The 127,319-nt window shown below is 30.5% G+C and overlaps 14 protein-coding genes and 1 long non-coding RNA gene across 22 annotated transcripts; 10 read left to right on the top strand and 5 right to left on the bottom strand.

Annotated features, from left to right (window-relative positions):
* Window positions 1-5,851: 5,851 nt before the first annotated feature.
* On the top strand, window positions 5,852-12,707 carry LOC8284660 (transcription initiation factor TFIID subunit 12b). The gene is made up of 9 exons (XM_002521290.3): window positions 5,852-6,609; window positions 7,369-7,587; window positions 7,939-8,541; window positions 8,662-8,736; window positions 9,206-9,284; window positions 10,084-10,148; window positions 10,547-10,582; window positions 10,667-10,909; window positions 12,392-12,707. The coding sequence occupies exons 1-8, from the start codon at window positions 6,037-6,039 to the stop codon at window positions 10,844-10,846; spliced, it is 1,830 nt and encodes a 609-aa protein (XP_002521336.2). The 5' UTR covers window positions 5,852-6,036; the 3' UTR covers window positions 10,847-10,909; window positions 12,392-12,707.
* A 7,737-nt stretch (window positions 12,708-20,444) lies between these two features.
* Window positions 20,445-22,291, top strand: LOC8284659 (transcription factor MYB1). Of its 4 annotated transcripts, none has more exons than XM_048377657.1 (3): window positions 20,445-20,725; window positions 20,848-20,977; window positions 21,345-22,291. In XM_048377657.1, exons 1-3 carry the CDS (start codon window positions 20,593-20,595, stop codon window positions 22,012-22,014), a joined length of 933 nt encoding a protein of 310 aa, XP_048233614.1. In that variant the 5' UTR covers window positions 20,445-20,592; the 3' UTR covers window positions 22,015-22,291. The 4 variants fall into 4 exon arrangements, with proteins under 4 accessions (XP_048233614.1, XP_015576107.1, XP_015576108.1 ...); XM_015720621.3 differs by having other exon boundaries at window positions 20,447-20,725; window positions 21,390-22,291; XM_015720622.3 differs by having other exon boundaries at window positions 20,448-20,725; window positions 21,399-22,291.
* Window positions 22,292-32,968: 10,677 nt separating this feature from the next.
* On the top strand, window positions 32,969-35,816 carry LOC8284658 (ubiquitin-like protein ATG12). 3 transcript variants are annotated; one of them, XR_001535368.3, is made up of 7 exons: window positions 32,969-33,133; window positions 33,255-33,313; window positions 34,063-34,131; window positions 34,242-34,304; window positions 35,104-35,202; window positions 35,325-35,380; window positions 35,501-35,816. XR_001535368.3 is itself a non-coding variant. In XM_015720624.3 (6 exons), exons 1-5 carry the CDS (start codon window positions 33,100-33,102, stop codon window positions 35,164-35,166), a joined length of 288 nt encoding a protein of 95 aa, XP_015576110.1. In that variant the 5' UTR covers window positions 32,975-33,099; the 3' UTR covers window positions 35,167-35,202; window positions 35,325-35,816. The 3 variants fall into 3 exon arrangements, 1 of the variants encoding a protein (XP_015576110.1); XR_001535367.3 differs by having other exon boundaries at window positions 32,970-33,133; window positions 35,489-35,816; XM_015720624.3 differs by having other exon boundaries at window positions 32,975-33,133; window positions 35,325-35,816.
* A 2,302-nt stretch (window positions 35,817-38,118) lies between these two features.
* Window positions 38,119-39,333, bottom strand: LOC8284657 (transcription factor MYB3). Its single transcript, XM_002521287.4, has 3 exons — window positions 38,981-39,333; window positions 38,745-38,874; window positions 38,119-38,642 (listed from the first exon to the last, which is right to left on the bottom strand). Exons 1-3 carry the CDS (start codon window positions 39,138-39,140, stop codon window positions 38,297-38,299), a joined length of 636 nt encoding a protein of 211 aa, XP_002521333.2. The 5' UTR covers window positions 39,141-39,333; the 3' UTR covers window positions 38,119-38,296.
* A 10,199-nt stretch (window positions 39,334-49,532) lies between these two features.
* On the top strand, window positions 49,533-53,618 carry LOC8284656 (AP2-like ethylene-responsive transcription factor AIL1). Its single transcript, XM_015720605.2, has 9 exons — window positions 49,533-50,030; window positions 50,167-50,827; window positions 50,936-51,018; window positions 51,181-51,189; window positions 51,333-51,421; window positions 51,540-51,613; window positions 51,768-51,818; window positions 52,123-52,199; window positions 52,717-53,618. The coding sequence occupies exons 1-9, from the start codon at window positions 49,814-49,816 to the stop codon at window positions 53,304-53,306; spliced, it is 1,851 nt and encodes a 616-aa protein (XP_015576091.2). The 5' UTR covers window positions 49,533-49,813; the 3' UTR covers window positions 53,307-53,618.
* A 12,658-nt stretch (window positions 53,619-66,276) lies between these two features.
* LOC125371009 lies at window positions 66,277-68,327 on the top strand. The gene is made up of 2 exons (XR_007217174.1): window positions 66,277-66,692; window positions 68,011-68,327. It is a non-coding gene; the product is annotated as an uncharacterized LOC125371009 (long non-coding RNA).
* Window positions 66,685-68,327, top strand: LOC8284655 (formin-like protein 14). Its single transcript, XM_002521285.4, has one exon. The coding sequence runs from the start codon at window positions 67,293-67,295 to the stop codon at window positions 67,923-67,925; it is 633 nt and encodes a 210-aa protein (XP_002521331.1). The 5' UTR covers window positions 66,685-67,292; the 3' UTR covers window positions 67,926-68,327.
* Window positions 68,328-81,709: 13,382 nt separating this feature from the next.
* LOC8284653 (growth-regulating factor 5) lies at window positions 81,710-83,698 on the bottom strand. Its single transcript, XM_002521283.4, has 4 exons — window positions 83,181-83,698; window positions 82,593-83,064; window positions 82,146-82,501; window positions 81,710-82,031 (listed from the first exon to the last, which is right to left on the bottom strand). Exons 1-4 carry the CDS (start codon window positions 83,365-83,367, stop codon window positions 82,024-82,026), a joined length of 1,023 nt encoding a protein of 340 aa, XP_002521329.1. The 5' UTR covers window positions 83,368-83,698; the 3' UTR covers window positions 81,710-82,023.
* A 5,721-nt stretch (window positions 83,699-89,419) lies between these two features.
* LOC8284652 (germin-like protein subfamily 3 member 1) lies at window positions 89,420-90,242 on the top strand. The gene has a single exon (XM_002521282.4). It carries the CDS (start codon window positions 89,470-89,472, stop codon window positions 90,091-90,093), a length of 624 nt encoding a protein of 207 aa, XP_002521328.1. The 5' UTR covers window positions 89,420-89,469; the 3' UTR covers window positions 90,094-90,242.
* A 12,331-nt stretch (window positions 90,243-102,573) lies between these two features.
* LOC8284651 (protein NODULATION SIGNALING PATHWAY 1) lies at window positions 102,574-104,553 on the top strand. Its single transcript, XM_002521281.4, has one exon. It carries the CDS (start codon window positions 102,823-102,825, stop codon window positions 104,467-104,469), a length of 1,647 nt encoding a protein of 548 aa, XP_002521327.2. The 5' UTR covers window positions 102,574-102,822; the 3' UTR covers window positions 104,470-104,553.
* Window positions 104,554-104,812: 259 nt separating this feature from the next.
* Window positions 104,813-109,620, bottom strand: LOC8284650 (E3 ubiquitin-protein ligase SPL2). The gene is made up of 6 exons (XM_002521280.4): window positions 109,112-109,620; window positions 108,527-108,628; window positions 108,122-108,292; window positions 107,824-107,945; window positions 105,498-105,617; window positions 104,813-105,299 (listed from the first exon to the last, which is right to left on the bottom strand). Exons 1-6 carry the CDS (start codon window positions 109,466-109,468, stop codon window positions 105,008-105,010), a joined length of 1,164 nt encoding a protein of 387 aa, XP_002521326.2. The 5' UTR covers window positions 109,469-109,620; the 3' UTR covers window positions 104,813-105,007.
* A 2,254-nt stretch (window positions 109,621-111,874) lies between these two features.
* Window positions 111,875-117,000, bottom strand: LOC8284649 (lipase 1). Of its 2 annotated transcripts, none has more exons than XM_015720606.3 (4): window positions 115,979-117,000; window positions 112,716-112,808; window positions 112,461-112,528; window positions 111,875-112,339 (listed from the first exon to the last, which is right to left on the bottom strand). In XM_015720606.3, the coding sequence occupies exons 1-4, from the start codon at window positions 116,690-116,692 to the stop codon at window positions 112,219-112,221; spliced, it is 996 nt and encodes a 331-aa protein (XP_015576092.2). In that variant the 5' UTR covers window positions 116,693-117,000; the 3' UTR covers window positions 111,875-112,218. The 2 variants fall into 2 exon arrangements, with proteins under 2 accessions (XP_015576092.2, XP_048233561.1); XM_048377604.1 differs by lacking the exon at window positions 115,979-117,000 and adding an exon at window positions 113,117-114,130.
* Window positions 117,001-117,344: 344 nt separating this feature from the next.
* Window positions 117,345-118,081, top strand: LOC8284647. Its single transcript, XM_002521277.4, has one exon. The coding sequence runs from the start codon at window positions 117,576-117,578 to the stop codon at window positions 117,945-117,947; it is 372 nt and encodes a 123-aa protein (XP_002521323.1). The 5' UTR covers window positions 117,345-117,575; the 3' UTR covers window positions 117,948-118,081.
* A 1,904-nt stretch (window positions 118,082-119,985) lies between these two features.
* On the top strand, window positions 119,986-121,973 carry LOC8284646 (transcription initiation factor TFIID subunit 9). Of its 2 annotated transcripts, none has more exons than XM_015720607.3 (3): window positions 119,986-120,140; window positions 120,913-121,184; window positions 121,461-121,973. In XM_015720607.3, the coding sequence occupies exons 2-3, from the start codon at window positions 120,927-120,929 to the stop codon at window positions 121,728-121,730; spliced, it is 528 nt and encodes a 175-aa protein (XP_015576093.1). In that variant the 5' UTR covers window positions 119,986-120,140; window positions 120,913-120,926; the 3' UTR covers window positions 121,731-121,973. The 2 variants fall into 2 exon arrangements, with proteins under 2 accessions (XP_015576093.1, XP_015576094.1); XM_015720608.3 differs by having other exon boundaries at window positions 119,995-120,140; window positions 120,924-121,184.
* Window positions 121,974-122,320: 347 nt separating this feature from the next.
* LOC8284645 (probable GTP diphosphokinase RSH2, chloroplastic) lies at window positions 122,321-127,001 on the bottom strand. The gene is made up of 6 exons (XM_048377615.1): window positions 125,736-127,001; window positions 125,459-125,644; window positions 124,222-124,682; window positions 123,642-123,800; window positions 123,213-123,564; window positions 122,321-122,915 (listed from the first exon to the last, which is right to left on the bottom strand). The coding sequence occupies exons 1-6, from the start codon at window positions 126,468-126,470 to the stop codon at window positions 122,604-122,606; spliced, it is 2,205 nt and encodes a 734-aa protein (XP_048233572.1). The 5' UTR covers window positions 126,471-127,001; the 3' UTR covers window positions 122,321-122,603.
* Window positions 127,002-127,319: the final 318 nt, after the last annotated feature.

The following is a 127,319-nucleotide window of genomic DNA, read 5'->3' as shown; positions in this document are numbered from 1 at the left end:
GCCACTTGGAGGGAAATACCCACTTCCCTCTAAGGTTTTGGGCCTTCAAGAATATCACTCCCAATCTTGATAAAATATAGCAAGTGAAGCGCATGGAGGAAAATACAAGTTGAAGAATTTGCAAGCTTTAGTAAATCTACAACTTCATTTCCATGGAAAACACAAGTTGAAGTGTAACACCCCAACTCAAACTTCCCATTGAATAGCAATATATATATATATATATATATATATATATAACTTTATAAACATAATTTACTACTTAGTTACAATATACATTCATACAATTTAAGTGGCATGACATACTTAATATATATAAGAAATATTTATACAGTAGTTTAATTCACACAAGTTCCCAAAATGCCCCAATGCTTTAGATAACTCCTCTGGCCCCTGATAATATTGACTGATGCAAAAAGAGCAATGCACAGCTAAGGCTATCTACAACTGCACTAACCTGAAAAAAAAATTGCTAAGGATATTCGTGAACATACTTATAATATTCGTGAACATGCTCGTTTATAAGCTCGACAAGCAGACTCGTGATAAGCTCGTTCATAGGCTCGAGATCGAGTTTAAAATAATAATAATAGTAATAATATAATTACAACATTTTAATGAAACTATTACTATTAGTAAGAATCACAATAAAAATAATAAATAATAAATAAATATATTTTATAACAATTTAATAAAATAAATATTTTTCAAATTAGATAAAATAAAGTTGACGCATTGTTACAGTTTTATTTTACTTATAAACTATTGTATATTTCAAAATTTAATTACATTTTTATGACAATAAGATATTCTAAATGCATCCTCTAATTATACTAGTTTAATAAAAAATTATTTATTGTCAAAACATTAATGAGTATATAATAGGTCATGACTAACCAACCATTAGCTTAGAAAGAAAAAATTAAATTGTGTCTAAATCAATACAGTCAATGGTATTGCTATTATTGTGAAATCTTATATGTATTTTAACTTTAATACAAAATATTTTCTTTTCAATATCATACTCTTCAGTTCTTAGATATTTCACATTTGTCCAATATGAATCTTAGAGTCAATAGAATGGAGTCTTAGTATTGGATCATACAATTTCTTTGAAAAATCTTAATTTAATTAAAATTTTAGATTGAACATTAACTTTATTAGGATTAGAATAAAAAGTTAAATTAATTACGTATAAAATTAGAATAAAATTAGTAAGAGTATTTTAATCAGTTCAAAAAATTTTCTCGCCCATACTTTTATATATATTATAGATTATAGGTAGATGTAGATTATAAATATAGATTGACAGATATAGGACAAAGGGTCAAGTACCTCATTGAACTTGTGTCGAAGAACCAAATAGATTCAATTTCATTTTTTCTAACAAATAAGTTCACCTTGAGTAAGTCAAAATTTGGATTAATCTGACCTTTAAATAGAAGTGTGGGCTCATTTATTTAAAAATATCAAAATTGGACTTGTTTGGTCCCTTAGCACAAGTTCAGAGAGATTTTTCACTCTTAATCTATTAGATATATATTAAACATGAAAGATCTTTAAGGTAAATTATATAGATTATATATATATATATATCCCAGAAGTCATCAATCTATTTTTTCAAGTCATTCCTGCCACTTGGAGGGAAATACCCACTTCCCTCTAAGGTTTTGGGCCTTCAAGAATATCACTCCCAATCTTGATAAAATATAGCAAGTGAAGCGCATGGAGGAAAATACAAGTTGAAGAATTTGCAAGCTTTAGTAAATCTACAACTTCATTTCCATGGAAAACACAAGTTGAAGTGTAACACCCCAACTCAAACTTCCCATTGAATAGCAATATATATATATATATATATATATAACTTTATAAACATAATTTACTACTTAGTTACAATATACATTCATACAATTTAAGTGGCATGACATACTTAATATATATAAGAAATATTTATACAGTAGTTTAATTCACACAAGTTCCCAAAATGCCCCAATGCTTTAGATAACTCCTCTGGCCCCTGATAATATTGACTGATGCAAAAAGAGCAATGCACAGCTAAGGCTATCTACAACTGCACTAACCTGAAAAAAAAAATTGCTAAGGAATGAGCTAGCGACTCAATAAGTATTTAATTTACTAAACTATAGTATATTATGCTAGAATTATCAAATCTTTATCAATACAGAAAATTATACCAACACTTAACTAACAATCACAAAATCAACCATTTCAGTTATTCTCATAAACATATAATTTCATCTCACGTAATGCAAATAATCTCAAACTCAACCAAGTCAAATAATTCAATTCCACATTATTTCTATCAAATTAGGATCAGATGACTCATCCTTACATTTCCTCACATTTTTAAATTTCGGTAACCACTTGACAAGACTATCCGGCTCGGTCTTACCATCTCACATACTCGGGTAGCTATCCGGCTCAGCTTTCCGATCACACAATATCCATACAAAAGTCATCAATCCTTAATCACAATCATTTCACTTCACAACACATCACAATCAATTCACTTCACAACACATCACAATCAATTCACTTTATAACAAGCCAAAAACATAACTAATATCAACTCAGTCAACCAAGAAATTATCAAGTAATCAAACAGCAGTCCCTACTCAATATACACAAAGTTTAGTCTATTAAATACTTACCAAAAGTTATAGGATAACAAAGTAATCCTATTCTTTTTCTCTTACCACTTTCTTGCCTTTGGATGAACCTATTCACATATTCAATACAAATACAATTCAATCACAAGGCATAAATATATATATATATATATATTTACTATCAATAAAATATCACATTTCAACAAAATAACATATATTTTAGATATTAATATGATGCATGAGATGAATGACAACAAATCAACATATTTGTTGATGAAGGCAGCTTGTAGGTACTGACTTAGAAATTACACCAAAACTTATGTACAATTAATAAAAATCTCATATTTTCCAGAATTACACTTCCATTTTTATAGAAACCATAGCAGAAAGAATCACCTCAAAATCATTGGTATAGAAATAGTTATGGCATTTTCTATACAGCTGCTCAAATTTATATCTAAACAGAACAGAAAAAAGTTTCCTATTAAATGACCAATCAAACGAATGAATTTTCTGATAAAACTCTCCAGATATAAAGTTAACATTCTAAAGTTTCTATAAACACTAATTTTACTCAATTTGGACTTTTCTAACTCAAGTTGTGAAACACAAAATTAGCAACAAATTTCTGAATCCTAAGCCCGATTTCTGCTTAAAACAGTTTCGGGCAGGCCATATTAAGTTCAACATATCTCACGTTATACTCAACCAAAAATTATGAAAGTTTTCAGACATATACTACATATATAAATGAACAACTTTCATGTTTAACTCTCTGCTTGGTTCAGCCTCTAAATGCCTCAAAATGTCAGCACAAAAACCAGGTCACCTGCTGAACCAAAAACAGAGCAGCAGCAAAATCGAACCTCATAAGTTCCTACTCACTCAACAATCTGCAAAACCATTTTACAGAGATATTCTTGAGACATATACCTACAACTTTCATGTTTGAAAATTTTCGAGATAAAGCCTCTAAGGTCACGAAATCATAAGTGAAAAATCTGCCCAGAAATTTCAGCTTCAAGATCACAAGTAAAAGCATGTTTACTCTTAATTAAACAATTTCAAAACACATAATCATCAACAATTTCATATTATTAACCCTAATTTACAGCAAAATCAAGCAATTAAAATTACTCACCTTTGTTTTCCTTGATTAAGAAAGCCCAAATCTTTCAAGCTTAAAAGAAGAATTTGATTTTCACTTACTAAAAGTTTTGTAGAGTTTGATTTGGAAAATCAAAGTTGAAGAAGGAAAGGAGAAAAATGAGAGAGACAAAGAAGAAAAGGAAATTGGAAAGCATACGTTGATAAGAACAAATGAAAGAGGTGGTATATTGGTGTGGAAATAGGCAAATTACAATTTAATCCTCTTTCTTTCTAACTTTTCAATTTAGTCCAAAATCATTACTTTTCAATTAAATCAATATGTAACTAAATAATTTATTTATCTACCACATAATATAATAAAATAGATCATATATAATCATGATGCAAATGACATGTTTAATGACATGCTAATGAATATTAATTATTAATAAAAAGAAATAAATAAATTTGGTTGTGACATGAAGAATTTGCAAGCTTTGGTAAATCTACAACTTCACTTTTATAGTTGGAAAACACAAATTGAAGGATTAGAAAACCTTGGTAAACCTACAACTTTATTTCTAAAGTTTTCTTGGTTCTTTCTTTTTTAACCTTCTTTTTACACTTAGCTTTATAGTGATTTGTAAGTTAATTTTTTTTAAAAAATTTTGTTATCTTTTTTATGATGAGTAAATAAATCGTTTTTATAGTCTTTGTAATTAGGCAAAAGGTACAAGAATGCTCTTGAACTTTTTAGAAAAGTCAAATTAAGTTCTCATCTTTTTTTTTTGGCTCAATTAAATCCATTAACTTTTATAAAAGGTCTAATTAAGTTCCTATCCTTTTTTCTGGCCAATTAAATCTATTAACTCTTATAAAAGGTCCAGTTAATCCCTGATATTAACATCGTCCAAAATACCGTTAAGTGTAAGGGTCTCATTCTGAGGGTGCGAATAATAACCGCTTTGAATTTTTTAAAATCATGCATATATTATGTGAGGGAGATAAAACCACTTTTTCTTGTTTACTTTTGCACAATTAGGATTTATTAGTATCTATAAATCCTAATTTACAAAGCTACTTCTCTCATTCATGTGATATAAGCGTGACTTTAAAATATTCAGAGCGGTTATTATTTGTGCTCTCAAAATAATGAGACCCTTACACTTAACGACATTTGGACGATGTTAGCATTATGAGTTAATTGGACATTTTATAAAAATTAATGTGTTTAATTGAACAAAAAATAGAATGTAAACTAAATTTGACTTTTTATAAAAGTTACTGGATTTAATTGAGCTAAAAAAAGAATAAAATTTTTATTAACTTTTCTAATAAATTTAAGGGCATTTTTTGTACCTTTTTCCTTGTAAATATTAATTTTAGTTTGGCAATTTATTCAAGATCTATATTCGCTTCGGTATTTGGATTTTTTTCATATTTATTGTTGGCCTAATGACTCTTTATGTGTGTGTTTGGCAATTCTGAGTCGCTCACGAGTTAATTAACTTATCTACACTTTTAATTTAAGTGTAATACGAGTTTGACCAAATACACATTTGAACAACTGAATTTTAAACCATTTGGTCACTTTAATATTTTGATTTTTAATTTAATATAATAAACACTTTAATTTGTATTTTTTATAATATTTAAACACGTTTTGATATGTAATTTCATTCAATATATTCATATATTTTATGCGTTGGTGTTTTAATATTATTATCAAATAAAATTTGACTGTTTATTATGTTAGAGCAAAAATTAAAAATATTTAAAAAATTATAAAAATAGAATTTAAGTGTTTGTTAGGTTAAACTGAAAATTAAAATATCAAAATGATTAAAATTTAGGTGTCTAATTATCCATTATGCCTTTTCTTTTAAATGTATAGGACTGAAATGTAATGTTAGGACCGAAACTCATATCTTTCACAATTTAAAATTTTCAAATTTTAGTATGAAAATGTGACTAAAGCTACAATTCAGATTTGAAATAGTAATTTGATCTAAATCAAATGATAGATAAATCCACGTAGACTTCACAGCTAATCTTGTATCCAATAGGACAAAGCCACGAGTATTTAAGTTCCCAAATCCCAACTCCACGATCTCACATGCGACCCCACCTCTTCCTCTTTTCTTACGTGTACGGCCCAGATCTCCCTTCCTCCCTCCCCCCTCTCTCTCTCTCTGTGTCGATGAAAAAGTCTGCAATTTCCGGTTAGCGCAGAAAAGAAAAAGGAAAACCCAATTTTGAATGCCGCAGAAAACGATGGATTTGTAACACAAAAATTAAAACCCAATTCTAAACAATGGCAGAAAGTGCAGGTGCAGCAGCAGCAGCAGCTTCATCTCCTAAACCAATCCCATCTCCAAATCCAATAGACCCATCGCCACAACCGCCACCACAACAACAGTCACAAACAGCGTTAACAAACCCAAATTCAAATGCTTTAACACCGCCTCAGACCCCGTCAACAAATCCACAACAACAACAAATCTCTTCTCCTTCTCTCGACCCTCAAATTTCCTCTTCTCCTCAACAACAACAGAATGTGAATGTGACAGGCATGTCAACTTATCAAATTTCGCAAACCCTTCAAAGATCTCCTTCTATGTCTCGTTTAACTCAAATTACCCAACAACAGCAACAACAGCAGAATCAATATGGTAACGTATTAAGGCAGCAACAACAGCAGCAGCAGCAAGGGCTATATGGTCAAGTTAATTTTAGTGGGTCTGGCTCAATTCAGCAAAATTCTCATCAGAATCAGCAATTGTCAAGGTCTGCTCTTTTAGGTCAAAGTGGGCATCTTCCTATGCTGACCGGTGCAGGTGCTGTCGCCGCCGCCGCCGCTGCCGCCCAGTTAAATTTGTTGGCCTCAGTATGTTGTCAATTTTCTTCTCTCTATTTAGTATTCATTCTTAATTAATAGTGAAGTTTCCTTTCTCTTTTTTAATGGTGTTGTGTTCCAAATTTAATCGTTTTCTTAGATTTTAGGAGTCAGACTTTTGCTATTGGTTCTGATATGTGGTTAGTACAATTAAATTTGAGTTCTGGGCGCTAGGTTTTGCTTTCTGTGCTATATTTGCTGATAGAAATTACCCAAATATAATGATCAAAGTGCCTGTCTTTTCTTGAAAGGCAAGAGTTTGTGTCAGTTTTGCTTCTAGAATTATTAAGTATGCTAAACTAACAATACTTTTTCATAGTACTAATACTTTAAAGTTGTTAGCTGTTGTTTACTGATATTGAAAGACTGTTATAGATTCACTAGATGGTTGTTAGGCTAGGAATGGAGAAATTCTTGCACTTGGCAACTAATGATTGAATAATGCATCAGTGTTATCAGGTGGTTCATCTTCCCCTTGCTTTCTGATGTGAAATCTGTTTGCTTTTTACTCTGGATAATCAACAAAATTTTCAATTAGATATGGACAATGTATAAGTTAATTGCATGTGAAGCATTTAACTAATCATAGTTTTGCTAGGTATTTTATCCTTGACTGGATATGATTGGATTGGCAGAATATGTTTGAAAGATGTCATTTTACCTTTGTGACTGATCTAGTAAAATAGTTATCTTTTAGTATAATAGCGGAGCCAAAGAGGCCTTCTAAAACAAGTGAGGTTTTGACTGTAGCCGAGGCAGAAAGCTGGTTTAGTCCAAGGGACCCAATTCCATCCAGGGAGTTCTCCGGGGCAACCTTTGCAGGGAATGCAAGCAATGGGAATGATGGGATCACTAAATTTGACCTCACAACTAAGGCCTAATGGCCCTCTCACTTTTGCTCAACAACGGCTCAATGCTGGACAAATGAGACAGCAGTTAGCACAGCAAAATCCACTCACCTCATCTCAGGTAGAAATTGTTTTGTGGTAACATCACTACTTTCTGATTCCTGTCAATGGATCTGCTGAACTTTTTATTGCCATATTTTGGTCAAAATAAATAAAAGACTTAATATTATATGTCTCTAATAAGGTATTTCATCTTTAAATAAAAAAATGAAAGTACTTTCTTTTTCCTCCTTTCTTCTTTCAGTGTGCACAGAAAACAAATTTGGACTTGCAACTTCTGACATCATTGCTTTCTTCTGCATTTATAAATAAGTGTGTTTTCTGGCTGCAACCCTTTCTGCAAATGTCTTAGTTTAAATTGCTCCATATCTACTTTATTATGACTGTTGCTAACTATCTCTAAAACCTACAGGTTCCAAACCTATCAAGGACATCGTCACTGGCATTCATGAACCCTCAGCTCTCTGGGCTGACTCAGAATGCACAGCCATCTATGATGCAGAACTCTCTGCCACAGCAGCAGTGGCTGAAGCAAATGACAGGAATGCCTGGTCCTGCCTCACCTTCACTTCGTCTTCAACAGAGGCAGTCCCAGGTCCTTTTGCAGCAGCAATTGGCTTCATCTTCTCAATTGCACCAGAACTCCATGACATTAAATCCACAACAGCTATCCCAGCTGGTACAGCAGCAGCCAGCAATGACACATCAGCAATTGCATCAACAGCAGCAACAACAGCAGCAGCAGCAGCAGCAGCAGCAGCAGCAGATGCAGCAAATGCAGCAACAGCAACAACCACAGCAGCAATTACAACAACAATTGCCTTTGCATCAACAGCAGCAACAGCAATCTCCAAGGATGCAAGGGCCAACAGGCCAGAAATCTCTTAGTTTAACAGGATCTCAACCGGATGCAACAGCATCTGGCACGACTACACCAGGGGGAAGTTCAAGCCAAGGAACAGAAGCTACTAATCAATTACTTGGGAAAAGAAAGATACAGGACTTGGTTTCACAGGTCTTTCCAGCATTTCACTCCATATATTGTTCATCTTTTTAATGCTTTGCTGTTCCCTTTCTTGTTTTTGGATGCACAATGATAAATGTGCCAGAGTTCATATCTTTTGGATTTGCTCAGGTGGATTCACAGGGAAAGGTAGATCCTGAAGTTGAAGAGCTTCTTTTGGAGATTGCTGATGACTTTATTGATAATGTGAGGCTCTCTAACAAACCTAATCCAAGATATATCCGCACACATGTGTAGGTGCATGCGTTATGTGATCTATGATGTCAGTGTACACATTACATGTCTATTTGTGTGCTAGTATGGTTTGTGATACACTTCTGCTTCTTCAAGTTTTACATAATCTTAAGGTAGTATCAACTCTATATGCTTATATAGTTCTTGGACTTGCAAATTTACCAATCTTACTGTTGAAGTCATTTTTATATATGAAGCATATGCAGTGACTATAGTTAGCTTTAGGTTATTCAGCAACGCTAGTGGGAGCCATAGCATGATACAACTACACAAGTAAAAGAACTGTGGGAAGGTTACCTGATGAAACATTGACAGATTTTCATTTGATTTGTATTATTGAAATTGAAGATTGTCTTGTAATTTTATGTTTTGGCGGGAGACCAAATTTTACATAATTATATTTTCTTTTATCAAAATGCAGGTGACTATGTTCGCATGCAGTTTGGCCAAGCACCGAAAATCTTCAACTTTAGAGTCCAAAGATTTATTGCTACACTTAGGTTTGTGCTGTACCCTAAACATTTTTATCGGCATATTTCTTTGTGTTGTATATTAGGTTATTGTTACATGCACACAGGATTAAGCATTGATTTTAGTGGATATCCTTATTAGTCATAATACGTTATGTAATGATAGCACTGAAAAATGTGGAAGTGGAACAGGCATGTGACACCAAATGCTGTAAGACATAATAATGCTTGGATATAATGTTCTTTTCTTTTTCATCCAATTCTAACTATGTAGTGATTTTGTGGTTTGATTTGTTTTCTAATTCCTTTAGACTTTATTTTGAGATAGAAAAAGGAATTAAAATTATAAATGTGTGGCCAAAATTTCCATTTCAGCTGGAAGAACATACGGTCCATATTAAGGACATTATTGTTGCTAATGTCGTTTGGTTCATCATGGGTCAATACAGTATTGTCTCAGCATCCTTTCTTGCAATTTATCTGATAATTTCCTTTTTTGATTGTTATATTTTTATGTATTGTATGATTAAATGCTAAGGAATCCAGGTTAAAGACACAATTCTGTATCTCAAATCAAGCATCAAAATCCAATTAATCTTGTTTAGAGTGCTAAAAATAACTGCTTCAGTTAGATATAAGTAATATTCTATTTTTCATGTGGGACGTTGTTTCCTTTCCGGGTATAAAGGCTAGGCTACAGTTTCTGTCAGAAGTTTTCACTCTCTCTCTCTCTCTATGTAAGAATGGTATTGATACATATGCTTAACTTGTCTTATTCTTAAGTAAAGCAAATTAAGTTTTGAACTGATGGTTGAAAAATCGTATGCAGAGAAGAACTGGCATCTGACAATTCCTGGATTTTCAACTGAAGAACGAAATTTGCAAAGAAAACCTGTAAGCATTTGACCTTTTCTATTAGTCATTTCTAAAAGTGGAGTTTTAGCTTCTTTTTTTTTTTTTTAATGTCAAATCTAGAGATGGAGGGCAAGCATACTATGAAGAATTTAATGGAAATATCTATACAAATTAAAGTTGTATCATATGCTTGTTATTTTCAAACTTGAACTATAGCGTATCAGAAAACAATAGTTGTTTTATCTCCTTTTATCCATATGAATGTTGTGCTTTTACACTCATAAAGCCGTATTGACCTGGTGTCATCTTTCTCTGCCTCCCTATATGTGTTCATGTGTGACCAGACTTTAAAATGCAGTCATATTATGCAAAATTTATTAGTAGTTTCAAACAATTTCAATAGATACACTTTGATATTTTGAGGTTAATATGTGCAGTTATCCAGTGACCTCCATAAGAAGCGTCTTGACATGGTAAGCACAATCTCTATACATGTTTAATTTGGATACTCATCCAATGGCATTCTAAAACCTGTTTTATACTGCTCACCTTATCAGATCCGTGCATTGAGGGAGCCCTCACACTCGGAAACAAATAATAACCCTAGAGAGATGATCAGACAAGGGCTTGGCAACCCGGTTGTCACTAACCACCTGATAAGATCATCGCCGAGTTCAGAGCAGTTGGTTTCTCAATCAACCAGTTCTCAAATGCTGCAGCAGATCACACGATTTTAGTGGATATTTTTCTCATTTCTAATAGAAACTCCATACTGGTTTGGTGTACTGCGGACCTTCTTGGTGAGTGGTCAAGCTTTCATTTAATAAATTAGCCTTAGAATTGTGCTTTGCATGAATTATATATTTTTAAGAATTTTAATTTTATATTTAAACTTCTAAAAAAATGATAATAATAGCATACTTTTAGTACTGTCAATAGTTAATTTTGTTATTATATGCAAACAAATAATGATATTGGAGTTAAATTTATGATATAATATTTGATTTTATTTGTGATATTATGAACATCTTATCAATAATTATATGTATCAAGTAAAACCAATTTTTTTAGTTAAGAAATCATAAAAAAAGTATATATTTTTTAATATTAGTCATTAGTGCTCAAACTAATAAATTGTCTATTTAATATCGTTAATAACTCACGCACATTTAAAATTATAATGCTTGTACATGCTCAGGTTAGATGCCACATGGGTTCTTATAAAATTGACATCTGGAGGTTCCATGGGAAGATTTGCTTGCTTTGTGTGTGTGAATGTGTGTTAATACCCCTGAAAAACATAACCAGGAAAAGATATTGATGTAGTCATGTTAGATGCAAGTGCAGGCTATGTCAAGAAACTCTATTATCTTGAAGTAGGATCTTAGCTTTTGTCCATGTAGGTTATTGTCATCTTATTCCTTTGAGTGTAACACTAAAAGTATTTAATTACTGTCAACCCTGAAAATCTGGGTCTATGTAGTTTCAAGGTCTCATATGTAATATTTTTCCCAGATTAGTGTTGGATTGCTGGTAGCTGAATTCTCTACGAGAACAATAGCTGAATAAAGGAGAGTTTATTAAATCAATATTTGGTGATCTGCTTAAGGTCTAGAGTTGTGGTCAATTTTAGTATTTGTGTATGATGAAAAGTTTAGAGATCTGGAGACTTATTTAATGTGGAGAGATAATTTACAATGACATCATGATCCACCACTCAATTTGGTGTTTCCCATCATTTTGACAAGCAGAACCTGATTGGGTCTAGGAACTTTTGTCAAGTATCTCATTGCGGTGTAGGTGAGACTGATAATCGACTCCCATTTGTTAATTAGGTAGGTAGCACAGAAGCTTGTCCACCGTACTCTTTAATGTTGATTGGTGATGTCTAAGGAAATTTGGTCATTACATATTGTTCTGATATGTGATTTTCTGTGACATGGTCTTAGTTTACCTATTTGGGTTGGTAAACTAACTAAAATGTACTTTGAGATATTTTCATGATGCATGAAAGAATTATCTGTTAATGTTTTTATTCCTGATATTCTTAACTTATTAGAATCCCTGAAATTGTGTTGTCATATATATCTGGAAGAATATCTAGGGGGGATTTAATTTGTTTTGGGTGTTCAAGAAGAATATGTTCTTTTAAGGCAAGGATTTCATGATGCACTTACCCAGATATGAATAAATTTTTTTGCTCTTATGTATGGTATTTACTCACCCTTCACTAAGTTCAATAACATTGCATCTGACCTTTGTATTACTGCTTTGTTTCACAGTTTGAATTGACAGAAGCATTAGCTGTAGAGGCAGACCTGTAATTATTTGGGGAACAGTAGAGACTGAAAGCGGTTGGAAGGATTGCAGCAGCAATTATCTAATGTGTAGTTATTATTGATGTATGATTATTTGATCTAGTGCTTATTACCATAAGAATATGCTTGGTGTAATTAGTTATCGAAAAGAGAGGTATAATCTTGAGGGGGAGTTGATGAGCCCATAAGTTTAGATCCACCCCCCAGCTCAAGCTCTTCCAGCTTGAAGTGTAAAATGAAATTGGATTTATTATTTGTTACAGAAAGCTCGTCTTCTTCAGGTTCTTGGATTTGGTTATTCTTTGTATCTCATCAAGTTTATATTTCCAGGAAGATTACAAATCTTTCATCCGAAACTTGCCTAACAGCCATGGCATTCATGTTGAAGTGCAAAAAATAGGAGACATTTTTTCCCCTTTTTTTTTTTCTTAAAAAAAATGAAATAGTAATAAGCACGCTTCTATAAATAAAAAACAAACCGAAGTTTTTATTAGCCAAAATGAATGCTTGAATTTTGGTTATTTGTTATATTTTTCTATTGATTTAATTTATTTATTTTTATATATGGTTTTGTTCGATATGTTGAATATATAAAAGTTGAAGTGTTTATTAAGTTAAATGGAAAAGTGAAAGTTTTTAAATAATGGATTATGCTTCTTTTTTTGTTTTTTTTTTTTTTGTTATTAATGTTAGAAGATAACCTTATCAGGATGTAACTGGAGAAATCATGATGTTACGATATCATTGGAAGGAGACGAAAGCCTACTTGTGTCAAAATAGACATCATTGAACACATGCTTTTTTGCCGTGTGAACGGCAGTCCTTTCTCGACTATTAGATGATACTGTTGGCCCCTCCCTATCCCACTTGCATTCGCCAAGTGAACCTGTTTCCTGATACCACACTTCTATTTGTACGTATTCATAAACGAAAAAGAAAAAGAAAAAAGATTATTTGTCGCTCAAAAGGGAATCTGCAATTCACATGGAAGAATTCAAATATCTTTTGGGTTTGACTGGCCTCCAATGATAATCTAATTGTCAATTGATTCTTTAATATAGAATGTTTATAATTTAAAAAGGTGTTCCGCATAACTGTATATATAATTTAGAGGTGTCTAAAATAAAATAATAAATTAAAAAAATAATGATTTAACATGCAAAATGAAATGGCAATAACAGAACTTCAAATTTCTCTAACTCAACCCTCGGTGACTGATAGGTGATGCCAGGCCAGGCCATACGTCACCATCAAACCCTCAAGTCTCCAAATTATGAGGAGCAACTCTCTCTCTGGCTTGTTCTTCGTAGCACTAGTGTCCGGCTTTTGTGATGTAAGGCAGCTACAGAGTGGACCAGACCAGAAGTACCATACCCCACCATCACCCATTGCTCTTTTCACCTTTTTCTTTTTCTTAAAAAACAAAAAGAAGAATTTCTTGGCAAAGTGCCATGCCATGCACTTATGATTATTTGTCTTGGCCTTTACAAATATTTAGTTGAATAATCAAAAGCAAAACCACTCATTTTAAGGAGACCATCGTCCAAGGGTTTGTTTCCCAAACGACACACGCCATACACGCATGTGATGCAGCCGAAACTTCAAAACAACGGCCCTTTTAAATAAAATAATTATGAAATTTACAAGTGATGAAATTAATATCTTTAGAATGATGAAAATCTAAAATGCTGAGACTAAAAAGACAAAAAAAAAAAAAAAATTGAGTTTATGTATAAACTTTCAAACTTTCCTAAATTTAAGCTTTTTTTCTTTTTCAATTTTTGATGAAAGGGCATCAATTTTTTATTTTTAAAGTTATATATATTAAATTCTTAAATATGATTTTTTTAACTATATTTTAATATATGTAACTTTTATATATATATATATATATATATATATATATATATATATTTATTTATTTATTTTTGATACGTAAATTTAAACATATATATGATTTTATTATTTTTATAATTTAATGATTTAATAGATTATTTTTCTAATTAAATAATAATTTTAAAAATAATATATTAATTATATTTTAATAATTTCTTAATTAAAAATAGTTTTTAATTAAAAATGATACTAATTCTAAAAATATCTTATTCTAAATTATGTTTTAAATATTTTTATCAACTAATAAGTTAGTCTTTTCAAATTATACAATAATTTCAAATCTTAAAATTAATTAAATTTATAATATTAATTTATATAAAACTAAGAATTAATTAATAAATAAAGTATTTTATCTTATTACATTAATATCTGTAAAAATATATTTAAAAATATTATTATTTACTTTAAAATATTATAAATAATAATTAAATATAAAAAAAAAATTTATAAATTTAATTATATTATTATTTATAATTAAAATAACTGTGACAATCGTGAAACAAATAGATAAACTAGCTAAATAAACTGTTAAACTAAATGATATTAAAAAAGTATAGATAGTTAGGCTAAAATTAAAATATAAAAACTTGAAAGTTAGTCCTCCGCCCACATCTGTCACTGCGTGCATGTGACTGGCAGTGGAAGGACGTGATGGACCAGTCATGTCCACATCTCACCCCCCCCAATCATATGCTTGATTCGTTTTTCTTTTTTTTTTTTCTTTTTTTTTTTTCCAAAAATAGCTTTCGCAGAGTTTTCAAGTAAGACTTACACAGTGAAAACTCGAAAGCTTAGTCCTTAGATTCTTTAAAGAAAATTGAGTCTAACGTTTGTTAATATTGACTCAATTAAATGGCACATTGCATCTTTCTCCCCCATTTTTTTTATCAAGTCTTCTTCTCCAATGTGAAGGAGTTGAAAACGATAACTTATGGCTGTAAGAGCATCCTTAACAATAATACTTCTTATATGTAATTGTATTAAATTATAAATAATTAGTTCTAAATTTAACTTGTCTTGAAATGCATGCAAATCTAACAATATTTTTTATTTTATTATCTAGTTAATTTTTTTTCCATTACTAATATTAAAGAAGAGAAAAATGAGTAAGAAGAGTGAGAGAATGTAGCTTTTAAAGAAAATAAAAAGATAAAAAGTAGAATATATTTAAGAGTTATATTTTCTCTAATTAAATTGATTCTTGAGTCATTTTAGAAAATAAGAATGAATTAGAGAGTTTCTTATAGCATCCCCAACAAGCTATTAAGTTATACTCTTTTTTCATTATAGAAAATATATGTAAAAATTAAACTTTTAAGAGACTTTAATTCATCATTATTTTCTTAAGTAATATGCTCTTAGAGTCTTGATTTTTATGTATACCTTCTATAATAAAGAATGAATACGGTTTAAGAGGTTTCCATCCACTAAAACGATAATTGAAGGAGTGCTGCTTCATCTTCATATTAATGAGGAGCAAAATAACAAAGAAACACAAAGTACCCATGCTCTTAATGGTGGATTCATGCTCTGGATTATTCATAATAATTAACAAACACACAATTACCCATCAAATGAATCGCATTTAAACCCACCCACCTCATCTTTCCTTCTTCTCTTACCGTCGCCACTTGCTAACTGAATCAAATAGCTTAGGTCAGATGGGGATAGCTTTATCTTCTTTGTTTATGTTCTCTGTCAACTCTCCCAAATCGTCGCCGCCTCTGTTAGCAGGGCACATGAGGTGACAGTGTTGGCGATCGAAAAATGAAGAACTCACCGCTAATAAAATAAACCCAATGAGGTGGGATTCTTGAGTCAATCCATCTGCTAATTCAACACTTTGAAATTTTCAGAATTTAGTTATTAATTATTTAATCAATATTATTTATTAATAAATGAGTCAATTAATTAAACAATTAATAAAATTATCTCAGTAAACTTATTTATATCTTTGTATATGTTATATGTACCTGAGTTGCTCTTTTTACAAGAAAATTCCAAAATGCTTTATTACCTTAATTAAACATATCTCAGTAAACTTATTTATATCTTTGTATATGCTAGAGAGACATATGATGGATGTCTCTCTAGGGCTGATTATCAATTAAATAATGTATGTTGCACTTTGAATACATATACTCTTTATTTCTTTTTCAATATTAGCAACTTATTTTGATACTAATTACAATTTTAGTTATTGATATAATTATTAATTTTAATGGTAGAAAAAAATTAAACTATGTTAATGTTGCTAACTTATTACTAAACACTTAAGAGAAAATTTTTCTCTTATTATTTTGGTTGAAATCTTAAAAATCAGGGATTTGAAATATTCTTTAACTATTGCAATAAATGATAAAAGAAAAAAATATTGCAAGGCATATAAGAGGTTAGATTGTTAGATCTTCTTCTTAATTCTAATAAATTTGAGTAAGATTGTCTATTTATTTATTTAAAAATTATATTAGTTTCGGTTATATTATAATTCACAATTCTAATGATGATTCAACTTCGTTTTGTTTTGTTTTTTTCTTATGTTATTATTGTTGGAATTAAAACAACATCAATTAATTTTAGTTTTAAAATTTTATTAGATGTTTATCCAAATTTAGCACTGATATAAGTCCAATCAATTTGGCCAAACCTATAGAGAAGCCCATGAATTTTAGTCCATATTTATAATCCTGACCTATAAGGAAATCCTTAGTTCACTGACCAAGAGTTGGTTTAATAATTCTTAAGAATTATTGACATGTAAAAAATGAAGAAACATGAAGGTGAAAAGACAATTATAAAGTCTTCTGAAAAATTAAAGGACGCTCTTATAAAGTGAATAATACAGATGGAAGCCAAAGAAGAAATAGTATTGAAGTGAAGCATATTCAAAAGAAAATTTATACATTTATGTTATGTGAAGAAAGAAGTTGAATAGAAAAAGAAAGTAGAGTTGTCGATAGAAAATTGAAAAGAGTAAAGAAGAGAGCAAGAAAGTTATGTCCTTATCAACTTGTGCAAAATATAGAAAACAATACATATACAAAAGTTTTAGAATATTATTTAAAATATTCTACTTTCTTAGTTAATTATATATTTCAACCTTTCGGCATAAAAAGTTTTACAGCATTCACTTTCTTAGAATTATTAATTAATACTTTCAGCATCATTAATAATTTGCCTTAGAAGCAATACATATACAAAAGCAGCTCGCAATATATATATATATATATATATATATATAAATTTTGAGATCTGAAAATTTTTTAATATGTATGTTTAATTTTGACACATTAAATTTCTTTTGATATATATATTTATTTTTTACACATAGAATTTAAATTTGTGTAATTTTATAATATTTTATATTAATTTATTAATTAATAAGTTACAATCATAATTAACACTGAATCTAATCTTAAATAGTGTATTAATTTATATTTTAACATTATATTAACTATAAATAGTTTTATAATCAGATAATTATATAAATTTTATTCTAAAAATGCTTATTAATTATATTTAATATTATATTAATTAAAAATTAAATTCTCTAATTAGATAATAATTTTATTTTTAGAAAATGACATTTTAAATAATATTTTAATATTAGATTCAATAATAAATAATTTTTTAATTATATAAAAAAGATATTTAAAATAGCTAATTTTCTATTATTTTAAAATATTGTAAATTAATATTAAATACTAAAAAAATATTAAATTATATCTACAAACTTAATTTTATAATAAAAATAATAATAGCAGTAATACAATATAGTAAACAGCTAATTATCAATCATTTGCTCCATGAATGTGATGTGAACTGTAAATGTAGCTCACGTAATTTCAATTGATTTCTTAATCTCAGTAACGGGGTAAACATATACCCACAGGAGATAAAATGATAAAAGAAAGTCTACTTTTAATTTAGATATGAATTAAAAAATGTAAGTATTTGTTTCAAAAAAATGTAAGTATTTTTAATTAATTTCATTAATATTTATCATCATTCTCTAAATTAACATTGGTAAACTTTATGTGAATGTTATAATTTTAAAATAAAAACATAAAATTAATTACATGTGATAGGAACTATGTTAATTAATGAAGTTTTTAACTATTTAAAAATTAAAAAACAAAAATGAATTATAATTTAAGACTTAAAAGAAACTATCTTTTTAGAAAACAAAACAAATTTCTTGACTAGGTTAGAAGGATGTATACTTTATTATTAGATTACTGTTAAATTAAATTTACAGCTGTTTTTCTTTATTAAAGTCTTATTTTTTAGCTCACAAGTTATCATTTTTTATATTGATTGTGATTATTTTTTTATTTTATATTATTTAATTTTAATAAAATATTAATATATTTCTTAAGAAGTTTTATATTCTTTTATTATAGGAGAATTGAGTTTCCCTTAGTTGCTGAGTTTCCGGTTTATAACAATGATGGAGAGAACGAAGAGACTTGAATAATATAAACTATTTTACATATAACTTTTGATATTTAATATTTAGTTTTAATTCTTATATTAAAATATATTTAATAATTTTTTATTGATGTAATATATATTTCTTTAAAAAAATAAAAGGGTGAAACACATATAATAATGATATAATTTAGTGTTATTCTTTTACTTTCAAAAGTGCCATTTATCTGTTTGTAAAGAACATAAGAGCCAGAAATCGCCGTTGTCACAATTGTAAAAAGAAGACCAGACACGTTTTTCTCAATCCCTTAATCTCCCAAATGCAATTGACTGTTCCACGTTGTATCCGTACTACTATGCTAGCATCCAATAGAATATTATTGTGGGGCATAATTGAGTTGCTCCAGAAATTAAAATTCTTGAAAGAAAAAAGAAAACCCCCAGAAAACGAAAGGAAGCAATAATAAAACATGTGCTCTCATCGTACTAATCGCATTCAATTTCACCCATTTTCTTCAACAAACTTTCAAAAGTATGCAAGAAAGTTAGATGCACCCAAGACAGGTAAATGCATTATCAGTCGCCCAATTTTAATACAAGTTTAATAGGTACATGGAGCTATCTATCATCATCACCATAATGTACAAATTTATAATTTTAGTGTTTTTTAGTTAGGTAAATCACTCTTTGTTTAATTAATTCTTCAAAGTTGTTTAATTAATTTGCCAAGACAGGATGGTCCCGAAATTGCACATGCTGGCAAATTGATCCTCCTCAGTAATATTCTATGTGACACCAAACAATAAAGAGTTTTTTAAAAAAAAATTACATCATGCAGTAAAGTATTTGTTGGTGAAACTGACATATGTTGGGATAGATGATACCCTGTCATAATTAAAATTGAGGACAAACTTTTCCCAGATTTGCAATCTCATCTATTCTTATTGTGATGACAAAATTGGCCTAACTTAAGACCTGATGTTCTTTATTATTATTATTATTATTATTATTATTATTATTTACTTATTGAAATTATTATTATTTTTACTATAAATTATATGTATTTTCTCTCGAACTAAGTATATGTTTTTTAAAATTATAAAGCTCAATAACTTATTAACTATATGCTCAAGATATTTGAACTTTGTATAAAGGCATATATTTTTTGATAATGTGTATCAAGGTATATTGATTATTCCATGCATCTTAGACTTTTTGATAAATATACTTTTAGCAAATTTATCCTTTTCTAATAGCAGTATGAATGATTTGGTATATCAATTGTTTTAAGTTTATTTCACTCTGAAGTGATAATGTGTTATCGTTAAGCAGCAAATGTTGGGATTTGAGCAACTTTTGGCAGACAAAGATGAAGAATAATTGTACTCTTTTATTTGTATTTCCTTATCCTCATTATACCCAAGCACGAAAATTACTTCACCATATTCTTTAGTCTTTACCTACTAAGAACTGAGTTGTTTTGCTTAACCCATCTTTCATATCAAAAGAGGTACCTTTATGTTGACAGGTTAGTAAGTGATAATGTCACATGCCATTTAAGAATTGGATAGCAACAAAATTGTAACAATTGGAAAAGTTAATATACTAAACTCACGCACAATTATAAAAGGGAGGATCAATCTACAAAAAGTGTCAAAGTTTAGGATACAAATGTAATTTCTGCATGAAATATTGGTGGGTCTTTGGGGAGAGAATTAAAGACCATGTATATATAATATACAACTGAAGCATGAACAACTGACCGGATTGTGTCCGAGGAAGTAAAACTAAAGAGAGACTCTAAAAAACTAACACTTCTTTAAGAGAGAGAGAGAGAGATGGGTAGAAGTCCTTGCTGTGCTAAGGAAGGACTGAATAGAGGAGCATGGACAGCAATGGAAGATAAGATACTAACAGACTACATTCAAATGCATGGTCAAGGAAAATGGAGAAAACTACCCAAAAGAGCAGGTCAGTGTATATATACAGCATTTACAAACAAAAAACAATTATTTCTTTTTGGATGTTTTTTCTTTTATTTTTCCCTTCTGGGGCTTTTAAGTCAAGAAATAAGGAAGGTAATAGTGATGCAGGTCTCAAGAGATGTGGCAAGAGTTGCAGGCTAAGATGGTTAAATTATTTAAGACCTGATATTAAGAGAGGCAATATAACAAATGATGAAGAAGAGCTCATTATCAGACTTCACAACCTACTTGGGAACAGGTGCTTTTTCCCTTCTTCTTTTCTCTTTTTTCTTCTCGTTAATTTCAAATTCAAAAACCAACAATTCTTTGCTCGGTAATACTACGCAGCCTTAATAATATTTTATGTGTATGATATTAATTTGTTGAAAAACAATAAAAATAAAGGAAAATAAAGTACTGTTCGAAAAATAAATAAATAGAGTTACTTAAGGGTCTTCTCGACTATATGTCTCTAGCTCTTTGCTTCTTATATATATATATATATATATATATATATATATATATATATATATTATTCTTTTCAAATCCAATAATGATGACTCTCATTTTACTATTCCAACTACATATATATGTATAAATTAATATATGACGTTGCATATATGAAGGACATCACATCATATGAATATATACGTTGACACAACATGCTGTAGTGGATGCAGATGGTCCCTCATTGCTGGGAGGTTGCCAGGGCGAACAGACAATGAAATAAAGAATTATTGGAACACCATTATTGGCAAGAAATTGCAAAACCAAGAAAATACCTCTTCAACTCATACTCAATCGAACCAATCTCATCAAAACGTACCAAACCCTACTATCAAAAACTCCATATCACAATATGCTAATGATGGTGATGCAAAATTGTCCCCTACCAACCAAGTGGTGGTTCCTAGAAAGCCAAGAAAGTGCGATGACGTTAAGGCAGTGGCGGCACCACCATCAGTGGCTACAAGTGTCTCAGGCAGTGATGATATATTGGTACCAGAATCATCACCACCATTGGAATTTACTTTGGGGGAGGATAATAATCCAAGTGATATATTGTTAGATTTTGAGATGGGTGAACAGCTTCTGTTTGATCTGCTTAACGCAGATTATTCTGAGCTGAATAGTTTTGATCATGGAGAGGCTACTGACAGTAACTTATGTGATATTCAAGGCCACTTATCTTCGGATTCTGATAAAAGCATCTTGGTCTCGAACGATCATGTAATGCACGACTCTGGATTTCCTTCAATTGATTCTTTGATGGAGTCCGAACTCGATTGGTTTTGAGATTAAGTTTTAGACAGTAATTAAGAAAAAAAAATAAAAAAATCTAAAGTTAGTTTCAGGCAGCCATGGCTGCCTTTAGTTGAATATGTATGTATGTTTGTTAATTATATTGAGTCATAATGTGGCCTGTCATGAGAATGTATAGCTTCTCTCCTTATGTTTCTTGCCCCAGACATGCAAGCATGTAAATTTATTTTGTTAGTTTTTTTTTTATAAGAAGAAACCTGGATATTCCATTAGTTTTTTTTTTTAAAGAAATATAGATATTTCATTATTAGTTTTTTTTAGAAGAAATATAAATATTATATTAATGAGATTTAAAAAATACATCTTGATAAGAATAAACATCAAATATAAAAAAATACATGTAAAGAATAATAATTATCAATCGTGTTGTGAAACAGTAAATTATGATTTTATAGAAAAAATGCTTTACTCGGTGTCATTAAACCACATATATCGATTTTATAGATGTCTTTAAATGAGTCCAATTGTTTAAATGTCAGATTTGATTTTCTTTCTTTTTTCTTCATCATTTTTATAGAGGGAGAACTCAACACCCCCGTAATAGAGGACCATAAAACTCCTATAAAATGAGAACTTAAAACCGTCATAATGAAGAATCATAAAACTCCTCAAGAAAAACACTAATATTTATTTATAAAACTAATTAATAACAAAAAAAACCCATCTCCGATTTAAAAATGATGAGCAGTGAGCTAAAAAATAAAATTTTAATAAATAATAAGAAAAAAAGTGACTGTCTATTTACAAGGTATTACCTACTATTTTTGAATTTATTTTGTTAGCTTAGTTAATTTTTATCTTATTAATTAAAATTTAATCCTAGTTAAGTAAGGAATTAACTCGATTTTTTGGTCAAAAATTCTTATTTTTGGCATATCATAACAAAATTATTTTCTCCCATGTATATATATATATATATTCAATTGAAACCTAACTAAGAATACTATTCTTTTTTTTTGTTACTTAGAATTTCCCAATTACTTACAATTGAATTTGAGACTTTCTTTCTTAAGGGTTTGAAAAAAGCAACTCCTTAAAAAGCGTCTCATTTTAGAGTATTATTTTTATCCATTTAGATGTCAATTTAGATGCTTGTATGACTTTTAAAATAATGAAACGTAATTGACAAAGAAAGAAATCTCTCTCGAATTACATATCTCATTCTTCCGTAGATTTACGTAAAATGGTGTGTTTATATATGTCTCAAATGAATATTCCCCATGATTAGGATCATTGTACCAAAAGAGAAAAAGAAAAAGAAAACAAAGTTGCCTAGGAATCATGCTCCCACATGAATCCAAAAGGTTGTACAGATTTTACATTGATACTAATATTATAGTTTGGAGGCTATTATTTCTAGTTTGTCTGCAAGTGCAGCCCTAGATCTGCAAAATCTGTCGACAGCCGTAGATGTAAACGTCAACAAAAATGAATATTGTCCACTAGCATGATTTTTCAACATGAAAACGGCCAATTAATTTATTATAAATTAATGTACAAATAATTGAACTTCATATACATTTATCAAATAAATTAAAGCTACTAGGTAGGAGGTTCGAGGTTGAATATGTAGTTACAAAAGTAGCTATGGTCCTATTGCATGAGAATGGCAAGAGTAAATATGTTACATAACTCCAAGTTTCATCGAGTTATTTACATGAACTTGGCATCCAAGGGATTTATTGGAAGGTGCCCAAATTAATGAATAATTTGTAACCCTTCTAACTGTGTCAAGGCTATTTCCTGACCAGCAAGTTTGGCCTTTCAATTCAACTTTTCTACAGAAACTGAATTGTGGTCACCACATGTTCAAGAAAATGGTAACTTTTTAAGAGCAAAAAAGAAATTCTTCAGAAGAGATGAAGCAAAACCATTGAGGATTTGATGTTGACCGCAGCAGGAGTATTCAATATGCTCTACTAACAAAGATTTCTAATATTTTTTCTTGAAAGAAAAGAAAAGGGGAATCCTAGAGGATCTACAAAACTTCTTGGCGCGTGTCAATGTCTTGTTTTCATATTATACCCACATGCATATCGCATTGACACTGTTATATGAAGCAAAAGTCCAACTATATAAAAAGAAGTGATCACGAGTGACAGGTATGTTTGAGGCAAACAGTGAATTAAACTCCTTTGTTAGGAACTTTGCGAAGCTATATGTTTGAGATTCTATATATAATTATATGTCATAAATAAAAGAGAATAGCTAGTGAAGATAATGCAACTCTACCTTGCTTCCCCTATACCCTGTTTATTTATTACTATATTGATAAGCATGCATTAATTCAAGATCCACTTCGTTTTTAGAAAATCTATTTAAAATATAATTCTCGAAAATCTTGGCATGACACTTTTGTGTTTTGGGTAGGTGGGTGAGATGATGGGTGTTTACAACAATGCATGATATTCTAGTCAGTACTAGAACATGGTCTTCTCAGGCTAGGGTTTGCTTGTAACTTTCGACATGTATAGTGAAGTCCAGATTAATTAATTTTGCAAGTTTAGTGTACCTTAACTTTCTGATCTAAGTTGTTGCAAGACATCATTACTGACATATTTGTATTATTTTGGATTTTGATCCCTATTATTTATTGACTATCTTAATTATGATAAATATCACTATTTATTATTAAAATTTAATGTATATATTACGACTAATAGAAAAATAATAATATATACAAAGTATTTGATATTTTATTAAATCATTTAAAACTAATAAATATATGTTAATTATCTATCAACTCGGTATATAGACAGAAATATATACTAAATCTAAACAAAAAAAAATTATTTTAATTTTTGTTAGACATTCTAGCAACAGGGTCAAAATTCTCTTTTTCTATTTCTGATTCTTCAATAAAAAATATATTCTCTTACAAAAAAAATAAAAGGTAAAACTAATATATATTTCTTTTTTATTCTCTTAATAATTAAACGATCCATAGGAATCAAGACAGAAGATATACATATTTTTCCAATTAAAATCAGTAGAGTGATTTTAGGAGAAATTTTAATTATATATTGTAACAATATAAATGAGCTGGCCATGAATTTGGACAGTACAAATAACTAATAAATAATGTTGATTAGGTTAAAAACGATATTTGTAGACTAATAAATATAATACTGCTGTGTTTCCTAGAAAAAGAAAATCACACGTGTTCAATTAAGCCATATCTCTGACAGGGATATACCTGTTCTAATCACACGCTTCTAACCTAATAAAGACATCAGTCCCAAACTTAAGCGGAAAAACAAAAAAAAAAAAAAAGGATAATTGCGAAACTAATAACGAATTGTTAGTACTATTTGCAAATTCAACATTACTTTTTTAATTTTCATAATTTCAGCACAAAATTTATAATTTTTTTACAATTTAGAACAACGGTTGAGAATGCAGCGGTTGTGATCCCTGAAGTATTCTATATACATGCCTTATCATGACTTCCATCTTTACTTAATTATAAATAAAATTATAATTTATTAATTTTATTACTATTTTTTATTTTGATAAATTAGTATGAATATCTAACATTTAAAATATAATTTAATTTAATTACCATAAATTAATAAATTTTACTTTTAAATTAGAAATCTCAATTTTAAGATTTTTTTTCACTTGATGTGAGATTTATCGTTTATAAAATAATTAAATAAAGTGCGGAGATTCATAGAAATTCACTTAAAAAAATCTCCTACGTTACTAGCACTAATAAGTGACATATATTAATTATATTTAAGAAAATTTATTATTATTATTAAATTTAAAATTTAATATTAATTAATAATATAAAATTTGACAACTATTAATGTAATTTACCAGTATGTTACTTCTTAATTTCATCGGTTCCTATTTATTGAATTAAGAAATATATAATGAATTCTTGAACTTTTCTCTTCCGTCTCTTCTTCCTCAGCTTTTCTGAATAGGGAAGACATAATTTCTCCATCCTCTTTTTTTTCCCATATTGCTCTCCTTTCCCACCTTCCCAAACAAAAGCCAAAGGTGAGTTTCTGTCGTTGTTATCTATAGAATGAGAGAATGCATAATTTTAGATTTGGCAGCGGACAAGAAAAGAAACTCTCCCGTTAAAGATATAAACTGAGAAAAGATTTAGCTTTCTCTACTTCTGATCGTATCGCTGAAAAGACAAGGAGAGTAAAAAAAAAAAAAATACTGCGATAAAAATTTAAAATTACCGACGAACTCTAAGAAAAAGTAAAAAAAAAAAATCGAAAATAGTTAAAACATTAGCGACGAAAAATAAATCAGTCACTTTAACGGCGATAGAAAGATCAGTATTCCTAATTAACAATAAAAAATGTTTTCGTCACTATTGTTTTTTTGAAATTAGAAAAAACAAAATTATTGCAAATCAAATCTAAAACATGAAAAATGAGGAATGGGGAACAGCAACCCAGACAAAGAAGTAACTGCTGGAGCCAATAAGTGGGCAGCTTGATTCGCTACGAGACATAAGACAAAACCAATTAGAAAAAACAAGACCAGAAATAGAATTGGACACCGCTCGAGCATCCAATTCAAACACAGTGTTACTCGGACCTTTCATCACTGCTTCGATACTGAAAGATTTGTCGCTGTTTATTAGTATGCTTTCGTCCTTACTACTCCGTTGCTAAAGGCAACATAACAGTTTACCCTAAATTTAACTCTGAAAGCATTCGTTAATAAATCTTTATCGTTTCTATTCAATAATTTAAATAACCACATCACGTTTCTATTTTCTTGCTATTATCATTAATTAGCCTATGAAAATTATTTTGTCACTAAAGTTTATTGCTTTTTTTACTGATTTATTATAGTAAAAGAAAGAAAATATCTATTCTTACCAAGCAAATTAAACTTGTGGGATTAGAATGTCTCTAATGAAATTTTATATAAATGGTTCGCATATAGATTAAATTCTCTCTATTGTGATAATTTATATACGAATAACATTTACACAGTGATAAAAAAATTTCAGTTTTTTCGAATCAAATATAAATAAAAATAAATTCTCTATTATAATATTTTTTAGATGTCGTTTTAAAAAAAATATTCTTTTGTATAATAACATTTGTATATATAATTTTAAAATATATATTATGCTATGTTTTATTTTATTAATTTTATTTATATAATATGATAAGATATTAATGTATCTTATCTCTAGTTTCTATCAACTCAGCAATAAAATTAGATATTAATTTAAGAATATTAATATTTAAATTTTTATTAAATTAATTATAAATTTTATTTAATTTTAAATATATAACTGTAAAGAGATTTTATTATATATCTCAAATAAATATTCCATGAAGGTTAGAACCATGATACCAAAAAAGAAAAGGATTGAAAGAAAAGAACAAGCTGCCTAGGAATCACGTTGGAACACGAATCCAGAAGATGGTACAGATTTTACATTATTACCAATTTCATGATTTGGTGGCTATTATTTCTATTTTGTATGCAAGTGTAACCCTACATCCCACACGACCCATCCACGGCCGTAAACGTAAACATCATATATATTGTCCAATTATGTGATTGCCAATTTGTTATTAATGATTAATGTGTAAATAATTGAACTTGAATTTTATCAAAATAAATTAAGAACCACACCAACTTGTCACCTATAATTAATGTATAAATAATTGAACTTGACTTTTTATCAAATAAAATAAAAACCCATGCCGACCCTTTACTAGACAGGAGGCTGGAGGTTGAAGGGGGTGTAAAATAAATGGTCACTATTGCATGAGAATGGCAAAAGTATGTTAATCTGTTTCTATATAAACTTCAAATTTCATTAAGTTATTTACATGAATCTGTCATCTAAGAGATATACTGGAAAAGTGTCCAAATTAAGGGCTTCATTTTTTTTTTTTTTTCCTTCTGAGTCGGCTGTGGGGTGTCGAGGGAATTTCTAAGCAGCTAGTTTGGCCTTTCAAATCGAGTTTTCTTAGGATAGCCATCTGATTTTCGAATGTGGTTCCTTAATTTTGATAGAAGAATTTGCTTGCCAAGTGGAAGCCATTGTTGACATCCATGCAACTTTTTCTTATGTTCCTTTTTGCAAAGTTACCCAAAAGCTAACCCTACAGCTGACTAAGGGGCCAAAGCTTGTTCCCCCTGGCTGGGTTGTTAATCCACCATATCAACTCTCAAATATCTATTTATATATAAATATATTTTTAAAAATTTATAAGATGATTAACAAATCATGAATTACAAAATAGGGATGATTATCTTTTTACTCTCGCTATAAAAGTGAAAAAATCACCTAATATACATGACATGATTTGAACTCGAAACAGTCTTACTTCTAAGAAAAAATGCTCTTGTCACTTGAGCTAATTTTCAATCTGCATAATGATGTGTGTAAATTAGTACTTGTAAGTGCACAAACTATTTTTATAGTAAAAATAGTAAAACACTTCGAGATCGATCTCTTAATGAACTATGAAACCACTTATTATAAAAACTAATTATCAACATAAAACATTAAAAGTAAATCTAAATACTCTAAACTAGCATTTTAAAAAAGTAAAATATTCATTAAAGAAATAAATATACAATACAAATGCAAATGCTTATGATTTAAAATTATATGTTAAAGACAGTATTTAGCCTAGTCAATTATTTAGTAATCCCCTTGTTTTACCTTAAGCCTAAATCTAATGAATGAGATGGTGATATATTTTTTCCTATAGCCACTCAAACTAATTATACAACTAAAGTTTTTCTACTAATATATATTGAAGCAAATATAGTGTCTCTAATATATTCAATCTAAATGTTTTAATATTAATAATTATTATTAAATTAATATGATGGTTAACTAATAATAATAATTGAAACTAATAAAAATATGAAGGTAAAGAAACCACTTATTAAATAAATAAATAACAAAGTTGATACGTAAGTGAAAAAAAAAAAAGCTACACTAAACATTTATGAAAACTAGTCTAATATATTTAATCCAATGATCATATGGTATTAAATAGAAAGAAATAAGAACAAGAAAATAAAAGTTGATTGGTCTTCACTCTCCACTTCTTGAAAAGCTCCTTCGATCTTAAAAAAAAAAAAAAACTAAAATTAAAGTGTTTATGAAAAATTGTAAAAAACTGCAGAAAAAATAATGATAGATAGATGCAAGTGGGAAATGTAGCAGACAACATATATGAGAAATATTTCCTCCTTTAGGACTAGATTTGCATAGATATATATAGAAAGTAGAGTTCTCATCTAAATAAGTCTTTGTAAAAATAAGTATACCTAAAATAAGTTAATCTAATAGATAAGACTGTAGTTATCTTTATCTCTACCAAATATTATCCTATAAATAACTCTTAATATAAATCCTAATAATAATACAAAATGACTAAAATGTTCCTCTTGTGTTTTGTATAATTCGGCTAGCACAACAAATAGCAGGTCCACTGTCTTAATCTTGGATCTTGACACAAACATTTTCAATTAAACTCTTTTTGAGTATTTTTCTCAATACTTTTCTTTTTTAGCTAATATTTTATAAAAATAGAGAATTAAACTTAAATGAAATAAAAATATATATTTTTCACATTTTATGTATATAAAATATACTATTAAAAGCACTAAAACACCCTAAATATATGTACATACTATCAACCTATTACATAAATAATAACTTTTATTACATAAAGAGAACTTTGCTGCGTAGACACCGATTAAAGTCCAATTGCTAATGTATAATCAAAATAATAAAATATAATATTTAAATTTCATGTATAATATAAATTCTTGTTTATTTATTTATTTTTTTGATAAAACTTTTGTTCATTCTAATATAAATTTGGCTATACCACAATTTACACTATTTTTTATATAAATTCTATCGCCATTGATAATTCAATTAAATGAAACAAAATGAATACTGCTCCTATGTGTAATTTTATATCATAAAGATTATAAAAAAAAAAAAAGATTTTCTTTTTAGGGTAAAGAAAAATTGTTGAGAAAATAGATTATTGCCTTTATTTATAATGGCATACGGCTACTTTGATGGGTTAATGCTAATTAACCTAAAATGGTTATTTATTTTTAAAAAATAAAATAGCATTTTCTGTTTTAGAATCAATTCGCTAAGGGCAATTATTTTTATATTTGATGAGATAAAAAAATTTTGTCATAATAATCCTCATGTATTTTGTGCTCACATGGAGGTGATTGGTTAATTATTAAATTTAAATTATTAATTTCTATATTATTGTGCTCTGGACATAAAAAGTTTCTAGTTAAATTTATAAAAGAAATAGAAGCTTATATCTACAAATCTATTGGTTACTAGATTGCTCATTATTGAGATTTCTAAATGATGCTTCTGTTATTTAATGAGATTTCTTTAAAAAGATATAAAGAAAATAAAGAATGAGAGAGATAAGGAGAATCTATATCTATGTTTATATATATATTTATATATTAACTTCTGATATATAAAAAATTTTGACATTTATTTCAGGAAGAATATTTAAGATATTAAATTATTACAATCTTAATATAACTATAATTTATATTAAAAAGACACTTATAAAATTTAACTTATTTTAATTTTTAAAATATTATAAATATTTATAAAATATTGAAAATTCTATTGAACTTTGTTTATAAGTTAAATTTTATATTATATTTATAATTAAAATAATAAAAACAGTCATATAATGCATTGGTAAATTATTAGTTAATTAAAATTCATATAGTCACGTTTCAATCTAGCTATGACTCTACGAACAGTCTACAACAGAAAAAAATTTGTAGTCATGTCTATGGGAGTTGCTACTACTAGTCGATCATCTTTATTTTTTATGATTAAAAAAAGTAAAACCTACAAAAAGATATACAATAAAATCTCTCTTTAGCGATACTCTATATAGTGATAAAAGAAATTTCAGTCCTAATTTAAACGAGTTATAAATAGAAATGACTATCTATTGTAATAAGTTATAAATTTTTTAAGTCCTTTTTTTAAGAAAATATTCATATATAGAGTAATACTTGTATATATAATTTTTTAAAAATATATATTATTGTTATGTTGTATTTTATTATTTATTATTTTATCTCGCCAATTTTATTTATTAGACAAGATATTAATATATTTTATTTCTAATTTTTATTATTTTATAATAAAATTAAATATTAAATTCAGAAAATAATAATAATATTTAAATTTCTATTAAATTATAATATCTTTATAATCATAAATTTATTTAGTGGCAAATGTATGAGTATAAAGAGATGTAAATAAAAAAGTTAAGCTTATTTTTGACTTTATAAAAGTGATCAAAATTCCGACATGGGAGTAGTAGGATCATTTATTGGTCCTTTAAAAATCTATGAAGACAAGTGTGGATAGGGTTTTGCGGAATAGACTAAACTGGAGTCTTATTTAGCATTTTTCCACTTCTTAATCATTTTCCAAGTAATATATATAGACAATGTTTGTCCTAAGGTAGGGTGGGTGGGTGGGTATCCAAAGCATTAATATCCTGTTTTAAGCATCCAAGCCATCAATAGTTGAAATGTACGAATTAGAGGATTAAAAGATGATGATGATGATGATAATGTGTTGGTGGGGGAGCAGAAATTATTATCATCAACCTCTGCGATTTTATATAAAAAAATCCTATTTGGAGCAACAGAGTAAATATATTAAAACTAAGTTGCATCTTAATTAATTATTTAAAAAACTATTAAGAAAATATAATCACAACCCATATTCAAGTTAATATGTGATGTGTCTCATACTCATGAACAATTTATTACTTATCTATTATCTAATGACATATTATTCCTTTTTTTTTCTTTCTCTTGAACATTAAAGAGGAAAAAAAAAGAACTTACTCCGGTTCTTTTCATTTTCATCCTTTTTGGATAAGTTTTTCTTATTTTAGATGAATTTGATATTTGATTATAAATTTAAGGATTAAATTGAACTATTTTTAGTTAATTCAATCTTCTAACTAATAGAAGAATAGACAGGATGAGATAATAGTTAATAAAAGCAAACGCCAAAAATATTAATTTATTTTTAAATATAGTATTGAACTTGTAAAATTTTAACATACCTAGAGAATAATAGTAATTTTCCCTTATATATCTATATATGGAGATTTATAAGAAACAAAAGTTACTTTTCTTTTTATCCATAAACTCATGAAGCTCCTTCTAAATTTTAAAATAAAACCGAGAAAATCATGTTAGTAGTAGTTATATTATGATTTTATTGAAATTATATTTTTATACAGTCTTCAGTCTATTAAGTTATATTTGATATGGTGTAATGAAGTATGCAATAGAATCACCTAAATTATTATTATTTAATACTTAATATAATAGTAAATATAATAATAAATATATTATATAATTAATTGTCTTTAATTTGATTTAATGCTTACTACAAATAAATATATATAATTATAATTACTTACAACATATTTATTTTTATTTTTATTTTTTTATAAATATAATTTAACACCTTCAATCACCCACCACCATTATTCGGTAACCGGTGACCGGATTCCAACAACCGGTAATATTTTTAAAAAATTAAAATTTTAATAATACTCCTAAATATTTTATTTTAATATTAACTATTATAAATAAAATAAATATTAAAATAAAAATTATAATTATATTACATTTATACGTATTTTTTTGTTTTAACTGAACGATGATAATAGAAATTCAGAGTCTCTCACTACAGATCCATCAAATAATTTCTTAATTTTATTATTTAATTGATTACAAAATTTACATTACATTTTGATTACGCTTTATCACACGTAGCTTTGCAGTTAAGAAAAGAAAAAAGAGAAAAAGAAAAATGTGAAAATTTCCTATTGGTGGCTCTGCAAAAGGTAAATTTTGCGTAGAATGGGACTCTGCCTGGGTTCAGTAAGCGAAGGCCTTATCCTATATAAATTGTAAAAGCCCAAAAGTAGTGGAAGCAGATAAATTAAAATCTCAGATACAACAAAAGGACATGATAGTTCTACGAAGAAACAAACAGTGATGGCTGCAGAGTCTCCAAGTTCTGTTCGAAAAGGTGAGTTTAAACGATCAAAAACCCATCTGTCAATTTTGATTTAATTACATAATTATATGGATTGATCAATATAATTATCTGTCTTCTAACTGGATTCCTTTTGAAAAAAAATTTGATGCAGTGGTTGTTCAATTAAAAGCAACTGCCGATGCTCCTATACTCATAAAAAACAAGTTCAGGGTATGTTCATTTATTTCTATTTCCGTGTTTATGCAGTAAAATTCTAGGTGGGTTTTGTATTTTTATGTGTTTGTGCAGGTGAGTAGTTGAAATAAGGTTAAGCTTTTTTATGCCCATTTTTTCTAATGTAGGTGGATATAGAGATTACTGGTTATTACAGTTTGGGAAGAGCTCATAATTTGATTAGGCTGGGAAGAGATATAATTTGATTAGGCATTGTTTGGAATAAACTATGTGCATTGTGCAAGAAATTATATTGAATTCTTTTAAGTTGAAAGAAATTAATTCTACCGACTATGATATTCAAACATGAGACTTGATTAAAGAGAATTCAATTACATTAAATTCTTGAGAGGGTTTAGGGTTTTGCTAATCCAATGCAAACTTGCAAATTCTTAGCCTCAATTGAGTTCAAACTTGCAAGTCTAGTACATAGGTGCTAAAGCCTGAAACTTAAAGGATAGAAATAATTGGCATGGAAAGTTTACTTTTTCTGAAATAGAAACCAATTTTAATTATATGTCCTTTTCTTTTCTTTACAAACTCATATCTATGATGACCAGAAGCATATGTTTTATGCTTTATCAGCAAACTTCTTCCTCCTAGAAAGTGCCTTCAGAAGGGCATTTTGAAGTAGTATTCATCAGAAGTTGATCTTGGTCTCATGTTCCTGTATAGTGGTTTCTTTTCCTGGGAGTGAGTTTTGTCAACTGAAATTCCTTGTAATTCTTTGTCCTTTAATTGTGCAGATGCTCGGAACTGATAAGTTTGCAAAGGTGATTGACTTTTTGCGAAGACAGCTTCATAGAGAGACAGTGGTGCATATCTTTGATGCTTTCTCTTTTCCCCCTTTTTTCCCAACTTTTGTGATCTATCTACTTCAGTGTACTAATTTTTATTTTTTTTTCTCTTCATTGCTCTTGTTTAGTTTGTGTACATCAACAGTGCATTTTCTCCGAACCCTGATGAATTGGTTATTGATCTAGTCAATGTAAGTTTTTATGGTTGCGGTTCATTTCTTTCGTTTTTAATTCTTGCGCCTGCAGCTCTATATAGATATAGATATCTCATAAAATATGAATACCAATTAGTGACATTAATCTATGTATAGTTTTTATTCTGAGGAAATTTGTAGGAGGTGTCTTTTCTAATTAATTCTTGTCTGTTTCTCCTCCTCTTTGAAGAGGTAGAACTAGTTTTTAATATACTCTTCTAAGCATAAAGCATTTTGTTAGTAGGACATTCAGGTAGAGGAATTGGAATTATACAACCTTTCATGAGAAAGGCTGCTAATTTTCAGATACCATACCTGATTCCCCACTAGCTGACCTGTATAGTCTTATCGCAGAAGTGTCGTGTAATAGAAAGTAAATTCTGTGGGGCATTATCTGTAATTCACCTTTCTATGTCTTTTCTGGTTATAATTGTGTAAAATTTTGTGCTCAACTAGCTACCCTTCTCCTCTTGATGAATATCACTGCCTAATGTGTCATTGCATGTTATACATCAACAGAAGAAGTTATGACTTAGACATATGAGTTTCAAAAACTGATTGATGACAATGGAGTGAGTTATTTTATTTTCTCAAGGAGAAGGGTTTTATAAATCTTTTGCTCTTAGTTTTTCAACAAGAGCAGAACAGAGATTGAGATCTTTGTTATTAGGTGCACTTTTTTCTAAAATGGGGTGATTTTTGCCTGCTGAAATTCTCCCATGATTAGTTTTAATATCTCATTATATTAATATATATTTCCCCATTTGAGTAACCCATTTATAATCTAATGCTGCAGAATTTTGGTGTTGATGGTAAACTGCTGCTGGTCAATTATGCTTGTTCAATGGCATGGGGCTAACTATAGTTATGGATATGCTGGCACTGTGTTATTCATGTAAGATTATTGCATGAAATATGATTATTCTACTGTCTCTTTGGTACTCTAACCCTCTACCCTATCATTTATCTTCCTTGTCATCTTCTAATCACTGATTTTGTCTGTCTCTGCTTTTGCAGATTCCTTCTCTCAGGGTTGAATGATTTGTGGATAGACTGAAAACCAGATAACATAGGTGAAGATCAGAAATTAGAAGACTTGCATGTATCTTAGACCAAGGATTACTTTTCTAATTATTATTATTATTTTTTTTTTATTTGAGTGCTCATGTCATTGCCTTTAGGTCATTATACAGGGTAGAAAACGCGAGTACTCCTTCACATGGTTCAAGTACATCAATTTGGTCTCCAACTTTGGGATTCGATGGAAAAGATGATTAGATGATGTTCTGCTTGAGCATATACTGTTTTATCTGTCTCCTAAAGGAATCTTTATAGCCACCCATCTATGGGGACCTTTGATCTAATCTCGTAACGTGTGGATGTTACGTCTGTATAGTGATTGACTTGCTAAGGTCTTTTCCCTTTTTCTATTTTTTTTATAGGCAAGCCCCTGAAATTTTTTGGCCAAGTACAATTAAACCTCTAAAATTTAAAGTACTTTATTTGATATTCTTGGAGTTAATTCCATTGTTAACTAATAATAATAATAACTTTAACTTTATTTTTTTATCAAAATGAAGGAGAAATTATTATTTTATAATCTATAGTTATTGAAAAACAGAGATAAAGTTAAAAAGAGTTTAATGCATGTCATTATACAGAGAAATAGAGAAAGTTATTTTAAAAAATTTAATTATTTAATTATTAAATTTTAGGGGTGTAATTGAGTTATTTAAGGGTTCAAATGCGCACTGGCTGAAAGTTCAGGAACTCATCCGTACTTTTCACCTTTCTTATTTTTTGTAGACCAATGTTCTTTTTCCATATATATTGGGCACGTGATACATAAAAACTTGTGATGTCACGACATTTCAGTCCTTGAATGATTGCTGGAGTTTTGGATTCTCTTCTGCGCAATATTATTATCACTCACAGACCCATATGATAATGCAGCTTTAAACATGAATGAATTTAAGTTCAGTGGGGGAGGGCTCCATGCTTCAGTACTCTGACATTTCCATTTTTGTATCATATGGTTGTTGAAATACATTAAATTCCATCTTCCTTCTGCTACGGTTATTCTTTTCTTTAACAAATTAAAATAGATTTTACACTACAAAAATTAACCTGTCAAAACAAAACAAGAAAATATTTACTTGATCAAATGAGGAGATTAAATTTGTACGCATTACTCTGCTATACGCATTGACATCAAATTTGCTTTTGGACAAATGGGTATTAAGAATTTTAAGTTGTGATGTCATTATTTTGTTTCAAGGGAAAAAGGCAGATTGCAGTAATTATATGGCTGATTCAATTTGTGTCTAACTGAATCTAAAACTGAACAGTCATTCTGTGCCTTGATGAAGTCATCATAATTGGCTATTCTCGCAAGGTTTCGAGCTCCTTCTCCTGCCTCTATGGCGTTGAAAAGTGGCCAACAAGGAAATGAAATAAATAGAAGAGAATCTTCAAAATAAATAAACAAACAACTCCAATCACACCCAAAAAAAAAAACACCTAGAAAATTTAATTCAAAATCACTGCAGAAAAGGGTTTTTCCTGTTGAGCTTTTGAGATTCTTTTATAAAATTTAATCTATGACAATTCTTTAATCAACTATCCATTAATTTCCGTTAATTCTGTAAGTAGTTCTCTTTCTTGATAGTTTTATTGGTATTTTATTTTTCATTATCAAGTTTTAATTTTATTATTGGTATTTTATTTTATATAGTGAAATTATACTTTGGTTCCAAAAGCAGAGCTCCCATTGTTCGAAAATAACTCAAAATTCTTAAGAACATAAGCCTTCACTCATTTCAAATCATGCGTCAGTTCCTAATCATAAATAAGAAACGTGTGGTGGACTTCTTGGATTCCACAGAGATGTGTATGATAGTTCTAACCATCCCCCAGATCATTATTTCTAATAAGAAGGGAATTCAAATTTGAGAGAAGAAAAGTAAATACACCATAACAAGACATCTCTATGTTATGCGCCTGATGTCTAATCATATAGTAAAAGAAAGCAGGTTTCCATTGCCAGACTTCTCAATTTGCCTCTAAAATTATTCTTTTTTGTGTCTTAAGAACAGCTAGATTCATTGATATTATCCTTATCCAAGTTCTTTTGGCAAGTCCAAGGTGATACAAAAGTGTTCTTCCCTTGGAACTTTTTGGCTATATCTTGGAAAAGATTTATAGCTGTTCTTCTCTTTAAAGTTCTTTGGATGCATCTTGAATAAAGCATGATCAAAAGTTCAAAATTTCTTTTTGGCTGTTCCTTGAAAACCAATACATCAATAGTTTGATTTGGGTAGCTTTCATATTGCAATCTTATCTCTGTATGTTTGGCTGCTAAATTTCTTAAGCACTATAATTGAAGAGAATGTATTCACATTTCCTAGAGAGGAATTTTCTTATTAGCATGTGTGCAGAGTAACACTTACTCTTTCTGTATCTTGTCACTCAAATTTGGTCCAAAATCTTGGAGACAAAATATATCATTTTTTTTTCTTTTTTTAATTTGATTTTTTTCACTTTCACCTTTCATTTTTTGCCATCTTTATAAAACCCTTTCCATCATTAAGGAATTTGCACAACCCTTCAGAGACTAAAGTCCAAAAAACTGCAGTGTGTAGAAACTCTCCCTCTGTGCGCATACTGTACTTGCCTTGTGTTATTGTACAATTGATTGCTCTATTTATTTTGCATTTTGGCTAAGTTGGAACCTAATTAATGAGCTAACCAACAAACAACAAGAAAGAAAAACCCAATTCAGGAAATGACTGGAATCAATCAGAAGTAACAATTTCTGCTCTTAAGGAAGTTGAAATTACTTGAAATCTACTAATTAATTCATGCACAGATTACAAAAGTTACATATGATGAAATTTTCTCGCACACCATTATTATGTCATTGACAAGCAGTGTACTATGTTTATGGCAAAGGAAGGGGAAAAAAAGAAAAAAGAACAAAAACTACAGTTTTATGACATGTTACTGAAGCTACCATCGAGCTCAAGGAATTGGCTCATCCATTCTAAGTTCAAAGGATCTTCATTGGAGAAATCAAAGAAATCATCTACATTAAAACTGCTACTGGGCTCTTCTTCACCTCCACTACTATTATTGGTAGTAGTTGTGTTGTTCTCTTCTCTCACCTCTGCAATACTTAATTTCTCTACTGTCCCTTTCTCATCTTTGGATCTTTCTCTTGCTGAAATTCCAGTTCGTTTCTCTTTTTTATTTATTTTCTTGCTCAAATGAGAATTCCAGTAGTTCTTGATTTCATTATCTGTTCGACCTGGTAATCTTCCAGCAATCAAGGACCATCTGTAAGAAGAGATCAAGAAAACATAGTAAGAGACAAGACTTGAGTATAACCATACAAGAATCCCAACTAGCTAGCAGAAATTATCTGTCATGAGAAATGACCTGTTTCCTAGTAGTTTATGAAGCCTAAGAATCAAATCCTCCTCCTGGTCTGATATATTGCCTCTCTTGATATTTGGTCTTAAATAATTCAACCACCTTAGCCTGCAACTCTTACCACAACGATTAAGGCCTGCAGCAACAGATAAAGACAGACTAAGTAACCCCATCAAGCTCCGGATCCAATTCCAAGAGCAGTTCAATTCATAAATGGTATTCGAGGTGTGGTAAGTGAATACCTGCTTTAGCAGCAACCATCTTCCATCTTTTTGCGCCATGGATTGCAATAACCTCAGCTAATTTTCTATCTTCTTCAGGTGTCCAGGAACCCTTATTGACCTCTTGCTTGATGGGCAAACTTGCCATGGCTGGTTCAATAGTCTTAGTCTCTCTTTTCATTGGCTCAAGTGTTATTATAGATTTTCTCTTGAACTATACCTGTGGGGTGTGTGTGACAGAGATAGAGAGAGAGTGGTACTTGTATTAAGGCAGCTGGGAACATCTAACCTTGTAGGTGAGAGAGCTCAACTACCTCTTATATCCATACATACAAGAGAGAGTCATATTAGTGTCAACATGGAAAGACTTATGACATTAATGCATGATTATGTTATCAAAGTTGCTATAAAGTTAAGCCTATGATAGGGATTGTATTTATGCAATATTACTACTGAAAAGGCTGCTATAGAAATATCTTTCTGTAATCTTCAGTGCGCATTTACCAGCTTTCTTTACATTAACTAATGAAATTTTTGGACGTAATTATACCAGCCACTAAATGGACTTAGCTTTCAGTTTCTTCTTTCAAATTAAATTTTTGTAACCATCTTTCTCTATTATCAAAAAGGAAGTTTCATTTTAGGGGAGCCTCTAAACTATATAATACTATATTTTCTATAAGAAAAGCCATTAAGAAACAAGAAAAACTATAATGAAAAATTTATGTTTTATGGGAACTAAGGGGGCCGTGGCTCCCCTTTACCCCCTCAAGAATAAATGAAAGATACTTGCCTATATAAATAAATAAATATGTATAATTAAATACGTGTTAATTATTTAATAAAAATCTAAAATAGTTAGAATGCATATCTAAGCAATTGAAATTTAGTAATTTATTAACACATTAATTTTTAAATTAATTTAATAAACAGCTTAATTTTTTTAACTTTTAAACACTTTTAATTTTAAATTTAATTTAATAATATTTAAACTTTTAAATACAGTATATGTTATTATAATAAATAAAAATCACATATTAAAAATATCTAAATACCACAAACAGATAAAATTTAAATAAAATATCATCAGGACGCATAGGCCTAAGAAAAGGTAAGTGTTAGCAATTTTAATTGGAAAAGGAAAATTGCAAGTAAGAAGAATTGGAAGGGCAAAATGGTCTATACATCAGGCGGCTGTGTTCCTAATAAGTTCCTGTCATCATCCGTTAATATTTATTGTTTTTCTTTTTAGCGGAGCTTTCGTCTTGCATGTGCCAAAAACTAATTTATTGGAGGCATGCAGTTTTGTTACTTTAATGGCGAAAGGTAATTAATTGATTATGTTGTATCGGATTGAACGCCTGCCTTTTTCTTTTTTTTTTCTTTTATATTTTTAATCTGTCCCTGAAACCAAGAATGTGGTGTGCTTCTTCAATGTCATAAATACTGGAATTTGATTAATTAGGCAATGATATGGTTCGTACCATGCAATAACTTTTTCCTATTTCCTAACTCCCACAAATTGACATTACAAGCAGGACTCAACTTTGCAATCCTGCTATTTCATATTAACCCACTCGAACTAAACCAAAAAAAAAAATTTATTATAAAAACTAGCTAATTGTATTTATTTATCTAGATTTTTTGAAAATTTATTATACTTGTTTCAATATAATAATAAAATAAAAATTTAATATTATATTAAACATATGAAAATACTAGATAATTGAAATATTATATAATATATATCAGTAGATACAAAATTATGGATCCAAAAGTAGAATCCTGAGATGATATAAATTGATGACAGAAGCTGCATTTCATGAAAATCCAAGCATAAGATTACACTCAACTACTGTATTTCTAATCAATTGATGAATAAAACCATGTGTGTTTTCAAAGATCATTATTAAATCCGACACGAAAGAAAGGGTTAATGAAAACTGAGAGAGTTAGGTTTAAGATTTCTATTAATTAAGGATTAGGTTAAAAAAATTGGAAAGAAAAGAGAAGCCATTAGCATTCATCCATACATGGCATCGGGAACTTATAATTTGGAATGGCCTGGCATGACGGATCTTTTCATATAAATAACATTGCTAATCTCTGTACTCACCTACCCTAATTGATCCAACCGTTGAATTTGCTGACCGATCACCATTTTCCGACAGAATTAATGGTGTGAGATCATGCATGCAGCTTGTAAGAATGGAACGGTACCGATGCTTGCATGGTAAAAAATTCTCTGTGTTCTTTGCAGTTGGTGCTGTATATAAACATTAACTAACCCCTGAAAGAGAGAAAGATTGCATGTGCACTCTGAAACAAACCAGAATTAAGAATATAATTATTAATTTTATATCAGAATTAGAGAATTGATTAAAAGCAAATACGACAGATTAGGCATTATTAATTATATATCAGAATTAGAGAATTGATTAAAAGCAAATACGACAGATTAGGCTGTGTAATGACAAGGACAGCAGCAGTCTGTTATTATATAATAAATAATCACACTATTAGATACGTGAAGCAATGTGGACTTCATCAGGGTTTTGGTTTGGTTTTGTATTGATTGAGGCGGAGATTTGTGCCAGACTTTGTCACGAAAAACACCATTGGAGAGCAAACACATCTACACTACAGTTACACATAAAGATTTTATTAGATAAAATTTGTATTAAGTCAGGGCACTACTACAAAGGTTTAGATTTGTGGCTTAAAGGTGGTAGGCCACCGAGGAAAAAGAGTCCCTAATAATAGGATTACCGAAGGAGATGTAAGGTAAATATAAACAAATGATTCACATGCGAAAGAATGTTATGGGGCACATTATAAGCCTAGAGTGGGTTTTCTAACAATTAGCTTACTAGCATGCTGAAATAATTAATAAAGGCCACTGGGTGTATTGGGATACAAATTTTAATGGCCAGAAAAAGGATGATGATACAGAATCATAGAATAAGGGCATTGATTCCTTCCTGTCTGATAGGAAAGGACCAACATGTTGCTGCAGTCCTCCAATTTGTATGCATTATAAAAAAGAATTATAAGGCCAACACACACATATATATGTGACCCTTTTCAGGCCAGAATTTTGTTGTGAACCCAAGTACTGAAAACTGAACCCACTGCCTACTTTGTTTTCTTTCGCAAATGCATCAACATTCTGAATGAAGGAATATTATACACCATGTACATTCCAAGAGAGTTTCATTATATGTCGATACTCAGACTTAAAATACTTTTTATAAATGGAGGCTTGTTTCAATTTTTCCAGTTAAAATACTTATGCCGTCATAATAATAAATAAATTATATATATATTAAACTAGTCACTTGGGTGGTCGGTCTTTATTTGTATTTTCATTCTTATTTAAGTGCAACTATATTAATTTAGTCATTCTGATGGTTGGCTCTAGATAAATTTATAGAGTGAAAGGTGATAATATATGAAGTGTACGATCCAAACTGAATATATTAAAATGATTAAAATTAATTATTCAATTAGTTGGATATTAACATTTATGGCTAAATTACAAATTATATTTTTAACTTTACACCTTTTAATCATTTTATTCAATTCTTTTAAAATTTTAAACAAATATTCATTTTTTATTTATTATCAAAAGATGACAATTTTTAAAATTTTACAGTAAAAAAGATGATATAGGAAGCCAATTGTGCTTATTAATAGAATAATAATTATGAATTAGTAAAATTAGTTTATCTTAGTCTTAATAATATGATCATTAAAAATTTTATATATGTGCATTCTTTCACATATTTTACATCTAAATTTTTTATTAACTCAGTAATTTTTATGTTAATAAGTTGAATGACTTGCCACACTATTTTTCTCATTATAAAGTTTTAAAAATTATTACCAACAAGTGTTTTTGGAAATAAATTAAAAGTATAGATATTTATTTTAAAAATTTTGAAACAATTTAATAAAATTGTTAAAAAATATAAAAATTCACGATTTAATTAGTAATTAAACCAACATTTATTTTTATATTTTTATTATTATTTAGCAATATGAATTTCTATCGAATTCTTCTATTAGATTTCTTTTAACAGACGATGGTATAAATATTAAATTATCTAACTATAAAATACTAAAATTATAAATTATTCATGCAACAATTTTAAAAATAATACATAAAAAGTAATAAAGTCATTCCCTCCACCATAACATTACTCTTTCAACATTATTATATTCTAAACAGAATTAGGGAATTAAAAGGTGGCTATATATATATATATCCTAACAACCTGGAAAGGTATGCTACCTACGTTTATAAACCATACTTTTCAACTTATATAATTTATATATGCTCTTGCATTAATTAATTAATTAATTATCCATACATATCCCACTCACCTATACATTCAATTAAAAGTATTTCAATCTACCATTTAAGGTCCAAATAACAGACCTAATTAACTACCCCTACTTTTAATAAACATCTTATCTGTGTTTTTCAAGTTAAACACAAGTTGCATCCTTCGAAAGATAGGGTTGTAAAACTGGATTTAATAAAAAGAAAATAATGAAATTAGTTGCTAAAATATTCCTCTGCCGCACTTAATTTTGGTATTAATTTTAATTTAGTATCTAAATTTTAATTTATTTCATTTTAATCGTTTGATTTAAATTACATTCTTCAAAAAAATTCAGTTACATTTCAATTTATATATATATATATATATATATATATATATATATATATATATATATAATTAAACTATATTAAATTGAATACACATATTAACAATTTAATATAAGATATGATCGACTATAAGGTGGTAATTTATTAATTAATATATTAAAAAATATTTAAAAGTAATTAATATACTATTCTTAAAATTAAGAACCATTCTTTAGTTAGAAAGTTAATTATTAATTTATAAATTAATTATATACTGCTTTTTAAAATTAGAGTTATTACTTAATTAGAAAAACTATATAATATGTAATGTTAGGCTAATTATGTGACTAACTTCAAGACAATGAATTGAAATCTGAGAATTCGTTGGATCATTTCATTTGACCAGAAAGACCATTAGATATTGAAAATTTGGTCGTTGCAATTATGCTCTCAAATAAGCCAATTTAGTCTTTACAATTATTCTCTCGAATAAGCCAAATGTATATTTTATTTTGTATCAGAGGACTTAATGTCTGGTTTGCTACTTCTCTCCAATTGGATAATTTTTTTGTTATCCTTTCTTAAGAAGAAAAATGGAACTTTTCTACACGGATATAAATATTATTTCATTTATGTTGAAAATAATCTCACACATTTTGGTTGAATCCATTTGGCTCGTCATTTCCCATTTTTCAAAATTTTAAAATCTTTAGGTTAGATTTCCAATTGATTTTTCACAATAAAGAATTAGAACACTTGTATGCTATTATTCTCAACTCTTAATAGCTAAGAGTTCTAATCTTATATTAATTTGGTGACATATTTTTTTTATCTAATTATCAATTAAATCTTTAAAAAATGAGATTTTCGTGGATACAGCACAAAACGAATTAACCAGATTTACCTGATGTAGAGGCAATCGAGACTAGAACTCATAGGAAAAAAAATAGATTTATGAATGGAATCAAATATGCAGTATTTACAGACAAAAGTATTCGGTTATTGGGTAAAAAATCAATATATTTTTAATATCGAATCAGGATTAGAAAAAATAGTTTTTTTCTATTCTATTAGTATTTATTATTTTTAACAATTTTATTCAGTTGTTTAAGAAATAAAAAATAAATACTAATACTTTCGTTTTATTTTTAAGAGTATTTTTTGTAATTTTACAATGAGAAAAATAATGTTGTAGATCGATTGTGCTTATCAGAAGAAAAAATTTAAAAATCAACAAAAAGCTTGATGTGATTATATACAAAAAAAGCAGAAAATGAGGCATATTTGTAAAACCTGTAATAGTTACATTGTTAAATTTAAAATACATTTTTTATTAATTTCTAAAATTATTTTTTTTAGTAAGCATATTCGAGTTGCTATACTATTTTCTTTTTTACTGTGAATGTAAAGATTATTTCTTAAAAGTATTTTTGAAAATAAATCAAAAGCATAACTAATTAATTTTAAAATTTTAAAATAATTAAATAAAATTATATTCCTAAAATACTTTAAGACTATATGTGATTCATAAATTGAATTACGTTAGCAATTCTTAAATAAACATAATAAGTATAAATAGAATAGTTAATTTTAAATAATTTTTATTTCACTTTTGGTTCATGAGCTTGGATAAACTATTTTTCTAAATATATGACAACGAAACAAATTTTGTATAATCTTGTGATTTAAGTCGCACATCGATTGAAGAAAAGGAATATATATACAAACGAGGTAAAACTAACTAGCTAGCATCTTTGACTAACTCTAACTGCTTTGACTAACTAATTAAATAAATACATGTAAGTAACTAACTCATTAAGCCCTCTTAACACGCTGTTATTGGATAATTAAACATCCATCATATTAATTACAACCTAAATCTTTTTTAATAAACACAATTATTTAACATCGTTACTATTTCTCTAGTGGTGGAGTTCATTTAAATAGAATGAAACCTATTTTATCATTTACTATTTCTTCTAAAATAAAAATAATAAAATCAATTAAAAATATAATCTAATTAAATAATAAGAATGGCTCAATTTTCTAGATAAACAAACGGTAATTCATCTTTTAGGCAACCCAACACTAAATTATAAGCACAAAATTCAATGAAGAAAAAAACTAAAAAGATTACAGAAACATAACTACCAAACAAATCAAATAAACAAAACACTGTTTAATTAAATCATTTCAAACAAGATGAAATTTGAAAATGAAGCAAATAGAAAAGAAAAATAGGCGACCATGGTAGTAGCTTCCCTCGCTGTCTTTCTCTGCCTTCTCCATTGCTCACTTGCTGAACAAAGACTAAACAAAGGCCAGAAGAAAAGTTGAGGAGCAGAAAGAGATGGGGAATAAGCCATAGAACACCACAAAAACAAATTATCACATGTGAGTAGAAGTAACGATGACAGGAACTCTCTTTTCAAATCACAGACAGCAATACTGAGAGATAGTAATGGGCAATCTCTTTGCGGCTGATGATCCTCTCTTTTTCTTTTTCTTTAAAGAAAATGATAATTTGGTTACTTAATTTGATTTGTTTTTGTTTATATGGTGATAGTAATTGTTAGTTGCTATTGATTTTTTATTTGATTTTAAATTTTGTTGTTTAATTTTATATTAGTTTTAATTGATATTATTGAAGAAAATGATAACATCATCAAAATTAAGGATAAGAAGAGTCCTACAAGAGAAATAAGTCCAGATAAGGGGTGGAACAGAAATCAGCGAAAGGACTTGGCCTTAGAAAGCCAGTCAGCAACCCTATTATAGCTTCTAGGAATAAAAAGTAAATGAATAATAAACAAAAGGGCTTACAAGACTTCTTCTCGGTAGAAGCTCTCAAAATATCCCCTTGTGATGATTTGAATAGACTCAATCAACAATAAGGAGTCAGATTCATAAGCAACTTTTTATATTTTAAGTAAGTTGTGGTCATTAATATTAAGTAGTAATTCGGTTAGCAATTTGGGCTTAATTGAACCTTTTAAAATGAGAAGCCATTTGGTGTATTTGAGACCAAAAAAAAAAAAAAAAAACAAGGATGGGTATTTAGTAGACTCTTTTCAATTAGTTGAAGGGCCTTTTCTTTTTGTACCTTTTGCCCAAAGAAATTCAATTATTAGATAAACGGGCCGGATAATGAAATATTGCACATTGCAAATTTGAGGAGTGGGTTCGGGGCTAATGCTTACAAATCTTAAGCCCGACCAACTCGCATTTTGACTACCAAGTCTACTTAGAGCAAAGATCTTTGATGATGGACCTCATCCCATAGTCCTAAGCAATACCAACTTCAAAGTTCAAAGTGGTGGGTACTGACCAATTCTAGGCATGGGCCCATACCAATATCATTGCCACTCTTTTATTTATCTTTCTATGCATTAGCTGATTGTCATGAATGACACTCGACATTAAAATAATAAAATAATTATTTTTTTTCTGCATTGTGTGAGGATCAATAAAAGAGTGATATATTATTTATATTTTTACATTTAATAATTATAATATATAGAATATTTTATAACTAATAAATATGTATTAATATATAAATAGAAACATACACCTGAATTAGACTATAATTTTCTATAAAAAAAATACTTCTGCTTTCGTTTTAATTATAGTATTCTATATAAAATTAATATAATTAAAATATTAGCATATATTATTAAAAGAGAGGAGTACTTATTTTATAAAATAAAAAAATAAATCATCATATTATCTAAAAATAAAAAAATGTTAAACTTAAGACATTGATTTCCCAGAAAATTAAAATCCGGTTATTTTAAATTTTATATATTATCATGTGATAATACTATCACTTTTATTTAATTTGATATTGTCGTATATAGCAAATCTAGGGGACAATTTGTCGGAATCATTAGACTTTTTTTCTGCTCATTATAGAGAAGTACAGTGAGAGGCCAGACGAGAGGGACATAAAAAGAGAAAAAAAGGACTATTAATAATGGTACTCAAAATTGGCCCAATTGAATTTCCATTTTATACAACAATGGATCATTACAGAACATCCTGTACATTTTGGTAATATCCTACTCCAGCGGATATTTCAAAGCTCACCGCCGTTCTTGACTGCCTATAATAGTGTCAACCGTTGGAGGAGTCACATGTAATTAGCTCTTCATATTATACGTTTTAAATTATATATTTTTTGTATTTCTCTTATTTAAGCTTAGGTACAACACATCATCAAGCATGAATGGTAAAACAGAAAAACATTCGTCTCAAATTGCCGACAAATTCTTCAGTGAATAATTCGTAATCTAACATTATGAATCTTTCAATATAATTATTTCATGTGAGTATTTTATAATATAGTGAATTATATTAGTTGATTTTCATTTGGGGTTAAATATTATTTACTTTTAAAATTTTGTAATTTTTATATTTTTTTTATTATATTAAAATTTCATTGAGTTATGATAAAACTAATTACTATTTATTCATGTTAGGTGAAGTATTAAATTGATAATTTAAAATTATAGTTTGCCATTTAAATTTATTATAAAGTATTAAATTCGTTTAAAATTAATTTTATTATTAAATTACAAGTTAATCTTAGTATCTAATTAAAATAATAAATTTAATATTTTTTTATTTTTTTATATTTTTTATCTTTTAGTATAATTTAATTCTAAAAAATTTAAACCTATAATTTTTTTATTTAATATTATTAAATTATTATGTAATATAAATTTAATTTTTTAAATAAATTAAATAGTTAAAAATTATTATTTCTATTAAATACTAAATTAAATTATATTAAAAATAAAAAATCTAATCATATTTATATCATTTGAATGGTTGATAAAATATTTTATTTTTAGAATACAACAGTATCATAGTATTCTTTATTGATAGTGAATTTGTCAACTTGGTCTCTAGATTATTTTGCTAGATTAAGACCTGATTAATTAATTTAATTTTTATTTTTTATATAGTTTAAAGATAATAAAAATAGCAATATGATGATTTTTTTACTAGAAATATTTAATTTATATTAATAAGTAAAATTAAATTTTATGATAATTTAATAATCTTATAATACATATAAGTAATTTTAAAATATTTAAAATTATTTTAATTAAAATTATTTTAAAATTAAAATATTAAATTTATTATTTTAGTTAGACACTAAAATTAATTTGTGTTAAAAATAAAATTTTACTATAATTTGATAATAAAATTAATTTTAGACGAGTTTGATACTTGATAATAAATTTAAAAATAAAATTATAATATTAATTTACTCGTATTTTTTTCAATTCAGTAATTAGTTTTATTAAAACTCAAAAAGATTTTAAATATAATTAAAAAATATAAAAATTGATTGTTAAACTAAATTAAAAAAATAAATAGTATTTAACTATTTTATTTATGATTGGTTAGTATGAGTTATATATAAAATATGTTATATATTAGTAAATCAATAATGTTACGTGATAAAATAAGAGTTATATAAGAATTTCTCGGAAATACTGGAATAAACCTAACTGGGTCAGTCTTCAGTGTTCATCACAGGTAGCGAGTATACGTCCAGCAAGTGAACATTTCCAAACTTTGCATGCCTCAATGTGAAATTAGGACAACTTATGTTACTATGCCATAGAATTTCTTTCTTTTTGTTTCTGGGGTGATTCATGGCATAAATTTTGAGCCAAAATATGGTGTCTTTGAGTGTAGAACAGCAAAAGTTTCTGATAAAAATCTAACCATTGAAAGGACATCAAGATTCAAACGGGTGGACTCTGGTAGCCATCAAGTGGATCTAATACAAGAAAAGTGTAATCCATGTCTACCAATCACAAGCTTTCATTATCAAATCTGGCCATACACATTTGGATTGTCTTGGCTTGTCTATGCATGTATAAATAGATGTAGGTGTGAGTAAAAATGGAGTCATGTCATGGCCAGGCCAAGAAATGAAAACAAAAAAATAAAATTAAAAGGCACGAAACCCTAAGCAGCATTGGCAAACAGATAGAGATATGCAGAGAGACTGAGAATATAAGACGAGAGAGAGAGAGAGAGCTTTGTTTCAAAAATTTTGAAGTTTGAGCTGTAAAACCAAAACTCAAGTCACAAACGGAGGAGAGAATTTAACATATTATATGCCACAGAACCCATAACACAGTTTTTGAGATAGACAGAGAGAGAGAGAGAAAGATAATAGTATGAGTAATTGGTTGGGATTTTCTGTTAGTCCACACCTGAGAATTGATGATGGGTTTGGTAATAGAGAAGAAGAAGAAGAAGAACATGGAGATGGTTTTACTTCTTCTCATCATCAACATCATCATCATCATGATATCTCTGTCATGCCTTTGCGTTCTGATGGTTCTCTCTGCGTTGTTGATCCCTTTAGACGTTCTTCTAATGGTGCTGCTCAAGGTACTATAGTAACAAGGTTTTGTTCTTCAAGTGTTGAAAGCTTAACTATTTCTATTCCCTTTTGCATATTCTTTTCTTTTGTTTGAATATTCAGATGAGTCTGACATATTTCTTTTGTTTCTGATGAATGTCTTAGATTGGAGATATGAGAGCACTGTTGATGCAACTAGTACAAGTGAAGAAGGTCCAAAGCTTGAAGATTTCTTAGGATGTTACTCAAACTCTCCGTCTGATGATAAAATTTATTGCCAAGAAGATCAAACACAAACCCAAAACCATATTAGTAGAATCAATGTTAATGTGGCACCAACCTTTAACACCACCAATAATGGGGATTTAGACAGTAGTGGAGAACATCTCGCTAGCCATCAACCTTCTTTAATCCAATCTTATCATCATTACCATGAGAAATCACAAACCCTAATCCCTAATGATCATCGTCATCATCATCAGAATCCCCACCACTGTGATCCAAATCCTGGCCATAGCCATAACAATGGTGGCGTGTATCATGTACCTTTTGAGAGTGCAAGTTCAGTTTCTGGGTTCAAGTCTTGGTTAAGGCAGACTCAATTTTCTAGTGATAAATCTTCAAATGAAGTGAACAATTATAATTTTCAGCCATTATCTCTTACAATGAGTCCAAGTTCTCAAAATGGAATGGTTGCAGTTTCTCCACTGCAAGTTGTTGATAATCGTAAGAGACCAGTTGCTAAATCTCTTGCTAGAGAACCGGTTCCTCGTAAGTCTTTGGACACTTTTGGACAAAGAACCTCCCAATACAGAGGTGTCACAAGGTACTAACATTTTATTCTTCTTCTTCTTCTTTTAGTTTTTACTTCTCCTGACTGGAATTCAAGATTCAAGAATTATACCAAAATTCATATTTTTCTTTATTGTATTAGGCATAGATGGACCGGGAGATACGAGGCGCATTTGTGGGACAATAGCTGCAGAAAAGAAGGACAAACAAGGAAAGGGAGGCAAGGTATATAGGAAAGAAAGAAAAGATAATGATATATCTTTGCTGCTCATTATCATTTTCTTGTTTTCTGCTTTTCTTGTATGCAAGAGAATATACTAACGGTTGTGTTTTCATGCACCTTTTGTTGGGGGGGTCTTCTCTTCCCACTATGTCAACCTTGTGCAGTTTACCTTGGTAGGTGAAACTCTTGAAATTCCATTTGCTTGCTTTATTACACTAGTATTATTGTTCCAAAATTTGTTTAGCCTAAACAACATTGGGTAGTGTGCATGTTATTTCTCCTTCATTCTTTTTGCTAAATTGTTTTGTTTTAACAGGTGGTTATGATAAGGAAGAAAAGGCAGCAAGAGCTTATGATTTAGCTGCCTTGAAATACTGGGGACCAACAACTCATATAAATTTCCCTGTAAGTTTTAGGTGACCATGCTGCTTTAATTAGTTTATGCAGAAAGGTTTCAGCTTTCAACAATTTGTTTTTTGAATCATTGTGATGTCTAAATCTCTTATTAAATGCTTACATATAGTTGAGCACTTATGAAAAGGAGCTTGAAGAGATGAAGCACATGACCAGGCAAGAATTTGTAGCCAATTTGAGAAGGTATACAAATATAAATTATAATATAAATAGTATATGCCCTTGGCGCTTTCTTACCCTTCTCTCTTTATTAAAGTTGTTTTTCAATCTTTAATGTGTGAAAGAAGAAAAAGAAATGAGGAAAGAAAGATTGATTGCTTTGTTCAAACTTTGGCAGGAAAAGTAGTGGGTTTTCAAGGGGAGCTTCTGTATACAGAGGAGTGACAAGGTGATGGCAGAACGCGAGTTCAATGATAGAGTTTTCCATTATTTACTGTTTCTTTGCAGGCTTTTTCAGTTATAATAGACAATTATATGCAAACATTATGCATGGGTATATTATACCAACTTTTAGCTAGTATGACACTGAAGATTCATCAAGATCTATATAAATAAATAAATATATATATATATATATATATATATATATATATATATATGTTTTAAGTATGATATATATATATTAAAGATCACCCATCATATCTATCCTTGTTTCCTTTTATTTGCTAAGCTGTTTTCTTTTTTACTCGCAGGCACCATCAGCATGGAAGATGGCAAGCTAGAATAGGAAGGGTTGCTGGAAATAAGGACTTGTACCTTGGAACATTTAGTAAGCCTTAAATTTTTCTCTTTTACATATATATAATAATCTCTTTCCTTTCTATATATGCATGTATCTGTATTTGCATAACAATTAAATTATTAAGGATTTTTTTCATAATTAATATTCGGACACCCTATTATTACAAGAGGTCAAAAACGCTCACATGGATGGTGCAATCTATATTAAGATCTCGCTGGTCCTTGAAATTCGCAGAATCACCATAGGTTTAAGGGTTTCCGGCAATAGGTTGCCTGCCTGTTGTACTTGTAGTAATTGAAGAAGTCTATGTATGGCTTAGGGTTATCAAATCAATGATTTCTGAGTGCCATTACCACAACTAGTGAAATCAAACTAAGTTTTGGACATTTCATGAGATCCCTGTTCAAGTTCAAGTTACCTTTCTTCAAAATTGGAAACTTTTCTGTACTTCTTGTAAAAAGAAGATTTCGATTATAATTTCATATAAAACCTGAATAATATGCTGAGACTTGCACAAAATCATGATGCACCTTTATATTTATAGGTACGCAAGAAGAAGCTGCTGAGGCTTACGATATTGCAGCAATCAAATTTAGGGGCACAAGTGCTGTTACCAATTTTGATATAAGTAGGTATGATGTGAAAAGAATTTGCTCAAGCACTACGCTCATTGCTAGTGATCTTGCTAAGCGGTCATCGAAAGACTTGGCTCCGATGCCTCTTGAGGAAGAAAATTCTTGTGCATCATCCACATCTCCTCAACCGCTCCTGGCTAATATTGCCAGTGGTGAGGCCTCCGATGAATTGGCGGAGATGATGTGGAATGCAAATACAGATGAACATCAACAGCAGCAAAGCGCAAACAACACTAGCAATGACATGCCGTTGGTGGGTTCATGTAGCAGGATTAATTCCAATAATCCAGGAAGTCCAAAATGTTCGGTCGGCTTAGCCAGTGAGTTTTGCACTAGTGGTGGTGGTGGTGGAGACTACAATCAGGGTTTCTCATTGCAGGACTCAAAGTATGAAGATGCCGATGATGATGATAATAATAATATTAGTGGAAGTGACAACAGAATTGGTAGTTTGGGTTTGGTGCATCAAGTCCCTATGTTTGCATTGTGGAATGAGTAGGAGAGGCTAATAAGTCAGATGAGGTAGAGAATAGGAAAGTTGCTGTTATTGTAGGGAATTAAAGAAAGGATAGATAGAATGGTAGCACAGGGCACAGGCAATTTGAACAATGTTTTCTCGTTATCTCAAACACAGTAGTAGGAAGATACGGTTTATATAGCTTAAATTTATCTTTCTATTGGCTACGTTGGTGGGTCATTTTCAATCGGGTTAATTTTGTACAAGGACTATTTCAACATTTGTCACTTTCAGGCAGAAAAGGATTCATCTAGTTGGTAGTTCAACTTTAATTAAACATGTTTTTGTGCATCACATCACAACCCTTTTTCCAAATTTTATATTATAATGTCATGATCCACTAGTTGCTCCCTGGAGGGGGGCACATTTTGCTCAAAATTCTTGGTTGTGGGTTAGGCTTAATTTTATTTTTACCTATTATAATTGGAGAGTTAACTGTTTCATATAAAGCAGTTGTAGAAACAAGACAAGTTTAGAACTCAACTAAACTTTGACTCACTATTGTACTAAAACTATCTTCAGATTTAAACTCTAACCAAGTAATGCAAAAATAATATCTCTCAAAATGGAATTATAGTTTGTTATGAACCTGAACATTAGCTGAAATTTATTGCATGTTGTGTTAAATTGGAAGTCTTTAAATGGAAAATAATTCAATTTCATTTATGAAGATTATAGTTTGTTTTGAATTTAAAAGGATTTACTTGAATGTGATTTCAAAACTGAGCTGAAGATAATGCAACAAGTTTAACTAGCTTTAGAATTGTGAGATCAAAGTTCAAATTTCACATTGTACTTAATGGGTCGATAAACAATAAAAGGAACAAAAAGGAAAATATTTATAATTAATAAATAGAGAAGAAAAGAAAAAGAAAAGACTTGAAGGAAGGAAGCAGTCGAAAACAAACAGAACAAAAACAAACGGTGGAATTTGGTTCTTGTTCCTTTTTTTAATATATTAGACTCATTTCATATATATAATATAAATAAATGATAATTGACTGCATGTCTTACAAATTGCATGCATTTCCAATATCCACAGGCACAGCCACTTGAGACAGAAACGCCACAATATCAATCACATCCATCCATCGCATCAAATTAGCTATAGCAGCCTGCCAGGGGTCCACTGAATCACTAGGGGGGTTGCCACACCACAATCAATGACCTAATTTAACATTGCTTTGCTACCCTTACAGCAGCAGCAGCACCACCACCAGGAAGAACTTGGTTAATCGGTTCATCAATTTTGAAGCACTACTCCTGCCAATCCAATATATATATATATATAAAATCTAATGAAAAAGTCAAAGAAGTTAGTGACCCCTTTGACTCTATTCGGGAAAACGCAGTTGCTTTACAGGGAGGGAGAAGAGAATCCAACCCAGCCTTTACTCATGAAGGGGTGTGTCTTAAATTGCGTGCCCATATATTAGCTTTATGTCTCTCTCCCTTTGCAGTCATTTTCTTTTTCTTTTCTTTTATGGCTTTTATTGAATGCCAGGCCAACCCTCCTCCTTGGCGCGTATACTGCCTCAGTACATTGGACTTCCATATCTCACCTGCAACTTGTCTTATTGTTAATAATAAGTCTAGAAATACTTTTTTTAACAGTTTAATCTACATGTAAAAATATATATACTTAAAATGGGTGTTTTTCTGTCATAAAACTGTTATTTTAAGCTCCATTATGTTAAGTTGTAGGTTCATCTTGTTCAATATTTTTAACTTGATGAGTTGCAAGTTTTATATCATTTTCTACCCCAGTAACGAAATTGAATTGCTTGGCAAGTGTTTAAATCTTAATTAATAGTAAATGTTGTTATTTAAGTTTTACTAATAGATCAAGTATCTATCTCGTAAGGCAGATTTAGATTTCACAAATTTGTTTTCTTTTTAAGTTTTTCATAATATAAAACAATCCTTTACATGTTAAAGATCCATCTCATAATTCAGGCAAGTATATGAGCAGAAAAATCTGGATTAATAGGGAGTGGGATTTTTAATCTGCATTGATGGAGAAAAGAGATTAAACATTTGTATATCAACAAAATAGAAAATATTTGTTGCTAGTGTTAAACTAAGTAAAGGTTTATTGTAAGGGTAGTATAGTCTTTTCCATGATTAGAGTATAAATAGTCATTTAGAATAGTCATTTAGGTTAAGCTTTCTTTGCAATAAACATTATGTTATTACCTCATTTTGTAACATGGTATCAGAGCCTAAATTGATTGAGTCTTACTGCGGAGTCTTGCTGGGTCTTATTGCTGCTTTTGTTTTCTGTTTTCTGTTTTCTGTGACGTCGCGCTGCTGTTTTCTGTTTTCTGTGATGCCTCGACATCGTTGTTGAGTCGACGTCTTGCTGCCTCTATTTTCTGGTTTTACAAGGTCGATGATACTGAAAAGGTGCAGAGGTTGAGGAAAGAGTGTCCGAACGTGAAGTGTGGTGCTGACACTCATCTGCTGCTGATATTTCTGATTCGAGCCTCGCCGTCTGCTCGTTCTTCCTCCTCTTTGCTGTTTGCCGATTCAGACTTCCTTGCTGCCTTGGTAGCCAGTTGCTTCCTTGGGGCCTTTCCTCCTATTGATTTTCTTGCTGTTTGCTTTGTACGAGCCATTGCACTAAAGCGCTTTGGTTGACTAGAAACTGAAAAGGGAAACTAAAAGAAAATTGGTGGAAAATTATGCATTGTGGTTTCATATTGATAAATGGTTATGGCACATAAGCAATCTGTGAAAGTAGATTTGTTGCCCCTTCTTTAGAGTAATTGATTGTTGTTGATTTCTGTTGAGTTTTTCTCTTCATTTGTCTGTTCCGTATGGCTGAAGCTAGAGATGATTCGCTTCAAGCAGTTAGTGTTCAGTTGGATGGTAAGAATTATGCATATTGGAGCTACGTGATGAAAATTTTTTTGAAAGGGAAATAAAAGTGGGGATATATTTCGGGTGCTTATATTAAGCCTCAAGATGATGTGGCATTATTGGATAAATGGGAAGTTGATAATTCAAAAATTATTACTTGGATCAATAATTCTGTTAAGCATTCGATAGGCACCCAATTAGCAAAATATGAGACGGCTAAGGAGGTTTGGGATCACCTAGCTAGACTGTATACACAGTCTAATTTTGCAAAGCAATACCAGTTGGAGTCCGACATTCGTGCTCTTGTTGGGAAAAGTATGAGTATTCAAGAATTCTACGATGCTGTGATTTGTGGGATCGATTGGCTCTCGCGAACGCTGAATTACGAGCCTTTGGGCCTTATATTGTACGAAGAGAGGAGCAGAGATTGGTACAGTTTTTAATGGCCTTTCGTGATGAGTTTGAGGGACTTCGTGGGTCTATTCTGCATCGTCATCCAGTGACTTCTGTTGATTCTGTTGTTAGTGAACTTTTGGCTGAAGAAATTCGTTTGAAGTCCTCGACTGTAAAAGAGATTTCTCCAGCTTTTACTCCATCTGTTTTTGCCATGCCTCCTCGATCAAACTCTAAATCTCAGTTCAAGCCATATGGATCTGTTGCTCATGATGAATGCGGGTTTTGCAAGCAAAAAGGTCATTGAAAATCTCAATGTCCGAAATTAGGCAGAGGAAAACATCAACAGTTTCATCAACAGCGATCTCATCGCTGGTCGATCGATCACCGCTTCCACAATGGACCTCCTCTTCTACCTCGTCCTCACAATGCCTTGTCAACCTCCTCCTTAGACCCATCACTGATTAAGCAGTTTCAACAGTTCCTTGCTTCTCAGCCTCATGCCATGTCTGCTTCCTCTCAAGTAGGTCTGTCATATAGTCCTTCAGGTATATCCCCTTCCTCCTGGATTTTAAATTCTGGTGCTTCAAACCATATGTCACCTAATTTATCATCATTTACTTCTCTAACCCCTGAAGTTTCAGTTCCTGTTATGAGTGCTAGTGGTACACCTATGCCATTGCAAGGTGTTGGTTCGGTTATTACGCCTTCTCTATCTTTATCTAATGTCTATCACATTCCTAGTCTTGCTTTGAATCTTGCTTCTGTTGGTCAGATTTGTGATACTGGATGCTCAGTCTCATTTTCTTCTTCCGCTTGTTTTGTTCAGGATCCATAGTCTCAGAAAGTGATTGGGATCGGCCATAGAGAAGGAGGACTTTATGTATTGGATCAACTCAAAACTCCTCACACTGCGGTTGTTGTTCCTGGTGTGAATTTGTCATCCTTTCGTTTGAATCCCTCTTCATCTGTGTTTTATTTGTGGCACTCTCGCCTTGGTCATGTCTCTGTGTCTCGTTTAAAATTTTTAGTTTCTACAGGAGCTTTAGGAAATTTGAAAACTCATGATATTTCTTATTGTAGTGGTTGTAAACTAGCCAAGTTTAATGCATTGCCTTTTCCTAAAAGCACTACTATATCTGTCTCTCCTTTTGATCTTATTCATTCTGATGTATGGGGACTCTCTCCTGTTTCTACAAAAGGAGGTTCTCGCTATTATGTATCTTTTATTAATGATTGCACTTGTTATTGTTGGGTTTATCTTATAAAACGTCGTTCAGACTTTTTTGGCATATATAATGAGTTCCGATCTCTTGTAAAAATCCAACATTCAGCTGTTATCAAATGCTTTAGATGTGATTTGGGGGGAGAGTATACTTCTCATACTTTTAAGGATCTACTTACTTTAGATGGTACAATTTATCAAACTTCTTGCACTGATACTCCTGAACAAAATGGAGTTGCTGAGAGAAAACATAGGCACATTCTAGAGACTGCACGATCACTCTTGTTGTCCGCTAGTGTTCCTAGTGAATTTTGGGGGAAGGAGTTCTTACTTCATTTAATTAGCAATTCCTATTTCTTATAATTCGGCTTGTCTCCCCATGAAAGATTGTATGGTCGTCAGCGATTATACTTCTCTTCGTGTTTTGGTTCTACATGTTTTGTTCTTCTTCCCTCATGTTGAACGGCTATCATCTCGATCTACTATATGTGTCTTTCTTGGTTATGGTGCAGGTCAAAAAGGGTATCGTTGTTTTGATCCAGTCAGTCATAAATTATATGTTTCTCGTCATGTTATTTTTCTTGAACATATTCCTTATTTTACAATTCCTGACCGTCCTCACCATATATCTATGTCTGATCTTATCCATATTGACCCTTTTACTACTGATGTTGATGAGCTATCCTCTGCTAACATTCTTGACACCTCTATTGGCTCCTCTACTACACACTCCGCCCAATCATCTTCTGAGACTGCGGATACTATCGTACCTCGCTATCCTGTACGCAATCGTAAGTCCACTAAACAACCTGATTTTGATTATTCTTGTTATTCGAGTTCATTTGTTTCCTTTCTCGCTTCTATTCATCGTCTTTCTGAACCTTCATCTTTCAAAGAAGCCATTCTTGATCCTCTTTGGCAGTGTGTCATGGCTGAGGAGTTAACTGCTCTTCACCAAACCCATACTTGGGATTTAGTTTTCCTTCATGCAGGTAAACGTGCTATTGGTTCTCGTTGGGTCTACAAGATTAAAACTAAGTCTGATGGTTCTATTGAAAGGTATAAAGCTCGTTTAGTGGCTAAAGGTTATTCTCAAGAATCTGGTATGGATTATGAAGAGACTTTTTCTCCCGTTGCTAAAATGACTACAGTTCGAACTCTTATTGTTGTTGCTTCCGTTCGCCATTGGGATATAACTCAAATGGATGTCAAAAATGCCTTTTTGAATGGCGATCTTCATGAAAAAGTTTATATGGTCCCTCCTTCTGGTCTTGATCATCATCCTGGTGAAGTCTACAGACTTAGGAAGGCTCTTTATGGTCTCAAACAGGCTCCTCGCGCTTGGTTTGAGAAGTTCTCTACTGTAATTACTTCACTTGGTTTTCATCCTAGCCATCATGACTCTGCATTATTTATCAAATGTACTTCGGCTGGTCGAATTTTGCTCTCTCTATATGTTGATGATATGATTATTATAAGTGATGATGTTGTCGGAATTAGTCTGTTAAAGTCCGAACTGACTCGTTGTTTTGCTATGAAGGACTTGGGTTCCCTTCGTTACTTCTTGGGTATTGAAGTTGCTTCTTCTCCAAAAAGGTATCTTCTTTCTCAATCTAAGTACATTTCTGATATTTTTGAGCGTGCTCGCCTTTCTGACAATAAGACTGTTGCTACTCCAATTGAGCTCAACGCTCGTTATTCTACTCGGTTTCCGGATCCGAGTCTATATCGTTGTTAGAAGTTTAGTTTATCTTACTATCACTGCCTGATATTGCATATCTTTGTTCATATAGTTAGTCAGTTTGTTACTTCTCCTACTGCATTTGAGATACCTCACGGGACTCGACTCTTCTATTTTCATCCGCTTCATCTTTAGAGTTATGTGCTTACTCGATGCTGATTGGTGATCGACCGCAAATCAACTACTGGATTTTGTATCTTTTTAGGTGATTCCCTTATCTCTTGAAAAAGTAAGAAGCAGGACGTCATTTCTCGATCCTCAACGGAGGCTGAATATCGCGCTATGGCTTCTACTACTTGTGAAATAGTTTGGTTGCGATGGTTGCTTGCTGATATGGGTGTCTTTCTGCGGCAACCAACTCCTTTACATTGTGATAATAAGAGCGCTATTCAGGTTGCACACAATTCAGTCTTTCACGAACGGACCAAGCATATCGAAATCGACTGTCATATTACCCGTCATCATCTTCAGAATGACACCTTGACTTTGCCTTTTGTTTCTTCTTCCTTACAGTTTGCGGACTTATTTACAAAATGTCTAACTGCTTCACGTTTTCGTTTTTTATCTGACAAACTCTCGATGCTTGTTGCAATCGCATCGTGAGTTTGAGGGGGAATGTTAAACACTGTAAAAGTTTATTGTAAGGATAATATAGTCTTTTACAGAGTATAAATAATCATTTAAAATAGTCATTTAGGTTAAGCTTTCTTTGCAATAAACATTATGTTATTACCCATTTTGTAACAGCTAGTTTGTTTTTATCTTTCCTCCAAAATCATTTGCTATTATTGCGTTATGGCATCTCTGTTAAGTTAAGGGAATATGTACGGAATGGGTAGGTTTTGGCAGTAAGAAAATTTAGAGATGGATTCGGGCCAGAAGACTGTATCCCACATACATATGTCTCGTAGGCAGGGGGAAAAAAAACAAAAGAAAGAAAATCCGGCAGGCCAGAACCTGTATATCACAAAAACAGTATCCACAGAGCACGGTACAAGAAACATGACGCCAAGACACTTCTCCATGTAAGACCTCTATGTTTTTCAATGTAGATTCATTTTATTTATTTATTTTTAGAGGTAGCTATGAGCTTTACTTCTAGTGTTTTCAGGGTTTAGATTGTTAAGATTAATAGATAGTAGATATAAATATATATATATATATATATATATATATATATATATATATATAGTGCTTTTAGCCCAGTATTAGGGTTTCAGGATTGTTTGCATGGATTTGGATTCTGTTCTACTCTGGTCTATGACTATTAAAGCTTTCGTTAGCTATGGGTATTTCCTTCTTAGTTGCTTTACATGTCACTGCTGTGGTTAATTTGTCTGCTTCTGGTGGTAGCTGTATTTATTGGTGCACACTCACTCGCCATATTGTCCACACCCTGTCGTATTTGACTTTCTTTTCCATTGTTTCAATCCTTGAGAAGCATTTCTGAAAAATTAATGATTTTTATTTCGTTAGGAAAATGCTTTTCAAAGAAATGTTTCTGTTTTCTTTTTTCTAATTCATAAATTAAAGTTCGGCAAAGATAAATTTACCTTTTCAAGCACTAAAAAGTATTCTTGGATCGGTTTATAAATCTGTCGAGACTAACTTTCTCTTAATCCATATTTAGTTTCTAAGTAGAAACAAATCATTCATGCTAAATAAGTTTAAGCAAAGATCTAATAGTAATGGTAATGTCAGAGTGGGCATTGAAGAAAGAAAAGAAAACTATAAGAGAGTTTTAGGACAAAATTTCCATCCAAAGGCTTATGATGCGTGCCATAAAGAAAGGCTCTGAGTTCTAACATTTTCCATAAAAGAAAGAAGGAAAAGAAAAGCAACAACTTCCGAGGCAAATTTATACAGATAGATTGGGAAGAGAAGATCGATTATGTAAAGGGGTAAATAAGCCTTCCCTTTCCTTTCCTTCCCCATGTGCAAGAAAGAAGCAAAGGTTTCCATGGCCCATCCCTCCATTTATTCTCTTTTTCTCTGTCTCTGCAATTCCAGCATGGGGAATTGCTGGAATTTACAAACCTGAAAGTGGAATGAAGGATTTTAAAACATGTCAAATTAGAGATTTGTATTCTCAAAGTTGAAATCCAAAGAAAGAAAAAATCCGCAATGAAACATCACAAAGAAAATAGAATTTAATGTTGTTATCAATTATGCAATTACTTCATAGCAATTCAAGAGTTTTGTAACCAAAAAAGGCATGGCTTATTTTAATGCACTTATCATGGAATAATAAGTTGTTAACATACAATTAATAAATCGAAAATGTAGTAATGTGTTTAAAGGATATAACTAAAAGCTAAATTAGTGTAAGCCAAAAATTTATAGATGTAAAATATGAGTTAAAGAATTAATTGTAATAAATGTAAATGAAAAGCTTTAGAAGTTAATTTCATAAAATAAATTACTTACTTCATCCAAATGATTACAGAGAACTAAAAGCTTGAATATACCATAAAATAACAATTAAGAATTGCTTGACTAAGATTTGGTAATTTATTCTAAGATAAAGTTGATAGACTATGGGGATTGATTCAGGTTTACTTAACTTTCATACCACTTTTCATCTACCTTACATCTCACATCTCTATTCATTCCTCCTCACTTTATAAGAACGCATTGTTATCTTTCAAAATATTATGTAATTATCTTTTTACCTATCCATGGGTCAAAAGTTTTATAATGGATCAAAATTCATCAGCTTTAGAATTTAAATAAAAATTATTAAATGATTTGTACTATAATCTGTCCAAATTTATTGATTTTGCACAATTGTTAAATTTGAATGTAAACAGTGCCACCTTTCAATTTCAAATTAATTTTTCTAGCTCTATCCTGCATAAATAAAATTGTGTGACTATATAACTATCAAAATTGAAATAATATTTTTTTTTTTTGTAATATTTTTCATAGTGATTCTAAAAAATATTTTTGAATTTACATGTTTCATAAAAATAAAAATAAAATCATTTAATTTTATATTTGATTTCAACTTAACCATAAAATTTCAATTTAATTTTTAATAATTATATATTTTAATTTACTCCACTCCGATAGTAAAAGGTTGATATGTCATATTTATTTTTTTTAATAATTATGTGTTAACTATTTTTGTGAAGTGTCAATCTTATAATATTGAAATGACTAAATTCATACATTATTAAATCTAGTGATTGAAATAAAAATAAATTTAAACTTTCATAATTAAATTAAAATTAAATGTAATCTATACATGTATATTAATTTATGAGATCTAAATTTTTCTTGATATGTCGTTTGATTTTTGACACATAGGATTATTGTCTTAATATGTGTACTTGCTTTGACATATGGAATTCAAATTTATGTGTAATTTTGTAATTTTTTTTATTAATTTATTAATTAATTTGTTACATTTCTAATTAAACATTCATTTTAATCATGAGAAATAATATATTAATAATAAATTAATTTTCTAATTAGATAATAATTATTCTAAAAATAGCATATTAATTATATTTTAATATTATATTAATTAATAAATTAGTGTTCTAATTAGATAATAATTTTAATTATAGAAAATAATATTTTAAAATATTATATTCACTAATTTTTATTTATTATAATAATTTTTAATTTTAAAAAATATTAATATTAATTATATTGATAGTATTAATTTATATAATATTAGAATTAGTAAATAAATATTTTTAAAAATAATTTTTATATTACTGCACTAATAAAGTTTTTAAAAAATTAAGGACATTTAAAAATAGTCAGTTTACTATTATTTTTTACAATAGTATAAATTAATATTAAATATCAAAAAATTTACTAAATTGTATTTATAAATTTAATTTTATAATAAAAATTGATAATAATGATAATGCAATGGACGAGTAAACAACTAGTAATCAATATTTACTAGTAGAATTATTTAAAAATTATTGTTTTTTCTTTGAGACGAGAATAATTTATCAAATTATACAATTTTAATCGAGAGATAATATGAGTATTATTATGATTTCTACATACAAGGTTTTTTGAGTCAAATTTTTCTAAAAATAAATGATTATTTTATAAAATTTATGGCATAATCAAAATATTTCGAGTTGGGATTTTGATAATTGTTAACTAGATTTTTTTATTTATATACATGTAAAGTTAATCTAAAATGTATTGGGTAAGATTTTATAGATAGTAAAATACATATAAAAAATTCTCGAACTCTATACCTTAACTGAAATAAAAAACACTATTACCATTTAACCAGATGTTTTTGGGCTTATACTTTTGGCTTTTATTAATTAAATTTCAATAATATGTAAAGTAATAGATATGCGTGTTCATTTAAATATTTGTTTTAGTATATAATCTTTGAAAATACATTCTTAGCTCCTCACTTATTGAATGAAATATTGGCACTGAATTGTACAGCAATACTTGTATCCTCGTAATCATCTTCTGATATACTTTTCATTTGATCAAAATAAACAATGATTTTCTGTTGTTATATACAAATTTCTTCGCCATCAATTAGATTTGACATTGTCCACATCAATATAAAAACTTCCAACATATAAGCCATAAACATCACTGTCCTGGAGTTTAATTACTAGGTGAGGTGGGGGGTAAGACTTAAGAATTACTATGAACAATTGAACGTGCAGATTTCTTTTTCCAAGTTTCCATTATTTTCCCTTCCTCTGTACTGATAGGAAGGCTGTATAATAATGATGGGACAAAAGCAAGAATCTTGGCTTTTAACCCTTGGATAACTATATTTATATATATATATTTTAAGGTTCTGCGGCTAAATGACAGTTTTGTGCTGACAAAAAATTTCTGGGCACGGTTAAAAAGGGGATGGAGGTGGCGCTGGATCAAGCCAAACATGCTTCTTGCTCTACCTGCACTGCTGCATCCATAGAAGAGAGGCTGCTAAATATATTTTTTTTACTGTGTGCGTCTCTCATCCATGTGATATTTGGTTGGCCTTTCTGTGGCTATGTGCTAGGTGGTTGGTCACCCTTCTTTGTCACTTGTGTTTTACTGGGGAGTCAACAGCACCCTGTATCATCTTTCCATCAGTAGATAAGTTAGAAAATATAGGCAGTATTTTAATAATGGCGCGTATATAGGGCTGCGAATCAATCATGCACGGTTCACAGCTCACCAAGAATTTGTTTTAAGGAGCGATTTTCAAGTTCAATGTTGAGGTGTCTCTTCAGAACTAGTTTAAATTTGATTACTAGCCCTATCACTAGCACCAGCACTTGTAATTTTTAATATTCAAGTTTAGGAGTAACAAAATAAAATTAATAAATAAATATATGAGTTGTAATTATTTTCTCATCTAAAACTTAGTATTATAAGAATTATAATCATATTCTATATTTAGATAATAGTATTCTATGTATATAGGTATTACAATACTATAATTATAATTTATATCTCTATATTAATATTTAGAGAAGGTTCTACTTCCAACTTATATTTATTAACTAAAATTTAAATTTGATTGGACTAATAAAAATTAAATAAACATATGATTGTTTTTTGCTCATTTGATAAATGACTAGAATTGCAAATAAACTGACCCTATCTTAACTTTGACATGTTACTTAAAAAAACTCAAATGTTAGATTTTAGTTTAGTTGTTTGTTAAATAATATTAAGCTGAGACGAACCTTAACCTACTTATTAAATATTTACAAATCTAATCGAGCCCAAATGAGTTTAAAATAAAATTCTTTTGAAATACTAATATACAAATAAAAACGGTGATTATAATTTTCATAATACTTAATAAAAATAGATAAAGTAGACGTATATTAATATAAAAATTTAAACTGTCATTATAATTATTATAATCTTTAAATTTTAGTTACAATGATCCAAATGTTCTATTGTTAAATCTCACTTTGTTATCTTTTAAATTGATATGAAAATTATATATGCTAGTAATCAAACCTAAATGAGTTGCTCGTGAGCTTAAAAGAACTAAATACACCCTTGCTTAGGCTTTACTCGTGAGCTTAAGATTGAACTTGAGAATTGCTCATTCATTTATATTCAAATGAGATTAAAGGAGTTTTTATCGGGCCAAGTCACTGAGAGATGGATAACTTGATTCATTACAATCCTAGACTTACAAAGGCATAACTTAAATTTAAGTTCAATTATTTCTTTGTTGGTTGTATTACATCCTTAGGTTAGGGGGTTTAAGTTCTTTGATGGGCTTAAGTCACTGCACTACAATGCATTTGGGCCTATTGCTATATTAACAAATTCATTTGGCAACCCTAATCACGACTCTAAAAGCATCGAGTGCTGTTGACGCAAAATTTACCGAGCATATTCATCCTTGTAGTGTTTGCCATAATTGTAATCAAATAATCAAAATTGGGGAGTACTTGGTCAGTTAATTGAATGAATAACATATTCTAAGAATTTCATACTTGATGTAAATGTAAAGAGTAAGTCAAACGTATTGTAAATTTTTTAAAATTAATTTATATGAATTAGCCGTCCTATTATAAGATAGAATGCATCTAAAGTAGCGAAAATTATCGGAAACATTAAAATGGAATAGCTAAAAGAAGTTTTGCTCAACAATGAACATCAAATTTCCAAATTAAAGCCCCATTAAACCATAAGCATTGGAAATGAAGTGAGTATATATTGACTGAATGTGCTTATTGACCAATTCTTCCTCCCCCCAAGAAATAGCAAATGAGTATTTTGTGGGCCATGAAGTGATAATGTGGGCTAAACCGAGTAGAACAAATAATAAGGTCATGTCATAGTATTAGACTACAAAGTTTTGTGATGGGCCCAAAATACCCTTGTTCCCATTTCACTTTCATTTCGGACACAAAATAAAAAAATAAAAAAGAAGAAGTCAATCCCAATCCCATGAATATGAAAAAAGAGAAAAAAGAAAAAAGACATTTGGGCCCACATGATCCTACAGGGTGTGTTTCTCTTTGACAGGTCACAAATTCACAGCACAAAAACCTTTCTCTATCTATGTAGTTAACAGCTAACAGCTCCATTTAGGTCTCTCTTTCTTTTAGATTCTCTTACTATGCGATCAATCAATCAAGACCCCCTAAATTAGTCTGTACCAACCGTTGAAGCCCCCCTCCCGGTACGCTGACTCTTTCTCTTTCTCTTTCTCTTTCTCTCTGTGTCTGTCTCTTCTGCATTTTCTGAGAAAGAGAGAAATGAAAACACACAGAGCAACTTTAATTTTTAGAAAGGCACGTTCTTTCTTTCGTTAATGCCTTGTTCATCTTCTTTTCCCAAAACCCAATTTCAGTTTGACCCGTTCTTTTCCCTTTCTCCTCCTCTCTCTCTCTCTCTCTCCCTTTTTATCTTTTGATTTTGACAGAAAGTCGATAATGGCAATAGGCCATCCTTAACGAGTCTGTTTGCAAAATCAAGAAAGGAAGAAACCCATTTGGCTCATTTTCTTGATTACCCAGAAGGATCAAAGAAAACAAGAATTTGGTTTCCAAATGTCCAAACACTAGATGTCTGTACCTAATCTAGAAGAAACAAGGAGTTGGATTAACCAGCTAGAGTTATACCCATCTCCTTGATCTTATCTTAGGGATCAAAATCAAACCCTAGATATTGAATCTTGAACTTGAATTTAAAAGAAGAGTGATAGGGTTTGAAAGCAGAGGAATTTGGGTTCACACCCAGATGTGAAATTTATCTTTATTTTTTTACCATTGATTGCTTCATGGAAACACGGTTATCAACTTTGATCTTTGTGATTTTAGGGCTTGTATGCAACTTTCTTGCTTTTCTTGTTGAGTCTCAATCACAAAATGTTCCCGCTTCAGCAGCATTTTTAATCGTACAGCCGCCGCCGCCTCCTCCTCCACCATCTCCTCCCCCACCCTCACCGCCGCCACCTTCTCCACCACCACCACCACCACCACCGCCTCCATCACCATCACCACCACCACCAACATCACCACCGAGCTCATTATTATCCCCGCCACCTCCATCTCCTCCACCACCAGCATCGTCGTCATCACCACCACCACCACCACCACCACCACCATCATCGCCACCGCCATCGCCACCACCACCACCAACTCCATCTTATACAAGCAACACATCACCCCCACTAAGGCCTTCATTAAGAGGACCATCTTCAAATGGGAGCAGAAATAGCCACGGAAGCTGGACGAGGCATAATCGACCGCCACCAAAGAATAGTAATCATTCAATGAATACAGGGAAAAAGATTGGATTATTGTTCGTGGGTATTGCTGCTATTTTACAGATTGGTGTTATTGGGTTTTTGGTATTTAAAAGAAAGCAGCTTTTGAGGGTCCAACATAGATATGAAAATTGCGCTTCTTGAATATTCATTCAGCAATGCCAACAAGTTCATAACTTTTGATGGTTTTAGAGGATTTTTAATTGAAAATTTTAAATTCTTTGTTCAGATTCTTTGGTGGCCAAGCATTGATTTGTGGATATAGAAATGGCAAATTGGATCGATCGGAGGTTTCGTTCTCTTAATTTAGGTCCTTGACTTCTTTCTGTAAATGGGAATTTGTTGATTGGTATTTTGTTGATCTTCTTCTTGCTGTTGAGTTTCTTTTCTGTAATGTAGTTTTGTTCACACGGCTTATAATTCAGAGAAGGGTCGACCCATTTTTTGTCATGTCATATATTTCGTGCTAACATAAATGTAAACTATGTTTCAAATCATGGAAATTGGAAGGATTGCAATGAGAAGTTCTAGTTCACATTCTTTTTATATGATTTTCTGCTTTATCTAACAATTTTGCTTTTGCTTTCGCTTTCGTTTTGTTATGTGGATTTGGTTTCTAGTGCTGAATTGTTGCATTCGAGTTGATAAAGTGATATTTGTCAATCCATTTAATTACTTAGATAATCATCCTTAATGAGATTGATATGTAATTATGCTTAATGGGTGAGCTATCAAGTACAAGTTAATTGATCAGAGCTCATCTGCAATCACATGTCTGACTTTCAACTCGTTGTGCTTGAAAGTCTCTGTTTCACTTGACTGGAAAATTGAGGTGTAACCTAGACTGTAGCATCCCTTTAATTGTTTGCATGCAATTCTTCTGCAAGCCTGTTGTAGTTTAAAGAACAATGTTCTTCTACTGTTCGCCGGTTTGATTATAGAGCTATGATTTTATTGTTGTTGGATTAGATTTATTGTTATTAGGTTGTTGTTTGGTTAGATTTGTTAAATGTATTTATAGATCTTTGATCTTTCTTGTATCGTATCCAATTAGCATTTGAAAAACGCTCCATCTTATACAAGAATTTATATTCGAGTTCCTCTTTCAAATAGCACCAAATCTGTTTTACAGTTGCTCAATCAATGGTCAACTGTTAGAAAAGACATGTATTGATTGATAACATTAAATGAATATGACATGTTTTATTAAGTCATTATAAGATAATTCTGCTTTTCCATCAATCTTTTATTAGAGTTTATAGTGTTTATATTTCCATGGTTTCAAACTTTTTTTTTAACTTTTCTTCCTATTACAGTTTTTATAATTCTTTTTCAAATTTTTAGACGTGTTTATTTATAAAAATCTATATCAATTTTCTATAAATTTTTTAATTATAACATATTTTTTATTTTTCTTTTATATAAGGAATCATTTATTTTCAAATGAAAATAATGTGTTTTTACTTTATTTATTTCTAGCCTACTATTTATACTTAAAACCTTACCTAAAATAAGAAATAAAAAAGTTTTCTACAAAGTAAACATGTTTTACAAATTTTATAAATTTTTTATAAAAATAAAAAGTTTTAACTTTTCTTGAAAACTAGAAAATAAAAATAGAAAAACTCTCTACAAAACAGGATTTTAGTTCTTCTACTTTGTTCTCTTCAAAACTTTCCAGAGATATTTTGCTCTTATTCTCTTTTATTTTTAAAAAAATAATGAAAATCCATATCTAGAGATTTTTATATAAATCTCGTGTATGAAACCATAATTAAGAGAAAAGTAACATGTGTGCATGAGTATTTTTACATTTTAGCGTAAGATAATTGACACATATTTTATTATTTAAAACTAATAATATGCGGCAATCATATATTAGTTTAGTGTATAAGTGAGGCAATCATCTGTCTGTCTTATTTTCTTATTTAATTTCCTGAATTAATGTACTTTTTATTACATTATTAGAATTGAATTCATTGAAAGTGATGCGGTCAGGCCTGTAGCATGTTAATTCAAAAATCTTTTCTCTCAATATAATAAATTCTTACTTCCTCTTTTCATCCATCCTAAAATTATAGTTCTTTTTTAATTATAATTAAATAATTGATGGTTAATCTTTTCTCCCAATTATTGATACAGGTAAGAGATTGTGGTGGAAGTTAAAAAACATAATTGAAGGAGTTCGTTGGCGGAAATAACTGATAAAATTTTACTCGTTAAATACTTTTTTAACAATTTGTAATAATAGGAATAAGACCGCCATTTAATCTTTTCTTTTTTTAATGTAGAATTCTTCCTATCACGAATTTTTGTTAGAATATTATAGAAATTCTAAAAATGAATAATCACAAACTTTGTGTTTTGACTTTTTATTTTTTTTTATTTTATTGTTTAAATTTTTTTTATTCAATCAAGTGTCTGAACATACTAATTTATGTATACTAGTCGTTTACCCATGCATTGCATTATTATTATTTCGATTATAAAATTAAATTTCTAAATATAATCTAATAATTTTTTTAATATTTAATGTTAATTTATAACATTTAAAAAAATTATCAAACTAACTATTTTTAATATTATTAATTAAAAATAATAATAATTAGTACAATAATAATAACTATTTTTATTATTAGCTCCTCTTTCCTTCATCGCCGCCCTTATTCCCCTAATTCTGTCGGAAAATTGGAAGGAGTAGAAGGAGGAGTCGTCGCTTTTGCTGCTGCCACTGGAACAACCTCATGCCGCCCTTTTCTCGCAAATCCAACGACGGATTCGTGCTCTCCACCGTCGAAAGCCCCCAGGTAAAGCTTTTATGTTGTTCCCCATTCCCCCCCCCCCCCAAGCTATGGTATTTGAGTCTCGCAGGAGCTAAAACTTTTCGACATCGATTTGATGGCCTCTCGCGAGCTTCCGGCAAAAACAATTGCATATTTGGACTCCCTGCAGCTCAAGCTTCGAGTAGGCGTCTCTGGATTCGAGATCCGACACTGTTGATGGTATCGACAATCGGATGCTGGTATTTTTTGGATGCGCAGAATTTCAGATTTTCGGCTTGGTATAATTTATTTTGGACTCAAAAACTTGTTCAGAAATAAAAAAAAATATTTGGTGCATTAGTTGTTAGTTACTAATAATTAATTAAAATATTTAATTAATTAGTAACTTGATCATAGCAATACTATAGATTAATTATAGTGGTAATTATTATTTGAATTTATAAATTGACGTTGTGGGTAATTAAATTAAATATGTGAAAAAATATTTACATGTTGAATCGTAAAATAATATATATTGTCGAACTGTTAATTATTGTATTATGGACTGGGTTGTTTTGCAGAGTGAGAAAAAATATAATGTAGTTATAGGTGACCCGTCTCGTGTTAAATAATTATTGAATATTTTTTAGCAGGTTCTAGATCTGTTACGGGAGGTAAACATCCATATTTCAAGGGAGGTTCTATCAAATTTTCGATAGAATTTCCTAGTTGGGATCAGTCAGAATTTCTTTAGATAGTCTAATCTAGGAGTATGGACTTAGGGAAAATTATGAATATTTTATTAATTTAATTATTTTCATAAATAGATAACCATTAGTCTAGCCGGCTCCATCTGAGGTGTAGGAGGAGACAATGAAACTCGGCAGAACTGTGAGTTAGAGTCATATATTCTACTCCCTATGTCATATCTGCATTTAAATGAAATTCTTAAATGAATAATTATTATGGTTATTTTAGTAGTATAATTATTATTAAATCTATTTTCATTGCTATTAATATTAATAATAATAATAATATTATTATTATTCGTGCCATTATATTTATTATTATCACAATTATTATTATTATTACTATGATTATTATTTTCATTGTTGTTTAATTATTATTAATTTTATAAAATAATTTCGTTACTTCACTATATCATTATAACTATCGTGATCGTTTGAATATCATATTGCATATCATATTATTGATGCTAATGTTTTGTGGCTCGAGATGATGCAATAGTAGAATATGTCACCTGATGGGTTACATCACGACCGCGTAGGCACCAGTAAATATCAAGATTAGGTAATATAAGAATATTCAGTGATGTGCCTTGGTCGAACAGAACTTTTTAGGCCTATGAAAGTCTGATTTACTAGATAAATGTCCCTGGTCGAGCTTTAATCTCTAGGCATCGGCTGTATTAGTAATTAAATGACCAGACTTGACTTAAGGACTATGGTTGAGCTTTGCTCTCTTGGTGCCTGTCTTATTGGATTAAGAGAGTCGAAAGACTGCTAGAATTAAAGATTTAGAGTTCTGTTGAAGTACTCGTCCCGTATGTGTTAAAAATTATATTTTCAAAAAACTTATGATATGATATGCCTTTATTATGTTATGATATTTTATACTATCTAATAATTATTTATATTTATGGCTACTTAAACTTAGCGTATATGATTCTTAAGTAACAATTTCAATTTTAATTTTTAGGTGACTGCTAGGTTTTACGCCGTCTTCTTTTTGAACAGTCCGACTTCCTTCCCTTTCGGGCTTATTGTAATTAAATTTCTATCTTTGTATTTTAAATTATTTAATAATCTAGATCCTCTGGAGTAGTAGTTCTGAAATATTAATTTTTTTTTTGTCTGTTGAAATTATAAAAAAAAACTATTAAATATTCAAGTTGATGGATTAATTTAATTGAGTTGTGATTATGAAAATGAATTGTTGGTATATTTAAGTAATATATATATATATCTGTGTGTGTGTTTATCGGAATTATTGATTAGTTGAGATTGCTATGGGTTTCAGTAGTCTTAAATCTATTCACTAGCGCCAGTCACGGATCTCGGATCAGATCATGACAAATTAATTTTTAGAAATTAATATTTATATATATATATATATATATATTAGAATATCTCTCACAGATTTTATATGTTAAAGTGATAATTTAACTCATTTTAGACATAAAATAACCTAGATATTTTACTTATCCTTACTTATAAATTTATTTTTAATTTTTAGATAAATGAAATGAAATTTTTAAATAAATATTTCTTTTTTTAATTTCTCAAGAAATAAACAATTTTTTTTAAAAATAGTATTGAAAATAAAATAGAAAGTAGAAGAAAAAAAAAAAAGAAGTATGATATCATCTTAAAGAATGGTATTTTAATTAGTTAACTGTCCAAAATTAAGTTATATAAGCATTGTAATTATATTGAACAGTTTTAACAAATTTAAACACTTAATTGAATAAAAAATAATTTAAATACTAAAATATAAAAATTAGAAATTAAAAATTAAAATACTAAATTTAATAGTTTTTTTTAAGAGAAGTATGGAGGATGTCGGAAAGTTTACTCGGTCAATATTTGTGATGGTTCAAAATGGATATGATTTTGTTGAATTTGTTTTACAATGGATTTGGGTTTTGAAAATAGATTATGTTGAATTTAAAAATAGAATATATGTGAAAATGTATTATTCGAATAAATAAAACATTTATGATTATTTCAATTGGTTTGGAATATTTGAGAAGTAACCATAGTGATAATATCATCAAAACTTTTTAGAAAAGAACTGTAAACTATTAATTGTTTGGAATTATAACTCTTATCTATTATAGACTTAGTTGTAGGAAGATTGAAGACTGGTAGATATAAAGGAAAAAGATAATGAAAATAATTGTTGCACTAATAAAATGAATTGTAATTATCAAATTAGATGTTTGTAAATAAAAAGTTAAAGTAACTATAGTATTATTTTAGGGAAAAGTAATAATATAAAAGGTGTTCAAAGTTATTCTTATAATGAATTAGTGCTCCATCGAAATACAGAAAACCAAAAAAAAAAAGAAAAGGAAAAAGGTTTTGGGCAAATGTGAGAGGAGGATGATAAAGGGCATCATCGACTGCAAGATAATTTTCCAGACAGCAAAAACCATTGGAAAGGGTGGGAGGAGTCTGTTTCATTTGGTTTTGTCAGGTAAAACGACAAAAATGAAAGTCCAATCCAAGCAGCAGCACAGAGTTGAGATCTGAAATCTCCCTATTCAGTGAACACTCCCCTACTGAACCTTTCATTCCTGCTCCTACATATGGATGTTGACCCATCACCAACTATTTTTCCTTCTGCTTTTCTTTTTCTTTTGTTTTTTCATGACACTGCATTTTTTTCATAGTCCTGTAACTTTTGAATTGGCTTTTTTTTTTTTTTTTTAGGGGTTGAAATTTATAAAATTTATATATTTTATTTAAATTAAAAATTAATTTAAAATTATATAATTAGATTTGTATTAAATTATTTATAACTAAATTGAATTTTAATAAAATAAATAAATTTAATAATAATAAATTTATATATTTTATATTATTAAAATATCTATTTTATTTTTATTTTTTATTATATATATTTAAATAAAATAAATTTCTTTACTGAATTCCAACCAGACGTACTGTTGCACCGCAGCCTCATCATTTTCGATTCAAATATCCTTACAGTAAAATATCTTTCAAACTCGAGCGGGTCAATTTCTTGTTCCATTTTTGTCACTACCTACAAAAGCCTAAATCTATTAACAAACTTCAATCAGTCCCTATTATCCAAGCAAGAAGCTCTAAAATTCTTTCCATTGTTAGTCAAACAGCACTGAAACCACCAACCCAGGAGAAAATTCAGTTTGCTAGTCAAGTTCTACTCGCCGTAAAAATAATAGGTTTTCAACCATTTTCTTTACCGGTGATGTTGCCGATGTAACATCGCTGTGAACTATTCATTTTATGGCACTGATTTTTACCGTCCTTTTCTGGTTAGATAGAAATCGGAGAAAGTTGGGGATATTAAAATCCTAAAATGGAGAAGAATGGATCTATTGATGAGGAAGAGATAATGGAAGGGAGAGTAGATAGGACATTCACGATACGTACTTAGTAAAAATAGGAGGTGGCGGGGAAACGTTATAAGATGTTCAGTATATGTAACTAAGGCTAATTTACTCGCACCCTCACTGGATATTCTCTCTAGTATCGTAAAAATTCCTAATTTTTAATTTGTAACGCTAAATCCTCTTAATTTTAATTTTTATATCATTCAACTCTTTATTGTTAATGTCTATTAAATATTATAATAAAAAATGACATCATAACACACAAATTAAAAATTATAATAGAAAAATGACGTGACAATGCTCGTTTAAAATTAAAATAGAAAAAGTTCATGTCATTTGGATATTCTATATCCTCGTAAATGAAAAAAGGAAAATAAACAGCTGGACCAAGATGGTTTCTTCCATGTAAAAGGTGCTCGATTTTAATCTTTGATATAATGTTATGAGAATTTGATGCACTTCTATTTGAGACATGAAGTTGACATTACTAGTAAAGCACAAGTAACAGCTTAGACATGGAGATAGCCACTTTAGCACCCTTCTTAGGACCCTACCAACTAATCCTAGCTCAATCTCACTTACAATCAATGCCATATTACTAGCGATTACCAGAAATTTTAAACGTAAATCATTATAGGGTCTAAGCAGCAGAGTGGCTAAATTACTCTTAACTATATGCTCGTGCGGTGGTCAATGGTGTGATGGACAAGTAACGATGGATAGGAATCTGGCGTTGGTGCAATGGGGCGCTGTTCTGATACTGCAGTGGCGCGTTGTTCTGCTGGTAAAGTTGGATGTGGATCTCGCGGTGGTTGGTCTCAAACGTCAACCATGTGAAAGGCATTAACGGCACTCCAAGAAGAGAGAGCGATCGATTTTTTTAGAGGGAGATTGAATGATCTTTTTAAGAGAGAGTTATTGAAATTTATGGGATCAATAGATTATAAATTTTGATTTTATTTAATTAAAGTGGTTTGTAGCTTTTGTTTATTTTTAGGATTAAATTGTGAGAAGAGAAGGGAGGGTCGAGTAAGAAGAGAAAGAAGCCAAAGGTAGAGAGAGAATAAATGGAACACGTCGTGACACGTGTATCATTTAATGATGTAGAATTTTATTATTTATCTTTTTAAAAGTACGATTTGGACTGCCATATCAACTTTTTATTAATATATTTAAAAAAAAATTGTTAAAAAATAAAATTTTAAAAATTTAATTAAATATTAACTATATTAAAATTAAAATTGAAAGACGATGAGAATAAATTAACAAGGTAAGTAATATATACATTTTAAAAATTATTAATATTTTTTTCTCGCTCTTTATTTTATTCTTGATATAATATTTAATATTTTTATAAATTATTTTTAAATTTTAAAATATTAAAAAGTAATTTTAAGATTACTCGTATTTTTATCTCGAGTACTTGAAGTAAAAAGCATGGCATGGTGTCGTCACGTACGTAAGTGTACCAGATCATGTAACATGAGGTGAAGGAATACGTGGCAATCAAATATGGTTTCAACTGGAGACAGTTGCGGTCTATAATCATCCTAACCTTCACTCCATGAAGGCCTATATGGCTACGATTTTGATGAGTCACAATTTGCCCCTGAACTTGTAAATGAGGTTCAATTTACCTCAAACTAATTTCTTCGTACATTTCAGAAACCGGTGGATTTATCCTAAATTTAAGAAAGCATATTTCACACGCATTTTGTAGACAAGTGAGTTCTATTAACAAATATATAATAATATAATTTTCATTTTTCCTTAACTTTAAATCTTTTCTTTTTTCATCTCATGATGATCTTTTTTCGTAAAAGTAGAATTTTGTAAAAATATAAATCCTTCAAAAATTTCAAAGATAAATAATTTGATTTTTAATTTATAAATATATAAAGAAAAAAGAAGGATTTTAATGCAAAATGTCTACAGAATTAGAGAAAAGAGAAAAGAAAAAGATATAAATACATCAATTACAAACCCCCTGCTTTCGTCATTGCCTAAACCCTATTAACAAATAGTCAATTTCCAAACACCACTGAATAGGCCGATTGTTTGAGCGACTTTCAATTCTTTGCAACAACTGCTGATTCTTTCACCGCTTCTAACTTATACTGTTCTCAACTCTCTTCCACCGATGACACCACTGTCGCTCCTCCTAACTGCCACATGTCCATCACTCTCGATTTTTATAACATAATTCCTTTTTCTCTTCTCATTCACTTGTTCAATCTCTCTCTCTTTTCAAAATATAAAAAAACTCCAACAAACCCTTAATGAAGAAGAGAATACAATCAAGGCCTTCTTGATGATGAGCTCAATACTATCACCGCTCAAGTCCCTCGGCACAAGGTAAAATAAAGTAATTATTCTACAACAGCAACAAAAATAACTCCATCCCAAAATTTTCAAAACAACAAGGCCATCAATATCACTTACATACCGGCGAAATAGACGATAAAGAACAAACAAAAATAAAAATTGAATTTTAATTTGGGATTTATGTTTTTAAATAATTTTGAATAAATTAAGAGAGTAAAGATCAGTTGCCATTACAAGAACCGAATCTTAATAAGAGTCTCTATTGTTTGAAGACAGTTGAATGGTGGCAGCGCCCAGCAGTGCCTTAACCTTTCTCTTTCTCAAGTCTCCACATAACTCAGTCTCCGCTTATTGAACTATGATAATGACATTGGTGTTTTACGGTAAATGAAAGCGAATAAAAATACAACACTACAAAAAGAACAGTTGAATAGCAACAAAAATTAACGACAAACAGAAACCGCCTCTCTTTCGCGATCGGATTACTTAATTACTTGTTTTTTGGACAGCGAGAAAAAATGACAAACACCTCTCCAAGCGCAAAACTGTCACTAAATTTAGCACCATTTGTTGGAGGCAGAAGCAGCGCTAGAATAACTACGAGTTGGTATCTTAATTTAGTAATGTCATGTAGATCTATCGTAAAATAATAGTGAGAGTTGATTCGCAATGAGCACGTGTGAACATATAACTTAACTAGTTCTATCTATTATATTAAAATTTAATTTACTAGTAACCGATTTTATAATTTTAATTATGTAAAGTGTTAAATGTACTTCCATATCAATCAAACACATGATGTTTTATTATAAATGAATTTTATAGAATTTATTTCAATTAAAGTTAGTATTATTCAAATAAATATTTTTTGGATAAAAAATTCAATTTAAACTTTTTATAGTCAAAGTAATAGCAAGTCCCGTGATATGCTGAGCAAGCGACTATTGTTTTCATTAGAAAAATAGAATAAAGAAAACTTTAAGAATTAATGTAGGACAAATTATTTTTAAGAATTTAAGTTTAGAGTTTTTATTATGAAACTGTTAGAGAATTTATTTATTTTTAAATATAACTTTCTCTTTTTTTTCTTAAAAAAAATTAAATTTTAAGAAGCAGTTGAAAAATAAAATCAAAGTATATAGAAATAAATAATGCTGAGGTGGTGCATAATCTCTAAATAAAACTTTTGGACGTATTTTGTCGAAGAGTTTTTTTTTTCTTTTAAATTCAGGTCTTTTTAACTTTTAAAAGAATTCCAAGTGAATTGACGTACTGTCGGAAGGTTAATGGACCCAAATGCTGTCGCGTTGCGTTCCCAAATGTCCCACTGCTGGGCTCTCAATTACATGCCTAACTTTTATGTGTGGAAATGTATTTATATATAAAAAGTAAGGCAAATTTTTTATAATAAATCTTTTAAAATTATATCATACAATATTTAATAGAATATATAGACAATTTTAACGTAGTTATATAATAAATTATTATAATATTAGATAATAATTAAATAAAATAATAATATTAAATTATTTTTTATTTCTTGTGTCTATAAGTAAAGCAAAAGAGGAAAAAATCAAAGATTTCACATAATACTTTTGATCAAAAAAGTCAATCTTACTTAAGAATGAACATTTTGTGAATAGGAGCGAAAAAATCTAAAAAAAATTTATATAAATTTTTATATAAAAAAATCCGAGCAAAACATTCAAATCTATTCCCTATTACATACAATTTTTCTATAGTATACTATAATTTATGATTAAAAATAAATAAATAATTTAAATTATTAAATTATTAATAAGTATGTATTAGAACAAATAAATAGTTTATTATATATTTATGGTGAATGTGTAATAGAATTATTTTACTTCAATTTAGATAACTCATCAGATACTCCGTTAAAAGATTTTTAATTATTAATTACTTTATTATTATAAAATAAATTTAAAAATAAATTAATATAATTTTATATTATATAATTATTTATAATATCTTAAACAATAATAACTTAAAGTATTTTTTTAAACTCTGTTCAAGAGAGATTTTAATATTTTAATATTTTATTAATATAATAAATATAAAATTATCTTAAAATATTTATTAATTATATATAAAATTAACATACTATTTATTAAAATTAGATATTTTATAATTTAAAAATTAATATTTTAATTAATATAATACTAAAACATCTCATATCAACATAAGATTTATTGTAAAAATAAATGTACATATTAAAAATTATACATATAAAATATAAATATGTATATAAAAATTTAATATTTTTATTTATTAAGTATATATATAATTAATATACTATTTTTTAGAACTAAAATTTATTATATAAAATTAATATTAAATATACTTAAAATATAATTATCTAAAGTTAAAATAATTATTTAATTAGGATAATAATTATTAATAAATTAATTTAAAAATTTATAAAATTATATATCAGCTTGATATTTATATATTAAGAATTTAATATATATATTAAAAAATTATATATCCAAATAATGATACATGTAAAAACTTTTTATGTTTTAATATTTATTTATAAATATAAATATTCTAATTTATTTAAATTCATTTAAAAGATTCATACGGTTTTTAAGCTTGAATAATGCTAATTCAATATTATTGGAATTTACCCAAATTTAATTTTTTTATATATAAATTTATCTTAGAAATTTTCAAGTGTATCTGTTATATCATATATATTGTAGTAATATTTAATGGACTAAACTGAGCCAATAGTAGCAAATTTTATGCTAAACTAATTTAGAAGATCAAAGAAATGCCAAATTGAGTAGGCAGCCAAATTCAATCTTTCTTTTTGTTTTGAGTTTGGGTCATGTCAGATAATCAATTTAATTTTTTATTTTTTATTCTTTTTAACTCTATTTTGGTTTTATGTTATGCATGTAAAATGTGTCTCATGCAACGTTTTGTTTATTGTTTCTTTTGTGTTTGATCTTATTCATGCAAAATGTAAATCACCCAATTATGCATGACGGTAATAATTTCAACGAAAAAACTGTTGTGTTGATTTCACGATAAAATATAGATTTAAATGCAAAAGACCTTTCAATTGGTAATTTTATAAATTTAATATTAACAATAATAATAAATTATATATTTTTATTATACTTATGTGCCAAAATTATGTTTATATATAAATCTATTACAATATATTAAAAACTTTTTAAGCTTAAGTTATATATATATATATATATATATATATATATATAATTTTTTTTAATGTACATGGTTTATTCATTGTATTTTTTAAAGTCATGAATCAAAATCAAAATGTAGTATAAAATTAGCATATATTTGATAAACTGACTTATTATTTAAAATTAAAATTTTCTACACTTACTAATTTCAACTATTTAATAAAAGATAATATTTAAATAAAATTTAATGTTATATCTAACTATAATTAATTATACCTAACCTTACAATTCATATGCTATTTGATATTTACTATGATAAGAATCTCGTAAACCTAAATAATACTTCCTTCATTATGTATTAATTGACTTTTTAAATAAAAAAAATTAATTATTTTTTTTATTTTTAAATATATAATACAATATTAATTTTTCTTCCTATTTTATCTTTGTGTTAAATTTAACTATAATTGATTTTGTAAAAGTTTATAAGTCTAAAAGAATGTAATAAATTTTTAAAATATCTATAGAATGTAATTTAGTTCTATTTAGCTATTTTTTTCTATAGATAAGTTTATTAAGTATTTTTTAATCTAAATAAAATAGTATGGAATGAAAAAAGTATTATTTAGATATTTATTTAAAAATATCTTAGCTAATGCTTTATTTTTAATGAAATATTCATGATTTATCTATCTATGATTTACTCATTAATTATTTATTAGTATATTAAAATTACACCTATACAAAAAATTTCTTTTTTCAACAATTATCGGTTGTATAATAAATACCCTGCATGTCATGTACTTCTTCTCTTAAGCATACAAAATTCAGTTATTATAGAATTCATTCTAAAATAAAAGTTTGTAATTCTCTTAGTTCAGTGATTGAAATGGGTATATAAAAATACTAATGAAAGAACAACTTATGCTTTTATTTTATTTTTTTTCTGAAAAAACAATTACAGAACATCTAAATTAAAGATTTCAAGCTTCAAAATAACTAAAGTATTCTCTCATCATTAATAAAATCATTAATACAAAAGAACACCCCAATAGAAAAAGATAGTTGATATGATATTCATTAACACTATGATTCAGGACTAAATAAAAGAGAATTTTATGTTCTATATATCTTTCTACAGAGAATCTCATGGAGCAACAAATAAAACTGAAATCGAGGGATTCAGTGTGTAATAGCATACGATTCAAAGGTAGAATATCTGAAAAAGTCTTACCATTTATGTGTAGTGAAAGCTGCCATGCAGCAGTCAGTAAGAAAAGCATTCACAGTACTTTTCAAACAAGATTAATCAAACTTTCAATTACATTGATAAATCCATACATGCGCCTGATATTACTAATAATGAATCCAGTGACAAATGAAGAACCAACAATTAATCAAACTTCAAATTGTCTGTCCTTTTCAAAGAACACAAAAGGTTCTTCTCAGAGATTTCCTGGCTTAAACTTGGCTGGATTGATCTTTAGTATTAAAAAATGGGCAAAAACCCATTGCACATACAAGTTAATATTTAAGGCTAGCTAGAGTAAGAACTGCTTGATAGTATCTGCATTATAGAGGGCCAAAGCCATGAATTTAAGATTCTTCAAGTCAAACAAGCAAGTTTACAAATATCCCAGAACACGTTTCTTTTGAAGAGGAAGATAAAAATTTAAATATCATGATTCAAGAAAGCAAAAGGACAGGAATCCTTCATGTGTCCCTACATTATTAATCCCACCATAGAAGAAAAAGGTTACCCTAGCCACAAATTTCAACATCTAAAGGAAATCAGATTGACCCACCAAACATGTAGTACTCTTTTGGCCATTATACGAAGATCCATTATTGAGTCTTCAACTATCTGTAAAGCAAGAAAACATCATTGTTAAAGAAGTAACAATCAAGACAAAAAATAGTACCAGAACCAAGAAAATAACAAATAAAAGATGTTGAAATGAAATTAAGATTAAATTACCAGCTGTGTGCAGTCTTGAAGTGGATGCAAGATCCAGCCAAGAATCCGAGTTCTTTGGTGGCCACTCACCAAAGAAATGATGCAATGGTTTCTGGGCTTCGGATTCTTTTTCTAACTTGATTGTTCTTGTAGTTGATGACTTGAAATCAGTGCCTAAAACAAAGCAATGTTGAGGCTGTTCTTGCTGATGTTTTGAAGTACTATCAGCTAAACTTTCAAACTGTGGATGTGAGTAGCTTTTGTAAGAACTCATTGTCAATTGCTGATACGAATCTTGCAAGTTTCTTGAACTTCCTGAAGAAGCTTCTGGAAAGAAAGTTCTCTCGTCTATTCCCTCCCTCATTCCATTAAAATACCTAAAATTTTCAAACCACCAAAGCAATGAAACCAAGAGAACCAAAAATAGCAAAACTTTATGTGTACATATGTTATAACCTTTACACAGACCTGTAGTCCTTGTCAACATGAGAAGTAGAGCCAGAGTCCAAAAACAGGTTATGGGTAGTGCTGTTTTGAGGTCTAGATGATGAAGAATGAGAGTAAGGAAATGGACTGAGGATGTTGTTGTGGCCAGAAGCATGGAATTCAGGTTCCATAGGTGAAGAAAGAGGAGAGAAAGAGTAAGAGGAGCCAGAAGGTGAAGTAGTATTGTTATTAGTGGTGGTGGCAGAGAGGCTTCTGTTGATTGATAGTGAAGGATTTGTCACTGTACTAGCTGTTGTGTTATTAGTAGTTGAAGAAGTAAGTTCCACAGGCTTTCTTGAACGATTTCTGCCTCTATGCATATGTCTTTCACAGTACTTGGAATCTGGGTATGCTTCCTTTGAGCACCTCCATTTCTTTCCATCTGTTCTTCTGCACCTTCCTGGCTCCGGGTCTGCTTTTCTGCCAAAACCCACCTGAAAGCAACCCCAGCCAACTGCAAAAATTGCTCACATCCTAAACTTTCTTTCTGACCTCAAAATTCTATTACAATTATATGAGCAATAAAAGAAAAGGTAATTTGAAAACAAGAAGGATAGATACAAAGCTTACTAGGTTGGTGAGGAAAGAGCCTTGATGCTAACGACGACTCCAAGCTTCTTTTGACAGTAAAGATGAGTTCAGGTGGGATAGGGATACCTGAAACCATGTATTTGTAAATGAGAGCTTGATGTTCAAGTTCTTGCCATTGACTTGGAGTAAAAGGGGACCTATTTCTTGTACTAGTTGCATTCAACATCCTTAAAAGAACTAAAGATCGAAAAGAAAGAACAATCAAAAGGTGTTCAAAAAGATCAAGAACAGAAACCCTAGCTAGCTCTTGTAGAGAGGATTCACATATTCAGAGACAGAAGAGAAAAGGAGGGTTTGCTGTAGTTTTGAAGGGTATTTTTTTTGCAGAGTTCATTACTTGCAGAATCTTTTTCTGTATGCATGGATAAAAACCAAAATTGCTCCAGTATAAAAACTACTGCCACCTCCTCCCTTCTTTCTTTCTTTCTTCTATCTCTCTCTTAGAGAGAAAGAGCAGTCCTGAGTGAGTCTGCTCTTATAATGACTCCACCTCTGTTGCTTCTGCTTCTTCTGCTGCTGCTGCCGTTGTCTCTGACATCTTTACATATATCCATAAACAACTGTACAAATAAAATAGTAATAAAAATAAATTACAAAACATTAGGGCTAGTCCTTTATGCACCTTCGGCTCCACATCATGGACTTGGAAATGAGTGCCATGTCATTATGTGAAGCTGCAAATGTATGTAGAGGAAGTGGATTAGCAATTTTTTTTTTTTTAATGTCTAGGGGTATAACCTTTAGTGCAAGAAAATCTAACACTGTGCTGTATAATTTTGATATTGATCAGGTACCCAAGACGCTATCGAGTTCTAATCCATGCCTTATGGTTTCCACTGAGTTGTACGAACCCTTCAAAATTTTAATTAGAGGTAAAAATTGGAGCAGGATCTCTTCTTTTTACTGTGTTCTTTGGTCAAGCTTTGAGTGAGAAAAAGATAAATTTATTGAGTTGGATATTCATGTGCAACAAATTAGAGATCAAAGTGGTGCTCAGAATTGTTCTACTTTAGTAAAGGAAAGATTTTAACTGGTGACCTACCATCAGAAAATTATGCCTTAAATTTGCATCATTTGGATTTATGATTCTGACATGTTTGATCAAGACAGACCAAGTTAACAGTACTGAAATCAAATACGACAAGTGCTATCTATTAGCTAGATGTGGTATAACATACTACAGGTCGCACCAATTTTGCACCTCTTGCACTGCATAGAGATATTAAATAGCTTGAAATTATTATTCATTACGATCTCAAACTCACTTGTATAATTAATGACCTGGTCTGCCTGTGTATAATCATTTGTTTTAATTGAAATCTTTAATATATAATAAAAGGAGGTAATGAAAAACGTATTAATTCTTTGTATTTATTATTAATATTTACCCTAAAATAATTGGACCGGATAGTTTATTTGAGAAAAGAAAATGAAGGTGGAATTTGATAAGATTAACAAGGAGGGCCATAATAGTGCAAGAGAAAGACTATTGGTTAGAGGAGGGAGGTCTAGACTTGTCTGGTAGCAAATAAAAGCTCTTTTCTTTCTAGCTTTGTTGAAAGTTGGCAGGAAATATGTCAGGAGAAGTGCACTCTGAGGAAGGGGGAGGAGGAGAAAGGGATGTGGTGATGGTAAAAGATGAGATGAGGTAATAAGAGGTGAGGGCGGTTCAGTACTGCACAATAACACATGCATGCATGCCCCTTTCTCTCTCTGTTTTCTCTTCCTTTATTGTGCCTCAACTAACTCATTCATTAACCCAATGTTTTTGCTCAATTGCCAATTCATTTTCTTGAGAACATCTCTTTCCATATTAGTCATAGTCACCCTTCACTGTGCAGGCATTTCTTGCCACTGCTATTTTCAGTTTCATAGATTTAGGTGCAAGTGCTCACCTCACCTGGGATCTTTTGACCCCGGACCTGACTCACTTTTGCACCTTCAAATGCCTGAATAAACTCTTACCATCATTAACTCACACCATCCATTATTACTCTTCTTATTATCATACAATTCCCATATTTATTTTATTTCTTTCTCTTTTCCTAAACGTTTTTGTAGTGGCAAACCTACTGGTGGTAAAATTGTTCATTTTCATGTCCTGAACCTGAAGACTATTGGTCATCAATTTGAGGTGAGAAAATAGTCCTCTATGGAAGAAGAAAAACACAAATTGCAAAGTGTCTCTGTCCCTTAAAATTGCTTACTACTTATTCTATTGATGTATGCTGTTATAAAACTAAAAAAAAGAGTGATTGTCAAAGATATTAGTAAAGAAAAAAAGAAGAAGCTTATTTGCTTATTTGCTAGCCAATTTGCTTAAATCACTTAAACAATTAGACAAGTACTTGTTTCTCTAAAATTAAGACTAATATTAACCATTATGGTAAGACTTATGCAGAGTATTACGGAGAAATTTGGTGCAAATTGGGATTTTTTGTGCAATTAGAGATTGACCAACTGAAAGGTTCACTCTTTTTCCTGTTGTTTCTCTGTGTTGTGGAGTACCTGAACAAACTGCATATAAGGCTTTATTAGTCAGTTGCATCAAAGCTTGACAAACTGTGGTGAAAATTCAGTACTTGATGGCTTTGTTCTGCAGCTGCATTACTTGAAAAAGTTTGCTGTCCCATAAGTGAAAAACCATAGGAATTGAATTAGTCATACGTAATTCCTTGCTTAATCTTTGGTTTTTGAAGACATCACTTTTCTGATCGGGGAATCTGCATATTAGATTAAAAAGACATTCGTCCAATGCTAATTATTATTATTTTGATTACGTGGTGAATTAAATTCATATAATAATTTCTTCTATTGTCGAATGACCTGTGGACATCTTTCCTGGAAACGGCAAGCTCATTTTGTGCTATAGAATTAATCGTGTTTTAGCGAATAACCAGTATAGGTGTCTTCATTTTATTCAATTCATTTTACCAAATTTAAATAACTAAATGCAAACTAGTAGCAATTCCTTTTCAGTTGGCATTGAAACGACAGAAAACAATCTTTCCTATTTCTTTGGACCACCTGTGTTGTCGAACACCTTTCATGGGAGGAGTTGTCCCTTTCATAGAGGCTGCTGCTCTATTTGTTTCAAACGGCAACCTCGTTTGCTTTCGTCTTTCACTAACAAACCTTGGTGTTTTTCCTTTTGTTTTTCACCTGATTTTTTTTTATTTTTAAATATAGTACCTCGTATACATTTATACTAAGTTTAGTTTTGAAGATACCTAAGAGAATCCAGGATAGTTTTTATTGGCGTGTCAACTAGAGAAAGTATATGTCTAATTAGTTGGCATCTCATATTCCAGGTTATATGCTATCATTTAGAATATTCACTTCTACCCTGTTTTTATACCTTTATCCAAATTATACTTTGCTCTTGCTCGGTTGCTTTTTTCTTTTTATAACATTTCTTCCCAAATTAGTTTTAGTCATCCAGTCTGGCATCAAGTCATACGAGGAATTATCCACTTTGGCTTCTAATACTCTCATGATTTTGTGCCTTTTATGGATTGGAAATTTCCTAGCAGGTCATATATATTCAAATTTTCTCAAACTCAAAATGTTCGACTTTAATGTTTTTCAAACTTCATAATTAAACTACCAAAGAGCACCTTCTATGGTCTTTAACATTTTAGATATATATTGTCAATTATCTTCTGTTCATTTCAATTGGAATTCAATTTATACATACTAGCTTTTGGCCAGTTCCTTCTCGGATTATATATTATTAGAGGAGTTTTGCTGTGATACAACTTTTAACGATTTAAAATCAAATCATATGAATAATTGTCTGCTTTGACCAATTTGCCTATTTTGTAGATTTAAAATCATCTTATATCCTGTTTAGACGTACAATTTGATTCATTCATCTACTTTTATATTTAAAAGCTTGCTATAAGTTAATTTTTACTCAGATATCTTGTTAATGTCCCAACATCGGCTCCTCGCTTTCATGAGACTATTTTCTTAGACTAGGCTATAACATTAATGGGTGAGCAATTTTTTTTTATTTAGTATTTAATTATTCAAATATTTCTCAAACTCTATAGTTAACCATATCAAATGGCCAATCATATAATTAGTTTTGATTCTTTACATATATAATATTATCAGCTATTTCTTATCTCATTTCGATTTATATGCATTCCTATATCTTAAAAAAACCTGCTATCTTAAAAACTTGCTAAGAGGCGCTCATTGTTTAGAGATTTTGCCTTTACCCCCGATGTCCACTCTCTGCCTTGAATGGACTACTTCCTTGAATCTATTGTCATATTTAAAAAAAAACAATTTATTTAACATAGTTAAGTATTTAGTTTAGAGATTTTATGGGGGTACAGCTGTAGTATCTTTTTAGCTTTTACTAAAAGCATGGATGTCTTGCAAAGGTTTTTATTATTGTGGAGATCAAATTCTGGGATTAAAGTTGACAGTGTAACTTAGGACTTGGGAGTTATGAAGCTTATTAATTGTTTTTCCGCTAGATTTTGTTTGCTTCGTATACTGGACCTGAGGCCCATGTAATGTTCACCTGAAAAAGCAGCTTCTTTTTTCTATTTTCTTCATTTTCCCTTTCGTCCTGCAGTGATAAAATCACAAGCTTACATTGTCTCAGGAATCTGCCTTCGGTGGAGTGATCATAGGAAGATAAAATAAGTGAGGTGAACCGGCGAGGTAAGCACTTTCTGGTGATGTTGCATTTTGAAGCTGAATTGCCTTCAATTCATCTCCATGAGGGCCATCTTTGAAGTTAGGTTCTATTTTTGTCCATCAAAATGAATACATCTGGAGCACAGAATGGAGATTTTATTAGATAGAGATCCAAGCTGGGGCCATATATAGACGCATTAATTCGTGTGGTATACAATGGTTCATTAGTGATACATATGTTGCTCTTGTCAGTCTTATCATATTCAATATCTGAAACTGTTCACACTTGAGCAACTATAAAGTCTATATATTGTCATCATTCCAGAAGTCTGAATTTAGTTGCTCCCAATTTTTTTATTCAAATAATTTTTATCCTTATGACATCTTAAGATTATCTGATTCTAGCATTTATAACAATCCTCATTTTCAGGGAATAATCAATGTACATTAAAGCAATTGTTGATTTTGTTGAAAAAGAGGGGTTTGAGTGGAGGTACCCTGCAATTCTGTTGGTCTAAACTCTTTATATTTAAAGTTTTCTTCTATGCAGAACATCAGGGGAAAATAAGCTCATTTGAACCAAAAAACTGGATCCATCATACGTGGATGATGATGGTGTCTCATTTCTCTCTTGCTGTGGTTTGGGCTTATAGTCTTATTGAGTGTAGGCATGTTGGGTGAATTAAGCTCCTCACTTAACTCCCCTGTTGCTGCTTTTTTTATTGATAGGCTCTGTGAAAAGAATAGTGGTTCTTGTTTAAACTCAAAAACGGTAATGAGTTCAGTTATGCCCATGACTCTGTGGCTAAAATCTTAGCAGGAGGGGACTTCTTCTATGCCACTCAAGTGTTTCTTGGTTGCCATTTGAAGGACAGCAAGGTTGAGATTGATACCCCTTGTGCTCATAGCTGTCAGATTGTCTTGTTAGAATCCTCCTTTCTCTCTTCCCATGTGCTAGTACTGGACCACAAAGTTTTTGATGATTTCCCAATGATCACTGCCCTTCGTTGGACAGTCTAACTACTTTTCCAAATCTTCAAGGACTCAAGAGTAACTTTGTTAATATTATCTACTATTCAGGCTGGGTGCTTCTGAAAGATAAGCAGTTTATATAGTGATTTGCTATTAATGTAAATCTGTTTTAACAATTAGTGCTGATATTGGTGGCTTAATTTCCATGGTCTTGAGCACAGATATGAAAATAATAATCATCATCATCATTATCAGTGTATTCAAGCTGTTCTCATCTCTAACTTTACATAATTTTATTTCTTACCAAAGCATGTACTGCCATTAGTTACTGTTTTCTAAATGATTATTTGTCCTTGTTAGTTTTTATCATTTTATGGATAATTGAATGCCAGAAGACTGGAGTTTTTCCAGTCACTAGAGGTATCATTAACTACAAAAGAAGCTTCTTGTTTTTTTGCAGAATCAAGAGGGGTTCACCACTTGCCAATATGCTTGACAGTGCCAAAAGTTGTGGTCCTTTTCTGCTTGCTCTGGACGTCAAGTTACACTAAACCTCCTATAGTGCACCTCTATATAAACTTCACAGTATGTCCCAAAGATTACACCCAAAACCATTAGTTTAGCAACAGCCCTAGCCAAAATGCTTCACATTCTCTTTCTTGTTGCTCTTTTAATCGTTCCGTCCTCTCATGCGGCAGATTTCTGTGTCGCAAAACTGAAGGGTGCAGGCAGTCCTTCAGGGTATGCCTGCAGGAACCCTGCACTTGTCACAGCTGATGATTTTGTATTCAGTGGTCTAGGCACTAGTGGCAACACAACAAACATTATCAGTGCTGCTGTGACCCCAGCTTTCGTGCAACAATTTCCGGGTTTAAATGGCCTGGGGCTGTCTGGTGCCAGGCTAGACCTTGCACCAGGAGGTGTCGTGCCATTGCACACCCACCCGGCTGCATCTGAATTTCTCTTTGTGGTCGATGGAAAGATTACTGCTGGATTCATTTCCTCTGCGAATACTGTTTATACAAAGACTCTTAAGAAAGGTGATGTTATGGTGTTTCCACAAGGGTTGCTCCATTTTCAGATAAATGCTGGTGGGATTCCATCTCTTGCTATTGTTACCTTTAACAGCCCTGAACCAGGCCTCCAAATTCTTGATTTTGCATTGTTTGCTAGTAACTTTCCCACTCCATTGGTGGAGAAAACCACTTTTCTTGATGAAGCTCAAATTAAAAAGCTCAAGGGTGTTCTTGGTGGTACTGGTTAGGATGGCTAGTGTTGTTTAAAGTTTATTAGTTCATGTCCATGTGCCTTCGTTGATCTGTTTTCGTTGGACTGATGTGGATTTCTTCTTTCAGCTATGGATTTTTCTTGTTAATGTTTACCAATTTATGCAATTATTTGTTATAATTTTTAGAGCGAAGATCCAACAATAAGCCACTATATTCATTTACATTCCCCTAATGTAGAGTTTTCGGTTAATTTTAATGTATTATACAAAATTGAGTGACAAGAACTCTAAATATTTCACCCTTTATTGAAAAGAGAGATGCAAATTTTAAATCCTATAATTATTTTACATACGTCACTCATTCAATAATAAAGTGTAATACATTTGGACTGGCTGAGGAAACCTCCATTTTTAGTCATTTCTTGCGTGCATTGACGATTTTGAATGGAAGGATGCTAAAGAGCTTGTGACCTTTTGTATTAAAAGATAGACAATTCACTCCATCTTCCAAAGATAGTTTTAAGGATTTTTAAGGTAATTAACTTAAATATGCAAAGATATATTCACCGGTTGATACTTCAGTTCGGGACTGTGAATTTTAAGGGAAAAGAAAATGATTTTTATTGTAAAGAGGCAAATGCTGCCACAAATTTTCTTATCAATTCTCCCTATGTATCTTATCCATCCAATCTATGGTTGAAACTGCATTAGATTTGCCTCTTTTGCAAAAGGGAAACAAAAACAAGAAAAACTCTTTGGTTTAATTGGTCCGGTTCCGTCCCTTTCGTTCAAATTTATGATCTTTGCTACAGTGATTCATGTCCTTATTAATTTATCAATAAAACACTATACAAAAACATAATACAATCTTGATTCATAGCTTATATGTTGTCCACAAGCGTGTTATCCAGCAATAATTTTCTGTAATTCTGATAATTCAGAGCTACAATTCTGACTGAATTATCGCAGAAGCCTCATCAAATTCTTATCAGAGAGTTTCACCGAGAGCGTAACAGGATATTTGGCTTTTCTCATATTCCAGGACATCTGCTAAAACTTCAAGTTTCCTTTGCATTAGTTTTGTAATCGTAAGAACATATCAAATTCCCACTCGTTTATAGTTATGATTCTATCTCAAGCCACATTGTAAATATTATTCTGCTAAAGAATCCAATGTCAAACCAATCTGTAAAATAGGATACCTCTACGAAGCATGCATGCTACCAATAATTAACAGTGAGTAGTGACAATGACAAAATTCTCATACTGTATTAGTAAAAGTTAAGTTTCTTTTAATATTATATGTTTAAGATATATAATGAATAAAGTTAAGTTTGTTGTTCATCCTTTTCATGTTTTCATATTAATGTGTAAGTTAAAATGATTGATTAACATACATTCTTTTTCAAATGAAATTATATTTTATCCCTTTAGTTGATTATTGAAATGCAAGAGAAGTCGTCCGGTCTTGTGTTAAAACTTGCAAATTTCTAATCTTTTTGGTATATTTGATTAGTTAGATGCAAAAGAGTGCGTTTTTTTCACTATTGTTCATTTTTTTAAGAAAAAAATTATCAATTTAAATTAGAATTGTAATAAGTTTTGATTTATACTGTGTGATAGTACTATTGATGTAAGTTAATAACTTATAAAGTTTAATTAAATAGTTCAAAATAAGTGCAATTCAATTAGTCTAAGTTTGTTAATTAATAATGCAATTCAACTTCGTCTAAGTTTTTTAATTAATAGTGTAATTAAACTTAGTCTAAGTTTGTTAATTAATAGTTAAATTCTAATCAAAATTTAATTAATTAAAAAAAGTAAGTCTTAGGAGGTACACGTTAACACTATCCGTGTAATTTCAATTAAATTAAAATAAGTCAAATAAATTATCATAAAATACGACCTAACCAATTTTAAAAAAGATTAATTGATTAAGAACTATAAATAAATTATTGTAGAACATGATCAAACAAGTCTGTAAAAGTATATCACTTGAATAAAAATAATAATGAATTGATCAAAATCTAAGGATAAATTATCATAAGAAAAGGAACTAGCACGTATGAAAATAGTTTATCAATTCCATAGAAAATAGAGAATTGATTAAAACCTAAGAATATTATTATTACAGGATATGATTTATCATACTTGAAATTAGGTCCATTGAATAAAAAATATTGAATTGATTTAAAATCTAAGAGTAAATTATTATAGGACACGAACTTGCACTTTTCAGAGTACGTCAATTGAATAAAAGAATGAAAAATTAGTTAAAATCTAAGAGTATTTTTTCATTGGACATGATTTAAGATTTTTGAGAATAATTTAATTGAATATTAAAACGATGAATTATTAAAACTTAAGAGTAAAATTTTATAGGATACAATCTACTACTTTCAAAAAAAAAAAGTCAATTTAATAAAAATTAATGAACTAATTAAGTCTGCGAGTAAAATATCATTGTAATATCTTAAATTTTAATTTTAATTAAATATTATTATTCTTTTAAAGATATTTTGATAATTTAATATTTTTTTTAGACTACTAAACATTTCGAGACATGTTTAGACGTGGTAAATTTATTCATCACTTATCATATTTGAATTGTTATTTTTCTTAAATTGTTTTATTTTATGTATTGGATTTTATTTTATTTTTATTTTAAATTTTATTTTTGATGTGAATTAATTTAATTTATGAATATATTATTTTATAACTAATTCAAAGTTAAAATATATTTTTAGTGACTTAAGTATTGGAAGTTAATAATATATATATATAAGAAATAAGGTTAATATAGCCTCTTTTTCTTATAAGGAAGGACAAAACTGAAATTTGAAAAAGAAAATAAAAATTTCAATTTGGCCCCTCCTCCTACCTTGCTCCTTCTCTCTCGTCATACACCATTGCCAACCCACCCATTTCTTCACGTATTCACTGGCATTGAGCCTCCTTTCACCATCTAACACTCATTTTAGGCCATCGTTGCCTCGCTCCACCCCTCGCCGGCGCCAAGTAACATCAAGAGTCGCTCGTCCGCGTGCTTCGAAGAGAGAGAAACGTCTCTCACCGCTGCCATTGCTGGTTTAGTATCTTGCCGACCTCTTTTGGCCAACCAGATCCCAAAAATAAGCTCCTCATGCCGAAAAATTCTTAGAAAAGTAAAGCTCAGGCCTGATATCCTCTGTTTCATCGTTGATCAAGCTCAACGGCGTTAAAACTTTAAACGGCGATCTAGGATTTTTCGACCACTTTTTGGTAAAAATAATTGTACATCTGGACTTTTGAGATTGTGGGCTTTCCTTTGGTGTGCTCGGATCGAATTTTCATAACTGTCGAAACTTTTCCAGCGACGGGCCCAGTCACCTCGGGATGCATGCCAATGGGCGAAATTTTGATTTTGATTTTTGGATGTTCACGTCACTATTTCGTATTAATTTCTCAGCTAACCCGAACTTATTTAGTTAATTATTTATATTTATATTTCAGATAATTACTTAGTAATTAGAAATCGTTATGTATTTGAGATTAATTATGGATAATTAGTAATAAATTGATAAAGAGAGATTAAATTAAAGTTGATTAAGGATTAATTATAAAAATTTGATTTATTGATTTGATTATTATAGTTAGAAAATTATGTTAGCTGGTTTACTAATTTTGAAAATATTAATTTAATATTTTATTATTATTTTATACAAAATCAAAAAATTAATGATATTAATTTGAGAATAATAATTTAAGATATTAATTGATGATTACGGTATTATATTAGTAGGACTTGAGTCATAATTGTAGATAAAGTTTCGCTATCACCGGTCATGCTATTAAGCGAAATTCTCGTAGGACCAACCCATAATTTCTTAAAAGTCTAGAATTAGGTTGACTATTTATAAAGTATGAACATAAATATTAATGATTACTTGCAAATTTTAGATTCTTCATCCCATCAGCTAGCTACATCAGACGCGTGGGTAGCGTAGAGGAAGACGTTATATTTGTGAGTTAAAGTCATATAATCACTGCACATATGTTATTTAAATACAACGTTTTTATTGATAATCATTATGATTATTATTACCATTACTATTATTATTAATTTTATTTTCGTTATTATCCATATTCTTTTATTTTTATTTTTTTCATCATATTTATCATTATTATTATTATTTTATGTTCGCTATACTCGATGTTATTTAATTCTAATACTTAATAAATTATTGAACAATATTAAGATTGCTTGTAATTTATATCATTTTTCACATTATTAATGTTATGATTGTATTATGACTCGGGATGAGACAATAGTAGAACATGCCAGCTGATGGGATGCATCAGGACCGCATGCACACCAGTATAAATCAGAGACAGGTAATAGAAAAATATTTTTGTGATGTGCCCTGGTTGAATATAGCTCTCTGGGCTTATGGAAATCTGACTGCCGGAGGAAAGGTCCCTAGTCGAGTATTGCTCTCTGGATGCCGGCTATATTAGAAATTAAGTGACCAGACTGGATTTAAGGACCCTAGTCGAACTTTGCTCTTTAGGCGCCAGTTTTATTGGAATAAGAGAGCCGAATGGCTAATAGGATTGGAGTTTAGAATTCTGCTGAGGTACTCATCCCATAAACTTTTAAATTGTGTTTTTTTTGAATCATGACATGACACATGTTTTAATATGATATAATATTTTATTCTGATTAAATAAATATTTTATTGAATATTTTATTGAGATGGTTGTATTTATTTTTAGATTATATGATTTTAACTCATTGTATGGACTGACAGTCTAAAATTTTATTTTTCAAGTGTTTGTTAGGTTTTCTGCAGTTCTTCTTCTTTGGCAACCCGAATTGCTTCATCTTCGGGTTTAATATAACTAATTTTATTTGTATGTATGATTATTAGACTTCTAGATTCTCCGCAGTAGTGATTATAGAACTTATTATTTTGTTTTGGCATATTAAACCAATAGAGGAGGTATTACCTAATTATACTGACAGACTGATTTAAGTATGTAGTACTTGGGTGGTTGAAAATTAGTAATGAAATAGTGTTATAATGGATAAATTTATAATTTGTTTGAGCTAGTGATTAGTCAGGCTTGTTATGAGTTTCGCTGACCTTAAGCTTATCCATTCTCTAACATCGATCACGGGCCCACATACTGGGCCGTGACAATCATAAAAGTATTTCAAATACGATCTAGCACTTTCAAAAGTATTTAATTGATCCAAAATACAATTAATTAAGTGTTACGACCCGATCTGTGGACCCGTAATTGCGCTAAAAAATGGATAGACTTAAGGCCACTGAAACCATAGCAAGCCTAACTAGGCAATAACCTAGATAATTGCATGCATGAATATATACATTACCTAAATAAACCAAAAGTTCATTCACATAATCACCACACAGTCAAATTAATCCATAAGCTAGATTCACATGATCACCATACAGTCAAATTAATCCATCAGCTAGATTACTAGATAACTCATGATTTTTAATAGACCAAGATAAAATATAAAGTTCCAAGTCCACTACAGTGGAAAGCCTAAAATTTCAAATAATTCGAAGTACAAAAGTTAGAATTTAATTACAATAAGACCGAAAGGGGAAGGAAGTCAAGTTGCTAAGAGAAAATCGGCAGAGAACTTAGTTGTCACCTGAAAAATTATAATTGAGACTTTCATTCTCGAGAGTAAGTTAAAATTATATACCCTGAATTTAACAACCGTAATTATAAAATAATTATTTAATAGTACAAAATATTTCAAAATAACAAATGCGTGTCATGTTGTAATTTTAAAAGGACATGTAATTTTAACACAAGACGAGTACTTCAGCAAAACTTTAAACCTCTAATTCTAGTAGCTTTTCGGCTCTCTTAATCCAATAAGACCGGTGTCCCAAGAGCAAAGCTCGACTAGAGTCCTTAAGTCTAGTATGGTCACTTAAATACCAATATAGCCAGTACCTAGAAGCAACCTCGACCATGGAACTTTCTCTGACAAATCGACTTCCATAGGCCCAAAGAGCTTTGCTCGACCAGGGCACACCATCGAATATTCCGCTATTACATGGCTATGATTTTTACCAATGCGCACACGATCCTGATGTAGTCCATCAGGCGGCATTCTATTGTTGCCTCATCCCGAGCCATAAAATTTTAACATCAGTAATATTACATGCAACATGATACTCAACAATCGCAGTAATAATCAACAATCGCAGTAATAATAGCAGTATAGTGAAGTAATGCAATTTTATAAAATTGATAATATTTAAATAACATCAACAATAACGATAATAATAATAACAATAATAATAATTGAGATGATAATAAAGGTAATGAGACAAATAGTAATAATAATAATAATAAGAATAATAATAATAGCAACAATAATATCAATATTAATAGTGATAAAAAAAATTTAATAATACTTATACTACTAAAACAACTATAATAATTATTCATTTAAGAACTTCGTTTAAATGCAGATATGACAAAGGCGGTACAATATATGATTTTAACTCACAGTTCTGTCAAGTTTTGATGTCTGCTCCTACACCCTGGGTGGAGATGGCTGGATCGACAGATTATCTATTCATGAAAATAATTAAATTAATGAAATACCCATAATTTTTCATAGGCCTAGACTCATATGTTAGATTGCCTAAAAATTTTTTGACTAAACCCAACTCAAATTCGATAGAACCTCTCCTAAAATATGGGCGTTTACCTCTTGTATAATGGGTCCGGAACCTGCTAAAAATACTTCAAATATTCCACAATTATTTAATAGCAGTCGGACCACCAAAACTGCATTATATTTCCCGACTTCGCAACACAACCAGTTCACAATGCAATAATTAATAGTTCAGCAACAAATACTATTTCACAATCCAACACGCAAATATTTTTTTCGCATTTTAATTTAATTAACCACAACCTCAAATTACAAAACAAAATAATAATTGCCACTATAATTAATCTATAGCATTTCTAGATTCAGCTGCTAATTAATTAAATAATTTAATCAATTATTAATAGCTAACAATTAATGCACCAAATATTTTCTAAAATTCTAAAATAATTTTTAGAATTTAAATAAAATTGTACCTAGCCGAAATTTAAAATTCTACGTGTTCGAAAAACATTCGGGTTCGAAAGCCGGTTTTCTACTTCTTCTTCCAAGTGCAGGATAACCCCAAAGGGTTGCGGGTTTTTTTTCTACCAATTGAATAATCTCATTTTTTAATTATTCAACCATCTCATTTTACCAAGTTCAATGTTAGTACCGCTAATGGTGTCGGATTTTGATTTCGGAGACACCTACGTGAAGTTTGACCTGCGGGGAGTTTAAAAATATAGATGTCTTCGCCTCAAACTCACCGGAAGCCACCAAATCGAGGCCGTAAAGTTTCAGCTCCAGCGAGGCTTGGAGGAGCTAGAAAACGGCTGTTGAACAGCGAGAAGGAGCTGACGTTGGTTTTTGACGGTGAGGAGCACGATCTTGTCATCGGATTTACGAGGAGAGGGCGATAGGTGGTTATTTCAACTGCGGCAGCAAGGGAGGGAGCTTTTCTCCCTCAAGCTTGACTGCAACAGCAAGAAAGGAAGAGGAAGGAGGTGATGTCACCGATAGGGAGGAAAAAAAAGTTTGCAGTGGCTGGAAGAGCAAGTGACAAAAATGGGAGCAATAAGGGAGGAGGAAGAGTGGTGTTGGGAGGGAGGAAGAAGGAAATAGGGGAGGGGCCTTGATGTAATTTTTTTGTGAAAAGATAAAAAAAAGTGCACATAAGTCCCCCCTTGCTAAAGTAGCTACAATAATACCCCACTAAAGAAAATAAACACATATCTATATATATTTATACATTTAGGGTTTATATTAATAATTCAACCTTAGCCTACTGCTTAATAAATCATGAATGCCATTAGTAATAAAGTTTAGATCAACTGAAAATAAAATTAAATAATAAAAGTAAACATATAATAAATAAAATAAAATAAACATTCATATTAAAGCCGAATTAAATAAAATAAAATTTGATTTGCTAAATATTACAAAACAATATTCAAATTCACCAAAATTTCAATATAATATTAAATAATATTAATGAAATGATAGTCAATTCATTTTAAAATTTTAATTTATTAAAATGCCGGAGATTATATTAGGAAAATTAAGATTCAATCAAAATCACATACAATCTATTGTAATCCAAAAATATCAAATATGCTTTACATGATGGTTTTTAATTTTCTTATATATTAAATATCAATTGAATGACTCAATTTTTTAATTAATATAAATTCATTACATATCAATAATAGAATGAAATTTAAAATCACTGTATAATAGTTCATTATATTATAGATTATCATTTAGTTCATCAATAAAAGTCCATAATTTATAATATAGGCACCATATATATATTTTATTAAACTGGTCAAAAATACTAAATGATTGGATTGGTTTGTATTTTCAAGAAATATATATATATATATATATATATATATATTCATTCATCCTTTTGGGTTTTTAGTAACAATAGTAAAGAAGGTGTTGGTGGCTGAAATTTCTAGTTTAATGTGACAATTAAATGTTTTACTTAATTTAAAAAGAAATTAATTAATTCGTGAAAAGAAAGTATAAATTGTCACTTATTTATATTTTGGAGCCAATAAATAATAAGAGTATGTAATATCTTTTAACTTACAAATAACAACATTAATTACTCTATTAATCAATTTGATCCAGAGCCAAGAATATAAAGATGTCGAATTAATGTTATGCTTCATATATATGTGCGGTGTCCAATAATTTAACAACTTACCATTTTGTTCTCGCTCATTAATTATAAATTTATGCTTTTCCTTTTCAAGATCTTCTACTAATTATTGCATCAATCTCTAATCTCTCAAAGCATCAGGGAAAACACTGTTTCTACGCTGAATCTTATGATTTGGTCTCACGAAACAAGGTAAGTATTTTGCGCCAAATTTAGAGACTCCTTCTCGTGGTCGCTAATTTAACAATCATCACTTAATTATCTGCAAAAAGTTGCCGCCAAATTTAGAGACCACAATACGTGGTCACTGAATGGTCTCAACTTGGTCGCCAAATATCAAAGAATATAATTTAATTTTTCAGTGGTAGCAAAATGGTGTCTGAGTTGTAGTTAAACAGTGACCACTTTTCCGTGGTTTGCTTCTTTTTTCTTTTTATAATATCTTATCGGTCTCATTTTGTAAAATCTATAGATTTAATTTAAATTTATCTTTTGGCAAGTAAAAAAGTGGTCTAAGTTCATAAATTTTTTAAAAAATTATTTTTTAAGATCTTAATTCCCCACCTAGGAGGTGAAAAAGATCAAAATCCAGCATTTTAAAAAGAATGATAAATTACTATATTACTTTTTTATTTCAATATTGTCCCTAATAAATTTATTTTATCCTAAAATTATCCTTAACTTTAAACAAAAATTTATATTTAATCCAATCAATAAAATTTTGAAAATCTACAAATTTTAAATCCTTTAATTTTAATTAAATTCATAAATTTCAAAATTCCTCAATCCCGACCATACCTATATTCTCACGCTGTTTTTTTTTTTTTTTTATGATTAACCCAAGAAATAAGGTAAGTATTATTTCTTGGAAAACTCCAATATGAAACCTTGCTATAAACTACTTTCTCCATCCTATTTTGATAGTTTTTTTTTCTCATCTATCCTAAAATGTAGTCCATTTTTTTCATTTATTAATTTATTAATTTAACAGTGAGAAAGATGAAGTGCTAAGTCAATTGTACTTACTAAAAGAAAAAAATAATTGTGAATCAACAAAAATAGTTTATTCTAGACTTAACAATATGGCTATTACAAGTTTCATACATGTGTATCTTTTTACATATCTTACATTTAAATACAACAAAGTTTTGTTGACTCGATAATTCTTCTTTTAGCAAGCATAATTGACTTGCCACGTCGGTTTTCTCATTGTAAAATTTCAAAGATTGTTGCCGAAAAATAATTTTAAAAATAAATTAAAAGTATAGATATTTATTCTAAAATTAAGAAGGGCAAAATATCATTAATTAGAAATGTCAATATAAATGGAGGAATACTCTACCGATTGCTATTTCTAAATGTGCTGTTAAAAAGATATGAAACAGGATGTGAACAAAGAAAGTAAAGTGATATCTCATTACATCACTAATAAATAACAATGAAGTTGGGTAATACTAATTTCGTCTCCAAAGTTAAGAAAAGTCAATCTTGATGGCCTAAAAAAACTAGAGGAAAAAAAACATGTATGATTCATATGCAAAGTCTTGAAGCTTTTCTTTAGGATCATTATCTACTTTTCCATCGCTTAGCCCGGGGAAAGGTAATAAATTTAAGGCTTAGTCGTTTTAAAAATTTTAAATTAAATATTTATATTTTAATTTATTTTTAGAAATAATTTTTAATAGTAATTTTAAAAATTTTATAGTAAAAAAAATATAAAAAACTGACTAAATAAATAATAATTATAAATAAACAAAAATAGTTTATCATAGATTTAATGATATGGTTATTAAAAATCTCATAAATAAATATTTTTTTCTATATCTTACATCTAAGCGCAATAAATATTTTTTGTTGATTCACTAATTTTTGTTTTAGTAAGTAGTATTAACTTGCTTTATTATTTTTTTTATTATAAAATTTCAAAGTTGTTACTAAAAAATAAATTGAAAATATAAGTATTTATCTTAAAATTTTAATAATTAAACTAAAATTATTAAAAATATAAAATTTAGTATTTAATTAATAATTAGTCCTAATTTAACTGGTCTAAGTTCTGGCTCAAGAACCAAGGGTAAGGTAATAAGAAAAGGGGAAATTACATTCAGAAAGCTTTCTTTCTTTCCCTATCTTTTATTTTATTTTATTTTTTAAAAACAACATTTTCTTCTGAAAGAAAAAACAACATTAACATTAAATACCACGATATTTAAAACACATTCACTACGGGAACTAAGGTTTTTTTTTTGTCCTTTTTAAAATGTTAAGCGACATATAAATAGAAGAATTAAATTGCATGATAATATTTAAATATCACGAATAGTAAATAGTATTTTTGAAAAGACAGAAAGGATGGAATAAATATCAAGAATATTATTATAGTTTTTCCATAAATAAAAGGTTTTATTTACAAATTTAGAATATAATTTTTAATTTTTAATTTTGACAATATATTTTAATATTAATTTCAATTTTAACTTCTCACAAAATTTATTGAAGCGACTCGATAATAATAATAATAAAATAGTTAAATTAGTATTTAAAATGTCAAATAGTCCCATAACAAAAAAAGTACATTTAAGTAAATAAGTCGATAATTCAACAACATATATTATTTTTTAATATTTTACTCGCCTTTATTAAGATTTAGAAAAAAATCTTACAATATTGACTTTTTATTCATTTCTTACTCATTCTTTTCACGCCTTAGATTTCTAAGGTCTAAAACAGAAACAATAAAAAAAATAAAAATAGAAGAGTATAAGGATAAATTAGCAACTCTAGTATTGATTCAATATTTTCTTTATCATCGAAATTCTATTCAAATAAGTTAATTTGGCTAATAATTTTATCAAAAAATAAGAAAAATCAATATCAAACATATTAATATATTAAAAACAAATAGGAACTATACACTAATTTAAAAATAAAAATAAATTAAGCCTAAATAAAATGACATAATTAGCAAAATCTGTATTGGGCTCATTTTTTTTTTTTGGCTTGTGCCAGGATGGGAAGTAGCCTAAGCACAATTTATCCCCTTACAGAGTAAATATCGGACACAACCAAATTTAGCAGACAGAATTTAACCATCATGAACACCTGTTTTGCAGTGATCTGCATTCAAATCTTGGGCAGGGAATGATTGCCAAGAAAAATACAAAAGGGCTGAGCTACATAAAACATAATGTACATGTGTTGGTAGGAGAACACAGCAAGTGTCATTCACATGAGATTAACAAAAAAAAAAAAAAAGAAGAAAAGAACAATGATAAAGTCAATCCAAAAATGGATTGGCTCGTTGCTCGGGTCCATTTTGAGGTATAAAACATTAAACAAGAGCCTGATTACATTTATAAACAAGAAATTTCTGAATAGTGACTCGGCATAATAAAAGAATAAAGAATTCTATATTTGGAAACCTGAAATGAAATTTCTGTGTAGATGTGTCTATTTCAGTCCAAAGAACAAAACCAATTTCATGAATTATTTTCCAAATAGCACAAAACACAAGCAGATAACAAAGGAAATTAATATATATATATATACATATTTTTCAAACTTGCAAACAGAGTTTGCCGGCTCTTGACAATTCAAAGCTCACCCATCACTATCTCCAAGTCCTCTCTCTCCAAACCTTATTTGTAGATCTCAACCAACTGTGACATACAAGGAAAAATAAGTGAACAACGTAAAGAAAATAAAGACAAAGAATAGGCATAAAAATGGCTTAAAGAAAAACATCACATCCTCCAAATGAACAGCACACCAAACACCTAAAATATGCTCTCTACCGTCTCCTTCCAAAAAAAAACGTAGCTACCCTTTTCAATATTTTATGCATTTCAAGAAACATTAAAGTCTTGAAAAGAATGCTCTTTGTTCTCTTATCTCTTTTCCTTTTTTTTTTTTTCGTTCAAAGGACAAGCTTAAATTTGTTTCTGTCTTCTTTTCTATCAAGCACAGAATGACTATTGGAGAACCGGAGCCAAACCACATCTCAGATCACATATTGGATTGGTTAGAAGATTCAGTATCATTCCTACCATCATTCTTGGATGATCCTTACAACTCAGGCGGTATCAGTAATTATCAATGGTGGAATCAAACTGAAGGAATCTGCCAAGACCCCATCAACAGCAATACCAGTCTTAGCAGCAGCAGCACCATCACAGCAAACACCAATACCACAAGTCCTCTAGCAACAAATGATCACACCATCGATCATCAACCACCTTCCAATTCAACTAGTAAACGAGAAGCCCCTGATGACCCAGTTCCTAAGGCATCCCAGAATCATCATCAAAGAAAGAAACAGAATACTCGGATCAGCAACGAAGGTGATCAAGGAGTTGAAGTGATGATAGGGAAAAGATCAAATGGAAACAAGAAAAGTGCCAGTAAAGGCGCAGCAAATAATGCGAATAGCGGTAATAACAAGGAAGGAAGGTGGGCAGAAGATTTGCTTAATCCTTGTGCAGCTGCTGTCTCTACTGGAAACTTGTCGCGTGTGCAACATCTTCTCTATGTCTTACATGAGCTAGCTTCGTCAACCGGAGATGCTAACCACCGGCTAGCTTTTTATGGCCTTCAAGCCTTGACTCACCACCTATCATCTTCAAGAACTTCTGCTTCTATAGGCTCCGTGTCTTTCACTTCAATTGATCCAAAGTTCTTTCAACGATCTTTACTCAAATTCTATGAGGTTAGTCCTTGGTTTGCCTTTCCTAATAACATAGCAAACTCTTCAATCCTTCAAGTTCTTGCTCAAGAACTTGATCACAAGCGTAATCTTCATATTCTTGATATTGGAGTTTCTCATGGTGTGCAATGGCCTACGCTTCTTGAGGCCTTGACTCGCCGATCAGGAGGACCTCCTCCTCTTGTACGCATCACAGTCATCACTGCCACTGTTGAAAGTGATCAAAACACTGAGACCCCATTTTCAATAGGTCCTCCTGGTGACAACTTTTCTTCAAGATTACTTAATTTTGCCAAGTCCTTGAACATCAATTTGCAAATCAATAGACTGGATAACCATCCATTACAAAGTCTAAATGCACAAGTCATTAACACCAATCCTGAAGATACCTTAGTGGTTTGTGCTCAATTTAGACTCCATCATCTAAATCATAACAACCCAGATGAAAGAACTGAGTTCTTGAAAGTTCTGAGAAGTTTGGAACCAAAAGGAGTGATTCTAAGCGAAAACAACACAGATCGCTGCCAAATTTGTGGTGATTTTGCGACAGGATTCTCAAGGAGAGTGGATTACTTATGGAAGTTTTTGGACTCTACAAGCTCAGCTTTCAAAGGCCGAGAGAGCGAAGAAAGAAGAGTGATGGAAGGAGAGGCAGCCAAAGCATTAATTAATTGCGGAGAGATGAATGATGGGAAAGAGAAATGGTGTGAAAGAATGAGAGATTCAGGGTTTGTCGGTGAGGTGTTTGGAGAAGATACCATCGATGGGGCTAGAGCATTGTTAAGGAAGTATGATAGTAACTGGGAGATGAGAACAGAAGAGAAAGATGGGTGTGTAGGCCTATGGTGGAAAGGGCAGCCTGTTTCTTTCTGTTCATTATGGAGGTTGGATATGAAAGGAAATGACAGTTAAAACAGTTGTAATTCCCCGTTGTGGCTTTTCTTATATAAATTCCAGTCAGTAAAAGAGTTGTATGCTTCGAGCCTGTTTCTTGCAGTCCTATGTTTTTGTTAAATGCTTGATTTTGTTTGACGGAATCTTTTGGTTGAAATAGGAAACATTCAGCATTACATCAAATTTAAGCCTCAACTTGGTAGAGCAAGTTAGCAACTGTGTTGTTTCATTTCCTGATGGGGCAGAGATTCTCGTTAATTTTTCCTTTTCTTTTGGATTCTTTTCAAAGATTCTGTTCAGTTTTTCCAGGTGACAAACTTATTAATTGTTTATCCTGGATAACATTGAAAAGAAAGAGAAATAAAGAAAATCACTTATCGTGGAATGAATGCAGCAGAACCCACAGGAATGGAAATTCTAGTAACCAACATGAAGCTGCACATTTAGTGACTATCGATCAGTGCGGATACTATGTGTAAATACAAATATCTATTTCTTTTTTCTTCAAACCAACTCCTCGATGCCTATCCATATAGGAAATAGCAATTTTTGGTTCTCAACACTCAAATATCCTAATAGAATTTCGGACTGCCTGACGACAGAGAGGACACTTTGGTGATACCTCTCGTTCAACTGATATAGCACAAATTTGGCAACAAACAAGATGGCCGCAAGGAATGAATGCAGCTCGTCTTCTCCTCATCAAACAGATCACACACAACTGTCCATCTGGCACATCTACTGTTTCCTCCTCTACATCAATCTGAGAGACATCCGCATCGCTAACACCATTGCTTTGTTGTTGAAACTGTCTCTGTTGCCTCCATGCTTTCCATCTATTCCAGTTCCTAAAAACAAATTGTTGATTAATAAATATGAAATTGACTACTATTTCTTTTAATGCAGTGAAGCTTGATTGACCAATCCTTTCCGTTCATATAAATGAAAAGAACCGACATTTTATCTACTTCTTTGAACTCGACTCTCATTCAAAAGCACATCTAAATCACCACACATATAATAAATGCATTTTAGGCAAAACCTACCTCACAGCCGCATAGCCAAGAATACAAATTGAAAATGATCCAAGAACTACACCACTCCAAAAAAGTACTTTTGTCTTAAAGGCAAGATCTACCACCATTTGCTCCTTACTCAAATCGGATCTGCAACAACATTCTCAAAGACAATTTTTTATTATGGATATATTTTCACATCACATCTGCCACAGTAAGCCAATAATTTGACAGTTAGCCCCTGAGACTATATGTTCCTTTACTTTGAGATTATATGATAAAACATTGTAAAGCAAATAAATGACCACTGAACATCTAAAGAACAATGTCTGAATGATATATATGTAACATGGCTATACAAAGATTCATGAATTGAAAAGAAATTTATAAAATCAACAAGTTCATCGAAAATTATGAAAAAGGAGATATTTATCTATATGGTAAAGATAAGAGATCTTGGAGGCCAATTTTAAATAACATTCTTTGTTTTAGCTTTAAAAAATAACTCAAGTTTACATGCAGTTGCAAGGAGTTTTAGTAATTAACATTGGAGTAGCATGAAAGTACATAGCAAAATGTGTTGAAAAGTAAATACTATATTTATAGATGGAACACTATGGGTAAATTGCATAAACTGTCCCTCAACTTGGGTCTAATACACCAAAGTCTCTAAATTTCAATTCATAACAGTAAACCTCCTGAACTTTATTTAAGGTATCACTAAACCTCTTGTTATTCATCCCGTTAGATTGATGGATGGACAGCTAATGTGGCATGACACGTCACCTTTTTTTGAAAAAAAAGTATTCCAGCTCATTAAATTTACATATCAACTCATTAAAACTTACCTAAGATTAACACTCTTTCTCTCTCCTCCCTTCCACTCTTCTCTTACCTAAAAAGCTCAAATTAAAAAAAAAAAAAAAAGAAAGAAGAAGAAAACGACAAACACCCAATCAGCAAATCCGAATTCAAGAACACTCAACAAAATCAATGCTCTCACAGTTGAGAAGCCATCTGAATTCAAGAACATCTTTTTTATTCCATTTCTTCTTTGAGATTCTTTTGGATATTTTCATCTGGCCTTGAGGCGAAAATGAATAGCAACAATCTCTGAATTGCCGAAGAAAATCAAGTCTCCTCACTCGCACTACTCCTTTCCTTGCTGCTGCCTTCGTTTCTTTGAATTTATTCTTTTTTTGTCTTGTTTGGCAATTGGGTATCTTTTGGATTTCACTTTCTTCTTTATAAAATGCCGAGGGACTGGGACTTTTTTTGTTCTCTCAATTGTTCTCCCACTTTCGTCTTCTTATTCTTCTCCATAGCTTTAATCATTGAGTTATTTTTATTATATTCTTTTTTCTTTTGGTTGGTTTTAGCACAAAACAGGAGGTCAAGCTTATTCTTGGATATTTCTAGGAAAAAGTTTGTTTCTTGGATTCTTTCAATTTCCTTCCACATTCTATTCTGTGCAAGATTTGAGTGAGTGTTTAACAAAAAGGGAAAAATACCATCTTAGTTTTAAGATTTTGGAAAGTTATATGAATTTGTGAAACAATGAGACAAGGGACTCGAAAAAAAATCAATATGCGCGAAATGCTCAAAAAAGAAATTTTGTTTTCATGTATGCAGGTGATGTAATTATTTATGACTTAGTTTCTGTACTTCTGGTGAAGCTTTCATGGCCCAAGACACTAGTCAAGAAGTGGTTCAATATCAAGAGCAAAGCTGAGGAATTTCAAGCAAATGATGTTGTCTATGGAGGTGATCTTTTAGTCTTTATCTTCTTCTGGATTTAGAAAGTTTAGCCATTTATGTCAAGAACAAAAACAGATGAAATTACTGGTGAGAGAGAGAAGTGATGTGTGAATTACCAACTGAGGTGTGAAGTTTGACCTGTCTTTTTCTAATTACACAAATGTCTTGCCAAGTCAGCTTTCCATACATCAATTGAACAGAGATAGACGATTGGGGGTTCAGTGATACCCCAATTAAACTTTAGAGAGTTTAGTGATACAAATTGAAATTTAGGGATGGTTGTGATACATGGTCCAAATTTTGAGGGACAACCTGTGCAATTTACCCGAACACTACATTGAAGCATAAGATAAGGTCAAGTCTCACACAAGCATAAAACACAATAAACCAAAACGATGATCCCAGCTTGGTTCCATGTGGTAAAACCCAAGATAGTTATACAATTAACTAACTGTTTGGCTGGCATTTTACTGACTGCCACCATGTGTGACAACAGCATTAAAATAATCCCAGGTGAAGCAAGGGATATTTCATATTTGGAAAAATTTTGATGTCAAAATAAAAGAGCAGCATACTGCTATAGAAAAAGAGCACTTACAGAAAAAAGGGAAGATCCTTGCAAGATGTTATCTCAAGAATTCCATTTTTAGAACCGCAAAGGCCAACAGCGTTGATCTCTTTCCCTAATGGTAGGATTTTCTCTTCATCAAGAAGACCGACCTCCAAACCAAGAAAATTGATGATGTCAGAGTTAACAAGTATAAGTAAATAAAAAGCCAAAGAAAAACTTGGATTGCAGTATATGAGGGGGAGATGGAAGGCATTAGATGTTAATGAGGCATTAAATAAGGACATTTTAAAGGAGCACACTTAGGGGTAACTACTCAGGAACTTACAGGGTATTCATAACCAAAAAATGCTTGAAGAAAAGTATATGGGGAAGCATCAATAGGTTGCAACTGATGATAAACTGTTGTTAGAGGTAGAGGATGTCTTGAACCATCCAGATTCACGATAACATAATCCGATTGTGGCCATCGACCAGCTTCAACAAGAACAAAAGGAACCTGTATCACAACAATCAAATTGATGCATTCGAATGGCAGTAAGCTTCACCAAAAAAATCAAAAGGACCAAAAAAGAAGCTTCCAATTGCTAAGGAGAAGAACGTTGCCAAATAGTTGACAAAAAGTAGCAACTTAAATAGATACAACAAATCCTCAAATAGGTTTGTTTTAAGCAAAGCCTTTATAGAATAAATATCCAATAAACTAAGAAAAAGAAGTAATGAATGAAATCACCGATCGCGACAAAGTTGATTCTTGTTCTCTCCAAGATCTTCCAAAGATAGCTCGTATATCAGAAGTCCATCCAAAGAAACCCTTCCATTCATTGTATATACACTTGACAACACACATGAAAAGGAAAATCCAAATCAGACTTCTTTTCACTTGAGAACTAATCATCCAACAATCAGATAGATATCAAAGAAGTTCAATGGTTTTAACATGTAATCCAATAATCAAGCAACAGCTCTCTCTGCCGCAACAGTATGAGCAAGAAAGTGGACCCTCCAGACACACAAAGAATGTCATGTTCCTATATCATTTAGATTTCGCTTCTCTTATTATACATATCATTGTAAGGATCATATTGATAGTAACATTATCTTTCCATTCACAAAATCCCTACAGAAAGTTGCAATTTTTAGCAACTTCTCGAAAACCCTAAAGATTTCTGTTACTCAAAAGTCTGAGCTTAAATTCATAATTTGCAATAAATCATGTATAAGAATTCAAGTACATGGTAACGCGGTATCATTTCTTCAAAAATATCTTTAGACTTTCATACTTCATAAATTATAAGTATATAAATGAAAGACTTACAGTTTGAATTCTCTGTACAATAACAGCCTTATCACCAGATTCATGAGCCACCAGCACATCATTATTAGGTATCAAACTCTTCCAGTTCCCATCAACGGCTGATTTAGCCTCCACCTGACCCCGTACAATCACAAGTTTCTGATCTTGAGTTTCATCGGAAACTTCAAGAACAGAGCGAATATCAGAAACTTTAACGGTTGGAGCATTCCTGATTTTTCGGAGAGCTTTAGAATTGGATGCGAATTTGAGAATTGATCGAACGGCTGTAAGCGCGACAACGACACCAAGAAATGCTCCGTCGAAAGAGAGGGCTAGCTGTGATACTAAAGAGGCTAGGGCTTGCTCGTGCGATGACATTTTACTTTTCTCTGTATTTTTATTTTAGTTTTAGTTTTTAGTTTTTCATATTTGTTAAGTTGGCCACGTCAGCGTTACGGTGGTGATTGCTGCGGTGGTGGAGGTGGTGATAAGAGTCGAAGAGAGAGAAAGAGAGAACTGAGAAGGAGAGCTGCAAGCAGGCAGGTGAGTGGATTTGGAAAAAGCTAAATTAGTTTTGGTCATCTGCTATACGTCGTCGTTTGGTGCTTTCCATTTTCATACTACACTCTGCCCATGGCATAATAAGATGGATTACGCTCATCTGACTCTTCTTTAAATATTTGCAAAATTACCTCAATATTTACTTTTGTTTTATTTTTACTCTTTCTCTTTGCAGTCTTATACTCAATTTATTTTGGAGCCAAGCAACTCATTTACTAGTATCAGATCGGATAAAGGATGACGGCAACTAATATGTATATTAAACTCAGTGACGACAAAATTTTTTTATCTTTACTCCGTTCTCTATTGGCCGATTCCAATGAGACTAGAAGTAGCGAGAGACCAGAAACATTGAAAAGGTTACTTGACAGGAGTTTGGCATCGCAGGGTGGCCTGATATTGAAGAAGCAGAAGGAGAGAGAAAGGCGGTGATTATTATCGAGAGAAAAAGTGTGAGGGATCTGAGTGAATATTTTACAATAATTAGAATCACGTTTAAGGCCTTAAGATAAGTATTGCTACATTAATCCACGTTCTTAACACAATTTATATTTTTTTCATAAATTAAGAGTGCAAAATTGTTATTTTCATAAAATCTAAACTCTCAATTAACGATACTCAAATTTTTAAAATTATTTTAATAATTAAATACACTTTAACTTATTAATCTCAAAGAAATATCGAGATAATATATAATAAGTTAAACTACATAAAAAGAATAAAAAAATAAAAATAAAATAGAATAACACACATATGTATATTAAAAATAATTAAGCTTAGGGATTAAAATATTTATTTAAATAGATCTTAGAAAATATTAAATTTTCAATAGTGAGTCGGAAAAATTAGGATATTATATAGTTACTTTTGAATATTTTTTATTAACATTTATTTGATGTTAGATGGATATGGTTTATATTTTGTTAATGTTTTGCCGAGTTTTTGTTTATTTTCTAATCCATATTAAATTTTAATTTTATTTGTCAAATTTTATTTATTTTCTTTAATAATTTTTTATAATTGGATGATTTTATTGATTTTAGTTGATGTGTGATTGTTTTAAGAGATTTGATATGGTTGATATTTAATTGATTTTTATGGTATTTGACTTTAGCATATTTTTGAAAATATAATTTCCAAAAATTAGTATTTTTGTATTTTTATTTAGATAAAAATACAATTATTGCTATATAATGAGAGTCAAACTTACTTCTTATCTTGTGTTTAATAAATACACTATAAAATTTTTATTCACTTTATTAATTAATAATTATTTATCCTATTTTTTCTATTGACAAAAGTTAAGAAAAAAATAAAAACTATTAATACTTTTGAAAAAGAAGGAGAAATAAAGAGTTTATTGTATTTAAATAAAATATTTTATTTTACATTTACTCTTTGTTATAAAAATTATAATTTTTAAAATAAAAATTACTATTTCGAATGTTGTGAGGTACCATGATTCATTAAATATGTAGATATATCATTGCTTAACACATTTTTATATTCTTCTATTGAGAAAATTTTAAGCAGACTAAGTCTACCATGTCATCTATAAAATAAAATTAATTGCATAATAACAATGTCATTATCTATTAATTGTTTAGTTTTTAATAATGAATATGATAGCTACTGAACTTTTTGTCAAATTTTAATTAAACTAAATTCTAAAACACCTTACTTATATTATTAAAATTTGAAAAACATAATAATTATATATTTGAAACTAACTTGTTCTGTTCCGCTTCTTTCTACTCTTTTGACTTATAATGATGGTTTTTTCTTTGTTAAAATGAAAAAAAATATCATTATATTATTTAGGTGAATTCTAGAGTACTTAGTTTATATGACTTTCAATATTTTTATATGTTTTTTAAAGAAAATTTATTAAATTTGGATCAGATTTATATAGATAGTTCAATATATAACTTTTACATAAAACTATATATTAAAATATTTTTATGTAAATTTTTCAAAAAAAAACTTTTTATGTAAATTAATATAAAATTTTATAATTTTTATTCAATAATTACATAAAGGTATTGAAAAGTCACTGTAACTATGATACCCTAAAATTCACATATTATTTATATATAATAAAATCAAAACTAATATTTTCTTACATGCTAAAAGTGCAAGTTGAAAAGAATTAAAAAAATTTCTTTTAGCGTCTAAAACTAACTAGGTCTTGTATCATTATATAGTAAAATAGACAAAATTAACTCTAATTAATAATGTAATTGTTTTATTTTTCAAACTTTAAGAGTATAATTAAACTATGTTAAAGTTTAAAAATTTAAGTTAAAAGGGCTTTTGTACTTGTTGCCCATCTTTGAGAAAGAGTTCCATCATTTTTAATCAATATGCCAAACACCAAATTTGTGAACTTTCAGCACTTCAAGCGCCTTTTGAATGAGGCAGAATAATGTGAAAGTTGGCAAAGTCGGAGCTGTGTTTGGCATTATAGTAATACTACACTTTCATTATTTTTCATATTTATTATTCTCATGGGATTCATCCTCCAAGTCTTGGATATTTATGTTCTATACAGTATGTGCATTGCTGGATTAGGATTGACCACCACAAACAAATGATGTTATCAGACTATTCACAGCATCAGCTGATTCAATATTTGCAGCATGGCCTGTGTCCTTGATAATTTCTACCCTTGATTTTGGTCCCAAGTGCCTGTTATCAATACCAATTAAAAAGAAGAAAATGAAAATTGCTATGATCACTTCAAATAGGTGATGGCTGATCATGACTTTTACTTGATCAAAATGGAGAAGCATGTTTATGATATATATACCTCTGCAACTGATAAGCCAGTTGTACTGGGAAGACACTGTCCTGATCACCCCATATTAACAGTGTTTCCTGCACGCAATGTGAAGCATTGTTTTAACCGGCATTCAATTTGAAGATCCCTGACTATGGGCACACTGGTATTGCCGTCATACATAAGACGAGCTAGTAAAAACATGATGGAGCATATGCAAATATTTAATGTTTATAGCAGAAACCAATGCTTCGATGGAACCTGTGTGGGAACTAAACATAATACCTGGGTTAGAATGGGAAGCTTTTTGTCTGCTCTTTTAGCCATCAAGTGGTCCACCAGCTCTAGCTTCTCCTTCCTGTGATTATTTGCTATCACCTACATCGCACCACACTTCACCATTGAGCTAGTAATGGTCGATGCAAAACATTCTCCACGCATGCATGTATCAGAAATAGGATACTATATAGTTGCAACCTACAATTTGACTTGGTACATTATAATGTAATTAATTATCTTTTTTATCCTTTGGATTTTTTATATTTTTAAATTTAAGTTAACGGCCAATATAAAAAAATAACTATTTTCTTGTAAAAAATAAACAAAAAAAAATGAAAAAAATAAAAACACAATTGAATAAGAATTAATGATGATGGAGAGGATTATACTTAGGTTCTAAAACTCACATTAATGAACTCTTGAAGGAAAAGATCAGGAAGCCATTTCAAAGGCTTGCCCTTATGAACTGCTAGCTTAACTAACAACCGCAGATCATGCGGATTAGTAGGTACAAGCAACTCCTTTGGATCTCTACCAATCTTCTTAATCAACTCTCTTTTTTGACCGTCATCACTCCACCCTATTCCACTACTAACAATCACAAGCTTCTCCATTTCTTCCGAACAAATCTCAGCCATCCGATACGCCACATACCCTCCATAACTAATCGAGTAAACCGAAAACCTACCCACACCCAATCTTCTCAACCCTTGTGCTAAACACTTGGCTTGAAACATCTCACTCCGGTCCGACCGATTCGAGTAAGACTTCCCGAAAAATAATAAATCAGGCATGTATAGATTAAATCTCCGGGCTAGAAAACCAACTTGGTAGAGAAATTGCCAGCGTGCGTCGCCTCCATAGCCATGGATCATGACTAAATTAGGCTTATCAGACTTCCGGGTATTGGAGGTCCAAGAATGCAGGGTGGTGTGATCGTCTAAGTCGACTGTAAATGACGTGAGGCCACATAGTCCAAAGTAAATGCTAAAGGTTGTGTCAACTAAAGTGAAAAGGATTGAAGCTGGATTGGATTTGAATATGGAAAGGAAGTGTCCGAGAATAGATAATATGGCTGAAACGTAGAAGATCAAGGAATCCAAGAACTTGGATGAGGACATAGCCATGGAGATTTGAGAATTAATGTAGAAAATTGTTTTGTGTCAGTTAGTAATACACTACAGAGACTAAAGGGAGAGAGAGAGTTGATGTAGCGAGGTGGCGATAAATTAAATTCATGAATAGGACGGACAGGTGTGATTGTCATTAAACACTTTGTTGGATACCTTTTGCTTGAAACTTTGGTATAAGACATGTAATTGGATTTCTTGTTCTTGATGTCGATTCATTGTCAGGTTTCTTATATTATTTCAATATAATATAACAATTAAATATAAAAATTACTTTGTTTTGGATGGAAACCAATTCCATTTTCCTCCTAATCCAAGAAGAACTTGGAACGAAAATGTGATGAATAGTACTAAGGTGTTACTGGTAAAATGATAGATGGTAGTTATTATTATAGTTGGTAGCCAGTATAAATAGTGAATTAATAACATTATTTAGTAAAATTATTTATAATTGTTATTGTTGATATGTTTAATGAATAATATAGATATTAATTAGTTTCTTTTTGTTAAAGTGCCATATTTGTTATTACTTTAAAGGATATGTACATTGTGCATATATAACTGGTTATTAATAGATAAAATTCGTTATCTTAAATTTATTTTTTATATCAGCATAAATGACTCAGTAAAAAATTAAAAATGAAAAGAAAATTTAAGTGAAATAATTAGAAAATATATATAATAATCGTTTATTGTAAGGTATCTCAAATTAATTTCTTTTGCATTTGGTTTTACATTCTAAAATAATTTTATATTATGTGTAGTTGAAATTTATAAAAGATTTCATTTTATTTGATAAAAAATATGAAACAGAAAGTAAAATAAAAATAATAAAATCAAAAGAAATATTTCGATGTTATATAATATATTGACTTACTAATGTGGAATTCATTTAGAAATTCTATCATTGTGTTAGAATTTAGTTTAATTATAATCAATTCCACACAAATTTGATTATGTAAAATTCGAAATAATTTTTACTTGATTCTAAAGCATATAAACTTTAAATTTACAAATAAATTTTATGAATATTACCTAAGAATTGTAACAAAAAGTGACATGATTTTTTGAGTTTTTAATTTAGAGTTCTATATAAAAAAAAAAAAATTGATTATTTTGTTTAAATTAATAGAAGTGCTCAGGATCAATTTGTCTCCTGAATTTATGTCCAAATGTCAAATAGACCTAATTTAAATTTCTTTTAACAAATAGCCCAATGAACTTATGTCTAAATGTTAAACATATCCAATTTAAACGTTTTCATCAAATAGCTCTTGAACTTGTATTCAAGGGTCAAATACACCCAATTTAATTTTTTTTAAAAATAAAATAACATTATATTTTTAGGTTTGAATTGAATTATAAAACTTAAAAATAATATTTATTTTATTAATTTACTGATACAATATATAGGATCGCACTGTACAAGATCATTGGTGACAAAATTTAAAATTTAAATTTAATTGACTCAAAAATGATAAGTTATGAGCCCATTTATTAAGAAAGTTGAAATTCGACTTATTTAATTCTTAAAATGTTAGAATTTGATTTCTTCAATTCTTGGAAAATTCAAATTTGACTTATTTAATACCTGTTATTTTTAGATTAATTAAATCCATGATTCAAAATTTTTCAAATACACTCTTGTATAGCGCATCACTAGATATTGTATTGGTAAATTAATGAAATAAGTAGTATTTTTAGCTTTTACAATTTAATTAAAACCTAAATTTTTAAAAAGAAATCTAAATTAGATGCATTTGACCTTTGGACACAAGTTCGGAGGGCTATTTGCTGAAAAAATTTAGATTTGGTGTATTTAACTTTGGACTTAAATTCAGGAGGCTATTTGCTGAAAGAATTTAAATTGGATGTATTTAACCATTGGACATAAATTGAGGGAGTAAATTGACCCTTTGTTCTAAGAAACTTTAATTTTGGAATAATATAACATGCAGTTGTTAAGAGTCTTAGAAGCTATCCACAACTGCTAAAAAAAATTGCCAAACATATAAAATAGTTGTTTGAAACTAAACAAGTATGAACTCTTCTCTAACCACTATAACATACACTCTCTAATTCAATTTATCTGGCTCTTTTTAAAATCAAATAAATAAATAATCAAGCAAATCTACTTACATTGATGAACTCGCAAATAACAGAATCCGGCAACCATTTAGTAGGTTTGATCTTATGCATAGCAAGCTTAAGCATCTCCCTCGCATCTTCTGGTTTCCTTGGCACAAGAAGATCATAAATATTATTATTCCTTCCAAGCTTCCTCAATTGCTCCTCCCTTTGCTCCTCTGTATAACATATCCCACAACTCACTATCACCACCTTCTTTACCTCATCATTAAAATTTTCCGCCATGTAGTAGGCCACATATCCTCCATAGCTTATCCCTACCACATTATACTTCTCCACACCCAATTTTTTCAATCCTTCCCTTGCACACTTTGCTTGAAATATATCGGACCGGTCGGTCCGGTTCGTGTAGGAGTCGCCAAAGAATAGCAAGTCAGGAATGTAGAGATTAAAGGATTTAGACAAAGGTCTAACTTGGTTAAGAAATTGCCAACGTGAGTTGCCACCATAGCCATGAATTAGTACTAGATTTGGTCTATTGAACTGCCTACGGTTGGTGACCCAAAAATGCAGAGTTGTTTGGTCATCCAAATCAATTGTGCATGGCGACATGCTACATAACAGGAAATGTAACGATAACATTGCATCAATAAATGTCACGAAAATTGCTGAAAGATTTGGCATGCCAGAAAATTGCAACCGGAGAAATGAAAGTGCAGTTGAGAGGTTGAATGAGAGGAATTGCCAGAGGTGTTTAAGTTCCATGGTGGTATTCTATAACAGGATGTGTAGGAGGGAACTATATATAGATAAATAAATAGATAGATGTCAAATGTAGCAAACTGTAAGCTGCCTAGAACAGTAGTACTTGTAAAATACACATTCCAACCAATTTTGCACGAGATCGTGTGCCCAATTTGAAATACGAATAACAGAAAACGGTAGGTAACCAAAAATCAAATTCTAAACTTTTCAATCATAAGAACTTGAATAACATGTTAAAGAACTATTGTCCTTAAAAGTTTAAACTAAATGGTGAAGGTGGAATGGTAGTTTTACAATTTCAAATAGTACCGTTGTTTGCAATGTTCAAAACAGTATATTATGCTGCATATACCAGCCAGTATCTTCCATACATGCAGGAATGCACTGTCTAGAGACGTTATCGAACAACTAATACAATCAAGACATACTTTTTGTGCTTGTGTCTTTTGGTTGGAGAAAGATGTAAACCAAAAACCTCTATTCCTAAATAAAACGGGCTACAGCTATTTAACACTATATATATATGTATATACATACAACTTAGAATTGCTTAAGGTAAAAAAGTGAACACGACATTAATAATTGAAAGATACCTTCCTTCCAAAGTTGTCTGTCTTGTCTCTTTTCTTTTTCTTTACCTTCTTTTGCATTGTTACCTTGACATTATGTCTGTAATCTAATCTACTTTACCTTACTTTCTCTATTCACTTTTTGGACGGCTATTACTTTTGTGTCATTCCAATTACTGGCTTTACACGTAGATTCCTTCATTGATTTCTTCAACTTCGATCCTCTCCTATAAATCAAGAACTTCAGTTTAGTTTTGGCCTTGAAGTTGGGTTTCTTCTATTAGAGGGAAAAAAAAAAAAAAAAATTCTAATCAATGGCTCCGAGTACTTATACCAGCCAAAACTCATCACAGAGAGCATTGGCCATGGTGTTAGCTTTAGTATCAGCAGTGGTGCTATCACCATTGTATGTTCAAAGAAGAAACGACATGCGTTTTTACGAGACGAAATACTGGAACTCCGGATTTGTTCTTCCAGTGGTTCTTGGTGGGCTAATAATTGCCATCAGAACTACTTCATCATCTTCTTCAACATCACTGGGGGCTACAGGTTCGTTGATCCCTACTCCAGATCCTTCTTGGGTGCTTAGAATTGGAAGTTCATCTTGGGGACTAGCTGGGATCATAGTGATGCTTATGCTTGTGTTGTCATGGCAAGAATCTGTCCAAGAATTCTTCTGGAAATAGAGACATAAATCTGAAGAGAATTGTATTAGCTAGCTAGCTAGGCTTATGATATAATAATGTAAAAGTGGCTGTAGTATTTATAAATGTTTGACATTCTTTTTGAATCAGATGATAGTAAATCGTTTTTGTGAGTATGATCGTGAATGGTTAGCAAATGCAGCACAATATTTACCTCTTCATATATAGAGCAAACAGAAGGCAAACACAACTTCTTAATAAATAGGTAATGTCTCTTGGGTTTGTATAACCTTAAATTAAGCGCTAGAGTGCTGTGATTGTGAGTGAGGATTATCAGATATTACATGATTAACCAAATTAATTTAATGGATGGTGGGTGTCAATATGGAGTCCTTGTGTTTATAGGGTGCAATCTTGTTAGTTTATCAGAGTGTTTTGTTTAACGGAGGAAATGAACGAAATTTCTGACATTTTCTTAGGAGTTCATGTTGTACGGAAATATCACAATTAGGCCTCTCATGTTTAGTGCATGAGACATTTTAGTCCCCGCATTTTCAAAAATTATACCCTTTTATCACTGACATTTGTAAATATTTAATGTTGTAATCTTTCCAAATCAATCAGTTGAGGTTGAGCGTTAACTAGTTTGTGGTTGGTTTTTTATTATTGAGCCAAACTATTACCAAATTCACTCAACTTATTTGAATTTAATCGAATCTGAACGAGCTTAATTGAATCTAGACAAACTTAATAAATATAAATTATCTGTCAATTCATCAAAAAATAACAATCTATAATATTCTCTACAAAAACTTTATTTTAACAAAAGAATTCTCTATATCTATCTAAGATAATAGAAATTATAAATTAGGTATTAAATTATTAATATTATACTTTATGAGTTAACTCGTGAGCATATTAACAAGTCGACTCATAACTAATTTGTCGAGTTTTATTTAATTTGAACTCTGTTTTATTTATTAAATAAATTATATTAAACAAACTCAAATGAGTTATTATTGAGCCAAATTTTAAAGAACTCTATTTGATTCATCATCAATCCTATTTTTACCTACCGCAGCTTAAAATATTGATGTTGAATATAAATAGAGTGGCTCTATGTTGAGTAAGGGGTGAGAAGGTGCTCATGCTGCTAAGTAATTAAATTACTCTGAAATGATTTAATTTAGATAAAATAACATAAATAACTTAATGATTTGATTTCTTAACATTAATTGTTTTTGGATTGAGGAATTAAAACTTTTTTTTTTTTAAAGAACTACTTGTTACCTTTGAATCAAGAAATGGAAGTAACAGTATACTATATAAATAGAAATCATTAAAGAAAACAGGAAATTACTATTTATCGCTTGATTTGCTAAATATATGAGTTGCTTTTTATTTCAGTTTTATTATATTAACATATCTCTTGTGTTTTTATAAAACTATTATTATTCTTTATGTCTAAAGTTAATGCAGTTAGATGGTCAATTGATAAAAAAAAATTACAATTTGTTCTTTAGATTTTTTATCAATTATCAAATGAAAATAAAATTTTATTTATAACAAATTTAATTATAACATCTATCAAAATAATAATAAAAATAAATATCTCTAAGTACATATTTTATTTTAATAGTTTAAATTAAATTATATAGTAACTTAATCATAATTCTCTAACTATAAGTATTTTTAAGAGATTTATATTTATAGAATTAAATTATACTAAAAATTAGAGTAAGTAAAAATAATTAATTATTTTTATTAAATATTAAATTAATTGTTACTTTCTTTAGAATTAAATTTCACTCTAGCACAATAAAAAGATTAATTTTAAATGAATTTTATATTTAAAAATATTTAAATATTAAATTATAATTTGATTTACTAAAGTCGTTTGAATGCATTGACTGAAGACCGAATGGAATGGATTAGTAGTTAATTTCATAAAAATAAAATTTTAGTATAATAAAAATGACAGAGGGAGGGAAACTCTTCTATTAAAGTAAGAATCACGAGATAAATAATTATTACCTTTTAACAAGTTAAAAGAGTGAATAGAAACGCTGTCGTATCCAGTCCCCTAATTAATAGCCACCGGCACAATGCTTCCTTGAAACTGTGATATCCAACATATCCCCGCAGTCTCATTTACTTGCAGCGAGCAAGTTGTTCCATTCTCCGATTTTCCGAGTTGTGACCCGGCTGTGACTCGCCTAATCCTTAATTTCTAAGGTTAGTATTTGAAATCTAAGTCTCTTCTACTTCAATCAGTCCCATCAGCAATTTCTTTTCAGTTTAGTAACCGAGAAACCGCTGGATATGAAATTGCAGAGAAAGCTAAAGCAAGTTAATTTATGCACAAAATTGAATAATCTTCTTAATCATCCCAATTTTCATATTATCAAAGTTATATTATTTGGTTGAATTGAACTTAATTCTGGGATTTTCGTGTTTGCTTTGGTTATTCCTTTTTCTTTTAATATAGATACTTTTGATTGTTAAATTGACAGTATTTAGGGTTTAGGATTCCATTTGTCTGAAATCCCTATTTTCCATTGTTAAAAATGTGTGTTTCTATGTGCGGATACTGGATTGTGTATATACTCAGTATGTAAAGCGTCGTTCTTTAACTTAGAATCTCTAAACATTCTTGTGCAATCATTCAATAATTAACAGAAGTGCAATGGAAATTTATCAAAAAGAGATGGTTTTGCTGGGTAATTATACAAAAGATGTGCAAGAATTACAGCAGCAGAACAATCCCATTGTTGTATTACAATTATCAATTCTACATCTTTGCCATTTGTGGTCCACAATAATTTTCCATGTTCTATAGAGTTTAATTCTGCGGTTGAGCCTCCTTCAAAACCCAATTTAGATCAGTGCCTATTTTCTGAACTTTCAATCGTTCTTGATTTGGATTTGATTCAAGATATGTTGTGCTAAAAGAAAGAGCAGTGACTTCTGCTGGTTGCATATTTGAGATGGCTAATGTGTGCTATAGATCCTGTTCAGAAAATGGCAGAAGGAGATGAGAACTTGCCAAGAGACGCGAAGATTGTCAAATCGCTGCTGAAATCTATGGGTGTGGAGGACTATGAACCTCGTGTTATACATCAGTTTCTTGAGCTATGGTATCGTTATGTCGTTGATGTTTTGACAGATGCTCAGGTCTACTCAGAGCATGCTGGAAAATCTGCAATTGACTGTGATGATGTGAAGCTTGCTATTCAGTCAAAAGTAAATTTCAGCTTTTCACAACCACCACCAAGAGAGGTAACAAGCTTTGGTGCTTTAAAACCTCCTCAATTTTTTGCCACAACAAATTTTTTCTAATTGTCCACCATCTTCAGTTGCATTGTGGTTGAAATAATAGCAAGTCCATCATACAAATGAGTCATCTTTGTATGTCTCTCACCATGTTGAATGTGAATCTTTTAACCATGCAATTGATTTGAAATTAGCTAGAGAAGAGATGATGGTTGTTTCAATTGGTTGTTGTGTTTGTTTCTAATGAACTGAACTGAATATATCCAAATTACAATTGACCAGGTTTTACTAGAATTGGCTAGAAACCGGAACAAAATTCCATTACCAAAGTCAATAGCTGGACCGGGTATGCCACTCCCACCTGAGCAAGATACATTGATTAGCCCAAACTACCAACTTGCTATCCCAAAGAAGCAGTCAGTTCAGGCAACAGAAGAAACAGAAGAGGATGAAGAAAGTGCTGATCCCAACTCATCTCAAGAACCAAAGACTGATGTCCCACAGGGTACTCCTCAAAGAGTATCCTTTCCCCTCACTAAACGTCCCAAGTGAGAATCTCATGTCGTTGCAGTTAGGATGCTTGAAAACGCCATGGACCCATATTGAGAGTGATGTCCTGCATTTGTATTTAGAAGAATTGAAAGGTGTACCAAAAACAGGAATAGACAAGGAAGAAAATATAGAATATTCAATTTCTTTTACGCTCAACAATCAATGTGTATTAATCTTTTATGAAACTGTTAATCAAACGCAGTGTTGTTTCAGGGATATACACAAATATTCTAGTCTTCTGTCTTTGCTTGCCTGGTTTGAGTGATTGAAATTGCAGAAGCTATTATATCAAGCGCCACGCCGAAACAGGAGGTTTTGCCAAAATCCTAATAAGAATAAGGGCCACTGGAAATATCAGGCCATATTATGTGGGAGGGAATAGCTCATGTTAAAGAGTCGATGATAGTTCTGACATCCGTTTATCTATTTTCATACTTTGGTAGAGGGTCCATTAAACTTCACTGAAACAAGTTCTAGCTTCTGTTGACATGGGCTTGCAGAAATGCATCTCACACTCGCCATGTGTTGTGAGATGCATATATCGGATGACTCAAATTTAACATATTTAACGGATATTGAGCTTCTACATCTGCTTCAAGCTTTTACAGTTCGAATACATTTCAAATAAACAGGCCAGTTTCCACATATTACAATATTGCTATCACAAGAGGAAACGTAAAAAAATACATCAGCATCAGCATGCATTTCATACTGCGTTCTTTGAAAATCAATTTTTTTGAGGCTTTTTTTGAATCTAGTTAGTTATCAAGTCCTCATACCATAACCATGTAGCTGTTCTGTACAAACATATGTATATACAAGAATAAGCAATTGTCACTAATGGTATGCTACTTAAGAAACTATTCGCAAAGGTCAACTTCTCCAACCAGCCATCCCACTCGCTGCTGTTGCTGTGCTCGAAACAGTATTCAATCCACGGTCATACATGCGCTGAATCTCTTCCCTGCACTCTGTCAAAGATTTGTTGGGTATGGCTGGTGTAAGCTCCACCACATCCCCCATCTTGAGCTTGCATGTTGCATCACTCAGTGGCATGTGATTCAACCTTGGCCTCAATTCTTCCTTCACTGGAAACCCATATGGGGACCATCTTGAGCTTCCCCGCCCAGCCCTCACCAGCAAATCCATCATGGTTGAGTTTGCAGGAAACTCTTGCACTGACATCTGCAATATTCACAAAGTATATATCCAACTGAATACGCAGAAACACAACTAGGTTCAAAATACTTGATAAAACCCTAAGACAACAATTGATTTCTACTTCTGTAAAATTTGGCAGTAATGCTAATCATCATCCAAACAAAATTACCAGAAACAGCAAGTGCTGCTTAAGACTTTTACACCCAATCTAATGACCTATACAGTTGCAAGGACCTGATAATGAATAATAACTAGCGCTATATGCATTCTGCATTGAGCTTCTTATCATTAAACCAAGCCCATGAAATGAAAGAATCAAACCTTATCATTCTCAATCATGATGATGAAGACAGGTCCATCCTGGCCGCGGTGAGGCTTGTAAGAGAATGGGCAATCATCAGAGTGAGTTGGGAATGCACATGGAGCCTTTATGGAATCAGCATGGCCAACAGAAGATCGATATTTGCTCATTGTCTCACACTGCCAGGTGACAATCCACCGTGCCCACTCAACCATCTGAAGCACAAATGAAGAGTGCTTGCAATCACCTTCCTTGTATCTCCAATGAGCTGCAAATCCACATTCAGCCTGCAAATGCATCTCCTTTGTACGAATCTGAACTTCAAGCGGCACCATGCCTTCAGCCCTTACTACCGTATGAAGGGATTGATACCTACAGATTTTAATTAAAGTGAGAAGGAAAACAGAAATATGAAATAAATATCAGATTGCCAATGAGCCAAAGCATACCCATTAAACTTGGGGCGACTTATGTAGTCCTTGAATTTCCCAGGCACTTCTGACCATAACTGGTGAACAACTCTCAATGCCCTATAACAGTCTTCCTCATTTTCAACAATCAGACGTAGCCCGTGGATATCATGAATCTCATCCATGTTCAGCTTCTTCCTGCTCAAATTAAAAATATCAGATGGTTAAGCAAACCACACATAATAGATAGACATAACACAACCAAATTCAAGTTTCATGGTGTGATATGTTTAAAGTACATTTAGGCAATGAAATGCAGTTTGACCATTATGTCAATCAAACCACCTAAAAGCCCAGGATTAGCATTACCTAGAATATTTGCAAAAGCTTCATCAACCACAAGAATACAATCTATAATTGAATCTTGCAAGAACCATTTATTTCTAATTGTATTTTCTCTCAGTATCAGGCATTGCCACACTAAACTGTTTTTCTTACAAGAAACTAGAAAAGTTATATCAATCCCAAACATACAGAGGGAAAGGAAAGGAGTAGGAGGCGTAAGAGGAGAGAAGGAGGTCTGTGTGGGAGAAAGAGAGGGGAGAGAGAGAGAGCATACTTCAACATTTTGCAATATATGCTATACAAGCTTTTATGCCGTCCAGAAAGAACATGATATGAAATGTCATCATCCTTAAGAGCCTGCTCTAATTTCTCTGTTGCAGAAGTAACCACTGCCTCATCAAAAGATTCCACCAGTCTAGAGGCCAAATCTCTGTGCTTATCTGGGTTGAGATGCTTAAAACACAGATTCTCTAGTTGCTCTTTCCAACTGGAGATTCCTAGACGATTCGCCAATGGTGCAAATATTTCCAGAGTCTCCTTAGCAAACCTCTGTTGTTTGACCAAAGGTAACGCATCTAGCGTCTTCATATTATGCAATCGATCTGCTAATTTTATCAAGACAGCTCTGGCATCTGCCATCGCAAGGAACATAGTATGCAAGCGATCTGCTTCAACAGTCTTGTCTGCGGTATTGTTCTCACGTGCAAGCTTACTCAAGTGACTAAGCTTAGAGACCTGGTAGAATGTCAGGGAGCAGATTAAAAACCTCAAATATACTTTATCAAAGAAATGCATCAACAATATCAACAGAGAAAAAAATCCTTCCAGATGTCTCATGCAATGGTTTTTAAAATGACAAGGGTAAAATGAACGCATAACATATAAACCTTAGCTGCTCTAAGATTCTGCAACTGTCCAGGAAACTACCAGGATTCCTTTTAGAAAGGACACTCCAGATCATTTTCTACATTCTGTCCAATAGTTTCTATAATGATTAGAAAAATAAGTAACTGAAGCATTAAAGAGGCCATGTTGGTGAAAACCTACATCTGTTTCAAAGTAAATGAAGTTTCAAACAGCAGAAGTAAGAAAATATGTTAAATATTTTGTCAAATTAAAAGATCAAAGGAGCAACATAAAAGAAACTAGTCAAGACAATATAATCATATGACAACCACAACCATGAATGAGATTCCATTCAAATAGAGTCCTAAAGAAGCAATTTGCTAGCCTAAACCAGACAGTTTCTACATATACAGACTAGATAGTAAAATTTCTTGACCTGACTGCACACAACATTTAAGTAAATGAAAAATATGTCCAATTTAAACTTGATAATGAAATTGTTGACAAACAGTCACAAACTTAGATATCAGTTCAATACAGAATCTATCGCATCAATAAAAACAAGTTCCACACAGCATTGTGCTATGCATACAAAACACAGAAAAGCAGAAATCAAAATTCTATAGTTTCGTTGTGACATTCAATACAAGAGCTCAGACTCTTACCCCTTCCACCAAATCAGCTACCCCTGCTCCAAATGTCCTAAATATGTAGTCATAGCTTAAAAAAGAATCATCAAGAGTGTCGTGTAAAAGCCCTGCAGCAACCACTGTAGAGTTAGCCCCAATCATCGCGAGTAAAACTGCAGTCTCCACACAATGCTGCAAATAAGGATCTCCACTTGCCCGCATCTATAAGAAACAACAAATGATATTTATCATGCTCATAACACTACTAATTGACAAAACAGAATCTAATCAAAATCCAAAATTCAAAAGTTACCTGTCCTCTATGTGCTTTCTCAGCCTCATAGAAAGCCTTAATAACAAAATCTTCACAAAAGATTTTGTGCCTCAGTTGTGCACCTAATAGCAATTCTTTAGCATAAGGCTCATTATTAGCCTCCACAAAAGTATCCTCCATATTAAATGTCAATTCATCCACAGCAACAGACGAAGAACCCACATCAGTCACGGCATTATCAACCTCAAAACTCGGCGAATCATAATCAACACATGATCCTAAAGCATGTCTCACAAATCCATTAAACAATCCATTAGCCCCACCACGAAATGAGCTTTGAAAACCCAAATCACCACTCCTGTCTCGAGCAATCCTCATAGGAGGACTACTCGAACCAGAGACTGGACATTGTAACACTGAAATTGGACTCTGATCTCTCTTAATAGAAGACCCACCACCAAGATATTTACTTGGGGAATAACGAAATGAACTGCTCAATTCCTTCAATTCATCTCCTCTATCATGCCATAAAGACCCCAATTCCTCTCTATCACCAGAAAAGGATGCATGTTTTACACTTGAAGATGAAAACAAACAAGACAAGCCACCGACTATAGATTTCTGTGTAGAAGATGCACTAGAAGAAGCAGTAGATGAAGATCTTGAATTCAAATCAAAATCATAGGATCCGTGAGAGTTGATTTGACATGGGTGCGGTGCAGAACACACACTGCTAGGTGGACTTGCATATAAAGCTATTGTTGAAACAGCCATGGCTATGTAAAGATTAGATTTTTATGTTCGGATCAAGTAACCCAAATCAAATAAAATGTTTTAGTTGAACCAAATTTCTACAAAGACTCACTAATTTATCCTAAACACCCGCAAATTTTAAGCTTTTTAAACAACGAATTTGTTGATAGATCTAATTGGATTAAGACGGGTTAAAAAGAACCCAGAAAAGAAAACTCAAATTCAGTTTTATAATTATTCAAATAAATAAAGAAGCAAAGAAATGAAAGATTCGAGAGACTTTCTATTGTTTTCCGGGGAGATATAATTATAAAAGCACAGAAGGAAAACAAAGGAGCTACAGTATGTACAAATATATAGAATTTTTCTTTTCTTATTTGACTTTTAGGAATGAACAAGGAAATGGAAAGGATTTACAAGAAATTAAAACCCCAAAAAATCGAAAACTCAAAAGGAAAAAGAAGAGTCAAAGACGCTTAGATTTTGTACAGATAGAGAGAGGAAGAGAGAGAGAAACAGCCACGAAAGTTTCTTTCTTTTATTTCTTTTGATTTTGTGTATCAAACTCATTCTCTCCTTCTCTTTTCCTTTTAATTGCTTAGCGGCCATGGAAATAAACTATTAAAGTACGATATTGTCCTTGCTCAATAACAGAAATAACGGTATTGTGCATCTGGATTTTTCTATTCAATTTATTCTATTAAATAATAATAAATTAATTAGCGGAATTTCCTTCTTCAAAAGATCCTTTTTTTATTAAATAAAACAAAACTATTAGAAGAATTGCATTCACGATATTCCGTAAATAACAAGAATGATGGGTTAATTTGTTCTACTTTAATTATTAATCAAGTCATTGGATTTAGCCAG

The sequence above is a fragment of the Ricinus communis genome, chromosome 8 (assembly GCF_019578655.1).
Source record: "Ricinus communis isolate WT05 ecotype wild-type chromosome 8, ASM1957865v1, whole genome shotgun sequence".
Lineage (NCBI taxonomy): Eukaryota > Viridiplantae > Streptophyta > Magnoliopsida > Malpighiales > Euphorbiaceae > Ricinus > Ricinus communis.
This window is presented reverse-complemented; position numbering and strand designations above follow the sequence as displayed.

Coding starts and splice junctions, on each gene's coding strand:
- LOC8284651 (XM_002521281.4), top strand. CDS start 102,823: ATGACTATTGGAGAACCGGAGCCAAACCACATCTCAGATCACATATTG.
- LOC8284645 (XM_048377615.1), bottom strand. CDS start 126,470: ATGGCTGTTTCAACAATAGCTTTATATGCAAGTCCACCTAGCAGTGTG. Junction 125,645..125,735: donor AGAAAGCACATAGAGGACAG/GTAACTTTTGAA, acceptor TGTTTCTTATAG/ATGCGGGCAAGTGGAGATCC. Junction 123,565..123,641: donor AGTCGCCCCAAGTTTAATGG/GTATGCTTTGGC, acceptor TAAAATCTGTAG/GTATCAATCCCTTCATACGG.
- LOC8284657 (XM_002521287.4), bottom strand. CDS start 39,140: ATGAAAAGAGAGACTAAGACTATTGAACCAGCCATGGCAAGTTTGCCC. Junction 38,875..38,980: donor GATGGTTGCTGCTAAAGCAG/GTATTCACTTAC, acceptor CTGTTGCTGCAG/GCCTTAATCGTTGTGGTAAG. Junction 38,643..38,744: donor CATAAACTACTAGGAAACAG/GTCATTTCTCAT, acceptor CTCTTCTTACAG/ATGGTCCTTGATTGCTGGAA.
- LOC8284646 (XM_015720607.3), top strand. CDS start 120,927: ATGGCAGAAGGAGATGAGAACTTGCCAAGAGACGCGAAGATTGTCAAA. Junction 121,185..121,460: donor CACAACCACCACCAAGAGAG/GTAACAAGCTTT, acceptor ACAATTGACCAG/GTTTTACTAGAATTGGCTAG.
- LOC8284647 (XM_002521277.4), top strand. CDS start 117,576: ATGGCTCCGAGTACTTATACCAGCCAAAACTCATCACAGAGAGCATTG.
- LOC8284659 (XM_048377657.1), top strand. CDS start 20,593: ATGGGTAGAAGTCCTTGCTGTGCTAAGGAAGGACTGAATAGAGGAGCA. Junction 20,726..20,847: donor AAAACTACCCAAAAGAGCAG/GTCAGTGTATAT, acceptor ATAGTGATGCAG/GTCTCAAGAGATGTGGCAAG. Junction 20,978..21,344: donor CACAACCTACTTGGGAACAG/GTGCTTTTTCCC, acceptor GCATATATGAAG/GACATCACATCATATGAATA.
- LOC8284655 (XM_002521285.4), top strand. CDS start 67,293: ATGGAAACACGGTTATCAACTTTGATCTTTGTGATTTTAGGGCTTGTA.
- LOC8284652 (XM_002521282.4), top strand. CDS start 89,470: ATGCTTCACATTCTCTTTCTTGTTGCTCTTTTAATCGTTCCGTCCTCT.
- LOC8284650 (XM_002521280.4), bottom strand. CDS start 109,468: ATGTCATCGCACGAGCAAGCCCTAGCCTCTTTAGTATCACAGCTAGCC. Junction 107,946..108,121: donor TTTTTGGTTATGAATACCCT/GTAAGTTCCTGA, acceptor CTTGGTTTGGAG/GTCGGTCTTCTTGATGAAGA. Junction 105,618..107,823: donor AAGGATCTTCCCTTTTTTCT/GTAAGTGCTCTT, acceptor ATGTTGTTGCAG/ATCCGATTTGAGTAAGGAGC.
- LOC8284660 (XM_002521290.3), top strand. CDS start 6,037: ATGGCAGAAAGTGCAGGTGCAGCAGCAGCAGCAGCTTCATCTCCTAAA. Junction 8,737..9,205: donor CTGATGACTTTATTGATAAT/GTGAGGCTCTCT, acceptor ATCAAAATGCAG/GTGACTATGTTCGCATGCAG. Junction 10,583..10,666: donor ATAAGAAGCGTCTTGACATG/GTAAGCACAATC, acceptor TCACCTTATCAG/ATCCGTGCATTGAGGGAGCC.
- LOC8284656 (XM_015720605.2), top strand. CDS start 49,814: ATGAGTAATTGGTTGGGATTTTCTGTTAGTCCACACCTGAGAATTGAT. Junction 51,614..51,767: donor TTTGTAGCCAATTTGAGAAG/GTATACAAATAT, acceptor AAACTTTGGCAG/GAAAAGTAGTGGGTTTTCAA. Junction 52,200..52,716: donor CTTGTACCTTGGAACATTTA/GTAAGCCTTAAA, acceptor TTATATTTATAG/GTACGCAAGAAGAAGCTGCT.
- LOC8284653 (XM_002521283.4), bottom strand. CDS start 83,367: ATGTTGAATGCAACTAGTACAAGAAATAGGTCCCCTTTTACTCCAAGT. Junction 83,065..83,180: donor GCTCTTTCCTCACCAACCTA/GTAAGCTTTGTA, acceptor CAATTTTTGCAG/TTGGCTGGGGTTGCTTTCAG. Junction 82,502..82,592: donor CATGTTGACAAGGACTACAG/GTCTGTGTAAAG, acceptor TGAAAATTTTAG/GTATTTTAATGGAATGAGGG.
- LOC8284649 (XM_048377604.1), bottom strand. CDS start 113,836: ATGGCTATGTCCTCATCCAAGTTCTTGGATTCCTTGATCTTCTACGTT. Junction 112,809..113,116: donor TCCTTCAAGAGTTCATTAAT/GTGAGTTTTAGA, acceptor GGTGCGATGTAG/GTGATAGCAAATAATCACAG. Junction 112,529..112,715: donor AGCTTCCCATTCTAACCCAG/GTATTATGTTTA, acceptor CATTGCGTGCAG/GAAACACTGTTAATATGGGG.
- LOC8284658 (XM_015720624.3), top strand. CDS start 33,100: ATGGCTGCAGAGTCTCCAAGTTCTGTTCGAAAAG. Junction 33,134..33,254: donor TCCAAGTTCTGTTCGAAAAG/GTGAGTTTAAAC, acceptor AATTTGATGCAG/TGGTTGTTCAATTAAAAGCA. Junction 34,132..34,241: donor AGCTTCATAGAGAGACAGTG/GTGCATATCTTT, acceptor GCTCTTGTTTAG/TTTGTGTACATCAACAGTGC.